The following is a 144,179-nucleotide window of genomic DNA, read 5'->3' as shown; positions in this document are numbered from 1 at the left end:
AGTTCCACGTATGACAAGACAGTGACAATGACATTTGTACATTAGACAATACCGTTACATACAAAAGTGCAGACAATACAGACCCAGCAAGCCCCCACCCCTCCCACCTTCCGACCACTCTAAGGCAGCCCGCCCCTACCCACCTTCCGGTTCTCGGTCCACCCCATGCCCCTTCCAGTTCTCGGTCCGCCCTGACACACCTTTCGACCACCTCTAGGACAGCCCGCCCCGGTACCCGCCCAGCGTGACAGCAGTCAGGACGGCCTACCCACCTTCCGGCTTCACTAACCACCCTCAGCACCTTTCGACCACCTCTGGGGCAGCCCGCCCCGGTACCTGCCCGGGGTGACAGCGCTGAGGATGGCTACCCGCCTTCTGGCTCTCGGTCTGCCCCTAAGTACCATTGGGCTCTCACCCACCCCGTTGCACCTCCGACCAGTGGGCTATCCTGGCACACCTTTCGGCCACCTCTAGGAAAGCCAGTCCCCTTCCCTGGGATGACAGCATGCATGGTAGCCCACAAGCCTTCCGGATCTCAGCCCACCCCTACGTGCCTTCTGGCTCTCGGCTGCTCTGACACCTTTCGACCACCTCTAGGACAGCCCGTCCCGATTACCCCTTATCGGGACGACAGTGCTCAGAACAGCCTACCCACCATCTAGCTCTCGGGGTGACTGGCATCAGGGTGGCCTACCCACTCTCTGGCTTTTAGGACAGCCTACCAACCTTCAGATTCACAGCATGGCCTACCCACCCTCCGGCTCTCGGGGTGACAGCTTTCAGGACAACCCATGAGCCTCCCAGCTCACAGCAGGCCTGCCAGACCCAGGGACACGCAAGACAGTGCGGGTGATAGACCCAGGAAACACCACAATACAGTTAGTTACCAAAAAAAAAACTCCCTTCTGGTACACAGTCCAAATTTATACAGTCTTCAAGATATGGAATCCATTTCCAGGAAGAGTCCACTCCAGTATACAATGTGCAATGTCAGAATTAGAGGCCGCTCCAAACTGCAGAATCCGTTGTTAAAAAACAGTCCGCAATCAAGGGCAGAGTCCACTCCTGGAGGCAGCAAATGCACACCCCACAGTTCAGTCTCAACGGAGTCCTGGTCCAGCCTTGGAGAGCCAGGCCGACTCACAAGAACACAGTACATAGTACAGGTGCAGTTAACTCACAGGGGTTTGGTCCGCTCCTGAAGGAAAGGTCTTCTCCCAAACTCGAGGATACAGCAACTGCTCACCTCCCAGCACGCATACAGGTGTTCAATCTTCAGAGGCCCAGTCCAGGGCTAGGCCTCCCCACAGGAACAGCTCCTCTGGTAAAATGCATGTCTTCCACAGGACTCAGTCCAAAACACCAATAAAAAGTGAAGACACATACAAAAAACAAAGAAAACTACAGTCCAAGGGCTAAGCCCTACCACAAAATTAACATTGTCCTTTTCTCGATAGGCTTAACACACAGGCTGTAACCAGCCAGTGAAACAACAATCCCCTAATGAGAACTGAGTTACACCTGAAACACATTGTGTGCATCAGGAGTTTAACAGTCAGTCCTCACTAAAAGGAATGCCAGTTAACAAACTGGCTAAATAATTCAGCCAGTTCAAGAATCAGGTTTCCCCCTCCAAAAAAGCCAAAACCAACAGTAACATACTGACTGTAACACCAGCCAGCACAGAGTCAGTCCACTAAAAAAAATATAAAGAGGAGAGAAACCGGAAGGAGGGTAGGGGCGGGCTGCCTTAGAGTGGTCGGAAGGTGGGAGGGGCGGGGGCTTGCATTGTCTGCACTTTTGTATGTAACGGTATTGTCTAATGTATAAATGTCATTGTCACTGTCTTGTCATATGTGGAACTGGGATTTGAGGTTTGTCCTCCTCTCCCTGTGAAATGGTTGAACAGTAGGGTTCGGGGCCTAGCTTTGCTGCTCCTCTCCCTTGTAAAATTGCTGTCTTTTGTGTACAGCTGTCAATGTTTTTTGTAAACTGGTTTGTAATTTGTTTAATAAAATAATATAAACAGGAAAAAAAAAAAAAAAAGGAATGCCAGTTAACAAACTGGCTAAATAATTCAGCCAGTTCAAGAATCAGGTTTCCCCCTCCAAAAAAGCCAAAACCAACAGTAACATACTGACTGTAACACCAGCCAGCACAGAGTCAGTCCACTAAAAAAAAAATATAAAGAGGAGAGAAACCGGAAGGAGGGTAGGGGCAGGCTGCCTTAGAGTGGTCGGAAGGTGGGAGGGGCGGGGGCTTGCTGGGTCTGTATTGTCTGCACTTTTGTATGTAATGGTATTGTCTAATGTACAAATGTCATTGTCACTGTCTTGTCATACGTGGAACTGGGATTTGAGGTTTGTCCTCATCTCCCTGTAAAATGGTTGAATGGTAGGGTTTGGGGCCTAGCTTTACTGCTCCTCTCCCTTGTAACATTGCTGTCTCTTATGTACAGCTGTAAGTGTTTTTTTGTAAACTGTTTGTTTGTAATTTGTTTAATAAAATATAAATAAATCAAAATAGAATTGGAGGGAGAAATGATGCACTCCACTCCCTGCGGCGCCCACCTCTCCCTGAACAACTCCAGGGTGTTGGTCGACACCACGTGCTCCTTCTCCAAGGACACCCGGGCTCTAACATAACCGCGGAAGAGGGGCAGGCAGTCGGCCCTAACGACCCCCTCCACGGCCTGCTGCCTGGACCTGTTAATGGCCAGTTTGGCCAGGCCCAGGAGCAGACCCACGAGGAGGCCTTCAGACCTGCCCTCCTTCCTCCGTACCGGGTGCCCAAAGATCAGGAGCGTGGGACTGAAGTGCAGCCAAAAACAGAGGAGAAGGTTTTTAAGAAAATCAAAAAGGGAGTGCAAACGCCCACACCCAATATACACGTGGTCCACGGACTCCACAGCACCGCAGAACAAGCAGTTGGGCTGGGAGTCTGTGAACTACCGCAATCTGCGGTTGCAGGGGACTGCTGCGTGCAACACCCTCCACCCCAGATCCCCGAGAGAAAGGGGGAGGACTCCCGCGTAGAGAGCCCTCCACTGGGGATCCCCACCGCCCGGTGGCAAATGGGCACGCCAAGGCGTGTCCGGACGGTGGATGAGGGAGAAGAGGTGGACGGAGTGCAGCAGCAGTCTATACAGGGCTCTTCTTTTTATTTCCTTAAACAAAACAAAATTAAAATTTCGGAGGCGGCTCAGGTTGTGGGGCACAGGCTCCCGCGGGAAGTACGGGACCTTGGGGCCAATGTGAAATTCCATCCGGGCTGGGGTGAGCGCGGACGGGATCCCACCGCACACCTGAGCGTCCTCCAACTGGTGCACTACGTCGGGTCTGAGCACTGCCGTTTTAAGGCGTCGGATGGCGGTGGCCACGTACCGGACGTCTACCGCTGCCCTGCCTGCTATGTCCTGCGGCAGCGTCCAGCCCAGGCCCCCGGCACCCAGCACGTCCCCGACCCTGGTCACCCTCGCCGCCGCAGCCCTCCCCTCCGACAGCCACTCGAACCCGCGAGTACGGAGGTGCGGATTCCTGAGCAACGGCTCCCTTACGATAGCCGCTACTCCAGCCGGAGGGTAGGCGTGACGCGATTCGACCATGTTCCAGACAGTGATCAGGTCCTGGTAAAAGACAGGCAGCGTCTTGAGGGCGACCTCCAAACCGTCACGGTCGACGAACAGGAGCTGCGTGTCGTAGTTGAGGTTACGCACCTGGCGGAAAAAATACGTCGCCAGGGCGCACCACCTAGGAGGAGGCTCGACATAAAGGTATCGCCGCAAGGTCTGAAGGCAGAACGTCGCGACCTGGGTGCGGACGCACACCAGCGACTGACCGCCCTCCTCAATAGGGAGACTCAACCTGCGCGGCGACCCAGTGCATCTTTTTGTCCCAGAAGAAATCGACCAACGTTCTCTGGATGTCAGCGACAAAGCCAGGAGGAGGGACCAAAGTGACCAGCCGGTACCACAGCATGGCGGCCACCAGCTGGTTTATGACCAGCACTTGACTCCTGTAAGATAGCACTCGGAGCGGTCCTATCCAGCGGCCTAGGCGAGCCGAGACTTGGGCCTCCAGCTCCTGCCAGTTGGCCGGCCAGGATTCCTCAGCCGGGCTGAGGTAGATCACCAGGTAGAGGAGATGGGTGGTACTCCAGCTGAACCCCCGTAACTCCTCCGGCAGAGAGTCCACCCGCCACGGGCCGACCGTAGTCCGGAACATTTGGCCCAGTTGATCCTGGCGGAAGACGCCGCCGAGTACACGGCCTGGCACTCGCGCATCCTCCCCAGGTCAGCCGGGTCGGTGAAAGTGAGGAGCACGTCGTCGGCGTAGGCCGAGAGGACCACCCCCGTGCCCGCGCCGCGCAAAACCAGCCCCGACAACCTCCTCCGCAAGAGGCGCAGGAAAGGCTCCATGCACAGGGAATACAGCTGGCCGGACAGGGGGCAGCCTTGACGCACACCTCTCCCGAAGCGAAGGGGCGCCGTCAGGGACCCGTTAACTTTAACCAGACACTCTGCGGCGGCGTACAAAAGTCGGATCCGGGCGACGAACTGCGTCCCGAACCCGAATGCCCGCAGAGTCCCGAGCAGGTACTCGTGATCGACCCTGTCGAACGCCTTCTCCTGGTCGAGAGACAGGAAGGCGCTCGGCAGACCAGCCCGTCGACAGAAATGGATCAGGTCCCGGACCAGGTGGACGTTATCGTGTATCCGCCGGCCCGGGACCGTGTAGGACTGGTCCGGGTGAATCATGTGGGCCAGCACGGAGGCCAGGCGAGAAGACAACACCCTGGCGAAGATTTTGTAATCCGTGCTGAGGAGGGAGACTGGACGCCAGTTCTTTAGCGAATGTAGGTCCCCCTTCTTTGGCAGCAGGACGATGACTGCCCTGCGCCAAGAAAGGGGCAGCTGTCCGGCATTTAGACACTCCCCCAGGACCTGTGCGTAGTCGCTCCCCAGGACGTCCCAGAACGCCCTGAAGAACTCCACAGTCAGCCCGTCCAGCCCCGGGGTTTTGCCCCCCGAGAGCCGGTCGAGGGCGCCAGTCAGCTCCTCTAAAGTGACGGGAGCGTCGAGCCTTCCGGCGTCCTCCGGGCTGAGCTGCGGCAGGTCCTCCCACAGAACTCTGCGAGCATCCTCGCTGGACGGATCCGGAGAGAACAGAGCCGTGTAATAGTTCTGGACGTGGACCCTGACGCCCTCCGGATCCGAGACGAGGGACCCGTTGTCGGCCAGCAGCACAAGGAGCTGCTGACGGGTGCCACGCCTTTTTTCCAGCGAGTAGAAGGGGGAGCCGCGGTCCAGGTCCTGGAGGAGCTGGATCCGCGACCTTACGTACGCGCCCCGAGCCCCGACGAGCTGCAGGTCCCGGAGCGCGGCATTCTTCTCTTCGTACGCCCCGCGCAGTGCCGGGTCCGCGTCGGGCTGACCGAGGCGTGACTCCAGGTCGAGCAACTCCCTCTCCAACTCCCCGATCCTGGATTTCCGCCTCTTCGTCGACCCCCTCGCGTACTCCTGACAGAAGACGCGGACGTGAGCCTTGACCACGTCCCACCATAGCCTCAGGGAGGGGAAGCTTCCCCCCTTCCTTCTCCAGCCGGCCCAGAAACGACGAAACGAGTCCCGGAACCGCTCGTCCTCCAGCAGCAGGTTGTTAAAGTGCCAGTACGCGGAGCCCAGCCTGACGCCGAACGGAAGGAGTTCCGCCCACACCAGGTGGTGGTCCGTGCACGACACCTGCCGCGTGGAGGCCTTCGGAAAACAGGAGGCGTACGCCCGCGAAACGTACAGGCGGTCGATTCTGGACGCTCCGACCCCAGGCCTCACGAAGGTGAAGGCGATGGAGTCGGGATGGAGATTCCGCCAGACGTCCACCAGGTCGAAGGACTTGACCAAGTCCCCCAACCTCTTCCCCGACGCGCAGCCAGTGCGGGCACCGCTGTGGTCCCTGCCCTCGAGGACGCAGTTAAAATCTCCCCCGAGGACGACGCACTGGTTCTCGTCGATGGAAGCGAGATGAGCGGACACTTCTTCGAAGAAGCTCGCTTGCCTCGGCCCGGCCAGGGGAGCGTAGACGTTCACCAAGTGAAGCACCGCGCCCCCCAGCCGAACCGTCAGGTGAAGCAAACGGCCTGGCACTGGCTCCCTGACCCCCAAGATCTCCGGCTGAAAATGCGGGGCCAACAGGATAGCCACCCCGCCAGATCTGCGGGTGAGGTGACTCATGTAGACCCCCCCTCGCCACTCCAGGAGCCAGGTGGCTTCGTCTCCCGGGGTAGTGTGGGTTTCTTGCAGGAAGCACACCGCATACCTCCCGTCCCGAAGGACCGAGGGGGTCTGGAATCTGCGCTGCGACTCCCTGCTGCCGTTGATGTTGAGGCTGGCTATAGTCGTCTCCATGTCGGAAGCTTTGTGCAACCACCACCGGTACAATTAACAAGCCCGTGTATATATTTACAGGGAGGACGAGGGAGGGGCACTGAAGTCCCTCGCCCTCACCAGGAGTGCCCCCAGGAAGTTCCTGACTCGCTTTCGCTCATTGACGTCGAGCCCAGGCGCCTGGCGGGCAGCATGGGCCGACCAGTAAACTTTCTCAAAAGAGCTCCAGTGATCGAGCGCCAGTTGGGCTCTATCCCGGCGACTCAGAGTTTCCTCGACAAATTCCCGGAGTTCCTCGAGGGGGATGAGGGGGAGATCGGTGGGGGGCACCTGGGACTCAAAAAAGTCGCTGCAGACGGAGTCCGCGTCGTCCCCGGTGTCTGCCACCGATCCCGAACCCTCCTCCGGGTGGTCGCCCTCGGTCACCGACCCCTCCCCCACCGAGAGGATGGGGGCTGGTCCGGCGCCGCCAACCGGCCTCAAACCCCCGGCGACCCCACCCCCAGGGTCACCTGCGGTACCTTCCTCGGCGCACCCCTTCCCGGAACACCCCGAGTTCGGGTCGTCGGGCGGCAGAGGCTCAGGGCCCCGCTCCTCTCCCGACACCGGGACGCCTGGCTCCTCAGGGAAAAGGTCATCCCCCAGGAAAAGGTCATCCCCCAGGGCCAAGGCCCCTGGAAAAACAGTCTGGGAGGGAGGAGCGAGGATAACACCCTCCTCCCCTCCACCGCTCGACGACCCAGCAGAGGGTCCTCCGTCGTCGCCCGCACCACGGCCCTCGTGGTTATGGAGGTCCTCCCCAGGGGCCGGAGGAGTCGAGGCAGCAGGAGGCCCTGCTGTAGCCCCTGGGGGTTTGGGCAAGTCGGGCCGCGGTGCGGGACAGTCAAGGGGCACCGTAGGTTCATCCCCCGGAGAGGGGCAGCACCGCCAGCGCGCTGCATGAGAGTCCCTCCCCTCCAAGGGCCAGTGCCTCTTCCCCAGAGAGAGCGGGGGGGATTTATTTTTTTTTTTTTTTTTTTTTTTTTTTTTTTTTTCAGACAGTCACTCACTCCCGCCGGCGCGCTGCAGGAGAGTCCCTCCCCTCCAAGGGCCGGTGCCTCGTCCCCAGAGAGACCGGGGAGGCTTTTTTTTTTTTTTTTTTTTTTTTTTTTTTTTTTTTTTTCCCCTTTAACCCCCACACTACCACCTAAGTGCGGTAGTGCTTATTTTTTCCCCAGCACCCATGGTGTGTGTGTGCAGGTGTGAGACACAGTGAAAGACACAAAGTGCACCAATCTTTATTCAATTTCCACCACCGGGAATATAGGAAAACACCCGGGTGGCCAGTGACAAACACTGCCCTTCACATCAAAGGGCAGTGCTGTGTGATCAAAACAGTGAAGGGGAGGGTAGGGACTAAATCAAAATAGAGTTGGAGGGAGAAATGATGCACTCCACTCCCTGCGGCGCCCACCTCTCCCTGAACAACTCCAGGGTGTTGGTGGACACCGCGTGCTCCTTCTCCAAGGACACCCGGGCTCTAACATAACCGCGGAAGAGGGGCAGGCAGTCGGCCCTAACGACCCCCTCCACGGCCCGCTGCCTGGACCTGTTGATGGCCAGCTTGGCCAGGCCCAGGAGCAGACCCACGAGGAGGTCTTCAGACCTGCCCTCCTTCCTCCGTACCGGGTGCCCAAAGATCAGGAGCGTGGGACTGAAGTGCAGCCAAAAACAGAGGAGAAGGTTTTTAAGGAAATCAAAAAGGGAGTGCAAACGCCCACACCCAATATATACATGGTCCACGGACTCCACAGCGCCACAGAACAAGCAGTTGGGCTGGGAGTCCGTGAACCACCGCAATCTGCGGTTGCAGGGGACTGCTGCGTGCAGCACCCTCCACCCCAGATCCCCGAGAGAAAGGGGGAGGACTCCCGCGTAGAGAGCCCTCCACTGGGGATCCCCACCGCCCGGTGGCAAATGGGCACGCCAAGGCGTGTCCGGACGGTGGATGAGGGAGAAGAGGTGGATGGTGTGCAGCAGCAGTCGGTACAGGGCTCTCCTTTTCACCTCCCGAAACAAAACAAAGTTAAAATTTCGGAGGCGGCTCAGGTTGTGGGGCACAGGCTCCCGCGGGAAGTACGGGACCTTGGGGCCAATGTGAAATTCCGTCCGGGCTGGGGTGAGCTCGGACGGGATCCCACCGCACACCTGAGCGTCCTCCAACTGGTGTACTACGTCGGGTCCGAGCACCGCCGTTTTGAGGCGTCGGATGGCGGTGGCCACGTACTGGACGTCTACCGCCGCCCTGCCTGCTATGTCCTGCGGCAGCGTCCAGCCCAGGCCCCCGGCACCCAGCACGTCCCCGACCCTGGTCACCCTCGCCGCCGCGGCCCTCTCCTCCGACAGCCACTCGAACCCGCGAGTACGGAGGTGCGGATTCCTGAGCAACGGCTCCCTGACGACAGCCGCTACTCCAGCCGGAGGGTAGGCGCGACGCGATTCGACCATGTTCCAGACAGTGATCAGGTCCTGGTAAAAGACAGGCAGCGTCTTGAGGGCGACCTGCAAACCGTCACGGTCGACGAACAGGAGCTGCGTGTCGTAGTTGAGGTTACGCACCTGGCGGAAAAAATACGTCGCCAGGGCGCACCATCTAGGAGGAGGCTCGACGTAAAGGTATCGCCGCAAGGTCTGAAGGCGGAACGTCGCGACCTGGGTGCGGGCGCACACCAGCGACTGACCGCCCTCCTCAATAGGGAGACTCAGAGCCTGCGCGGCGACCCAGTGCATCTTTTTGTCCCAGAAGAAATCGACCAACGTTCTCTGGATGCCAGCGACAAAGCCAAGAGGAGGGACCAAAGTGACCAGCCGGTACCACAGCATGGCGGCCACCAGCTGGTTTATGACCAGCACTCGACTCCTGTAAGATAGCACTCGGAGCAGTCCTGTCCAGCGGCCTAGGCGAGCCGAGACTTTGGCCTCCAGCTCCTGCCAGTTGGCCGGCCAGGATTCCTCAGCCGGGCTGAGGTAGACCCCCAGGTAGAGGAGATGGGTGGTACTCCAGCTGAACCCCCGTAACTCCTCCGGCAGAGAGTCCACCCGCCACGGGCCGACCAGTAGTCCGGAACATTTGGCCCAGTTGATCCTGGCGGAAGACGCCGCCGAGTACACGGCCTGGCACTCGCGCATCCTCCCCAGGTCAGCCGGGTCGGTGAAAGTGAGGAGCACGTCGTCGGCGTAGGCCGAGAGGACCACCCCCGTGCCCGCGCCGCGCAAAACCAGCCCCGACAACCTCCTCCGCAAGAGGCGCAGGAAAGGCTCCATGCACAGGGAATACAGCTGGCCGGACAGGGGGCAGCCTTGACGCACACCTCTCCCGAAGCGAAGGGGCGCCGTCAGGGACCCGTTAACTTTAACCAGACACTCTGCGGCGGCGTACAAAAGTCGGATCCGGGCGACGAACTGCGTCCCGAACCCGAATGCCCGCAGAGTCCCGAGCAGGTACTCGTGATCGACCCTGTCGAACGCCTTCTCCTGGTCGAGAGACAGGAAGGCGCTCGGCAGACCAGCCCGTCGACAGAAATGGATCAGGTCCCGGACCAGGTGGACGTTATCGTGTATCCGCCGGCCCGGGACCGTGTAGGACTGGTCCGGGTGAATCATGTGGGCCAGCACGGAGGCCAGGCGAGAAGACAACACCCTGGCGAAGATTTTGTAATCCGTGCTGAGGAGGGAGACTGGACGCCAGTTCTTTAGCGAATGTAGGTCCCCCTTCTTTGGCAGCAGGACGATGACTGCCCTGCGCCAAGAAAGGGGCAGCTGTCCGGCATTTAGACACTCCCCCAGGACCTGTGCGTAGTCGCTCCCCAGGACGTCCCAGAACGCCCTGAAGAACTCCACAGTCAGCCCGTCCAGCCCCGGGGTTTTGCCCCCCGAGAGCCGGTCGAGGGCGCCAGTCAGCTCCTCTAAAGTGACGGGAGCGTCGAGCCTTCCGGCGTCCTCCGGGCTGAGCTGCGGCAGGTCCTCCCACAGAACTCTGCGAGCATCCTCGCTGGACGGATCCGGAGAGAACAGAGCCGTGTAATAGTTCTGGACGTGGACCCTGACGCCCTCCGGATCCGAGACGAGGGACCCGTTGTCGGCCAGCAGCACAAGGAGCTGCTGACGGGTGCCACGCCTTTTTTCCAGCGAGTAGAAGGGGGAGCCGCGGTCCAGGTCCTGGAGGAGCTGGATCCGCGACCTTACGTACGCGCCCCGAGCCCCGACGAGCTGCAGGTCCCGGAGCGCGGCATTCTTCTCTTCGTACGCCCCGCGCAGTGCCGGGTCCGCGTCGGGCTGACCGAGGCGTGACTCCAGGTCGAGCAACTCCCTCTCCAACTCCCCGATCCTGGATTTCCGCCTCTTCGTCGACCCCCTCGCGTACTCCTGACAGAAGACGCGGACGTGAGCCTTGACCACGTCCCACCATAGCCTCAGGGAGGGGAAGCTTCCCCCCTTCCTTCTCCAGCCGGCCCAGAAACGACGAAACGAGTCCCGGAACCGCTCGTCCTCCAGCAGCAGGTTGTTAAAGTGCCAGTACGCGGAGCCCAGCCTGACGCCGAACGGAAGGAGTTCCGCCCACACCAGGTGGTGGTCCGTGCACGACACCTGCCGCGTGGAGGCCTTCGGAAAACAGGAGGCGTACGCCCGCGAAACGTACAGGCGGTCGATTCTGGACGCTCCGACCCCAGGCCTCACGAAGGTGAAGGCGATGGAGTCGGGATGGAGATTCCGCCAGACGTCCACCAGGTCGAAGGACTTGACCAAGTCCCCCAACCTCTTCCCCGACGCGCAGCCAGTGCGGGCACCGCTGTGGTCCCTGCCCTCGAGGACGCAGTTAAAATCTCCCCCGAGGACGACGCACTGGTTCTCGTCGATGGAAGCGAGATGAGCGGACACTTCTTCGAAGAAGCTCGCTTGCCTCGGCCCGGCCAGGGGAGCGTAGACGTTCACCAAGTGAAGCACCGCGCCCCCCAGCCGAACCGTCAGGTGAAGCAAACGGCCTGGCACTGGCTCCCTGACCCCCAAGATCTCCGGCTGAAAATGCGGGGCCAACAGGATAGCCACCCCGCCAGATCTGCGGGTGAGGTGACTCATGTAGACCCCCCCTCGCCACTCCAGGAGCCAGGTGGCTTCGTCTCCCGGGGTAGTGTGGGTTTCTTGCAGGAAGCACACCGCATACCTCCCGTCCCGAAGGACCGAGGGGGTCTGGAATCTGCGCTGCGACTCCCTGCTGCCGTTGATGTTGAGGCTGGCTATAGTCGTCTCCATGTCGGAAGCTTTGTGCAACCACCACCGGTACAATTAACAAGCCCGTGTATATATTTACAGGGAGGACGAGGGAGGGGCACTGAAGTCCCTCGCCCTCACCAGGAGTGCCCCCAGGAAGTTCCTGACTCGCTTTCGCTCATTGACGTCGAGCCCAGGCGCCTGGCGGGCAGCATGGGCCGACCAGTAAACTTTCTCAAAAGAGCTCCAGTGATCGAGCGCCAGTTGGGCTCTATCCCGGCGACTCAGAGTTTCCTCGACAAATTCCCGGAGTTCCTCGAGGGGGATGAGGGGGAGATCGGTGGGGGGCACCTGGGACTCAAAAAAGTCGCTGCAGACGGAGTCCGCGTCGTCCCCGGTGTCTGCCACCGATCCCGAACCCTCCTCCGGGTGGTCGCCCTCGGTCACCGACCCCTCCCCCACCGAGAGGATGGGGGCTGGTCCGGCGCCGCCAACCGGCCTCAAACCCCCGGCGACCCCACCCCCAGGGTCACCTGCGGTACCTTCCTCGGCGCACCCCTTCCCGGAACACCCCGAGTTCGGGTCGTCGGGCGGCAGAGGCTCAGGGCCCCGCTCCTCTCCCGACACCGGGACGCCTGGCTCCTCAGGGAAAAGGTCATCCCCCAGGAAAAGGTCATCCCCCAGGGCCAAGGCCCCTGGAAAAACAGTCTGGGAGGGAGGAGCGAGGATAACACCCTCCTCCCCTCCACCGCTCGACGACCCAGCAGAGGGTCCTCCGTCGTCGCCCGCACCACGGCCCTCGTGGTTATGGAGGTCCTCCCCAGGGGCCGGAGGAGTCGAGGCAGCAGGAGGCCCTGCTGTAGCCCCTGGGGGTTTGGGCAAGTCGGGCCGCGGTGCGGGACAGTCAAGGGGCACCGTAGGTTCATCCCCCGGAGAGGGGCAGCACCGCCAGCGCGCTGCATGAGAGTCCCTCCCCTCCAAGGGCCAGTGCCTCTTCCCCAGAGAGAGCGGGGGGGATTTATTTATTTATTTATTTTTTTTTTTTTCAGACAGTCACTCACTCCCGCCGGCGCGCTGCAGGAGAGTCCCTCCCCTCCAAGGGCCGGTGCCTCGTCCCCAGAGAGACCGGGGAGGCTTTATTTTTTTTTTTTTTTTTTTTTTTTCTTTTTTTTCTTTTATCCCCAGCACCCATGGTATGTGTGTGCAGGTGTAAGACACTGTGAAAGACACAAAGTGCACGAATCTTTATTCAGTTTCCACCACCAGGAAGACAGGAAAACACCCGGGTGGCCAGTGACAAACACTGCCCTTCACATCAAAGGACAGTGCTGTGTGATCAAAACAGTGAAGGGGAGGGTAGGGACTAAATCAAAATAGAATTGGAGGGAGAAATGATGCACTCCACTCCCTGCGGCGCCCACCTCTCCCTGAACAACTCCAGGGTGTTGGTCGACGCCGCGTGCTCCTTCTCCAAGGACACCCGGGCTCTAACGTAACCGCGGAAGAGGGGCAGGCAGTCGGCCCTAACGACCCCCTCCACGGCCCGCTGCCTGGACCTGTTGATGGCCAGTTTGGCCAGGCCCAGGAGCAGACCCACGAGGAGGTCTTCAGACCTGCCCTCCTTCCTCCGTACCGGGTGCCCAAAGATCAGGAGCGTGGGACTGAAGTGCAGCCAAAAACAGAGGAGAAGGTTTTTCAGAAAATCAAAAAGGGAGTGCAAACGCCCACACCCAATATACACGTGGTCCACGGACTCCACAGCGCCACAGAACAAGCAGTTGGGCTGGGAGTCCGTGAACCACCGCAATCTGCGGTTGCAGGGGACTGCTGCGTGCAGCACCCTCCACCCCAGATCCCCGAGAGAAAGGGGGAGGACTCCCGCGTAGAGAGCCCTCCACTGGGGATCCCCACCGCCCGGTGGCAAATGGGCACGCCAAGGCGTGTCCGGACGGTGGATGAGGGAGAAGAGGTGGACGGTGTGCAGCAGCAGTCTGTACAGGGCTCTCCTGTTCACCTCCCTAAACGAAACAAAGTTAAAATTTCGGAGGCGGCTCAGGTTGTGGGGCACAGGCTCCCGCGGGAAGTACGGGACCTTGGGGCCAATGTGAAATTCCGTCCGGGCTGGGGTGAGCTCGGACGGGATCCCACCGCACACCTGAGCGTCCTCCAACTGGTGTACTACGTCGGGTCCGAGCACCGCCGTTTTGAGGCGTCGGATGGCGGTGGCCACGTACTGGACGTCTACCGCCGCCCTGCCTGCTATGTCCTGCGGCAGCGTCCAGCCCAGGCCCCCGGCACCTAGCACGTCCCCGACCCTGGTCACCCTCGCCGCCGCGGCCCTCTCCTCCGACAGCCACTCGAACCCGCGAGTACGGAGGTGCGGATTCCTGAGCAACGGCTCCCTGACGACAGCCGCTACTCCAGCCGGAGGGTAGGCGCGACGCGATTCGACCATGTTCCAGACAGTGATCAGGTCCTGGTAAAAGACAGGCAGCGTCTTGAGGGCGACCTGCAAACCGTCACGGTCGACGAACAGGAGCTGCGTGTCGTAGTTGAGGTTACGCACCTGGCGGAAAAAATACGTCGCCAGGGCGCACCATCTAGGAGGAGGCTCGACGTAAAGGTATCGCCGCAAGGTCTGAAGGCGGAACGTCGCGACCTGGGTGCGGGCGCACACCAGCGACTGACCGCCCTCCTCAATAGGGAGACTCAGAGCCTGCGCGGCGACCCAGTGCATCTTTTTGTCCCAGAAGAAATCGACCAACGTTCTCTGGATGCCAGCGACAAAGCCAAGAGGAGGGACCAAAGTGACCAGCCGGTACCACAGCATGGCGGCCACCAGCTGGTTTATGACCAGCACTCGACTCCTGTAAGATAGCACTCGGAGCAGTCCTGTCCAGCGGCCTAGGCGAGCCGAGACTTTGGCCTCCAGCTCCTGCCAGTTGGCCGGCCAGGATTCCTCAGCCGGGCTGAGGTAGACCCCCAGGTAGAGGAGATGGGTGGTACTCCAGCTGAACCCCCGTAACTCCTCCGGCAGAGAGTCCACCCGCCACGGGCCGACCAGTAGTCCGGAACATTTGGCCCAGTTGATCCTGGCGGAAGACGCCGCCGAGTACACGGCCTGGCACTCGCGCATCCTCCCCAGGTCAGCCGGGTCGGTGAAAGTGAGGAGCACGTCGTCGGCGTAGGCCGAGAGGACCACCCCCGTGCCCGCGCCGCGCAGAACCAGCCCCGACAACCTCCTCCGCAAGAGGCGCAGGAAAGGCTCCACGCACAGGGAATACAGCTGGCCGGACAGGGGGCAGCCTTGACGCACTCCTCTCCCGAAGCGAAGGGGCGCCGTCAGGGACCCGTTAACTTTAACCAGACACTCTGCGGCGGCGTACAAAAGTCGGATCCGGGCGACGAACTGCGCCCCGAACCCGAATGCCCGCAGAGTCCCGAGCAGGTACTCGTGATCGACCCTGTCGAACGCCTTCTCCTGGTCGAGAGACAGGAAGGCGCTCGGCAGACCAGCCCGTCGACAGAAATGGATCAGGTCCCGGACCAGGTGGACGTTATCGTGTATCCTCCGGCCCGGGACCGTGTAGGACTGGTCCGGGTGGATCATGTGGGCCAGCACGGAGGCCAGGCGAGAAGACAACACCCTGGCGAAGATTTTGTAATCCGTGCCGAGGAGGGAGACCGGACGCCAGTTCTTTAAGGAACGAAGGTCCCCCTTCTTTGGCAGCAGGACGATGACCGCCCTGCGCCAAGAAAGGGGCAGCTGTCCGGCATTTAAACACTCCCCCAGGACCTGTGCGTAGTCGCTCCCCAGGACGTCCCAGAACGCCCTGAAGAACTCCACAGTCAGCCCGTCCAGCCCCGGGGTTTTGCCCCTCGAGAGCCGGTCGAGGGCGCCGGTCAGCTCCTCCAAAGTGACGGGAGCGTCGAGCCTTCCGGCGTCCTCCGGGCCGAGCTGCGGCAGGTCCTCCCACAGAACTCTGCGAGCATCCTCGCTGGACGGATCCGGAGAGAACAGGGCTGTGTAATAGTTTCGGACGTGGGCCCTGACGCCCTCCGGATCCGAGACGAGGGACCCGTCGTCGGCCAGCAGCACAAGGAGCTGCTGACGGGTGCCACGCCTTTTTTCCAGCGAGTAGAAGAAGGGGGAGCCGCGGTCCAGGTCCTGGAGGAGCTGGATCCGCGACCTCACGTACGCGCCCCGAGCCCCGACGAGCTGCAGGTCCCGGAGCGCGGCCTTCTTCTCTTCGTACACCCCGCGCAGGGCCGGGTCCGCGTCGGGCTGACCGAGGCGTGACTCCAGGTCGAGCAACTCCCTCTCCAACTCCCCGATCCTGGATTTCCGCCTCTTCGTCGACCCCCTCGCGTACTCCTGACAGAAGACGCGGACGTGAGCCTTGCCCACGTCCCACCATAGCCTCAGGGAGGGGAAGCTTCCCCGCTTCCTTCTCCAGCCGGCCCAGAAGCGACGAAACGAGTCCCGGAACCGCTCGTCCTCCAGCAGCAGGTTGTTAAAGTGCCAGTACGCGGAGCCGAGCCTGGCGCCGAACGGAAGGAGTTCCGCCCACACCAGGTGGTGGTCCGTGCACGACACCTGCCGCATGGAGGCCTTCGGGAAACAGGAGGCGTACGCCCGCGAAACGTACAGGCGGTCGATTCTGGACACTCCGACCCCAGGCCTCACGAAGGTGAAGGCGATGGAGTCGGGATGGAGATTCCGCCAGACGTCCACCAGGTCGAAGGACTTGACCAAGTCCCCCAACCTCTTCCCCGACGCGCAGCCAGTGCGGGCACCGCTGTGGTCCCTGCCCTCGAGGACGCAGTTAAAATCTCCCCCGAGGACGACGCACTGGTTCTCGTCGATGGAAGCGAGATGAGCGGACACTTCTTCGAAGAAGCTCGCTTGCCTCGGCCCGGCCAGGGGAGCGTAGACGTTCACCAAGTGAAGCACCGCGCCCCCCAGCCGAACCGTCAGGTGAAGCAAACGGCCTGGCACTGGCTCCCTGACCCCCAAGATCTCCGGCTGAAAATGCGGGGCCAACAGGATAGCCACCCCGCCAGATCTGCGGGTGAGGTGACTCATGTAGACCCCCCCTCGCCACTCCAGGAGCCAGGTGGCTTCGTCTCCCGGGGTAGTGTGGGTTTCTTGCAGGAAGCACACCGCATACCTCCCGTCCCGAAGGACCGAGGGGGTCTGGAATCTGCGCTGCGACTCCCTGCTGCCGTTGATGTTGAGGCTGGCTATAGTCGTCTCCATGTCGGAAGCTTTGTGCAACCACCACCGGTACAATTAACAAGCCCGTGTATATATTTACAGGGAGGACGAGGGAGGGGCACTGAAGTCCCTCGCCCTCACCAGGAGTGCCCCCAGGAAGTTCCTGACTCGCTTTCGCTCATTGACGTCGAGCCCAGGCGCCTGGCGGGCAGCATGGGCCGACCAGTAAACTTTCTCAAAAGAGCTCCAGTGATCGAGCGCCAGTTGGGCTCTATCCCGGCGACTCAGAGTTTCCTCAACAAATTCCCGGAGTTCCTCGAGGGGGATGAGGGGGAGATCGGTGGGGGGCACCTGGGACTCAAAAAAGTCGCTGCAGACGGAGTCCGCGTCGTCCCCGGTGTCTGCCACCGATCCCGAACCCTCCTCCGGGTGGTCGCCCTCGGTCACCGACCCCTCCCCCACCGAGAGGATGGGGGCTGGTCCGGCGCCGCCAACCGGCCTCAAACCCCCGGCGACCCCACCCCCAGGGTCACCTGCGGTACCTTCCTCGGCGCACCCCTTCCCGGAACACCCCGAGTTCGGGTCGTCGGGCGGCAGAGGCTCAGGGCCCCGCTCCTCTCCCGACACCGGGACGCCTGGCTCCTCAGGGAAAAGGTCATCCCCCAGGAAAAGGTCATCCCCCAGGGCCAAGGCCCCTGGAAAAACAGTCTGGGAGGGAGGAGCGAGGATAACACCCTCCTCCCCTCCACCGCTCGACGACCCAGCAGAGGGTCCTCCGTCGTCGCCCGCACCACGGCCCTCGTGGTTATGGAGGTCCTCCCCAGGGGCCGGAGGAGTCGAGGCAGCAGGAGGCCCTGCTGTAGCCCCTGGGGGTTTGGGCAAGTCGGGCCGCGGTGCGGGACAGTCAAGGGGCACCGTAGGTTCATCCCCCGGAGAGGGGCAGCACCGCCAGCGCGCTGCATGAGAGTCCCTCCCCTCCAAGGGCCAGTGCCTCTTCCCCAGAGAGAGCGGGGGGGATTTATTTTTTCTTTTTTTTTTTTTTTTTTTTTTTTCTTTTATTTTTTTTTTTCTTTCTTTTTCTTCTTTTTTACCACCTAACTGCGGTAGTGCTTATTTTATCCCCAGCACCCATGGTGTGTGTGTGCAGGTGTAAGACACTGTGAAAGACACAAAGTGCACGAATCTTTATTCAGTTTCCACCACCAGGAAGACAGGAAAACACCCGGGTGGCCGGTGACAAACACTGCCCTTCACATCAAAGGACAGTGCTGTGTGATCAAAACAGTGAAGGGGAGGGTAGGGACTAAATCAAAATAGAATTGGAGGGAGAAATGATGCACTCCACTCCCTGCGGCGCCCACCTCTCCCTGAACAACTCCAGGGTGTTGGTCGACGCCGCGTGCTCCTTCTCCAAGGACACCCGGGCTCTAACGTAACCGCGGAAGAGGGGCAGGCAGTCGGCCCTAACGACCCCCTCCACGGCCCGCTGCCTGGACCTGTTGATGGCCAGTTTGGCCAGGCCCAGGAGCAGACCCACGAGGAGGTCTTCAGACCTGCCCTCCTTCCTCCGTACCGGGTGCCCAAAGATCAGGAGCGTGGGACTGAAGTGCAGCCAAAAACAGAGGAGAAGGTTTTTCAGAAAATCAAAAAGGGAGTGCAAACGCCCACACCCAATATACACGTGGTCCACGGACTCCACAGCGCCACAGAACAAGCAGTTGGGCTGGGAGTCCGTGAACCACCGCAATCTGCGGTTGCAGGGGACTGCTGCGTGCAGCACCCTCCACCCCAGATCCCCGAGAGAGCGGGGGGGATTTATTTTTTTTTTTTTTTTTTTTTTTTTTCTTCCTTCCTTCGGCGATAGCGGAGGAGAGTCCCAGCACACAGACAGTTACTCACTCCCGCCGGCGCGCTGCAGGAGAGTCCCTCCCCTCCAAGGGCCAGTGCCTCTTCCCCAGAGAGACCGGGGAGGATTTATTTTTTTTTCTTTTTTCTTTTTTTTTTTTCTTTTTTTTCTTTTTTTTTTCCCCTTTAACCCCCACACTACCACCTAAGTGCGGTAGTGCTTATTTTTTCCCCAGCACCCATGGTGTGTGTGTGCAGGTGGGAGACACAGTGAAAGACACAAGGTGCACGAATCTTTATTCAATTTCCACCACCAGGAAGATAGGAAAACACCCGGGTGGCCAGTGACAAGCACTGCCCTTCTCATCAAAGGGCAGTGCTGTGTGATCAAAAACAGTGAAGGGGAGGGTAGGGACTAAATCAAAATAGAGTTGGAGGGAGAAATGATGCACTCCACTCCCTGCGGCGCCCACCTCTCCCTGAACAACTCCAGGGTGTTGGTCGACGCCGCGTGCTCCTTCTCCAAGGACACCCGGGCTCTAACGTAACCGCGGAAGAGGGGCAGGCAGTCGGCCCTAACGACCCCCTCCACGGCCCGCTGCCTGGACCTGTTGATGGCCAGTTTGGCCAGGCCCAGGAGCAGACCCACGAGGAGGTCTTCAGACCTGCCCTCCTTCCTCCGTACCGGGTGCCCAAAGATCAGGAGCGTGGGACTGAAGTGCAGCCAAAAACAGAGGAGAAGGTTTTTCAGAAAATCAAAAAGGGAGTGCAAACGCCCACACCCAATATACACGTGGTCCACGGACTCCACAGCGCCACAGAACAAGCAGTTGGGCTGGGAGTCCGTGAACCACCGCAATCTGCGGTTGCAGGGGACTGCTGCGTGCAGCACCCTCCACCCCAGATCCCCGAGAGAGCGGGGGGGATTTATTTTTTTTTTTTTTTTTTTTTTTTTCTTTTTTCTTTTTTTTCTTTTTTTTTTTTTTTGTTTGTTTTGTTTTTTATTTAACCCCCACACTACCACCTAAGTGCAGTAGTGCTTATTTTATCCCCAGCACCCATGGTGTGTGTGTGCAGGTGTAAGACACTGTGAAAGACACAAAGTGCACGAATCTTTATTCAGTTTCCACCACCAGGAAGACAGGAAAACACCCGGGTGGCCGGTGACAAACACTGCCCTTCACATCAAAGGACAGTGCTGTGTGATCAAAACAGTGAAGGGGAGGGTAGGGACTAAATCAAAATAGAATTGGAGGGAGAAATGATGCACTCCACTCCCTGCGGCGCCCACCTCTCCCTGAACAACTCCAGGGTGTTGGTCGACGCCGCGTGCTCCTTCTCCAAGGACACCCGGGCTCTAACGTAACCGCGGAAGAGGGGCAGGCAGTCGGCCCTAACGACCCCCTCCACGGCCCGCTGCCTGGACCTGTTGATGGCCAGTTTGGCCAGGCCCAGGAGCAGACCCACGAGGAGGTCTTCAGACCTGCCCTCCTTCCTCCGTACCGGGTGCCCAAAGATCAGGAGCGTGGGACTGAAGTGCAGCCAAAAACAGAGGAGAAGGTTTTTCAGAAAATCAAAAAGGGAGTGCAAACGCCCACACCCAATATACACGTGGTCCACGGACTCCACAGCGCCACAGAACAAGCAGTTGGGCTGGGAGTCCGTGAACCACCGCAATCTGCGGTTGCAGGGGACTGCTGCGTGCAGCACCCTCCACCCCAGATCCCCGAGAGAGCGGGGGGGATTTTTTTTTTTTTTTTTTTTTTTTTTCTTTTTTTGTTCGGGCCGCGGTGCGGGACAGTCGAGGGGCACAGTTGGCTCGTCCCCCGGAGAGGGGCAGCGCCGCCGGCGTGCTGCAGGAGAGTCCCTCCCCTCCGAGGGCCGGTGCCTCCTCCCCAGAGAGACCGGGGGGGATTTATTTTTTTTTTTTTTTTTTTCTTTTTTTTTTATTTTATTTTTTTCTTTACCCTACACTACCACCTAACTGCGGTAGTGCTTATTTTATCCCCAGCACCCATGGTGTGTGTGTGCAGGTGTAAGACACTGTGAAAGACACAAAGTGCACGAATCTTTATTCAGTTTCCACCACCAGGAAGACAGGAAAACACCCGGGTGGCCAGTGACAAACACTGCCCTTCACATCAAAGGACAGTGCTGTGTGATCAAAACAGTGAAGGGGAGGGTAGGGACTAAATCAAAATAGAATTGGAGGGAGAAATGATGCACTCCACTCCCTGCGGCGCCCACCTCTCCCTGAACAACTCCAGGGTGTTGGTCGACGCCGCGTGCTCCTTCTCCAAGGACACCCGGGCTCTAACGTAACCGCGGAAGAGGGGCAGGCAGTCGGCCCTAACGACCCCCTCCACGGCCCGCTGCCTGGACCTGTTGATGGCCAGTTTGGCCAGGCCCAGGAGCAGACCCACGAGGAGGTCTTCAGACCTGCCCTCCTTCCTCCGTACCGGGTGCCCAAAGATCAGGAGCGTGGGACTGAAGTGCAGCCAAAAACAGAGGAGAAGGTTTTTCAGAAAATCAAAAAGGGGGTGCAAACGCCCACACCCAATATACACGTGGTCCACGGACTCCACAGCGCCACAGAACAAGCAGTTGGGCTGGGAGTCCGTGAACCACCGCAATCTGCGGTTGCAGGGGACTGCTGCGTGCAGCACCCTCCACCCCAGATCCCCGAGAGAGCGGGGGGGATTTATGGGATTTATTTTTTTTTTTTTTTTTTTTTTCTTTTTTTTTTTTTTTCTTTTTTTTTTTTTTTTTTTTTTTTTTTCCTTTTTTTTTTTTTTCCTTTTTTTTTTTTCCCCTTTAACCCCCACACTACCACCTAAGTGCGGTAGTGCTTATTTTTTCCCCAGCACCCATGGTGTGTGTGTGCAGGTGTGAGACACAGTGAAAGACACAAAGTGCACCAATCTTTATTCAATTTCCACCACCAGGAATATAGGAAAACACCCGGGTGGCCAGTGACAAACACTGCCCTTCACATCAAAGGGCAGTGCTGTGTGATCAAAACAGTGAAGGGGAGGGTAGGGACTAAATCAAAATAGAATTGGAGGGAGAAATGATGCACTCCACTCCCTGCGGCGCCCACCTCTCCCTGAACAACTCCAGGGTGTTGGTGGACACCGCGTGCTCCTTCTCCAAGGACACCCGGGCTCTAACATAACCGCGGAAGAGGGGCAGGCAGTCGGCCCTAACGACCCCCTCCACGGCCCGCTGCCTGGACCTGTTGATGGCCAGTTTGGCCAGGCCCAGGAGCAGACCCACGAGGAGGTCTTCAGACCTGCCCTCCTTCCTCCGTACCGGGTGCCCAAAGATCAGGAGCGTGGGACTGAAGTGCAGCCAAAAACAGAGGAGAAGGTTTTTCAGAAAATCAAAAAGGGGGTGCAAACGCCCACACCCAATATACACGTGGTCCACGGACTCCACAGCGCCACAGAACAAGCAGTTGGGCTGGGAGTCCGTGAACCACCGCAATCTGCGGTTGCAGGGGACTGCTGCGTGCAGCACCCTCCACCCCAGATCCCCGAGAGAGCGGGGGGGATTTATGGGATTTATTTTTTTTTTTTTTTTTTTTTTTTTTTTTTTTTTAGAGACCGGGGGGGATTTATTTTTTTTTTTTTTTTTTTTTTCCCCAGAGAGACCGGGGGGGATTTTTTTTTTTCTTTTTTTTTTCACCCATGGTGTGTGTGTGTGCAGGTGTGAGACACAGTGAAAGACACAAAGTGCACCAATCTTTATTCAATTTCCACCACCAGGAAGATAGAAAAACACCCGGGTGGCCAGTGACAAACACTGCCCTTCGCATCAAAGGGCAGTGCTGTGTGATCAAAACAGTGAAGGGGAGGGTAGGGACTAAATCAAAATAGAATTGGAGGGAGAAATGATGCACTCCACTCCCTGCGGCGCCCACCTCTCCCTGAACAACTCCAGGGTGTTGGTCGACGCCGCGTGCTCCTTCTCCAAGGACACCCGGGCTCTAACGTAACCGCGGAAGAGGGGCAGGCAGTCGGCCCTAACGACCCCCTCCACGGCCCGCTGCCTGGACCTGTTGATGGCCAGTTTGGCCAGGCCCAGGAGCAGACCCACGAGGAGGTCTTCAGACCTGCCCTCCTTCCTCCGTACCGGGTGCCCAAAGATCAGGAGCGTGGGACTGAAGTGCAGCCAAAAACAGAGGAGAAGGTTTTTCAGAAAATCAAAAAGGGGGTGCAAACGCCCACACCCAATATACACGTGGTCCACGGACTCCACAGCGCCACAGAACAAGCAGTTGGGCTGGGAGTCCGTGAACCACCGCAATCTGCGGTTGCAGGGGACTGCTGCGTGCAGCACCCTCCACCCCAGATCCCCGAGAGAGCGGGGGGGATTTATGGGATTTATGGGCCTTCCCCTCCCCGCCCGCCTCGGTGGTCATGGGGTCCGGGGTCCCTCCCCCCAGCCTTTCCAGGAATACGAATGGCTGGGGGAAGACAGGGGGTGTGGCCAAGGTGGGGAGGGCCAGCCGTGTCACTTCCTGCCCCATCCCAGGTTTATCAGGGGAGGGGGGGAGGGCGGAGCAGGGGTCCGGTTCCCTCTCTGGGGCCTAGAGACACGGTCGCTGCAGGAGGTGGTTCCCCCCAGGTTAGTGCCAGGGCGTGGCTGGGTTGGGCAGGGCTTGGGGGCCCCCGGGCCAGGTGTTAAAGCCCGAGGGGTTTCTCCATCGGGGTGGGGAGTGGGTGTGGTGTCAGTGGGGTCAGGGTCAGGTACAGGTTTGAGGGTCAGGGTTCCCACACCGGGGCGACGCTGGCACGGCCGCAGGGGCATTGTCATGCCGGGGCGGGGTAGGTCGTGGGCTAGGTTCCGGGGAAGGGGATAGGGTGGTCTCCCCGTGGGCAGGCTTGACGCGCCGCGTCTTTTTCTGCGCCTTCTGGCCGGCCGGACGCTCACCCCCCTCCCTGCCAGAGGCTGGAGCATTGGAAGCCCCTGGCTTAGCCTCCGGTGCCGGGGCCTGTGGTGTTGACTTCAGGGGAGGGGGAGTGGGTGCGGCGGCACCACCGTCAGCCGTTGGTGTGGGCTGGGCGGCTTTCTTATGTGCCCCACCTCGTGGCACAGGTGGCACCGCACGCCGTCTGCCGTCCAGAAGGCGCGATAGGCCGCGCCCTCATGGAGGACAGTAAATGAGCCCTCGGTGACCTCCTCCCGGGCCAGGCAAATGAACACCTGGCGCCGGAAAGAGTATACGTGTCGGAGGGCAGGGTCCTTCAGACTGAACAGGAGCGACTGGACACCCGACCGGATTTCCCCCAGGGTGATGAGGTGGGGGAGAAGGAGCTCGCTGGCAATGAAGGGCGGGACGTTGGAGATCACGACCCTCTGGGCCATAACCTCCAGAGGGTCGACGGGCAGATGTGTCCCGCCCACAGTGAGCCCCCTCTCCACGGCCAGGTGGACCGCCTGCTCGGTCCTCAGGAAAAATACGGCCTTCCTGTACATGCGGGCCGCAGCGACGATGGCCAGTGGGCCGACCACACTAGCCATGGCCTTGCTGCAGGCCTCGATGGTCATGTTGGGGTGGGGATAGGCCTTGACCCCCAGGCGTTTGGTGAGGTGCCTGAAGGGGGTTGACGTCGCAGCCGGAGTTGGGACAGCCGAGCCCAAGGCAGCGGCTACCCCGGCGTAGGTGCGGCTGGGCCCCGCGACCTTCGGGCTCGCCATACTCTGCTGCCGAATGTTACGCCCCAGGCAGCAGCAACGACTGTGGAGACCGGCCTCGGACAACAGCAGCGGTGGAGGCAGGCCTCAGGCGAGTCTGCGGTCGGCCTTCGGTCGCAGTGTGGGGGCAGACCTGTTGGGGAGAGTCCCCAAGGCAAGTCCCAGGCAGCCCCAAAATTGAGTCCCAGGCAGTAGTGGTGGAGGAGCCCAAGGAGAGTCTCAGGCAGCAGCAGCAGTGGAGGCGAGCCTCAGGCAAGTCCCAGGTAGGCCCTTGGTCGCAGCAGTAGTGAGGCAGACCTGTTTGGGGAGGGTCCCCAAGGCAAGGCCCAGGCAGCCCCAAAATTGAGTCCCAGGCAGCAGCAGTGGAGGTCCTGGGGAGGGGTCCAAGGCGAGTCCCAGGCAGCGGTGGTGGAGGCGGGCCTCAGACAACAGCAGCAGTGGAGGCAGGCCTCTGGCAAGTCCTGGGCAGGCCCTTGGTCGCAGTGGTGGGTGCAGACCTGTTGGGGAGAGTCCCCGAGGCAAGTCCCAGGCAGCCCCAAAATTGAGTCCCAGGCAGCAGCAGTGGAGGTGGGCCTCTAGTAACAGCAGCAGTGTTGGAGGTCCTGGGAGGGCCCCAAGGCAAGTCCCAGGCAGCAGCAGTGAGGTAGGCCCCAAGCAGCAACAGCTGAGGCAAGTCTGGGCGGGGTCCCAGAGACCAGCAGTGGGAGTGCTGGTCTCTCCTTCTCCTTCTCCTTCCTCTCTCTGTAGGGCAGCTGGTCTAGGGATAGTCGCCTTCAAGGAGAGTCCTTGCACATACACTCACAATAGGCAAACACTCAAATGGCCAGTGACAAACACTGCCCTTCACATCAAACCGCTTCTCTTTTTTTCTTTTTTTTTCTCTTTAATTTCTTAGCCAGTTTGTTAACTGGCATTCCTTTTAGTGAGGACTGATTGATTGTTAAACTCCTGATACACATAATGTGTTTCAGGTGTAGCTCACTTCTCATTAGGGGATTGTTGTTTCACTGGCTGGTTATAGCCTGTGTGTTACTCTTCTCTTTTTTGAGAAAAGGATAATAATTTTGTGGTAGGGTTTAGCCTTTGGACTCTAGTTTCCTTTGTGTCTTCACTTTTTATTGGTGTTTGGACTGAGCCCTTGGTGGAAGACATACATTTTACCAGAGGAGCTGCTCCTATGGGGAGGCCTAGCCCTGGGATTCGGCCTCTAAAGATTGAACACCTATGTGTGTGTGTTGGAAGGAGAGCACTTGCTGTATCCTGGAGTTTGGGAGAACACCTTTCCTTTGGGAGTGGACCAAACCCCTGTGAGTTAAATGCACCTGTACAATGTACTGTTCCTGTGAGTGGGCCTGGTTATCCAAGGCTGGGCCAGGACTCCATGGAGACTGAATCTGTGCTATGCATTTGCTGCCTTCAGGAGTTGTCTCTGCCCTTGGTTGCGGGCTTTGTTTTTTAGCAACGGACTCTGCAGTTTGGAGTGGACTCTATTTCTAATGTTGCACATTATATACTGGAGTGGACTTTTCCTGGAAATGGATTCTATATTTTGAAGACTGTGTATAGATTTGGACTGTGTACCAGAAAGAACTTTTTTTAGTAATTAACTGTATTGTGGTGTTTCCTGGGTCTATCACCTGCACTGTCTTGCATGTATCTGGGTCCGGCAGGCCTTGCTGTGAGCTGGGAGGCTCCTGGGTTGTCCTGAAAGCTGTCAGCCTGAGAGCTGGAGGGTGGGTAGGCCATTTCGTGAACCTGAAGGTTGGTAGGCTGTCCCAAAAGCTGGAGGGTGGGTAGGCCACCCTGATGCCAGTCACCCTGTGAGCCAGATGGTTGGTAGGCTGTTCTGAGCACTGTCGTCCCGAGAAGGGGTAATCTGGACGGGCTGTCATAGAGGTGGTCGAAAGGTGGCTCAGAGCAGCCAAGAGCCAGAAGGCACGTAGTGGCGGGCTGAGTTCCGGAAGGCTTGCGGGCTACCCTGCACGTGTCGTCCCAGGGAAGGGGACAGGCTGTCCTAGAGGTAGCCAGAAGGTGTGCCAGGATAGCCCACTGGCCGGATCTGCATCGGGCTGGGTGAGACCAACGGTATATAGGGGCAGACCGAGAGCCAGAAGGTGGGTAGCCGTCCTCAGCGCTGTCACCCCGGGCAGGTACCGGGGCAGGCTGTCCCAGAGGTGGTCAAAAGGTGTGTCAGGGTGGGCCAAGAACTGGAAGGGGCATGGGTTGGATCGGGAGCTGGAAGGTGCGTCGGGGTGGGCTGCCTTAGAGTGGCTGGAAGGTGGGAGGGACAGGGGCTTGCTGGGTCTGTATTGTCTGCATTCTTTTTATGTAACTGGATTGTCTTGCGTATAAAGGTCATTTGTTGCAGTCTTTTTATATTTGAAACTGGGATTCGTGGTTTGTCCTCAATTCCCTGTAAACTGGTTGAAAGGTAGGGTTTGGGGCCTAGCTTTGCTGCTCCTCTCTCTTGTAAAACTGCTGTTGAATACAGCTGTAAATGTTAACTTTTTTTGTAAGTTGTTTTGTAATTTGTTTAATAAAATGTTATAAATAGGAAAAAAAAAACAGGAGATTCGGCGTCACCTCAGTTTAGGGGACTGACTCAGTGCTGCCTGGTCTTAGTCAGTATGTTACTGTTAGTTTCTGTTTCCCTTTCTTTTGGGAGGGGGAAACCTGATTCCTGAACTGGCTGAATTATTTAGCTGTTAACTGGCATTCCTTTTAGTGTGGACTGATTTTGTTAAACTCCTGATGCACATAATGTTTCAGGTGTAACTCAGTTCTCATTAGGGGGTTGTTGTTTCACTGGTTGGTTATAGCCTATGTGTTACTCTTTGTCTTTTTCTCATAGTGAAAAAATGTTAATTTTGTGGTAGGGCTTAGCCCTTGAACTCTAGTTTCCCTTTTTTTGTATGTGTTCTTATGTTTTTGGTGTTTGGACTGAGTCCTTGTGGAAGACTTACATTTTACCAGAGGAACTGTGTTCTTGTGGGGAGGCCTACCCCTGGGACTGGGCCTCTGAAGATTGAACACCAGTGTGTACTGGGAGGTGAGCACTTGCTGTATCCTGGAGTTTGGGTGAAGACCTTGCCTTCAGGAGTGGATCAAACCCCTGAGTTAACTGCACATGTACTATGTTCCTGTGAGTGGGCCTGGTTTTCCAAGGCTGGGTCAGGACTCCATGGAGACTGAACACCTGTGCTGTGGGGTGTGCATTTGCTGCCTTCAGGAGTGGACTCCATTTTGGATAATGCACCTTAAAAACTGGAGTGGACTCCATTCCTGGGAATGGATTCTATATTTTGAAGACTCTATTTGGACTATGTACCAGAAAGGACTTTTTGGTAATTAACTGTATTGTGTTGTTTGTTGGGTCTATCACCTGCACTGTCTTGTGTCCATGGGTCTTGCAGGTCTTACTGTGAGCTCAGAGGCTCATGGGTCATCCTGAAAGCTGTCACCCTGAGAGCCGAAGTGTGGGTAGGCCACCTTGATGCCAGTCACCCCAAGAGCCAGATGGTGGGTAGGCTGTTCTGAGCGCTGTCGTCCCGAGAAGGGGTGATCGGGATGGACTGTCCTAGAGGTGGTCGAAGGTGTCAGAGCAGCTGAGAGCCAGAAGGCGCGTAGGGGCAGGCTAAGATCTGGAAAGCTTGTGGGCTACCATGCATGCTGTCATCCCAGGGAAGGGGACAGGTGCTCCTAGACGTGGCTGGAAGGTGTCAGGTTAGCCCACTGGCTAGACGGCACATCGGGGTGGGTGAGAACCCAGAGGTACGTAGGAGCAGACTCTTCACCAGAATGCGGGCTGCCCCAGAGGTGGTCGAAGGTGCTGAGGGTGGTTAGTGAAGCCGGAAGGTGGGTAGGCCGTCCTGACTGCTGTCACCCCGGGCGGGTACTGGGGTGGGCTGTCGTAGAGGTGGTCGAAAGGTGTCAGGGCGGACCGAGAACTGGAAGGGGCATGGGGTAGACTGAGAGCCAGAAGGTATGTAGGGGCGGGCTGCCTTAGAGGTCGGAAGGTGGGAGGGACGTGGGCTTGCTGGGTCTGTATTGTATGCACTGTTTTATGTAACTGGATTGGCTTTATATGTACAAATGTCACTGTCACTGTCGCTGTCTTGTCATATGTGAAACTGGGATTTGAGGTTTGTCCTCATCTCCCTGTAAAATGGTTGAACAGTAGGATTTGGGGCCTAGCTTTGCTGTTTCTCTTCCTTGTAAAATTGCTGTTGTATACAGCTGTAAATGTTAACTGTTTTTCTGTAAACTCTTTTGTAATTGTTTAATAAAATAAAAATACAGGAGATTCCATGTCACCTCAGTTTAGGGGACTGACTGTGCTGGCTGGTGTTACAGTCAGTATGTTACTGTTTCTTTCTGCTTTTTTTTTGGAGGGGAAACCTGATTCCTGAACTGGCTGAATTATTTAGCCAGTTTGTTAACTGGTATTCCTTTTCGTGAGGGCTGATTTGCATCAGGAGTTGAACACATAATCTGTTTCAGGTGTAACTCAGTTCTCATTAGACAATTGTTTCACTGGCTAGTTACAGCCTGTTACTTTTTTCTCTCCTTTGTCCTTTTCTCAAAAGTAAAAATGTTAATTTTGTGTAAGGGCTTAGCCCTTGGACTCTAGTTTCCTTTTGTTTTTAATGTGTGTTCTCACTGTTTTTGGTGTTTGGGCTGAACCCTTGTGGAAGACATACATTTTACCAGAGGAGCTGTTCCTGTGGGAAGGCCTAGCCCTGGGACTAGGCCTCTGAAGATTGATCACCTGTGTGTGCGCTAGGAGGTGAGCACTTGCTGTGTTTTGGAGAAGATCTTGCCTTCAGGAGTGGACCAAAAACCCCTGTGAGTTAACTGCACCTTTTACAATGTACTGTGTTCTGGTGAGTGGCCCTGGTTTTCCAAGGCTGGGCCAAGACTCCATGGAAACTGAACACCTGCGGGGTGTGCATTTGCTGCCTTCAGGAGTGGACTCAGCCCTTGGTTGTGGACTCTGTTTTTAGCAACAGACTCTGCAATTTGGAGCGGTCTCTATTTCTAACAATGCACATTGTATACTGGAGTGGACTCCGTTCCTGGAAATGGACTCAGACATTTTTTTTCTTCAAAATGTAGTGCTAATGGAGTCTGGACTAGAAAGGACTGTTTGTTGGTAACTAACTGTCATATGGTTTGTTGGAGTTATCACCCGCACTGTCTTGCGTGTCCCTGGGTCTGGCAGGTCTTACTGTGAGCTGGGAGACTCATGGGTCATCCTGAAAACTGTCACCCCAAGAGCCAGAGGGTAGGTAGGCCAACCTGATGCCAGTCATCCAAAGAGCTAGATGGTGGGGGGTAGGCCATTGAGTGCTGTCGTCCTGAGAAGAGGTAATCAGGACATGCTGTCCTAGAGGTGGTTAGGTGTCAGAGCAGCCAAGAGCAAGAAGGCGCATAGGGGCAGGTTGAGATCCGGAAAGCTTGTGGGCTACCCTGCACAGTCATCCCAGGGAAGAGGACAGGCTGTCCTAGAAGTGGCTGGAAGGTATTCAGGATAGGCCACTGGCCGGACGGCGCATCTGGGTGGGTGAGAGCCCAATGGTATGTAGGGACTGATTCTTCACCAGAAGGCGGGTAGCCGTCCTCCGTGCTGTCACCTGGGCAGGTACTGGGGCAGGCTGTCCCAGAGGTGGTCGAAAGATGTCAGGGTGGACTGAACTGGAAGGGGCATGGAGTAACAGAGCCGGAAGGTACATAGGGGCGGGCTGCCTTGGAGTGGTCGAAAGGTGGGAGGGACGGGGGCTTGCTGGGTCGGTATTATCTGCACTTTCCTATGTAACAGGATTGTCTCATGTACAAATGTCATTGTTGATGTCTTTTCATATTTGAAACTGGGATTTGTGGTTTGTCCTCAATTCCCTGTAAACTGGTTGAACAGTAGGCGTTGGGGCTTGGCTTTGCTACTCCTCTCCCTTGTAAAATTGCTGTTGTATACAGCAGTAAATGCTCAAAGTTTGGGTTCGGAGTTTGGGAGAAGACTTGTAGCTCGGGTGCTCACCGAGCTGGGAATTTGTGTTGCAGACGTTTTGTCCCCTGTCTAGGTGACATCCTCAGTGTTTGGGAGCCTCCTGTGAAGCGCTTCTGTGATGTTTCCTCCAGCATTTAGTGATTTGTATTTGCTGCTTCCAGTTGTCAGTTCCAGCTGTCTGCTGCAGTGGCCGGTATATTGTCCAGGTTGGTTTTTTTTTGGCCTGGGCCAATGTTTGACATTCGACGTTTCGGGCACAGGCCCTTCTTCAGTCATTCCTGAAGAAGGGCCTGTGCCCGAAACGTCGAATCTCCTGTTCCCTGGATGCTGCCTGACCTGCTGTGCTGTTCCAGCAATAAAGTTTCAACTTTGATCTCCAGCATCTGCAGACCTCACTTTCTCCCCAATGTTTGACAAGCAATAGCCACAAGGTTGTAGGTGTCCAGTGCTATGGGAAGTTAATGTCTGGAGATGTCATGTGATATTGGGTCTCAGGATATGTTGAACCTAGTAGTGTAGGAGCTGGAAAGTCTGGTTTGGTTTCGAAGATGATATATGGAAGATAACCAAGCAGCTTCAAGGATGGGAACTTGGAAGTTTAGGAGTAGCATTAAGACCTGGGTGATTGAGGGCTCAGGAGAATGTTGAGAAATCAATGTGAACATGGATGGGATCAGCAAAAACCAGGGATAAGGGTTACAAGGTACTGAGGTAAAGAATGGGTGGAGCTTAATGAATGATATGGGGAGAGCTGAGCATGTGTTCTGATAATGAAAGTAAATTGCGCAATCTTGATATAGCAAGCAAAAATATCTTTCAATTTCAAAAGGTAACACCTAAAGCAAGAGGAGGAAATTGGAGTGGAGCAGAGTGATAGTTCAGACTTTTTCTGACTGTAGAGAAGGAGCCCCCAGTGGATAGAAAATTGTGCTAACTGAGTTCTATTTCCATATAGCTTCAAAACTTATGGTATCACAGTGGCAGCCCATGAAGTCTTCAGCCAAAATCCATCACTGCCATCTCATGATCTTTTTAAGGTATGGACACTGCCACAGAGGAAGGAGAATGAATCTAATATTGCATCTATCTGATCCGTGACCTATTGGTGCAAGGCAACTGTCTTAACTAGAAACTCCTTCTAGGTGGAGTGTGAGAAGGTGGGAGCTAGGATTCATTGGCAGATCTATCAAGGTTAGAACAATTTGACTTCCATGATTGTGTAGGTAAGGAGCTCTGATAGACTTAAGTGCCAGGTCAATCCACCTTAACATTTTGACACAAGGAGCTGCCCTCTAGCACGCACACAAGATGAAACTTTCCATGATGTGCAGGTTCCTGTGATGTCGAAGTCCCAGGCCCAATGTCTTTATTTTAACCTCATCAGACAAGATTAGTGTCTGAAACCACTTGCATGAACTTTTTTTTTGCAAAACCCAAGAGGTAGTTCTCTTTTACTGGATCACAACAATTTTAGGAACAGACATTGAGGCAATGAACAGTGTGCCAATGGAAGACCAGCATTGCCTTCTCTTGGGAGGAGATGCTCTAATCCTTTAACCTAGCAGTTTAATGAGACTACAGTTTAAAGAGAACTTCTCTTCAAGAGGAAGAAGGAACATTTCAAACCCAGGGCATCAATGTGGACTTCAACAGTTTCCTCATTTCTCCTTTGCCCACCTCACCCCAGTTCCAAACTTCCAGCTCAGCACTGTCCCCTTGACTTGTCCTACCTGCCTATCTTTTTCCACCTATCCACTCTACCCTCTTTCCCACCCACACCCTCCTATCACTTATCTCTCCACCCTTCAGGCTCTCTGCCTATATTCCTGATGAAGGGTTTTTGCCCGAAACAACTTCAATTTTATTGCTCCTCGGCTGCTGCCTGAACTGCTGTGCTCTCCCACTAATCCAGAATCTGATTTCCAGCATCTGCAGTCATTGTTTTTACCTAGTAGACTTTGACTCTGTGCTTACTCCAGATATTGGAGCCACAAAGGTCAATGGCCTTCTACTGGTAAAGCATGTACATGAACACCTTGCCAGTGCATCCTCTGAAATTTCTAAGATATAGATGGTGGTGGGAAGGTCTCTTTTTTTTCATCCTCTGCTGAAGGCCAATGGTGCCTGGAATGTACAAGAAAATGAATAAGAATAATTAGAATCAACCTCTAATATAACAAATGTCTTGCACTACACAGCTGAGAATAGCCCCCAGCAGTCAAATTCTTCATTGGCTTCCTATAACATTCTTTCCTTTTCCTTGATGCAGGCACTGCAATGGTCTCTCCACACCTGAGTGCCAGTTTACAATTAATTGATGGTGTCACTTATCCTGTGAAACACAGGAGATCATTTAACTGCTACAATAGTGATAGAATATGGACTATTTATTTTCAAATGCCATCATCATATTTTAATACTAGGACTTACAATTCCCACCTCAGGCAACTGTCTGTGTGGGGTTTGCACATTCTCCCCATGTCTGCGTGGGTTTACTCCAGGTCCTAAGATGTGCAGGTTAGGTGAATTGGCCATGCTAAATTGCCTGTAGTGTTAGGTGAAGGGGTAAAGGTAGAGGAATGGGTCTGGGTGGGTTGCTCTTTGGAAGGTCAGTGTAGACATGTTGGGTCGAAGGGCCTGTTTCCATACTGTAAGTAATTTAAATCTAAAATCATGAGAGTAATCTAAATCTTACATGAACTGAAATAGTTGCAGAAAAACACAGCAGCCAGAACAATCAGCTGACTACACAAGTTAACCAAGCTTCATGAAACAAATGAAGGGAAGTGAAGGGTATCAAGGGAAAGTGATGGTGTAGTGGTAATGTCATTGGACTAGCAATCCGCAAGCACAGGTCAACATTCTGGGGATGTATGTTTGAATCCTACAAAGGCAGATTACATCATTTGAAAACATATATAATAGCTGGCTGGCCTAACAGTGATCATAACCACTGTCAATTGTCATTAAAAATGCATCTGGTTCATTAATGCCCTGTAGAAAATAAAATCTGTCCCTGTCTAGTCGATATGGACTCCAAGCCCACAGCAATGTGATTGACTGTTTATGGCTCTCTGGGCAATTGGGGATGGATAATAAATGCAGGCCTAGCTAGCAATACCCACATTTGGTGAATGAAGAAGAAATAAAAATGTGGGATAGTAAACATCATTTGAACTGAAATTAACATGTTATCAGAAGGCATTGAGCCTAGCCCACACAAACAGTTCTGAACGCCTCATCTGCTATTCTGATTTACACCATATGATTAGTTTCTGATATTCGACATGAACGCCATCACCTGGATTATCAAGTTTGGAAACAAATTGAGAAAATAAACCAGATTTTACATCAGGGATTTGCTTTGTGCAGAGCAGAAAGATAGATTTTTGCCTGAAGCTGGATCAAGCTGGAGACAGGGCTTTCTCAGTCTCTTCAGAAGGAAAGGTGCCTGGTGACAGAACTGATTAAAAAGAAACATTAAAAACAATTAGAAACTCAAAGGTCAACTGAATATTTGTTACTGCTGAGGAAACACAATAAACAACTGTAGTGTCAGACTAAGATCTTAATTCTCAAGGACAACCTAAAGACTGTCATTGTTTATTCCTTTCATCTTTCTTCTGTACTGGGCACTATCCTTATTAATTTTGTGCAGATGGGAGTATGTATGCATGGTATTGTGCCTTGATTATTTTTGTCAGGGTTAACAGATAATATTTCTCTTGCTTTCACTCAAGAAAACTATGCAATTGGCTCTTTACTGATACAGTAGAGATTGAATAATTATGTTTTTATTAGTAAGAGGCATTGCCCTCAAGCTAAAAATGATAAACACTTATTGCAGGCAACTGAGGAGTTTGAAAAGAAGGGGAGTGAGATTCACCCCTTTCTCATCTGTTTATAGTGATCTTTTTCCTGCATTGGTGTCTGTTGTTTGGAGACACAGGTACTGAGCTGCACTGCTACCTTGATAAGGTCTGATGAGAAAACGTCCCACCACTGCCACTGGGGATGTACTCCTGTCTTTAAATATGGTCTAGACCCTGAATGCTAGAAGATTCAGGCAGATTAAAAACTTCATGTGTTCCTTAAGATTCACTGTTCAACTCATGAAACAACTTTTATACATAAATAACAAGCTGAAAATCATGTGATCATGCAAGAACATACATTCTGGCCTTAAGTGGAGGTGATGATCTCAAACAACCAGTGCTAAACATAAACTCCATTAAGGAAAATTCTACCGGATAAAAAGATATTTGAGTTGAAAAGCCTGCACATTAGAGAATAGGAGATGCTGGAGACCTTAAAAGGCATAATGATAGATAAAAGCCTAGGACCTGATCAGGTGTATCCCAGAACATTGTGGGAAGCTAGGGAAGAGATTACAGGGTTGCTAGCAAAGATATTTCTATCATCAACAGCCACAGGTGAAGTGTTGCTGAACAAAGGGACTTAAGGGTGCAGGTTGATAGTTCTTTGAAAGCGTTGTCACATGTAGATAGGGTGGTGAAGGCATTTAGCATGCTTGCCTTCATTGGTCAGAGCATTGAGTACAGGCGTTAAGATGACTAATTGCAGCTGTACAAGACATTGGTGAGGCTCTTTTTGGAATACTATGAACAATTCTAGTCACTCTGCTATCAGAAGGATGTTGTTAAACTGGAAAAGGTGCAGAAATAAATTACAATATATTGTCAAGACTGGACAGTGAGTCACAGGGAGAGGCTGGGACTTATTTCCCTGGTGTATCGGAAGCTCAGAGAGACCTTTTGGAGGCTTATAAAATCATGAGGAACATAGATAGGGTGACTAACCAAGGTCTTTTTCCAAGGGAAGGGGAGTCCAAAACTAGAAAGCATATGTTTAAGGTGAGAGGTGAAAGATTTAAAAGAGACCTGAGGGGCAACATTTTGACTCCGGTGGTGGTGCTTGTGTGAAATGAACTGCCAGAGGAAGTGGGAGGGGTGGGTACAATTACAACATTTAAAAGACATTAGGGCAGGTAAATAAGAAAGGTTTACAGTGATATGGATCAAATAGAGGCAAGTGTTAAGTTTGGCAAACCTGGTCAGTATGGTCAAGTTGGACTGAAGAGTCTGTTTCCATGCTGTTTGACTCTGAGGTAAAGGGCAGTCAAGAGGCCCTCACCCTCCTGGTTACATCTGTGCCCAGGTATCCTACACGTGAGGTCTTCTGCAGTTGTTGGGAACAGCAGGGTGCAGAGTGCATTATCACTCCCCATAATGGAATTTTAAATAAACTTCATTGGCACTCAAAAGTGTACAGAAACAGTTATTGACATTGTTGGTGTAGAGTTAGGAGCTATACATTTATACTTTGTGAATAAATTTAAACCTGCCAAAAGATTGGCTTCTGGTCTCTTGCTTCACTAAGTGGACATCAAAACGTTTAGCACTGCAACATCAAGGTTGAATTTTCATCCTTCTATTCAAATCCCTCCTTGTCTCCACATCTCCCTATTTCTCTAAACTCATACAGCCTTACAATCTTCCAAAAACTTGGCATCTTTTAAATTATAGTCTGGACATACCCTCTAAAGTTCGCAATTCTCAACCTCTCATTCCTCCTTTGCTATTTTTACTATTCAATAAACAATTGGACAACTGTCCTAACTTCTCCATTTAGGATTCAATAGCAAATTATGACCCAGAACTTGCTGGAGGAGGCAAATTCAATGCATGGAATCATAGAGTCACAGAGCTATACAATATGGAAACAGACCCTTCGTACCAGCTCATCTATGCTGACAAGATATCATAGATAAATCTATTCACATTTGCCAGCATTTGGCCCATATCCCTCTAAATCCTTCCTATTCATATACTCATCCAGATGCCATTTAAACATTGTAATTGTACCCACCTCCACTACTTCCTCTGGCAGTTCATTCCATATATGCACCTCCATCTATGTGAAAAAGTTTCCCCTTAGGTCGCTTTTAAATCTTTCCCCTCTCACCTTAAACCAGTGCCCTCTAGTTTTGGACTCCGCAACCTGGGGAAAAGACCTTGTCTATTTACCTTATCCATGCCCCTCATGATTTTATACATCTCTACAAAGTCACCCTTCAGCCTCCGATGCCCAAGCAAAATATCCCCAGTATATTCAGCCTCCCCCTATAGCTATAACCATCCAGACCTGGCAACATCCTTTCAAACTTTTTCTGAACCATTTCATGTTTTGCAACATCCATACTATAGCAGGGAGACCAGAACTGAACACAGTATTTCAAAAGTGGCCTAACCAGTTGTACAGCTGCAACATGACCTCCCAACCATTACAGATTACTACTGTTCGCCAATGTGCAAATTAGAACTCTGAGCCATAAACCTTGCAACACAAACCAATTTAAAGATTAAGATATAAACAAAGGAAGAACTGAGATGGAAGGACAATTACAGTGTGTGAATTCAATGTCACATCACATACAGAAAGAGAAATAAAATGATAAAAGAAAATTTTGACAATAGCAAGACTGAAAGGACAAATAAATAAATAGTTATAAATTTGACAATTATAAAATAATCCAAAATAAAGTCAAAATCTGTAAAAATGCAGCCTCACACTTACAATGGTAATCTTCAGTGCAAGAGAATTTAATTGACAATAATAAGCACTTAATATGTCGTTAAAAATATATTTACACTTCTAGTGACATAACTTAATTTTCTATTAAAAAAGCTAGCAACTTGATATGTGTTTCTATCTTTACAGGTGCTACCAGAGCTTCTGAGTGTTTTCAGAATTTTCTACATTTGTTATGGATAATTTAACTGATAATTAGTTGGCAAATACTAAATTTTTAAAGTGAAATGTAGACTAAGGTCAAGATTACATTTTTATAAAGTCGACTTTGTTACAACAGGAGCATTTAACTACATATTGCTATCACCTAAAATTACAGTACCACTTATTCATAAATAAAGATGAGGGCCATTAGCCTAATGGTTATTTTGCCAGCTTATTCTCATCCACATGTCACATTCCTGCAAAGCGTCTTGGAACATTTTGCTACATTAAATGTGCTTTAAGCTGTAAATGCAAGTTGATGTAATTTATCACACAGTCTGTATAGGTAATGTGCTCTTGCATTCACGCGTTTACGCGCTCAGCAGCATGCACAAATTCATAGCAAATAATCACACAATCTGTGGCCACAGGAGATACAACTAAGATTTTGTGCTAACAAATAAAAGGCCAAAACCTAGAAGATACTGCCTGCATGTCAGCCACATCCTTTACAGGAAGGAGATGTTATTCACCACTCTGTCTCCAACCCAAGTCCATCTCAGCTGAATACTATTGTCACAGCAGCAAGTGCTAAATTATAAGAAAAAGAACACAACTTGACAGTGGTGCCAAATGTATCTGTTACAACAGGGTGTGAATTAGCATTTAGAAAACAACCACTAAATACAAACACATAAATAACAGTCAATTTATTTGACAAAAAAACCAGTATTTTTCCTTTCTTTATATTGTTGACCTGTATATGGTCAGGTAATGTACTGATTTTCTCATATCTCATTCCAATTTCCTGCAGTTATCGAGAGGGCCACTCCGCAAGAAGCTGGTGGTGAGGCTACCTGTCATTTTTTGGTCTGAGGACAAAGCAGCAAACTAAAGAGATTCTCAAAGTTCAGCTCCTAGCAGATTTTAAGGACCTGGTGTCATATGGTTGATACTTTCCATTCTCTCCTAGTACTGCACTGAAACACCAGCCCAGATCATGCCACTCTTATCATGATGGGATTAGAACTTGTGGTTATCTAACTCAAATCAAAGGGAACTGCCATGTTGACACTAAAGCTTAAATTCAAGAAAAAGCCATAGTCATAAAGCACGGAAGCAGAGCCTTTGGCCCACCTCACCCATGCCGACCAGGATTCCTAAACTGGACTAGTCCTATTTGTTTGCATTTGGCAGATATCCCTCTAAACCCTTACTATCCATGTACTTGTCAAAATGTCTTTTAAATGTTGTAATTGCACTCACCACAATGCTTCCTCTGGCAGCTCATTTCATATACGCACCACCCTCTGTGTGAAAGATTTGCCCCTCCGGTCCCTTTTATATCTTTTTCCTTGCACCATAAACCTGTGCCCTCTAGTTTGGATTTCCCTGCCCGAGGGAAAAGAACTTGACTATTCATCTTATCTGTATTCCCCACCCTGTCCTCCCCTTGATTTCATACTATAAGGTCGCCTCTCATCCTTCTACTCTCCAGGGGAAAAACGTCCCAGCCTATCCATATAACTCAAATCCTCCAGCCTTTGTGACATCCTTGTAAATATTTTTTGGATCCTTTCCAGTTTAATAACATCTATCCATAGCAGGGCAACCAGAAATTTATGCAGTACTCCAAATGTGGCTTCACCAATGTCATGTACAGTCATAACATGACATCCCAACTCCAATACTCAATGCACTGACTGATGAAGAAGGCAAGTGTACCAAACACCACCTTCACCATCCTCTCTACATGTGACACCACTTTCAAGGAACTATGTATCTACACCCTTAGGTCTCTGCTCAACAACACTTCACAGGGCGCCACTATTAACTGTATAAGTCCTGCCCTGGTTTGGCTTACCAAAATGCATCACCTTTCATCTAAATTAAACTCTATCTGCCATCCCTCAGCTCACTGGTCGAGTTGATAAAAATGAAGGAAATCGGTAGTAATGTAAACAGTTGATGATAGGGCAGGGTAGGGGTGGCTTTTTGTAGAATTTTAACTTCAGGCTAAAGTGTAAAATTGGTGAAGTTATCTGTAACAGCTTCTTTTCCTTTCATTAAAGTCAATAGAAGGGAGAGCACACAATTGTAGGTCAATCTGACATCACTATTTTGTAATTCGTCATAACTTAAAATTATGAAATATCCCATGTATCTACGGTGGCACCTTTTATAATTTACATTAATAATTTGGTTTCAGAATGTTCATGAAAAGTGGTCAGCTTCACAACTGATACTAAATGCATTAGACTGATCTGGAAGAAGTAGCCTGGGACTTTTAAAGGTAACAAAATAAAATCTGTAAAACAACAGCAAATTAAATATAATGCAGTATAAAACGAAAGGTACTCCATATTAAAGTACTATTTGGCAGGCCTACACAATTGTGCAAACTTAGCCAAAGCACTCAGTGTTATTATGAGTGGCATTTAGCATGTTAAGTCACTTTTCAACTTTATTCAACTAAATGGTCAGAACACTGAATTATATTTTAAATTAACAGGGAATAAGTCAGAGGCCTTTCTTCTGAAAATGTATAGTACTGTGGTCCGCCTACACTTTATGCATTTTTACACTGTGTGGGAAGACATCTAAGTATAATCACCTGAATTGCCTCTGTCAATTACACTCCATATATGCAAAGAAATCCAGTTCGAGAAAGTGATGGTAATTCTGGATATAATTCTGTGTTCAGGATCAGGGAAGTTTTTTTTATGTAAGTACAAGGGAGGTTAACCTACACTTTTGACAGTATAAAGTTTAGAATTACTCAAGAACCAGTTGGATAATATGATAGGAAGACTAAACAGATAATTCCTTAATGTTTGTATGTATCTCATGATCTTGCGCAGTGTAATGAGTAACAATTATAAATCTACTGTTTTGCATCAATTTCATCCAATGCACTGCCTAAATAACATATCTTAATGGCTTTAGTGCACACATAAGGCCTGGTTTCCCAAATGCATTTTGAACATAGAGATTAGTAAAGAGGATTTATTATAATCACTATGTATTGAGAACTAAGGAGAAATTTGAGGGGGTGTAAACTTGTACTGATTATTAATGAGATATCAGGAAAAGGAAATCAGCCAACTCTGAGTGAACTGGATTCAGTATAAGAAATGGAAATCAATTAAAATGTTCCACGTGTAAAGTAAGGATGTAACAGCATGATTTACTTCAAAATCTGTCGAATTTTATATAATACCTTCTGTCAAGCTTGTAAACACAATGGTTCTTTTTACTGATGATACATGGCAAAGCTCCTCAAAGAAGTGTCTGTCACTACCATTTCCTCTGGGAGCTTATTCCATATATGCACCACCTTTCATGCAAAACAAGTTGCCTATTAGGTCCCTTTTAAATCTTTCCCTTCTCACCTTAATCCTATGCCCTCACATTTTGGACTCACCCACTCAGGGGTTAAGAGCTTATCTATTTACCCTAACCATGTACCCTCATGATTTATGAAACTTCTATAAAGTCACCCCTCAACCTCTGACACTCCAGGGAAAATAGCCTCTCCCTATAACTCAAACTCTCCAACTCTGGCACCATCCTTGTAAATTTTTCTGAACACTTTCAAGTTTCACAACATCCTTCCTACAGCAAGGAGACCAGAATCGCACTCAGTATTTCAAAAGTAGTCAAACTACTTGGGGCAGCATGGTGGCTCAGTGGTTAGCACTGCTGCCTCACAGCACCAGGGTCCCAGGTTCGATTCTAGCCTCGGGCAACTGTCTGTGTGGAGTTTGCACAATCTCCCTGTGTCTGCATGGGTTTCCTCCGGGTGCTCCGGTTTCCTCCCACAGTCCAAAGATGTGCAGGTCAGGTACATTGGCCATGCTAAATGGTTCACAGTGCTAGGTGCATTAGTCAGAGGGAAATGGGACTGGGTGGGTTACTCTTCGGAGGGCCGATGTGGACTGGTTGGGCGGAAGGGCCTGTTTTTGCACTGTAGGGAATCTAATCTAATGTCCTGTACATCCACAACATGACCACCCAACTCCCATAATCAATGATTGAGTATTTTGAATAAGTAACAAAGAGGATTGATGAGGGCAGAGCAGTGCACGTAATCTATATGGACTTCAGTAAGGTGATTCCTCATGGTAGACATGTTAGCAAGGTTGAATCACATGGAATACAGGGAGAACTAGCCATTTGGATACAGAACTGGTTCAAAGGTGGAAGACAGGGCTAATGGTGGAGGGTTGCTTTCCAGACTGGAGGCCTGTGACCAGTGGTGTGCCATAAGGATCAGTATTGGGTTCATTGCTTTTATATAAATGATTTGGATGTGAACATAGGAGATATGGTTAGCAAGTTTACAGACGATACCAAAATTGGAGCTATAGTGGACAGTGAAGAAAGTTACCTCAGAATACAACGGGATCTTGATCAGATGGGCCTATGAGCCAAGAAGTGGCAGATGGAATTTAATTTTGACAAAGGTGAGGTGTTGCATTCTGGAAAGGCAAATCAGGGCAGAACTTATACACTTAGCGGTAAGTTCCTGGGGAATGTTGTTGAACAAAGGGACCTTGGAGTGAAGGTTCATAGTTCCTTGAAAGTGGAGTTATAGATAGATAGGATAATGAAGGAGGCATTTGGTATGCTTACCTTTGTTGGTCAGTGTATTGAATATAGGAGTTGGGAGGTCAATCTATCAATTCAGACACAACCATCTAAAATCTGAATGCTTACGTAAAAGTTGTACAGCACTAAATGACTGAACGACATATCAAAACACAATGAGCATATAAATAAACAACTACACCTTCCTTTGCTGCTCTACCAAAACACAGACAACACATAGCTAAAAATCTAAATTAATGTAAAACTGGAATACGAAGCTTGGGAGAAAGTGGTTTCATGATTGTTGTTTGTTCTCAGGATTCAGCTAATGCAGCATGTTGCTTAAGTTTCAAGTTCGAGAGCTTAATTTCAAGTAAATGAGTTAATAGCTGAGCCAGGAGAACGTGCCAGAGGAAATTAAACTTTACTCAAACCTCTTGATTAGCTGACAGCCTTACAATTACACTGTAGTGAAATAATTCCACTGAGGCTGGTCACCAAGTCACCTTTATTTACATGTCAATAATACTTGACACTGGCCCAGCTTCATTACAGCTAGCTCTGAGTGTGCAGAATCTCTGACAGCCCTGTTTATTTTTTTTCAGGATGTCTGACACTTCTGTTTATTTTTTTCTCTCAAAGTGAGCAGGGTGTCTGACACTTCTGTTTTTTTTATTTTATTTTATTTTTTATTTTCCCCAGCACCCATGTTGTGTGTGTGCAGGTGTTAATCTGCTAAAGTAGTCACTTTCGTATTTCAATATGCTATTGAAGTGGGGTATAGAGCTTGCATCAAAAGGCGCAACACATTGAACCATGATTATACAAGACCAAAACAAATGGCGACTGAATAAGTCTATTCAATGTTTATGCATTCTTTACCAGCATGAAGGGTGACGAAACTTCCAAAGTCAGTAAAACACTGAACATTATTCAGCTGTCATTGGGGTATAGAGCAGAGTCATTTTGGACCCTTTTCTCATATAAAAATTGAGAAAACAAGGACAAATTTCTATCCCATATGTAGCCCCCCAAAAAATAATTTATTATTGATTAGTTAAAAAGCCTTAAAGAAAACAAAAGATGATATGTTGCTGAAGCAGAATACATCCCACCAATGGGGTAGCCAGCACATTTAGGTAGCTGGGAATCTGGACTTGCCTGCAATATTGCTGGGGAAGGTAGTAAAGAGCTGATAGGTTAGGGAGCACAGCTAAAACAGACTTTCCACACTAACAACAAAATCAATGGGCTAGCCATTGCAAAACATTGGCAGCACCATGAAGGCAACAAGGGAAACACAAGGCTGCCTCCAGTGTGCACAGCCCAGGCCATAACTAGAGCCAACCTTCCACCCATGGATTCCAGTTACACAGCTCACTGCCATGGAAAGGCTGCCAACAAAAGCCATTCACATCCTAGAAATGATCTCCTACAACCTCTTCTATCAGGCAGAAGATACAGAAGCCTGAATGCATGCACCAGTAGGTTCAGGGACAACTTCTTCCCAGCTGTTATTAGATTATTGAATGGACTCTCAAATAATGTTTGCTAATGTTTGATCGCTCTTGTATGCCCTGTGCAATGTTACCTGTATGCTTCTGTCTAAATCTTTTGTTCTGTATGCCCTTTGTACTGCTCGTAAACAAAACTTTTCACTGTACTTGACTACATGTGACAATAAATCAATCAATCAATCTAAAAGGCCAGCGGTCCGTACTTATTCTCAGTGTCATCTCAGGCAGAGTCAAGAGAATGCATGCAATTCCTCCATTCGCAATGGTGGGGCTGCATGGACATATAGTTTGCTGGGCAGCTTCTTTACTATGATATGAAGTCTCTTACTCTGATAGCTCCTCCCTAAGGAGGTTGCTTTCACCAAGGTGGTGTCTACTATTGTGGTAAAGGAATGAGTGAGCGTGCATTGTTAATGGAGAATAGGGAAACCATCCTTAATTTGCTCATAAACTTGACAATAGATTGTGCTGTTATGTTTGAGCATGGCTGCTACCATTGCCATTGTTAGGAAACTAATCTGGCAACAGGACTACATGAGAAACCACCCTCTCCCAGTTTCCAGTCATTTTACCACATCTCCACTCCTGTCATTCACGACCAGTAAAATAAGGAGTTGCAGTCTGCATTCCTCCCTCTATAGTTTTATCATGTTCACTGATCATTAGGTCAGTGCTCCATAGGCAACTGACAACAGAACTAAATATAGTTTAATATACAGACTGACAACGGAATTAAATATCAATCTGGGTTTAAATTGTATTGGAATGCAGTTGTTTCCACAAGTTTTATTTTCTCTCATTCCCACGTATTCCCATCACCATTATAGGTTATCACTCTCTAGTGGCTGGGAGCCCAGATTTCCCTCATAGATACAGCCATCCCGTCTCATTACTTTTACTGCTGTTCTGCTGGCTGTATTAAAGTTTGACTTTTTCACCTCAAAACTACTTGGGTGTCCGTTGTCTGTACCAGTCTGGGTGTAAACACAGCATACTGCAGTGTCAGAATGGCCTTTCTCCTCCTCCTAAAAATAAATTGGTGAGTTCATTTGTCACTTATGCTCGAATTTCAACCTCCAGTTAGTCCACAATATTGTTTTATCATAACATTGGAAACTATGGCAACCATGCATGGGCACCAAAATAATGGTGCTTAGGAATGATTGAAATGGTCAACTAATTTGAGAATTGGCATCAAAATCTAATTTATACTTTGATACTTGATCCCAATGTTTCCCCTTTCCTCTGATAGTTTCACATGGGATAAGAGAACCAAGGACCACACTTTATGTGGCTTCAGAGACCCAGGAGACATTGGAACATTTCCTAGGCTTACTGCATAAAAAATAGTAAACTTATTCAACCAGATCCAAGAGCTGAATTACTTTGTTATTTCACGCAACTCCATTGGCAAAACATCAGCATCACTAGGTTCAATCAGACCATCTGCCTACATTATGGCTTTTACAATGAGGTGCTCACATCATTTCAGGACTGGTTGATTTCACATTGCAGTCTGATGAGAGGGGTATAGTGCCTGTATCAATATTGAATGGATTTCTTTAAAGATAATCTCTTGCAAAAAGGTGGGCTCAATTATTATGGTCAACCACCGGACAAGGAGGAAGAGATGCAAACCTCACTCAAAAATATATTGGGTTCTACTTTGAATAAGTCTCAGTCACCCTACCTACCACTTCAATTGAAGCAGATGCATGGCACTGTGTTTAGGTCATGCACCCTGGCATCCATCAGGCCAGTAATCTACCAGCCTTGGACTTGACAGTAAGTAAAATTTGCAGAACTGTCAATGCCCTGAATCTCCATGCTGCTAATTCCTTCTTCTAGGAGCAGCAGACCATTTCACTTTGACGTAACAAGACCAGATTCCATAGTTCTGTTCCTTCATCACACAGCATGAAACACCAAAGACAGACTTTCCCATATTTGAAGATTTTGGATGAAAAGGAATAAATCAGACACATTATGTAAACAAACAGGTTAGGCAGATAAGCATTTCACAGTAAGTATAAATGCCTGGGAGACCATGACCACTAATACATGTCTACATCCTTTAAGAAAACTGCTATCTTGAATGGTGATAATAATGATAAGATCACAGCCACTCCTCTAAATGGATTGGTAACCTGCTGACATCTCATTAAAATCAGCTGCACTCTGGCTCAGTATTGATTGGTCACCTTACGTTGACACCATTCTTCAAGCATCAAGTTGCTTCGGGGACCAGTTGCTGCAGAGTCACTGACAATATGCTTCTAAACGTGTGAATCTTGGCATCCCAGTCAAGACTTCATTGCTATCTCCTCACCAGACTATTTGTTCATCATCATCTGGCATCTAGCCCATGCAGAGTGAGACAAGCCAATGTGGTTTGTGTTCTGTCAAAGTCAACAATCTAATCGAAGAATTTAGAGAGACAAACATCTTGTTCCTTTTCATCCAAAATCTTCAAGTAAGGGCAGGTCAGTCTTTAGTGTTTCATCTGATACTTCAATAGAGAAATTGAATTCAGAGTAATGAATGTATTGGATGATATTGTCAAAAGCTCATTATTCAGTCTTCCACTTGGTACTGAGGATTTCTCAGACAAGTGTATTTGAACAATTGCTTTGAACAGTACAAACTGTGCTTAAATGCTGAACATGTATGATCTAGCAAGCATTGTTTGATCCTGTATCTTGCACATTAATCTGTCATTTTCCAATAGGAACTGTACCATACACATTGTTCTAGCAAACAGCTTTTGTAGAACTGGATGTCAGCAGCATTTTGAGACAGTTGATAATCATACAGGCACCATGATGTTTTCAGTTGAACCACTGTCCTTCAGGATCAAAGGTACAGAGTTCACCCCCACACTTGGTTATATATTTTCATATAGTGTTGCTGACATTATTTGCATTACAAATCTATCCCTTGAACTGGAAGTCTTGCTTCACACTGAACATTTTGTTTATATATGCCTTTACTTCTCAACAAACAAGACTCTTGGTCTTCTCGATGTAACATAACATATTCACTTGCTACATAATCATCAAACTGTAAACCTCATCTGCTGTATTCAAAATCTGTTCTTTTTGGTCCAATCACACCTATCTCTGTACACAAATTCTTAGTTGTATACACACCTTCTGACAGCTGTGGCTCATTCATGATGTCTTCAATCTAACATTCCCAGTTAAAATGATCCTTACAAATACCACTGCAAACCTTCGTCTGACTCAAAAAATATCCATCGACCATCACTCAGCTTATATCCATACTTTTACTGACCCTTTCATCCCATAACTTATAACTTACCTCACAGGTCTGTTACATGGCACGGTATCAAACCTTTTCCAAAGTCTACATTCACCACATCAACAACATTACCATAATAAAGCCCCTCTGTTAACTCTTCAAAAATTCAAAAACATTTCCCCTTTAAAAATCCATAACAACCATTTCTAATCAACACATCTTTTTCCATGTGGCAATTAATTCTATCCCAAATAATGGTTTCCAGAAGCTTCTCCTCCACTGAAGTGGTTTCAATTCCTGGTTTGGAGAATCAGATCACCTTATCTTTGAGCCTTCATATAACTGAGCATGGACTTGTACAGCTTCAATAGCTCCTTCTGGTCTTTACGCAAATGCTTCATCTAGAACTGACCTCCTTACACTGTGGTAACCTATTTCTTTGCAGTTGTAAGCCATCTCTTTTCATTGAAGGGAACTGTTTCACACATCCAACTTCAGCCAAGGTTCTGTGAAACTGTGAAATCCAAAATGCTTTTTTCAAAGTTATGAATGTTTCCTGTAAACAAAAGAAAAAGAAACAGTCTCTCATTTTCCAAACTGAAAGTCTGATGCACAACTGTTTGCTTGTAGAAACTCTGCCAATGGAAACAAAATTCCAATGCACAGGAGGAACTCTCCCTCTCTTCGCTTTTTAAAAAGATATTACCATAGCAATAGAAATATGTACAAGTTAATCATTTAACCCTTTCAGACACATAGACCAAAGCCCACGTGCCACTAGCCCAAATCCAAATTGTAAAATATAAGATTTTAAAATATGTATAAATCATACACCTTTCATCACAGTATCATGACTCTATAAGCTTGATCAGATTATATACATTTGAAATATCAGTTCACATACTTTATTATGAATGATTTGGATAGCAAACCTTTTGTTCTGCCTTTTTTTCTGTTATCACCACTTATAGGCTTATTTGCTAAAGTACTCTTAAGTTGATACATTCTGTCTCTTCCATCACCTGTTTATCATTTCCGTTATTGCTATATTGCTCTCTTACCTTGTCTTCTTTATTTAATTTATTAGTTTCCTCATCTACACTATTAAATTCAAATATATCTTTGCTGACTTAATTATTTGGCTTACCAATATATTGGTCATACTGCAGCTCAAGTGAAGACTGAGCCAACATACAAGACCTTGATGGTCTTGCCTCTAAGCACTAACACTCTTGTTTGAATCAGCATGCATTGGAATGAGTATCCCACTTTAGATAGAACATGATGAAAGTTGACACTTCTACACTTTACCCAGAGAATGCTACACATCCAAATAAAAAGTTAAACAGAGCCATTGAGTGTAATAATTCCATTTTTTTAAAAATCCATTTTCTAATCAACCTGTTAGCAATGTTGTTACACATCACTGGAGTAGGTGGGACTTGAACCCTGGTCTCCCAGTTCAAAGGTACACTATTACTACACCACAAGAACTCTTTGATTCCATGTTAATATTCAATGACATGAAGAGTTTCATCTACCGCAATTGACATTTATCCTTCAGCCAATTAGATTGAAAACCGATTAACTTGTCATTGATCAATTTACTGTTTCTTGAACTTTGTACATAATTGACAGTGTTTAGACTAAAATAGCGATGAAACATCAAATAAACACTTGATTGGCAACAAATACAAACAGATGAATGAATTTGAATATCCACTTACCAGTTCCTTCCTTTATACTCACCTGTTCTGTGCATTTACTATAGCAGAGTTCAAAATCTCAGAATTGTTTTTTTGCAAATAATGTTACACTTGAAAGTAGAGTAGCCAGCAAAGATGACAATTTCAGAATGCAAACTAAAGAAAAAAGTCAGGATAAAATAAGGAACTGCAAATGTTTGAGATCTGGAAAAAAAGCAGAAATTGCTTGCAAAACTCAGCAGTACTGCTCAAATCTGTGAAGAGATAGCAAAATTAACATGGTGAGGCCGGTGACAGTCTTTCTGAAAAATATAAGGAAGTTGGACTGTTGGTAGCTAGATTGATTTATTAGACTTCAAGATGTAAATTAATACAGAAAATGTGTATACTGTGGTGAAGAGTTCAGAACAAGGTAATAAATTTTGATATAAGTAATACAGAGAGAAACAGAGCTAATGTTTAGAATACAATGATTCTTCAGACTCATAGTGTTAAATGCATTAGTCAGAGGGAAATGGGTCTGGGTGAGTTACTCTTCGGAGGGTCGGTGTGCACTTGTTGGGCCAAATGACCTGTTTCCACACTGTAGGGAATCTAATCATTCCCTATTTCTCTCTCCACAGAGTCTGTTAGGTCCATTGTGTTTCTTCAACACTTGCTGTTATTTCTGTTTCCAGCATCCATAGTTTGTCTTAACTTTTGGGAAGATTGAAGGTGCTCAGTGAAAAGGCAAACATTCTATATTATGAGGAAGTGAGTTATTCGCTGCTTAATATGTTTTATTCTGTTCTTAAAATGTTGATTGGTTTATTTGAAAACAGGATTCTAGATTAGATCAAAGGGAAAGACAGTCTTCCTGGCAGTGGCAGTTAGATCAGTTAAAAGTGAAGTGCTCTCCTATCAAAATCAACAACAATGAAGCGCATTGAAGCTCAGGGGCTAAATTCTTTCATGATGTGCAGTGGTACAAGAGTGGTGTGCAACACATGATGCTCAGAGACAGTGCTCAAACTGCACAATGCAGAACATAAGCACATTAATAAGGTGATAATGAGTGAGTACTAAACACAAATGATAGAGTAATTAGCAGTGAAATTGGCTGCAATTTCTTGGAATGGACATTTGGAATGTGCATCAGAGGAAATTTCCAAATCCATCAATGATTCTGAGTATTCAGCAAAGGATAAAGTTACTGATTCAGAACTCAAGTAAATGATTGTTAATAGTGACTGTTTAATTTGGCAAGAAATGAACGTCAGAGGGTCATTAGTGTTTGGAATTCTCTTTCCTAACAAACACTGGAGGCTGAGTCTTTGAATATTTTTAAGGATGAGTTAGAAATTTTTGAATAACAAGGGAATAAATGTTTATGGGGTCAGGCAGGAAAATGGAAATAAGACTGCGCTTATTTTTGTATATATATTCTTATTTATAGAACTGGGAACTAAAGTAATGTATGAGTGTTTCTAATTGAAATGCTTCAATTTTACATGATTTAGTTCCCACCTAACATGCAACTCATTTATCAGCTACGATTGGATCAGCTATGGTTAAATTGATAGGAGCAAATTACCACAGATGCTGGAATCTGTACTGAAAACAACAAATACTGGTGATTACAGCAGGTCACACAGCAACGATGGAGAGACAGCAAGCTAACATTCAGTGTCTAGATAACTCTTCATCGAGTTGCAAGTTTGTGGGTCGAATGGTCTACTCTGATTCTATTTCTTATATTCTTATAAAATAGACACAATGCTCAATGAAATAACTCCACAGAGACTGGCATACCTTCACCAAATCATCCATTATTTACATGTGGAAAGTGACACTGATCTGGCTCCCTCAGATTCAGCTGTCAGAATAAACAGAACATCTGACACTCAAGTTTATATCTGTCAGCCAGGGCTCCCTTATTGAACCAGATTAACAGCCCCAATCAGGGAACTCATATTCTACGAGGTCCAGCTGTCTGACCTCATTAAACTTGTTATACTCAAAACAGCAGAATGCAGAACCCACCTTGAATTAAATTGAGAATTTCAACATAAAAGTTAAAATGGTCTGAAGTTAAGCTGTTTCCCAATGCTACTAATTTAATTGAATTCCTAAAAAACAGCATCTATGATTGCTTGCTGTTTCATTTTTTGACTGAATCCATTTTCTGTATCCATTTGTACTGTGTAAGCCAACAATCTATGAAAATTAGAAATAACGGTACATCTTATTACAACGTTTTTCAACAGAAGTGCAGAAAAATGTTCCATGCAGGAAAGGTCTTAGCTGTGCTGTGAAGAGGGTAACTGACAGTCCACTGGTACTGTGTAGTTGGGAGTTCAGAAAGAAGTCCAATGAACCATTGATAGGTCCAAGCAGTTAGGGTCCAGAGGGGTCCTGATAGCCAGTAAATGCAGCATAGTGTTAGGGTTAGGTCTTTGAAAAGTGCTGTGAGCCTTGAGGCTTGTAAGAGGCCTGTGAGCCATTTAATAGTCAGTGTAGCTGATAGCTGAGGGTGAAGAGAGCCCACAAGCAATATTTGCTTGGTGCAGTTAAGTAACTTTGGAGCTTGGAGAAACCCAGCAGCAGAATCAACACAGTGAACATATTGCTGCAGGTAAACTGAAATTGTGCTCATAACCAGACATTGAATCCAGAATCCAAGGGAACACAGTTCCAGGAAGGGGGCATGAATTAGAAATATGTAAGCAGTCACTGAGTCAGTCTGTATGAAATAACATTTAGGGGGAGTACTATAGCTATGTCATCAAAAGTAAAGAATTGAAATTTCTTCTAACGTTTAATTGAGATTTATGACCCACAGTGTCACTAATGCATGGAGAGGAGGCAACAATGGGTTGTGGAACTGCTGAAAATCCATAGGGTCTGTCTTGACTGCTTTTGCAAATTGATATGATCTGCACTTTGTGCAGTGTTTAAGCGAAGTTTATCTGTTATCTATACTTACCTCATATTAATTCTGGATGTATACAAATATGTTCACATGTAATAGATTGTAATATTGCTGTAGCTTTGTACAGTAATGACTATTTTTCCTTGTTCAACATCATAAAATCTTGCATTTTTATTCCCTTGGTAAGTACTTGATCTGAAACTTAGCCTGCTTTAAAACAGTTACACTAGTTAATTTAGCTTTCTTAATCTGGCAGCTACTGAACAGTAGTCATGAAGGTTTCACAGCCATTGTATTTCAGCAATCTCCTTTGTCCATTTATCACTGTTAAAATACTCTTAAATGTTACCTGTCTTCAGTGGTACAAAGGACTGAGTTTTTAGGCCGGGATGAGGATGAACAATAAGACAAATCGTTGCCTTCTTCGCATCGGCTGCAGTTCTCCCAGTTTCCTGATACCATTCCACTTCATAGAGGTAAGATGGAAAGACGGTTCCATTTGTTCACAAGAGTCAGGCAGCCAATTCAAACTTTTGAAAAGCCTATTGCCAGAGGGCGACTAAAATTTTCCAAGGATTCGGTAGGGAAGGAGGTACAGTTCTCTAGATGCCTAGAAAGACAAGAGAACAGTGCAGCTGCCTGCATGTCTGCCTCCCAGAAGCAGATCATGAAGCCAGAGCTTTAAAAAGGCTTTGAGGCCCTTGGCTTCAGATTGTAGGATAGCACCACCAATGCTGCTGGTTCCATTTTATTTCTAGCTTTTAATAAATGTAGAAAGAGCAGTTTACTGTTTATTGCTGACTTGAAAAGGCAAATAATTGTTTTCTAAATACTGAGTGGCTAACATTGGTCCTCCAGTTTTGTTAGTTCATCAGTCATCATTGAAAAGTAGGTTCACTTTCTCGACAGTAATTTATCATTTTTGAAGAGAAAAATCACATCCTGACAATGATGTCCCACAGAGGCAAAGTTCTGACCCCCTTTTGACATTGAGGTACCGAAGAGTCCATGATCAGATGCACAGCTTTAAGTAAGTCATCAGAATTTTCTGAACTCTACAGTTGTTAATTTTGTTGGTTTTCATTTGAATGTATAAGCACAACTTTAACGCTCATAAAAAATTTGGAGCACTTGAACAACCTTTTAAAACCAATTCACCCAATAATTTGGGGATTCTAATGATACACTACTGTCATAAATAGGAACTAATTCAAAAATGTTTCAAATGAAGTTCTATTCATCATTTTACAAAGTCAGAGACAGAAGCGGCAATTTTATGAAACTATTTTCTCACAGCAGTAAACAATGCCAACATCAAAAAGTGAGTTTTGTAACAGATTCAAAACTGCATGTGCCCATCACCCACTATGATGCCTCCCAGGCATTCTAAATTGCCTATGCTTATGTGACCTGCGTGCATAGAACATTTTAAGCACTCTGTGGCAGAAAGCCGGTATGAAGTCAGTCAATTAGAAAGTACTTTTTAAAAGAACACAGTTGTCGAAAACTAGCTGTGCCAGCACACAACATGTTCAAAGTAATTGGTCGTGTGCAGATTTTAAAATACTCTCAGAAAATGTACTACTCTTTGTAATCAGCTGGTGTCTCCAACATGTGGACAAGCTTTGTTTCCTCAGTGGGGTATTTAAGCTCAGTCAGGTGCTAAATTGATTGACAGGTGGGTTAGATTCCCCTGTTAGAGCATGTTTTAATTAGCTGGTCTGATCCTTATGCTGTTCTGCTCTGCTGAAAATTGGCAAGCTGGCACCAAGGGGTTTTGAGAATAAAATGCACTGCAATTATTTTTTGTATGTATGAAAACATTACAAGATTTCAACTAAAATTCATCTCAGTTTCCAGCCTATGTGTTCAACAGTTAGGCACCATAATTAGACGAAAAAGCAATAAAGCATCTGTAGGAAAATTGAGGCAAAATGCTCAGCAGCTCTATTTTTGAATTGGTGGATATTCAGAAAACCTTGGCAACTCCCTGAATCATGTGGTGGGTCATCTGGTGTGCTTCTATTAAATTAGTCAGCATCTTTGGATTATAAAGCAGCCTAACCAGCAATTCTTGAAGAGCCAGAGATCACCTCCAATAAAACAAGCCATTCTTGATTAACCTATTTTTATGTGAAGCTAGAGGTCAAACATTGTTCCCTGCTCCACGGATTACTTAGGGCTCCTGCAAGTCCACTCCAGCCAATTTTCTACCCTTTTCTCTCCTCTTCCCAAACAACAATGCTCAATGGTTGTCAGCAGTTCACCACATTTATGAAGGTGAGGCCTGAAGATGGAGCTCCTTCGGCTGACCTCTTCAGGTCACATTGCAGCCAATCACTAACCAACCTGGCCCACTGCTCTCAGGAAGAGAATATAAAGTAAAGACTGAAACCAAAAATTTATGGTATCACATCACACTGTGTAATGTTAGTGGTGACACTTTAGTGATTGTCTGTGAAATTATGCGGTAGACTACTTTGACATAACTTTATTTGGCCAGATTTACTATCAGAATAATGCTAAAGTTCACCTTACAAATGCATAAAATGTATAGCAGTTTAATGGAAGGGGCACATATGAGATAACTACCGATGTCCAAGTTCCGATCCAAGTTGTACTGCTCCACATTTCCCATTGTGAAAATGACAATTTGTTGTCTTCCTCACTGTTGAATGTGCAGTGAATGTTGAGAAGGTTCTTTATTTGTGTTGTAGATATAAATGGTACTGACCAGCCAAAACTGGGGCTATTCTGAAGTGACACAAACACATTGGCTTGACACCATTTATGGATCCACAAATATTTAATTTGGACTGGTTCAGGCAAGAAACCTTTCAGCTCTACGACACTGAAGAACAATCCACACCTGGGATATCATATGATTTTTCACATGTATGTTATCAGTTTTGCAAATATTTAAACAAGCCTGTGAAACTACAGAGGGGAAGGTAAAAAAGCTGTGAGACATTTTGTGCAGCCATCTTTCTCTTGAGAATGAATATGAATTGTCAACAGCATTTTATTTAAAAAGAATTGTTCATTATACTGAAGTGGGCATCAACAATATGTTATAAAAAGTTTTTATTTTCCAAATAAAATAACAACTTATGGATAGCTTTAGGTCACTTCAAGACAATTTTCATTGTACACCTATCCCTAACAGAATTGATGGGAGTGTCTTTGGTACATTCAGTGTGCCTCATGGCCAGATTAATACAGAATTATCTTCAGACTTTCTTCTATGGATAGGATAAATAGACAAAGTTGTTTTCCCTGGGGTGGGGGAGTCCAGAACTAGAGGGCATAGGTTTAGGGTGAGAGGGGAAAGATATAAAGGAGACCTAAGGGGCAACTTTTTCACGCAGAGGGTGATACGTGTATGGAATGAGCTGCCAGAGGAAGTGGTGGAGGCTGGTACAATTGCAACATTAAAAAGGCATTTGGATGGGGCTATGAATAGAAAGGGTTTGGAGGGATATGGGCCGGATGCTGGTAGGTGGGACTAGATTAGATTGGGATATCTGGTCGGCATGGATGCGTTGAACCAAAGGGTCTGTTTCTGTGCTGTACTTCTCTATGACTCTATGATTCTAATGTCTTGTTGTCTATACCTTGCATATGGAAAGTTGTAATTAATCTTGCAAGGGCAAGTCTAACAGCATAAGCCACTAAATGTTTAGCTTGAAGAAAATTTGGCTCAAAATGTTGAAAATAATCATATAAAAGTCATGATTAAATAGCAGATAGGAAATGGATTTACACAATACAATATCAACCTTGATAGACTAAGTAAATGGACAAAAGAGTAACAGATGGAGTTCAATGTAAACAAGTGCAAGTTTGATGAGGGCAGAGCAGTAGATATGGTCTATATGGACTTCAGTAAAGCGTTTGACAAGGTTCCACATGGAAGACTGATTAGCAAGGTTAGAGGATCTCATGGAATACAGGGAGAACTAGCCATTTGGATACAGAACTGGCTCAAAGGTAGAAGACAGAGGGTGGTGGTGGAGGGTTGTTTTTCAGACTGGAGGCCTGTGACCAGTGGAGTGCCACAAGGATCGGTGCTGGGCCCTCTACTTTTTGTCATTTACATAAATGATTTGGATGCGAGCATAAGAGGTAGTTAGTAAGTTTGCAGATGACACCAAAATTGGAGGTGTAGTGGACAGCGAAGAGGGTTACTTCAGATTACAACAGGATCTGGACCAGATGGGCCAGTGGACTGAGAAATGGCAGATGGAGTTTAATTCAGAGAAATGCGAGGTGCTGCATTTTGGGAAAGCAAATCTTAGCAGGACTTATACACTTTATGGTAAGGTCCTAGGGAGTGTTGCTGAACAAAGAGACCTTGGAGTGCAGGTTCATAGCTCCTTGAAAGTGGAGTCACAGGTGGATAGGATAGTGAAGAAGGTGTTTGGTATGCTTTCCTTTATTGGTCAGAGTATTGAGTACAGGAGTTGAGAGGTCATGTTGCAGCTGTACAGGACATTGGTTAGGCCACTGTTGGAATATTGCATGCAATTCTGGTCTCCTTCCTATCGGAAAGATGTTGCGAAACTTCAAAGGGTTCAGTAAAGATTTACAAAGATGTTGCCAGGGTTGGAAGATTTGAGCCACAGGGAGTGGCTGAACAGGCTGGGGCTGTTTTCCCTGGAGCGTCGGAGGCTGAGGGGTGACCATATAGAGGTTTACAAAATTATGAGGGGCATGGATAGGGTAAATAGGCAAAGTCTTTTCCCTGGGGTCGGGAGTCCAGAACTAGAGAGCATAGGTTTAGGGTGAGGGGGAAAGATATAAAAAAGACCTAAGGGGCAACATTTTCACGCAGAGGGTGGTACGTGTATGGAATGAGCTGCCAGAGGATGTGGTGGAGGCTGGTACAATTGCAATATTTAAGAGGTATTTGGATGGGTATATGAATAGGAAGGGTTTGGAGGGATATGGGCCGGGTGCTAGCTGGTGGGACGAGATTGGGATGGGATATCTGGTCGGCATGGACGGGTTGGACCGAAGGGTCTATTTCCATGCTGTACATCTCTATGACTCTATGACATGTCACTAACCTCACATGTCATAATAAAATGCTATGTGATAAGCTTCAAATGGTTTAAATATAGGGATTGATCAAAGGACTTTGTTCTCAAAAATAAATAACCTTTAAAATGTCCAGAGTTTTGAAGGTGGAAGAGTTTTCAGATGCGTGAGACTACATTATCCAATGAATCAAGTGTAATTTTGCATTGAATATAACTGAAATTCATGTTAATCTCCTCCTTTGTTTGAATCTTTTAATTGAATTGCAACTCTGAAATCTGTTAGACTATTTCAAATCTTGACAGATAGTTGAGCTCTTTAAATGACTTCAGAGCTTATACTCGATGTCTTAGAATCTTATTATGAAGGCTTGGCTGAATTCCAAACCGATTAATAAATTTGGCTCAGTCCAGGTTTTTGATACAATAGTCAAGAGGACTGTGACTTTAGTTTTATTACTTTAATAATGCTATGATCTCTTAATAGAACTATCTCTTTGTCAAATAGTTTTTGCATGACTGTTTATTCCAAAGACATTATAATGTTGTTATAAGGTGTATGATTTCTGCACTTTGTAAATACGAGATGAGTGGGTATGGGAGAGTGAGGGTTGTGGATGCATGATTGGGTGATGATGGGGTTGGAAAGGTTCACGGGCTACCATTGATCACCAGAATTAATCAAGTTCTACAATTTACTAAGAAACTTGTCAATCAACTCTTAACGTGATTTGATTAGATTAGATTCCCTACAGTGTGGAAACAGGCCCTTCAGCCCAACTAGTCCACACGATCCTCTGAAGAGCAACCACCCAGAGCCATTTCCCTCTAACTAATGCACCTAACACTACAGGCAATTTACCATGAGCAATTCACCTGAGCTGCACATCTTTGGATTGTGGGAGGAAACCAGAGCACCCAGAGGAAACCCACGCAGACACAGGGAGAATATGCAAACTCCACACAGACAGTCGCCCAAAGCTGGAATCAAACCTGGGACCCTGGTGCTGTGAGGCAGCAGTGCTAACCACTGAGCCACCGTACCGATGCTGATTGGAACTCAAATTGGTAAGTTTTCTCAACAGTGGGGATGATGAGTTAGTCCCAACCCAGTGAAAAATGGAAAATTGAGGCCACTGCTTAAACATTAAAGATATGTTTAAGGTTATATTTAAATAAACAATTATACGGATTTAAATTGTGCGTTATATACACATTAGGAATGTATCAATGTCTTTATGATTTGACCAAGCTTGTTAGCTCTGAAATAAATGAAAAATTTAACATCAAACATATGCATAAATTTTAACCATTTTTCTTCATAATAAACATAAATGATGGTGTTGAGTCTACTGGTGTTTTGGCTAAGTGTAAGTCAAGTTGAGTTTGGTGGAGAGTCTCTTCATGAGGCTGAGTGAGTTTTCTCATCAAATCTTACCAATCTCGCCATACTATTTGCCATTCCAATCCCTATAGCAGGTATCACATCAGTGATCAGCACATCTTACCACATGCTGTTCTCAGAGGAACTCGCCATCAAGCGGGCATCCATCAATTCTCCACTCCATTAGGGCAAGTGCCATGCTCTGCTCCCAATTATCTCACACCCACTCCACTGTTGCCATTGCACCCACCTCTCAAGTCTGTTGCACATCTCACCATAGCCACATTGCTCAGACCCCTATAAGATTCCATCCCAATTTTTTTTTAGTTTAGTGAGAGAGAAGATCCGAATGCAATATGACCTCGGCTGATGTTAATACTCAACAAGTCAGATCCCAGAATGAAACCTACCTTGTTAGATCCTCACAGTACAGCAGGGAAAATTATTCATTTTCAGAATAAAATCATAAGATCTTTAATGTCCACCTAAGAGTTTTAAGTAGTGTCTGAATAGAGAGTGAAATAGTGAGGTGAAGAAATGCCAAAGCCAATAACCTGTGGGAGATTTTCAATAAGACAAAGAAAATCAACCCTCCTTATTAATTTCATAAATGTCTATGGGACGCAATGATAATTATTGACTATTTTATACCACTGGTTCACAAATGTGCATTCTATATGATTACGTATTTTGGGCATTATGCTCCTGAACAATGTTTTATCACTGCAACTGAGATTAGATTAGATTAGATTACTTACAGTGTGGAAACAGGCCCTTCGGCCCAACAAGTCCACACCGACCCGCCGAAGCGTAACCCACCCAGACCCATTCTCCTACATTTACCCCTTCACCTAACACTACGGGCAATTTAGCATGGCCAATTCACCTAACCCCTGCACATTTTTGGATTGTGGGAGGAAACCGGAGCACCCGGAGGAAACCCACGCAGACACAGGGAGAATGTGCAAACTCCACATAGAGAGTCGCCTGAGGCGGGAATTGAACCCGGGTCTCTGGCGCTGTGAAGCAGCAGTGCTAACCACTGTGCTACCGTGCTGCCCATTAGGTGAAACATTCTCCCACTATTGTTTCCAAGTGGTGACCCAGTCTTAATAATAGAGTTGACTAACTGAAATGCTGAGAAATGTGCAGGTTATGTGACTCCAGTCTGCAATGCCTCAAATCAACTCAGGTGAGATAAGGAGCAGTTGAAAGAGTCTGGATAGAAATTGTGAACGTGCAAAAGTAAATATCATATATACTCAAGTAATAATCAATTTCATGTAAAAGTCGACCCCCTATTTTTGGCCAAATCATTTGGAATTTTCCGTATACCTTGTATAAGAGTCAACCCTAGTTCTTCACAGATAACAGATCAACGTTTATGAGTCAGGTACCAGCCATCAACATCCCGCTCCAGTTTCCAGTCTGCCGGTTGTTCTGCTCTGCTCCCAGTCTTCTAATCCGCTAGCTGCTGAGTTCCAACTTGGGTTTTCAGAACTACCATAATTTGTTGTTTTTTTTTATTCATTTAGAGATCAATTGGGCTTCTGCTAATGACATGGTATGAATTTTGACAGGCATGAATTTCAGCCCCTCAAAAGCAGTAGCCATGTAATAGTCAACCCCATAAATTTAACCTTACAAATAGTCAAAAACATTTGATTATTATTCAAGTATACATGGTACCCATGGATGATATCAACAAAGGAGAAAAATATAATGGGATGGAGGAGCAGCTGTCTGCTTGATACTTCTGCTGCTGCATAAAAGGACTAACAATAGCTCTGGAAGAAGCTGGGCATGGAATGAGTACAGCGTTGCCAATGTCAAAGACTCTCTTAATTGCTCCAGTATCTTCCTGCATCCTCTGAATGCCAGGCACGATTGTATCAGGTAAATCTTCATTCTGAAGGAAAACGATATCTGATTAGCACAAAAGGCAGACAGAAGGATAAATGTGACTTTGAGAGAAGGCTGAGGGAGTAATCATTGGCTTGGGATCAAGATTGAAATTCTGATTGCGGCATGAATTTCAGAGAGACATGCTGAGCGAGCACAGGGGGAATACCACTATTCCTCCCAACTCACAGAACATTAAGACTTTAACTTAAAGCTTTAGCTGCTTTGAGTGGTATTGTGAAAACTATAGAATAGATTAAGTGAGGAGTAACTTTCATAACACATTATTGTGGGTTGGGTGGTGTAGTGGGTTTGAACACAAAACTTTCATTTCTGGGGTTTGCATTTAAATCCAAACTAGGTGAATAACCCTTTGTTGTGTTTCAATCATATAATATGAAATGACCTTCATGTTTTCCATCTAGTTCCAAATATAAATTGACTCATAAACTAAAAGTGCCAGGAAACAAACTTTTTTTCGAGAGTTAAATTCGAAGTCTAATGACTGATGGAACATTCCAAATCAAATAGAAAATTGGCAGATATGTAAAGATGATGTAGAGCTACATTTCTAACTGTCTATTAATCATACACGTCTTGTTATTCATCTGAGCTCTGAAGTTAGTCAGTTATGACACAGATTAGTTAAAAACCTAGTTTGAGTCATAATTTTATTGTTCAAATAAAAATCAAAACCACCAGACAATGATGAAGTGCAGAGAGCCACCAAAAATCAAGGTGATTTGCTGGTTTTACTGACATTGTGCTAAGCAAGGAATTGGTTTCTCAACAGCTTGCTCCATAGTTATAATGGACTGAGTTTGTGCCAGGTAGGAGGTGGCATAATAATGGTAACTTGCATTTATATAGCACTTTCTATGTAAAAAACAAATCCCAAGACATTTCTCAGAAGCACCTCAAAATGTAAATTGGCACAAAGCCATGCAAGATGATATTGTGGCAGGTGGCCAAAGTCATGGTCCACGAGCTGGAGTAACATAAAAGAGGAAAGAAACAAATATGAAAACGTTTAAGAAAAGAATTCCAAGAATTAGGGTACAGGCGGCTAAAAGCATGATGACCAGTCGTGTTGTAAGAAATCAGGAAATTCAAGAGGCCAGAATTGGAGGAAGAGTAATAGAGTCAGAGTCATACAGCTTGGAAATACATCCTTTGGTCCATGTTCCCAAACTAAAGTGGTCCTGCCTGCTTGCATTTGGCCCATATCCCTCCAAATCTGTCCTATTCATGAACTTATCCAAATGTCTTTTAAACATTGTAACCGTACCTGCACCCATTTTCTCTGGCAGTTCATTCCTCACAAGAGTTCATTCCTTACTTCTTCTGTGTAAAAAGAAGTTGCTCGTCATGTCCTTTTTAAATCTTTCTTCTCTCACCTTAGTTTTGAACTCCCCACCTTAGGGAAAAGACCTTCACTATTCACCTTATCTCTGCTTCTAGTGATTTTGAATAGAATAAAATAGTATTTATTTTCATGTGCACTCAAATACAGAAGCATGGGAGTACAGTGAAAAGTTTTACAATGTCGCCTGTTGTGATGCCATCTTAGGTAAAAGTACCTATGTACTAATCTTAGATACAAAATAAGACTATAAAGAAAAGCAGCTTCCAGTATTTAAACAATAAGTTAGACATAAGACATAGTCAAAGGATTGACATTACAGTCTGTTAAAAAGAAATTTCAAAGAGAACATTACATTGCAGCTACTTCCACACATGATCTATAAACCACTATAGTCATCCCTCAACCTCTGACATTCCAGTGAAAAAAGTCCCAGACTATCCAGCCTCTCTTTATAACTCAACCCTCCATTCCTGACAATATCCTGGTAAATCTTTTCTGAACCTTCTCCAGTTTAATAGCTTCTTTCCTACAACAGGGCGACTAACACTGCACACAGTACTCCAGAACAGGCCTCACCAATGTCCTGAATAACCTCAACATGACATCCCAAAGCCTATACTTAAAGGTCTGAACAATGAAAGAATGAAGGCAAATGTGTCAAACACCTTCTTAATCACCACATCCAACTGTGACGCAAATTTCAAAGAATTACATCAGAAATGGGAAGAAACAAAGCTTTGGAAAGATCTGAAAATCAGTATGAGGTTTTCAAAATTGAGGCATCAATTAGGCAGCAGTTAATATAATTCAGAAGCACAAGAGTAATGGGTGAAAAGGACTTAGGTCAAGTTTTGAATGACCTCCAGCCTATGGTGTTAGAATGCGAGAGGCCACCAGTGGGAGATAGCAATGCCATGGCTGAGGGTTTTAGGAGGAGAAGAATTGATGCAGAGATGGATCAGCTGGTGTAGGGATGAAAGTAAGTGGTCTTAGTGATGGCAGGGACCCTTCTATATGTCTGTCATTCTGGCTTCAATAGGATAAGACAAGACTATCCACATTAAATTGTTCAAATATGTTATTGGATAAAATGACACAAGAACAGCTTGTTCAAAAAATTATTTAATAGTGATAAAAATGAGTTTACATCCCCAAGCATGTTCCCTTGTTCATTAAGAATCTATTTATCTCAGCATTGAATATATTCAGTGACTTTACCTCCATTATTCCAAAGGGGAAGGGAGTTCCACAGACTCATGAGCATCTGAAAGAAACTGTTTCTCCTCAACCCCATTTTAAATGGAAGACCCTTGTTTAAAAGGTTTAGCCTTAGTTCTTGTCTCTCTCACAAGAGGAAATATAGGTAATGAATCTATATAATTCATTGCCACAGAAAGCTAAGGAAGCCATGTCATTGAGTGTATTCAAGATGGAGATTGATAGTTTGTTGATTATTAAGAGGATCAAGGGTTACAGGGAGAAGAATTGGGTTGCAAAGCAAATCAGCCATGATCAAATGCTAAAACTGACTCGATGGGCTAACCTACCTAATTCTGCCTCTTATATCTTATGGTCTTATGCTCTCTGGGCAGTAATCTGGTTAATTTTCCTCAGAATCATATATGTCTTTAATAAGATCACCTCTTATACTTCTAAACTCCAATGGATACAGATACAGTCTGTCCAACCTCTCCTTAAATGATAACCTCCTCAGGGCATGTGCTGGTCAAGTGAATCTTCACTGAACTGTATCTAATGCAATTATTTACTTTCTTAAATAAGGAGACCAAAAACGTACATTGTACTCTTGATGTGGTCTTCGCAATATCCTGTACAACTGTAACAAAGTATCTTGACTTTATATTCACTCTCTTTGAAATAAATAATAATTTACCATATCCCTTCCTAAATATTTGCTGTACTTACATGCTAACCTTTCATGATGGATGTACCAGGTCACCTAGATCCATCTGCACTTCCAGGTTCTGCAATCTCTCCCATTTAAGTAATATGCTGCTTTTCTATTCTTACTGCCAAAGTTGACAGGTTCACACTTTACCAAATTATACTCTACTTGCCAAAAATATACTCGTTCACTGAAACTATATCTATTTTCAAAATCCTTATGTTCCCTCACAATTTACTTCCTTGCCTAACTTTGAGTCATCAGCAAATTTGGCTCCTTTTATCCAAATAATTGAGACAGATTGTAGAAACTTGAGGTCCCAGCACTGATTCCTTTGGCACTCCACTTGTGAATGTCCTATCAATCCAAAACTGACCCATTTACGCTGACTCTGTTTGCAGTTAGAAATAGCCTTCATTTTCACCTGCGCTCAATGAGTGCTGTGAAAAATTTGTAATGTAGCCTCTTGGCATCATCTTAGGTACAGATACTTTAAGTATTGTTAGAGAGTAAAAAAGAAGGTAAGCATGGAAATAGAGTTTTAAAAATCTAGAATGATAAGAAGAAGTGAATATAAAGTACTGAAGTTCTCATCCTTTTCCAGCGTGAGTCCATGCTCGCTGGCTTCAGATCACGAGGTAACCCTACCTCCACATGCTGGCCTCTATCCAGGACTCACTGTGCTGCTGCTCCTGGACCTGGTCCATGCTCGTTCTGCCTCCACTTTGGGGCTTGGCCCACGTGTTCTGCTGACACTCTGCCTCCAGCCCATTGTTGCTCCACAGCCACTGAAAAATCCTCGATCCATGCTGAAATACTGACTAATATACCAAAATAAGAGCTTTTATTTTGTGTAGTGACTTTTGATGTTGCCCTTGCATTGTCAGTTTTTTAAAATACTTACTGATAGTATAAATGTAAGTATATCTATCAGTTCCCATTTATCTACAGTAAATTTAACTTTCTCAAAGAACTGTAGTGGGTGGTTAAACATTATTTCCCCTTTATAAAACCATGTTGATTATCTTGAATTTATTTAAGTGGCCTGGTATAACACTTTTCATAATAACTATTAATTTTTTCCGATGGCATAACTTAAGATAATCGGCTCAGTTTCCTTGTCAACCTTCTCAATCTGTCTGCTACCTCTGACAAGGTTGAGTACATGATCATACTCCATCCAGCAAGATGGGATGCAATCCCTATTTCTTCCTTTCTAACTAATCATAGCCAGTGCACCATTTGGAATGGAATCTCTCCCTGCTCCTGCATTGTTACCTCTGATGATCTCCAATGATCTATTCTTATCTCTGTTCTATTTCTCATTTAAATGCTGACCAACCATTGTGCAGTGTCCAAAGGAAAGCCCAAGAGTAGATAGTTAATGATTTTCCACTCTCTGGAAGGGTGTCATGATCTTGTCTACTACCTCAAATTCACTCTAGTTCTGCCACTCAATGAAATCATCTGAAACTTTAGAATTGATTTTCACAAGTACATTAATGACACCCAACTTTACTTCTTCTTCATCTCTCAGTCCCCCCATTGTTGCTGGATTGATAGACTGCTTATTTGTAACCCAGTGCTTGATTAGTACCACCATTTCTGGATTACCTTCCTGATACTTCATTGTTGCTACACCTCACTTTCCACAGTTAAGACCAGAAGACATAGGAGTGAAAGTAAGGCCATTCGGCCCATCAAGTCCACCCCTCATTCAATCATGGCTATCCCCATAGTCCTTAATTCCTTGTGAGATCAAGAATTTATCAATCTCTGCCTTGAAGACATTTAAGGTCCTGGTCTCAACTGCGTTCTGTGGCAATGAATTCCACAGGCCCACCACTCTCTGGCTGAAGAAATGTCTCATTTCCATTCTAAATTGACCTCCTCTAATTCTAAGGCTGTGCCCACAGGTCCTAGTATCCCCACCTAATGGAAACAAATTCTCAGTGTCCACCCTTTCTAGGCCATGCATTATCTTGTACATTTCTATTAAATCTCCCCTCAGTCTTCTAAACGCTAATGAATACAATCCAAGGATACTCAGTCGTTCATCATATGTTAGGCCTACCATTCCAGGGATCTTCCATGTGAATCTCTGCTGGACACGCTCCACGGTCAGTATGTCCTTCCTGAGGTGTGGGGGCCAAACTTGGACACAGTATTCTAAATGGAACCTAACTAGAGCTTTATAAAATCTCAATCGCTACATCGCTGCTTTTACATTCCAACCCTCTTGAGATAAATGACAACATTACAGAATCAACCTGCAAGTCAACCTTTAGAGAATCCAGGACTAGCACTCCCAGGTCCCTTTGTACTTCAGTTTTATGAATTTTCTCACCATTTAGAAAATAGTCCTTGCCTGTGTTCTTTTTTCCAAAGTGCAAGACCTCACATTTGCCCGAATTAAAGTTCATCAGCCATTTCTTGGACCATTCTCCTAAACTGTCTAAATCTTTCTGCAGCCTCCTCACCTCCTCAGAACTACCTGCCTGTCCACCTAACTTGATATTGTCACTGAACTTCACCAGAATGCCTCCAGTCTCTTCATCCAGATCATTAATATGTAAAGTCAACAGCTGCAGCTCCAACACTGAATCCTGCAGGACACCACTTGTCACCTGCTGCCATTCCAAAAAAGAACCTTTTATCCCAACTCTCTGCCTTCTGTCAGATAGCCAATCTTCAATCCATGCCAGTAGCTCACCTTGAACACCATGGGCCTTCATCTTACTCAGCAGCCTCCCATGAGACACCTTATCGAAGGCCTTTTGGAAGTCTAGGTAGATAACATTCACTGGGTTTCCCTGGTCTAACCTACTTGTTACCTCTTTAAAGAATTCTAACAGGTTTGTCAGGCACAACCTCCCCTTACTAAACCCATGCTGACTTGTTCTAATCACACCCTGCACTTCCAAGAATTTAGAAATCTCATCCTTAACAATAGATTCAAGAACTTTACCTACAACCGAGGTTAGGTTAATTGGCCCATAATTTTCCATCTTTTGTCTTGATCCTTTCCTGAACACGACGGTTACAACACCGATTTTCCAATCATCTGGGACTTTCCCTGACTCCAGTGATTTTTGAAAGATTGCAACCAATGCCTCAGCTATTTATTCAGTCACACCTCTCAAAACTCTAGGATGTAGCCCATCCAGGCACTTTCCCAACACTTTCTCTTTTGTAATGGCTACCATACTCAACTGTGCCCCTTGACTCTCCTTAATTTATGGGATATTACACATGTCTTCCACTGTGAAGACTGACACAAAGTATTTATTAAGTCCTTCAGCTATTTCCTTATCTCCCAGCAATAGCCTTCCTGTATCAATTTGGAGTAATCCAATTTCTACTTTTGCCTCTTGTTTGTTTCTTATGTATTGAAACAAACTTTTACTATCATTTCTAATATTACTGGCGAGCTTACCTTCATATTTGATCCTCTCCTTCCTTATTTCTCTCTTTGTTATCCTCTGTTTGTTTTTGTAGTCTTCCCAATCTTCTGATCTCCCAGTGCTCATGGCTACTTTATGGGCTCTCTCTTTTTCTATGATACAGTCAATTTTCATCAGGTCCTCTCTCATGCCCCTGTAATTTAACTGTAACACCAGTACATCCAATTTTGCCTTCTTTCAAACTGTAGACTGAACTCTACCATATTATGATCGCTGCCTCCTAAATGTTCCCTTACTTTAAGTTTAAACACTCCTTAAAACCTACTTCATTGACCATATTTTGGGTCATGTGACCTTATATCTTATTATAGTTCAGTGTTATAATTTGTTTCATGTTGCTGCCGTGAATTACCTTGGGATATTTTATGAAAGGTTGCATATGAATACATTGTTCTTCTGTCAAAGTTCAGCAATCTTTTATGATTTAGGTTTTATGCCCACATGAAGAGTTTGGGTTCAAGACAGACTCATCAAGAAGAACGCAACTTCATGAAGTATCTTCAGGCTCAGTCTTGTGTAGAATGTTATTTATTGCATCGCAACACTATGCATTTATATATAAAATTATGCATGGTAAATTGAAACGTACCAGACTATAATCTTATTGTTACATCACCATAAGTCTATTTCCTGAAATATATCGATCGTACGTTGTTGATCTAGCTAACTAACTCTATCAACATTGTGCCATTAATACCATGACATCATTAGAAGATTGCTCCAGGATCTAAAACACCTTTCACAATAAGAACAGATCTCCTATAAGAAAGGGAAAACTACAACTACATTGTTCATTGATTTGAACCATCTCACCAGTAAGCTCTTCATTCCATGATTCCATTAAGACACAACCAATTTTTAGTAAAATTCATCCTTAAGTTTAATTTCAGAGAGTTCATGAATCTTTTCTTTTCGTGATCTCCAGCAAATTGTCTCATATAATTCTCTACTACTCACCTCTTTCTGTATGTACCTCAACTCTATGGTGTCACACACAAACACATTACCATATCTCACCGGCAGTGGAAGTACTTGTCACTGCTGGGGTCTTCAGGGATTGGTGAAGCCAGCACCATATTTAAACTTCACCTCTGTACTAGCGCAAACACTGCACACTAGAAACAACTCTTCATAGTTGTAGTGTGAGAAGAATTGCCCCAGAAATGGCTAACAGAGATAAATTGACAGACTAGTTTTATGACTAAGACCTGTAAGTCCTGGTGGGTGGGCCAAGAAGAGGAGGACCATCCAATGGAAACGCTACACCATAAGGGGAAAACCAAAAGTTATGTGACTCTACAACAAAATGATATAAGCTCTGCAGTCCTGCCACATCCAGTTGTAATTAGTGGTGGGTAATTAAACAATTAACTGGAAGAGGCTGTGCCAAAAATATCCTCATCCTCAATGATGGAGGAGCCTATCATATCAATACAAAAGACAAAGCTGAAATATTTATAATCATTTTCAATAAGAGTCACCCAGTGGATGATTGATCTTGGCCTCCTCTTGAGATTCCCAGAATTACAAATGCCAGTCTACAGCTAACTTGGTTCATGGATTGAAAGGCCTGTCTACAGAAAGACCAGAGGTAGAATGATGCCATGAACTATAATGTGACATCAGTGTAGTAAAGCAACTAATATATGAGTAATATCGGTGGAGGAGTGATGGTGATAAGTTGGAGGGGAGGGTGGAGTGGACAGGTGGGGGAAAAAAAATGGACAGGTAGGTCAGTTCAAGAAAGCATAGAGTTGGGTTAAGGAAGCACATTCAGTGTGACAACCTGTAACTAGTAGAGTGTGACAAGGAACAGTAATGGGGCCAAAATTGTTTACAATATACATTTATAACTTAGATGAGGGAAGTGAATGTACTATAACTAGGTTTGCAGATGACATAAAAATAGGTGGGAAGGCAGTGGCAAGGAAGTTGCAAAGTGTCTACTGAGAGAAATGGACAGATTAAGGGAGTGGGCAAAAACCTGGCAGGTAAAATGAAAATGTGGTAAAATGAGGTTATGCAGTTTGGCAAGAAGAATAGAGAAGCTGAATATAACTTAAATGGAGAAAGGTTGCAGAAGGTCTGCATCTCAGGGATTTGTGGTTCTTGCACATAAATCACAAAAAAGCAACATACAAGTTCAGCAGTTAATAGGGAAGGCAAACAGAATGTTGCCCTTAATTGCAATAGGAAAGATATATTAAAATAGGAAAGTTTCGCTAATATTATGCAAGGCATTAGTTAGACAATACACTGACCACTATGAACAGTTTTTGTCCCGTTATCTAAGGAAAGGTATTTTGGCATCGGACCAATTCAGGGAGGGTTCACTATATTGATCACAGGCATGAAAGGATGTTCTTCTGAAGAGACTTATAATAAGTTGGGCCTGTACTGAACGGAATTCAGAAGAATGACAGACTACTTTCTGAAACATATAAGATTCAGAGGGGACTGGACAGGGTAAATACTGAGAGGTTGGTTCCCTCGTGAGATAGTCTAGTACCAGAGGGCATGAAAGATCGCCCAAATTAGACAGACATGAAGAGCAATTTCTTCTGTCAGAGGATAGAAAATCTGTGGAATGTTTTACCACAGGGGGCTATGGAGGTTAAGTCATTAAGCATATTCAAAGCTGAGATAGACAACTTTTGCTAAGGGAATCAACAGTTATGGCATTAAGTTGTGACGCGGAGTTGAGTACAATCAGATTAACATCTGCAGTCCTCACTTTCTACCACTATCAGATTAATCATGATTTCATTGAATAACAGAGCAGATTCAAGAAGCGAAATGGCCTAATTCTGCTCTTATATTTAATGGTATTTTGAATTTACAACTCTTTCATAATGATATCAAGAAATGACTTAATGCAGTGGAAACTGTAAAACCCATCAGACTTGACAACATTCCACCAATAATACAGAAAATTTGCTCTCCAGTTTAACTATGGACCTAAATATGCTGTTCTAGTATAAGTACAACACAGACACGTATTCACCAAAATGGAAAATTTTCCAGCTATGTAGACCAGAAAAGATAGGACAAATCCAATGTTGCCAATTAACACCTAATGAAGGGCTTTTGCCCGAAACGTCGATTTTGAAGCTCCTAGGATGCTGCCTGAACTTCTGTCCTCTTCCAACACCACAAATCCAGAATCTGGTTTCCAGCACCTGCAGTCATTGTTTTTAACACCTAATCAGCCTACTCGTAATCAATGGAATTTAAGAGTATTATAAACTAATGTTTATTTCGCAATCACCTGGTCACCATTGCTAACTTTGGGTTGGAAAGGCCATTCAGCTCTGTTCCAAGTTTGCCTTAGTACAAACATGATCAAAAGACTTGAATTCCAGAAAGAAGGAGCTGCATTTTATAATTATGACTGGTATTCGTTCTCCAAAACAAAAGTCGATGATTTTCCCAGTACCAATTAGCCAGGTCACCTAATGACTATTTAACAAATGTTGACCTTTAATTGACTCAGGTTGTTCTTACACCCGTATGAGAGTGAAGGACTCACCTATAAAAATTGCTAACCAGAGGGTCATGCACTTTCTTGTGCTAGCAGTGCCAATGCAAGCATGGCCACTGCAGTGAAGCCTGCACTGACCCTGTGAGGCTTCCAATGTGTATGGGATGTCTGTAAAGGAGATAACCCTCCCCCTAGCTTTGCCACAGGTTAACCAAAGCCTCCTTCACTGTTGATGAAACTGCAACAGGTCTAGTTGGTGGGAAACATGGAGCCATGACATTCAATATTTACACTCTTCCCCATCTCCTCACCCCCAAATGCCAATGGGGACATGTAACATTATGACAAAGTTGAGCATGACTGTGCTTGACCTCATTGCATCAGTGTAGCATCAAAGAGATTGCAAAATGGGAATCCAAGGGAAATCTCTTTCTTAGTGTTGTTCATTCCTAGCACAAAAGAAAATGGTTGTGGTGTTGCTCGCTAATCATCCTAGCTCCAAATATTGCTGCAGAATTCCCTCAAGGCAGTGTCTTACATTCAAACATTTACTGCTACTTTATCAATAACCTCTTTTCCAACATAAAATTTATTGCATCATGAGTTCCAAGATTTTGTCTCAGTGATAGTAATACAGTTCCAGGTCAGGCTGGCATATGGTTTGAAGGGGGAATTGCTAATGGTGGTGTTCCCATATTTCTTGTCCTTCTAAGTTTGGAGACATCCAGGGATTGGAAGGTACTGTTGAAGGATCCTTGGCAAGGTGCTGCTGTGCATCTTCTGGATGGTGCACACTGCTATCGTTGTGAGCTGACAGTGGAAGGGCTGAAGAATTAAGGTGGTGGAAAGTGTGCCAATCAAGCCTGCTGTTTTGTCCGAGATGTGCAAAGTGTCATGAATATTGTTGGAATTGTACCCATTCAAGAAAGTGGGGGTGTATTATTGGACTCTTGAATTGTGCCATGTTGATAGTGGATAGACTCTGGTGAGTCAGGAGGTGAGCTACTCACCACAAAATTCCAAGCCATGATATTCTATGGCTTCTCCTCGCCCCACAAGATTATTGACCACTGGGGATTTGAATTTGGTAAATGCTGTTGAATGTCTAATAGCAATGGCTAGATTCTCTGTTGAAGATGGCCATTTGCTAGCATTTTGGCAGCACACATTTTTCCTGTCACTTGTCAGCCCTGACATGAATACTATCTATAATTTGCTGCAATCAGTCATGCAATTTTTCAATATCTAAAGATTTGCAATTGACACGGAACTCTGAGCAATCTATGCACCATTGTGTCTATGCGTATGCTATAATTCCTGGTAACTCTCCTGCAAAATTGTAATGTGTAGGATTACACATGAAATATGGCCAGCGGGCTGAAATATTTCTGCCATCTGTAGAGTAATCAGATATCAGCAAAATATATAATAATGGTGATATATAATAATGTAATCAGTGTTACAAAATTATGTAGCGAGAACCGGAAAGGGCCAGAAGCTGTATTCAGGTTTTGAGTGAATGTATGTATCTACAATGCTGTAAATGATAGTTTCTGACAGAAAATGCCTTGAATTCAACTGAAGCAGTTCTTAATTACAAAGAGATCTTAATCAATTAGGTAAATGGGTTGAGGAGTGGCACATGGAGTTAAATTTGGATAAATGCGAGGTATTGCATTTTGGTAAAACAAACAAGGGCAGGATTTATACAGTTGGAAGTAAGGCTTTAGGTAGTGCTGTAGAACAGAGAGACCTAGGGGTTCAGAATCATAATTTTTCACAGATTGTGTCACATGTAAACAGGGTGGTTAGGAAGGCGTTTAGCATGCTTGTCCTCATTGCTCAGATGTTTTGAGTACAGGGGTTGGGATGTCACGTTGAGATTGTTTTTGACATTGATGAGGCCTCTTCTGGAGTATTGTGTCCAGTTATGTTTCCCTGTTATAGGAAGAATATTGTTAAGCTAGAGAGGGTTCACAGACAAACAAGGACACCACTTTGACTGGGACAACACACACATCCTAGAACAGGTGAAACAAAGACACACAAGAATTCTTAGAAGCGTGGCAATCTAACCAGAACTCCATCAATTAACACATTGATTTAGATCCTATCTACCCTCCCTTGAATAAAAACCCAGAAATGACATCACCCATCTTAAGAAACCAAGACCTATAAATAGAGAGGGGGGACATACCACCAGAGCTTCACCGGAGACTCTCACTGATGATGTTACTTATTATGGAGACGAAACATTTGAAAACAAACCTTGAAGCTCACTGAGTTTACTTACATACTTATCTTCAACCTGAGCTACAAATCTTCTCAAAAAAGGGTTCATAAAAAATTTGAAACTTTATTGCTGGAACAGCACAGCAGGTCAGGCAGCATCCAGGGAACAGGAGATTCGACGTTTCGGGCACAGGCCCTATTCCTGAAGAAGGGCCTGTGCCCGAAACGTCGAAGTCATTCCTGAAGAAGGGCCTGTGCCCGAAACGTCGAATCTCCTGTTCCCTGGATGCTGCCTGACCTGCTGTGCTGTTCCAGCAATAAAGTTTCAACTTTGATCTCCAGCATCTGCAGACCTCACTTTCCCTTCATAAAAAATTTACCAGGATATTGTTTGGAATGGACGGCTTGGATTATAAGGAGAGGCTGGATAGACATGGGACTTCTTTCACTGGAGCGTAGGAGGTTGAGGGGTGACCTTATAGAGATTTATAAAATCATGAGGACCACAGATAAGATAAATGGCAAGTCCCTTTGCATAGGGTGGGCAATTTCAAAACTAGAAGGTATATTTTTAAAGTGAGGGAAGACAGATTTAAGAAAGACATGGAGGCAACTTTTCTACAGAGAGTGGTTCATGTGTGGAATGAACTTCCAGAGGAAGTGATGAATGTGGGTACGGTTACAATGTTTAAAAGATATTTGAATAAGTACATGAATAAGAACTGCTTGGGAAGATATGGACTAAGCACAAACAGATGGGGTTAGTTTGGTCTGCATGGACTGGTTGGTCTGAAGGATCTGTTTCCATGCTATATGACTCCATGATTAGAGGTGAAACTTATGAAGAAACAGCATCCAAAGGGGATGGGGCAAAAGTGGATATACGGAGATAAGATACATAATCTTATAGAATTATGTACCTGGCTCAGAGAGTAAATCAACTGTTCCATGCCTATTATCCAATATTACAATGTTTCTTGGTACCAAAAGGTTGTTTCAGGGCAATGTCTGCTGCTTTGCAATAGAACCTGTGCACGTTTTTCCACTTAAAAACATGTATCTTGAAAATATCTTATCACAGATGGTTTGAAGATCATTTATGACTGGTAGATTTTACTATAAATAGAAATCAGCTCTAGCAAAAACATTCATTTCATGAAAGCATTATTTGAAAAGCTGAGGTGTGGGTCCTTTTCTGTTTATCTGATGGCCATGTTGGAAAACACATCTCATCAATATGTAAATTCCAGACCTAGTTTTGAAGATGGTTTAAAAAAAACATTTGACTAGCAAAGATTTAAGAAACCAGAAAGTTACTATCAATTCTGATCAATTTGAATCACATTGTTGCTGTTTATCAACCTATGCCGAGAGACGTCCAATTGCATTTTGACTCAGCTAAAAGTAGTCAATACATCAACTGTGCCTATGACTTGTTGATATTACTGAGTCATGATTTAAGTTTTTCATTGTGAGAGTGGCAGAACTCTCATTAAGCAACTGCAGTTAATGAATATTGGTAACTCCAAGAATTAGCTCATGCTTTTAGGCATTTACCTAAAAAGCCAACATCCGTGATTTGGACAGGCCCAGAACAACAGGTGTGCTATTAAAGAACTAGCTTCAGTAAGCTACACAAAGAGGTGGTGCAGCACAGATGGTGGTTAAAGTGAGACAGTTTTCAATATGCTTTATAACCAATCCTGATGCATGCTATTTTTGAGGTTGCATTATATCAGACAATGCAGTCATTGGACTTGGTCTGTCTTGACTTATTGGTATAATCTCTAGCAATTTTTGAGAATCTCTTTTTTGAAAGCTGGGGCAATAAGAAGGATGACTTTGAGAAGTGAAAGTCTGAAATATAATTTTGAAAATAACCATCATGAAATCACCAACATTTTTTTAAAAATTGACATCATTACTTTCAGAATTTCGTTTCCTGAAAATAGATTTCCTCGTGGGAAGATGTGCTGCCTCCAAAACTTTGGGTATTAAGATCAATCCTAAGCCCTTCAAATCTGCAAACTGCACAATACCAGATAATGCATTTACAACAATAATTTGTGTTGCCTTCATGTGTTTAATTTTCTTAGACACTTCCCAGAACCCGAATCCCATATAAATGGACACCAGAGACAAAGAAGGAAGTATTGTAAGTTTTAGGTGTGTGGGGTCATCCTAGAACAGAGGCAGGTGATGAGGCAAAAATATTTAAGCAAGGAATTCCAGAGACACCAAGCCAAAAGGTAGCCACCAATTATTGTACGTAATAATGGATGACACTCAAAGGAATGGAAAGTTTGGAACATTGTAGAGCTGGTCAAAATTTTAAAAAGGTTTAAAGGATTTAAATGTAAGGATAAGATTTATAGATTTGAAACTTAGTGCAAGGCCAGAGTGTACTTGGCTTTCCTTGATCATAAAGTCCTCTCTCCTATCTTACCCACCCCATAATTCAATAGCCACCTACAAACAGTCCCTCAGCTAGTCATTCTAATCATCTCAATTCCCAGACTCGAGCTGCCCACATTCTTGATGAAGACATGGACAAACCTTAGAAAACCCATCCCTGATTGGTGGCTTGCTTTCCACATAATCTTTACATAATATCACCATCTGACTGTCCATACTTGTGCTTGACTTCTAAGGCTGACCATGGCCCAAGGTTTAGACTGAAATGGTGCCAATCCCTGAAACTGAATTGAACAAAACACCTAATCGGCTGTGGAGAAGGTGAGGACTGCAGATGCTGGAGATCAGAGTCAAAAGTGGGGTGCTGAAATTCCTGATGAAGGGCTCTTGCCAGAAATGTTGATTCTCCTGCTCCTCGGATGCTGTCTGACTTGCTGTGCTTTTCCAGCACCACACTTTCAAACATAACTGACTGTGGCTAACCACCCCTTGTCTTGGACCAAAAATTGTTCAGACCTCAGGAATGACTGTGCCTGTATTTTCTGAATGACTGGAATCAGCCCTCGCCTCACTAAACATATCTTTAATTTCCCTTTTACACACCATCACGCCTTCAAGCACATGGAGTATATTTGCAATATAATCTGCACGCTAATACACCACCTCTTACAGCAAAGTGCCACCATGTCCTTTGTACCCTTCCTTTCCTGCTGACACTTCACCATGCCATTCAGAAGCTGCCCTGCCTTCTGCAGTAAGTAGCCACTCTGAGGCACTAGCTGCTTCCTTGCCTTCTGCAATTACCATCAGAAACAAAGGCTGGTGTATTGCTGTACTGCAGTTGGGTTCTGCGATGCTTCAGGGACACATTCTCCCTTGGTTCCCTCGTTTACACCTATGGCAGTTGTAGAGTTCACAGAGAAAGTGAAGAAAATAAACAATGACAGTGTTTCACTAGATACTACTGAAACAAAGAACTCACCTGTACTTGGGCCAAAGACCAAGTCAGCAGGTACACCCTTGGCTTTGAAGCATTGACCACCTCAGTTAGGAAACTGTGAACTGAGCTGTGTAATTAATGCATGCAGATAGACTTCTTGCCACTTAATGGAGAAAGTTAACTCATCTTCAGAGGAGTAAAGACTTAACTGCTAAAGTTTATGCTAACAGCAAGGATATGATTTTTGGACTCCTGCTCAAATAAGTGATTAAGTACTCATTTATTCACTATTATTTTCACCATCCTAGGGAGCAAAAAGTCTCTTGTTTATTAAATGTTTGGATGATTGAAACCTACCCAATTGACTTGCAGTATAAAACATCAATACTGCTATGAATTTGCCATTTGCAAGATTATCCAAGAACATAATCCCGGACTTTACTGTATTGGAAAATTCATCTTCTTTTATTTAATATACTCTGTTTACCATATTACTATGCAAGTGATCAGATGAAATGTTCTCTTTGTAGGTGTTTTCGTTTCAAGTGAGAAGATCACAGCTATAATGTATCAATGTGTCAAGTCAAATTTAATTGGAGGTCTACTCAGTTGCTGGACATTGCAACCAGCAGTGAAACATCATCAGCATTCACTGTGTATACAGCTGCCACAGAAGTTTTGCAGGATTTTAAGCAGCAATTCCTTGTTCCCACAGAACTTTTCAAATGGCTGCATCTAAAGCCAACTGTGGCAAATATAAATATCAAGCAAGTGTGGCTCATTTCAAGCAATCAAACTGAAAAACTGTCACTCAGGTGTCTATGTAAGCCAGAGGTATAACATTGATGATTTAATTTAATTGAAATCATATTCAGTATAGAAAATAAAGAGAGAAAGGAAGATGGGATTGAAAGAGATCAAAAAGGACAGAAAGAAGAAAAATTATATATTTTAAATCTTCAGTCACTTAATGACGGAATCAAGATCCAAACTCATTTAAATACATTTTCAAGGTCACAGAGTTTTGATAGTTAATCTAACTTAGCATACAGTTAGACATTTTCCTGAACCTGAATATATAGGCCTTTGATTCTGAGGCTCAGGTCTTGAATCTTAATAAAGGAAATTACAATGGTACACGGCACCAGTTGACTCTGATGGATTGGAAAATGTTGCTAAGAGGAATGACCGTGGATAGGCAATGGCAAACGTTCAAACAGCAAATAATAAACTACAAAAATTGCTTTTCCTGTTTGGTTCAAGAGTGCAAAGAGAACAGAGGCCAAACCATGGCTTACAAATCATAGAATCCCTACAGTGTGGAAACAGGCCATTTGGCCTAACAAGTCCCCACCAACCCTCTGAAGAGTATCCTACCCAGACCCATTCCCTGACCTTAGAATGCTACATTTTCCCTGACTAATGTGCACCTAACCTACACATTCATGAACACATGGCCAATTCACCTAACTTGCACATCTTTGGGCTATGGGAGGAAACTCATGCAGAATGTGCAAACTCCACACAGACAGGTATCTGAGGCTGGAATCGAACCCAGGTCCCTGGCACTGTGAGGCAGCAGGGCTAACCACTGAGCCACTGTGCCTCCCAAAGGAAGGCCTCTCAGTGATATGTGAGCCTGATCTCTTGGAGGCTTATGACGAGTCTCAGCTGGTCTCTCAACAGGCCTGGTCTGGACTCTTGATGGTATGTTGGCCCAATCTCTTAGCGGTTTGTGGCGGTGTCTTGGCTTGGCCTGCAATATGGATCCTGCCCATGTTCCCAAGACATAGGGAAAGATTGGAGAGATGGCGGCTTTCAGCAGCAGCAATGCTATCTGCAGCAATGGCATCAGGAAAGACAGCTGAGGTCTCCTAGAGAATTAGATAAAAGGAGGTCTCATCAAAGATTGTTAAACATTTAACTGATTCCTTTATTTTCCTTGTTTAAATTAAGAAAGACTTTAATGTTAACTTTTACCTTATTTCTTTATTTTTCTAATTTTTCTACAAAGTAATGCTTAACTTTTTAACTCTGTTTCTCTTCGTACTTTGTGCCAATGTTTTTTGTACCTCGATACCTTGGTATTAAGATGGTGCTTTGTGTGGCAACATTATACACTTTTCATTGTATTCCTGTACTTCTGTATTTCTGTACTTGAGATACACATGACAATAAAATCTAAGTCTAAAAGTTAGAGATAGTATTAAATGACAAAAAAGAGACATACAAATTGACAAGAAAAATGAAATAAACCTGAGCATCAGAAGCAGAGTCGAAATCAGTAAAGGGGGACAAAGAGATTGATTAAGAAGGGGAAAATGGAGAATGAAAATAAGCTAGTGGGGAACATAAAAATTGACTAGAAGTTTCTATTGGGATGTGAAGAGAAAAAGATTGATGAAAACTAGTGTAGGTTCTTTATAGTCAGAAATTAGGATATTTATAAGAAACACTTGAGAAACTACTTTATATTTAACTTCTGTCTTCACTAAGAAGAATATAAATAACAAACCAGAAATGATGACGAGCATGGGATTGAGTAAGAGGAAGGAACAAAAGCAAATCTGTATTAGCAAAGAAATGATGTTAGAGAAATTGATTGGATAGAAATCTACTAAATGACCAGGGCCTAATAAAACCCAAAGTACTTAAGGAAATGGTTCTCAAAATAGTGGATGCATTGACAGTCATCTTACAAGGCTCCTTAGACTCTGGAACACTCCCTACAGAATGAAGGGTAGCTAATATTACTCCGCTATTTAAAACAAAAGGAAGAAAGACAGAAAACAGAATTTTAGAGAAGTAAGTCTGACCTCAGTAGTAAGGATGATGCAAGAGTCTATTATTAAGGATTTTGAGCAAAGCACTTAAAAAGATTGGTTGAGTCAGACACAGTCAACATGGATTTACAAAGGGAAATCATGCTTTAACAAATCTAGTGGAATTGTTCAAGGATGTAACTAATAAAGTCAATCAAGGAGAGCCAGTGGTTGTGGTTTTGACAAAGTCCCACTTTTGTGATTAATGTATAAAATGAAAGTGCATGGGATTAAGGTTAGTGTTTTGAGATGGTTCAAAAGTTGATTAGCTGACAGGAAACAAGAGTAGACAAAAGGGGCTGGAAGAATACAGCAAGTCAGGCAGCATCAGGAAGTGGAGAAGTCAATGTTTTGGGTATAACCATTCTTCAGGATCAGATGTGGGGGTTGGGGGAACTACAGATAAAAGTGTGGGGGGTGTTGTTGGGGTGAGGAGAGTAGCAGAATGGCGAGGTAGTGAGAGGTGAACAGTAATGGGTACGACCTAGTTGGTCGATGGGAGGGATGAATCCGGTTGGTACCTGGAAGGAAGGGGTGCTTTGTAGAATGGAAGGGAGGCGATGCAGCTGGAAAGGGAGCTGGGGGTGGGTGGGAAGATTATTTGAAATTGAGAATGAGTTATACCCAAAACGTTGACTTCTCCACCCCCGATGCTGTCTGGCTTGCTGTGTTCTTCCAGCTTCCTGTTTGTCTACTTTTGATTCCAGCATCTGCAGATTTTTTTGTCCCTGTCAGGGAACAAGAGTAGGCATACATGGGTCCTTTTCTGAATGACAGGCAGTGGCAGATGGGGTATTGCAGGGATTGTTATGAGGACCCCAGCTATTCACAATGTCTGTTAAGAATTTAAATGAAGGAACTAAATGTAATATCGCAAAATTTCCAGATGACACAAACCGAGTGGAAGATTGAGGCAGAAGGAAGATGCAGAGATGTTGCAGAGTGATTTAGACAGGTTGAGTGAGTGGCAGATGCAGAATGATCTGAATAAGTATGGGGTTATCCACATTGATGGTAAAAATAGAAAGACAGATTATTATTTGCGCGGATGTAAATTGAGAAAAGAGAATGTTCAATGAGACTTGGTGTCCTAATGCACCAGTCACTGAAAGTAAACCCATTGGTGCAGCATGTGTGTTGACCTTCATACTGAGACAATTGATAAGGATGCATAACATATAACATTTTAACAGGACTAGACCTTAGATGCAAGACAGATATTCCTGATGGTGGTGGAGTCCAGATCCAGGGGTCATAGTTTAAGAATAATTGGTAAACCTTTTAGGACTGTGACAAGGAGAAATCTTTTCACCCAGAGAATGGTGGGCCTGTGGAATTCACCACCATAGAAAGTGATTGAGGCCAAAACATTGTGCTTTCAAGTAGAAAGTAAATATAATTCTGGTAGCTACAGGGATCAAAGGAGATGGGGGAGGGTGGGATTAGGATATTGAACTTGATGATCAGCCATGATCATAATGGATAGCAGAGCAGGCTCAGGGGGGTTGAATGGCCTACTCCTGCTCCTATCGTCTATGGTTCAATGTCTGTGGTTCTCACTTTTTCTCTTAATCAATAACTAGAGGGTACATACAGCAATTTGACAGCCCAGCATGTCAAATCTGCTGGTAAGATACTGACGCCGAGGTTTATGAAGGATTATGACAATTAGAACAGTAATTATTAATGATTCAATAGGCAATAACATGGAAGATATATTAGATATTAACTCCACAATCGTTATGCAAGCTGATCTCCTTACAATTATTTGTCAGAAAAAATGGACCATTCAATGTATTTACATACATAGTTTTCACCCCATATTGCCTTGTGACACATAAACTTCTCTTTGCTATTCAGATAAATAAACGACAAAGCCATGGAAGCTCACCAACTAGAATCTTTTTAAACATATCACAACTAAGCACACAGCACCGCAATTTATGATGATTCGCAGTATGTTTCAATCTTATGGTAAACAGTTAATCTTTTGAACTAGGAAGCGGATGCACTTTGCAGTCAGGTGCACATCTACAAATCATGAACTGTCAGCAAAATTGTGTGCTTGTGTATATAAAAAAAAAAGTAACTTACAAAGAACTAAAGGAATTCAAGATTTGCTAAATATATTGCAGACATGAAGTTAATTAGCAATGTAGGAATATTAGCTGTTGCTTCACTGTGCAAGAATGAGCAGGACAACACAATGACAGCAAATTCAGCAGCAGTGGTTACCACTTTTGTTAATCTATCATCAGGGTTTCAGATTCTGCTGAAATATGAGTTCTACCTTTATTATTATGGTAAATGGTTTAAGTATGTCAGCAGTTTTGGAGGTATCATCAATTTTGTATGCAATATGGAAAATACAAATACACATTTGGAAGATTTTACTTTTGTAAAAGACTTGTTTTTGCTCCTATAGCATGACCTGAAATGACAGTCTAACGTAAAACTCTGATGAAGTTTTAAACAAACGTTTTGCAGGTAATTAGGAAAAGGGTGTATGTGTCAAATGTATAATGCAATTGAGAATCAGATTCAATACAGAAGGTTCTTAAAGTTATAGGGTTAACAGAGCGAAAAGTTCAGTCAAGGATTAAAATAACAAATACGAGATGAAAAGAGAGAATAAGTAAAGAAACCAGCACCTAAAATAAAGGGGAAACCAAAAGTCTTCCACAGGTAACTAAGCAGTAAAATGCTGACAAAAAGAAGAATGTAGCTGAACAATGATCCAATAGGGGATATGAGCATGAAGGTGAGGGAGAATGGCTGAGGTACTAAATTATTGTTTTGAACCTTTTGTCCAGGGATCTATATCTTTCCAGTCTGGGGATTGGGTCACACTCATATTTCAAAAATTTGTTCACTGGATGATTGTGTCACTGGTTGGTCACTGGCTAGACCAACCATTATTGCCCATCCAGCAGTTAAGAGTTAATCACATTGATATAGGTCCAGAATCACACACAGGCCAGACCAGGAAAAGACAGCAGATTTCCTTCTCGAAATGATAATAATGAACCAGATAGATTTTCACAATAATCAGCAATTGTTACACTGTTGCTATTAGTAAAGTTTATTTTGTTCCATCAAGGTCTCCTCAGTCAATGTGTGGGAAGTGCAGAGAACAGGAAGAGTTAGTAGTTTGAGAGGGTGAAGTGGGTGAGAGGTTTAGCAGAACATGCAATAGTGAAAGTTGCATCCTCGGGTCTTGGTAAGATGTATGTCTAATGGCAGAATTAGAACGATATGTGACCCTGTAGCTGAAAGAAATGTGAGGTAGAAGAAAGAAATGGTGGCACTTACCATGTGAAATGCAAAAAGTCTTTGTCTGTGCTCCTGTGTTTTCTTTTTGACTAGTGATACAGCACTGACCTGGGCTAGACCTCTGTCCAGGCATGATGCGTATGGTGATCAACACTAGGATTAAGTATTGCGCTCCTCTCCACCAGCTTATCCAGTTATACCTCCAGGTTTCTGTCCACAAAGAAGGGAGGTAACTTGTTTCTTTGTTTGGGCCAATTTCTCAGTGATAATGAAGAAGCACCACAATGTTAAGTTTCTGGTTTGCATCATCTAAATTGATGGAAAGATTTTGGAAACAATAATTCAAGACAAAACAAAATCAGATTTATTACGACCAAATAAATCGATTTATGAAGAGCAAATCATGCTTAACTAAATTGAGCTTTTTGATGAGGTAACAGAGAAAGTATTTGATAAAGTGACACAACAACATACTTTTGGACAAAGAAGAATTGTTCCATAGAATAAAAGGCAAAGTTCATGGTGAAGCCATTATTTCCTTTAGTATAATGGGGTAAATGAGACATTTTAAAGTGACACAAAGAAAGAAGACTTTTGTGGTTACCCAGTGACAGAGTCCAAATATCAGGTGCAGATATCAATGCATCACAGGATTAAAGATTGATTGAATGATCATGAAACCACATGTAGTAAATTTGGTTACATCAGCTAAAGATGAAATAGGAGGAGGAATATTGGGACAGTGATCTCCAGAATGGCTAAGAAAAATATTACTCCAAAGTTTAATTACCTGGTAAATTTTCTAGATCAAAAAAACAACACAAGGTTTTTTAAAAAATACACGCTGAAAGGAATTTTGAGAAACAGAATGAGGAAAATAATGATGAAAATGTGCTACTCACTGTAATAAATAATAGCCTTGACATAGATACCTGTGACTGTAATGCAAGAATGGGTCAGGAGCTGTAATAAACATCTTTTGAATCTTTCAATCCCTCATTAATCACATCTACTTCATTTGACACAGGTGTTAACATAAGCATGATCACATCAGATACAAATATTCTGCAGAAATGCAAGTTGAACCATTATTTTAGATTACATTACAGTGTGGAAACAGCCCTTCGGCCCAACAAGTCCACACCGACCCGCCGAAGCGCAACCCATCCATACCCCTACATTTACCCCTTACCTAACACTATGGGCAATTTAGCATAGCCAATTCACCTGACCTGCACATCTTTGGATTGTGGGAGGAAACCGGAGCACCCGGAGGAAACCCACGCAGACACGGGGAGAACGTGCAAACTCCACACAGTCAGTCGCCTGAGGCGGGAAATGAACCCGGGTCTCAGGCGCTGTGAGGCAGCAGTGCTAACCACTGTGCTACCGTGCCGTTTACGATTAACAACAATGGCAATTTTAAAAAGGAGCCAAGATTTCAGTGGTAGATATTTGAAAACCACATTGAAGTTCAAGCGGGCAACAACCTCAAAAATATTTGGACAATTAACAGACCAATTTGAATGAATAGAGATCTTAAATTGAACAACCAAATAGCAGAACTACTTTCTTTCTAAGTACAATCTAAATTATTTCATGGTAGAAGACCTGTCTCTCTTTTAACACATACTTTTCAAATTCAAGTATTTCTAAAATGTCAAAGACCATTCACAACACAGAAACAAAGCTATTCTGAACAAAATACAACTTTTAAAACACTAAAAAGCAATTTTTACACTAACAAGGCTTACTTGCCTGCAGGGATCTCCTGATTCTGCCATTTTGTCTCTTTAATTCAGCACTAAAGCAGATAAAAGTCCTTGTGATGTTATCTTTCCTTATTTAGCACAAATATCATCTAGAGCCAGAAAACTGCTATTAAGAGTCTACATTTCTTAAAGGGACAGTTTCTAAAGTGATTAATGCCTGTTAAGAATCAGTAACAAAAAAAGAGAAACAGCAGCAGAAAGGTGCAGCTGAAAGGAAAGAACGGAAACCAGTAAAAGAAACAGATTAACATTGCATATTACTTTTGTCATTCAACAAAAAGGAAGGCAAACAATTAATTATGGATTGCACAGCTAATGATACATTTATTGAATTACATATATTCAAAGACTGTACATCATTTCATTTTCCAAATCAAGCAATATATGATCGTTATAAAAAAGAGTTCTGAATATTTTGCTTCCTGATTGATTGATTGAATATTTTCCTTCCTATCAGTTAGGATGCTAAATAGGAAGGCCTTTGTAGAATTAAAATATCTGGTGTTTCTGTGAATGATCAAAAGTTAATTTGAAGACCAGAATGAGGTAAGAATTAACTTTAGGATTAACAGGCTCCAATGTATGTCATACAGTCAGCAATCCCAGATGACTATTGGCATGTCTGTTGGAAGTTGAGAGAACAAAGGGTACATGTGACATTTCTAGAGGAGATCTCTCAGACAGGTCCATCAAATTAGTAACAATCTCTACATCAATTAAAGCCTCCAGGAAGGATCTGCTGGGCAAGTAATAGGGATGTACAGTTCAGACCTTTATGAAAGATGGACAAAAGCATGAAGACATAGTGAGAAGCCAACAGCAATTACATGTTTTACATGCAGCTAGTGCTAGTGCCAAACTGTACCAAACCACTAAGATTTGGGGCAGATGCAGTTTATGACACCTACATTGAAGTTGTTCAGCTTTTCTTCACATCGGCAAAACATGTGGCTCCAAAGGATATTGGGTTCACATGAGCAGAGAATCAGATTCCAAAGGCCAAGTATGAAAGCGTAGCTTTAAGAAATAAGCTCATGATATTGTCACTGTATTATGGGACCACTTGAAGCATGACAAGTCACCAATGTTTAACCAAATATTTACATTTGCCCAGAATCTAAAGTGCCTGCGACTGCAAATGAAGCCATAATAAATAAATCTTTCGATATCACATTATCCATATCTACTTCATATGTTATGGGAAACAACGTGAGCATTGCTGCATCATGTCCAAATACCTAGCTGAGGAGAAAGCTGATGTAGAGATTGTTAGTAATCTGACGGCAGTTCAAATCGATCATCTGTTCTTAAATTTTACAAATGACAAAAGGCAAGAATCAGCTTTCATACTGGAGCTCACTGCATGTTTCTGCATTCTATGGTTGAACTGAAATAAAGCAGTCCAGGAGTCACAAAACTGTTTACACCTTCCAAAGGTCAGGCAGTCTAAGTACGTGGATCAAGGAAAAGATGTGAAGAACAATGCAATCAGTTGCGTGCTTCCCCCAAGCTCCTGTTGGAGCAGATAATCAATTTCTTAAAGCTTGTACCAATCAGAGGACTAAAAGTAAAGTTGCCATCGTCTTACTAGATCATAGGGTGCTCTCCCACTGAGTGAGGCAACCGGAAGTTTAACCTGAGGGTCACTGTGCCTCAGGTACAGGGAAAGGTTGAGAAGGAGACATCTTCATGGTAAGCACATGTTAGCATCCACTTTGCATTGCAAACCAGCTGTCCAGCTAACTGAGCTAATGCAGCAATACTAACTGATCAAGTCATCCACAATACCTGTGATCTGTTTCACTTTACACATCTACAAATGAGGCTTCACTTGAAGGAGGACAGAAAGAAGCTGTCAGATCCAGAAGGTGAACCACAACAAGAAGCAGAATACTTGTCTGTACAAAGAGCCATACTGAAAGAATCATAAGGCAAAACAGGGAGATTTTCTCTTCCCTCACGAAGTAAATATGCAGTTAGTGAAATTGCTATACCACCCACTTGAAACCATGTCAGGAAGCCCAAACCATTATCTGGTGCAGGACTCGTTAGAATATTGTCAGCAAACTGCAGGCATCAATCAGGCACCTCACTGCAGCTTGCATTTGTGGGAGAGCCAGAAGGCAACAATTTATAAAGCTGAGCCAACTGGCAGACGAGCTGTGAGATGAAGGATCCAGTCCCTGAGAGCCCACACACACAAGAGGAGCAGGTTTCATTTTATGTTTCAGCTGGGAGGAATTTTCTTGCTGTTTATCTCTGTAACCACCTCTGGTTTTAGATCCTTCTGAGAACTCCATGTCCCTGCAACTTTGGCCTCTGAAGCATTGCCAATTTTAATTGCTTCAAAATTGACTCCTATGCCATCAATTGCTTAGGCTGTAGGCTCTGACCTTTCCTCCCTCAGCTTTTCTGCATCTCTCTTTCCTCTTTTATGATGCAGTTGTGATGCAACTAGAGAAGTCCACTACATTAAATGTGTCATATAAATGCAAATAGTTGGTGTGGTTGGAGAATTTTCCAAAAATAATCTGAATCATTTTTAGACTGGTCATCAGTGTTACATATGCTACCATCTCAATCTTTCAAATGTATGGGCTCTTAGAGTCTTTTATGGTTTGCTATGTGCTGGGTAACCACTTTCTGGTGTAATGAGTTGAGCCTTGAGGATTAGTAAACAAATGTGGATACACGTTTGGTGACTGTTTAAACGCACATTAAAAAGATGGCTGCCATAATCATTTGACTGAACTTAGCAGTAACCTTACAGAAGCTTCGAAGAAACCAAAATAAGCCAAAAGTTCAAGTGACATATATTATTCAGTTATTACCTCTTTGTTTACTCTTTCATCCTAAAATTTGTTCGTACTTGGAATCTGAATTCTCTTTAGTTTTGATAATAATGAAAAGAAATTACACCAAACTAGTACAATCTCAGATTTATGCCTCATTGATGGTATTAAACCAGTTTATTATTCCAATTCAATTAACCTCAGAGGATTATGCTATATTGTTTAATATTAAAGCAGAAGTTATATTTGAAAATAAATTCCTCAGAAGACCTTTAAAGAGAATTTTAAAGACAAGAAACTGCTTACAACTCCTTAACCCCTGGCTAGCCAACCAATCAGTTCCACAAGGGAATTCCAGTCTGCTAACTCCAGATGTGGGCTGTTAGACTCAATGGTGAGGGTTGTGGCTCCAGATCGTTCCGATCCATATACAAAATCTCCCTTCAAAGCTTCACTCTATCAATTATTATTGCTCTGAAGAAAGCTTATAACAGACTTGAAATATTAGCTCTGTTTCTCTGTCCTTAGATGATGCCAGACCCATTATGTTTCACCATTGTTCTGGTTTGTTTCAAATTTCTAGCATCTGCAGTATTTTGCTTTTACTGACATACCTTTGTTTAAGTGTTGCATTTAACGCTATCCTCTCTCCTTTCAAGACTTTGATTTTACAAATTTAGATGGTTTGAAAGTTTCACTTCTTCCTGGATGTTTTGTCTTCTGACTCAGCAGAATTGCAATTTGTTAGGTGGAGAATATTTGTCTTGTTCTACCTTCATGATGGTCTGAGTATCTCTTAAGAACTGGAGGACCTTTAATCTCTTGTATTTCTTTCTTGGACGACATTATCGCTGCTAGAACAAGTATTTTTATTTGCAGTTTCTTGAACCTTTAGACAAAGTTTCTTAGTGGTGTTTTCCCACTTTAATTTGTGTACCACATTTTCAATTTGTGTTAATGAATTTGTGTTCTCAAAATGCCTTAGATCTGTGCTCAAATAGGTAAAAACAAGGACTGCAGATGCTGGAAGCCAGAGTCTAGATTAGAGTGGTGCTGGAAAAGCACAGCAGGTCTCTGTGCTGAAATAGGTTGACCTTCCACTTCAACTTGTTACTTTGGACTTGCTCATTTGCCATAAGTGATTGAATTATTGGTGAAATAAACTTGCACATTTCCTTATTTCAGTTACTTCAAGATTCTTACGTTATGTGACATCCATTAAAGCTGTTGAGGAACAAAAAGAGAAATCGCAGGAGAAACTCAGCTGATCTGACAGCAGCATCTGTAGAAACAAAGATGTGTTACCATTTCGAATCCAATGACCCTTCTTCAGAATAGTTATTAAGACAAGTCACTGGACTGAAAACACTAACTCTGCTTTCACTCCACAGATGCCACCAGACCCTCCCTGCCTAGTTTTCCAATAATTTATCTTTTTGTTTCAGATTTCCTGCATCCACAGTTCTTTATTATAAGGCTGTTGAGGGTTCTTCTTTGGAAGATAGGTTGTCAAATTCTGTTATTGAATGTGAACCTTCCTAATCACTTCTGTTTATAATCAGCAAATTGAATCATCATAACTAATTCTTCACTGTTCTGTGCTGCAATCTGACTCAAAAAGGGTGCAGATGTTTCAATTGATTCAAGTGACATATATTGTTCAGTTGTTATCTCTGTGTTTGCCTTTCTTCCTGAAATTTGTGAGCATTTGGAATCTAAACTCTCTTCAGTTTTGATAATAATGAAAAGCAATTACACAAATCAGTACCATCTCAGATTTATACTTCATTGATGGTATGAAACCAGTTTATTGTTCCAACTTAATTAACCTCAGAGGATTATGCTATGTTGTTTAAATTTTCACCTAATACATATATTTATATATATTAGGTTGCACCATGAGCATGCACTATATTGTAAAATCATCTACTAAATATTCCTTTTATAGATGTAACAGAAGAATTCCCTAATAATTACATGTTAGACTATAATTGTCCACTTCTTTAAATTGCCTAAAGCTTATCTAGTTTCAATGACAGGATTTGTCACTTTCCCTGGTCTTTGTTCCAGGATAGTATGAGTATCATTAGTTCATTGCATTTCCTTGCCAAATTTTGTGGTATCCACAAGTTATGGCAATTGTGCTGGATCTGTGCTGTAATTTGAAAAATACTTGCCCTTAATTTGACAGGTGAGTGAATTACTAAAAATTTTTAGTTTTGGTTCAGCAGCTGAACTCAGACTAGGTACTGCTCCCATAGATCATCACTGTATGAGACATCCTGTAGCTTTACCCTGCTACTGCATGTTTCATCTGTAAAGCATGTCTCTTATTGGATTTGAAGTGTTTCAGTTATTCTTTGAAGCATTCTTCAAGGTTGAGTGTTGCCACAATTTTTTTCGGAGGAGGAGGTGTTTGGGGGAGTTCACTGTCCTGAGTAATCAGCAATATTTGTTTTCCTTAAGACCTTGTGAGTTGTGAGCACAGTTGTCTCTTTGGAGCCAGTACAGCAAAATCAAATCTTTCGATGCCACATTGTGTCATCACATTTTGTGATCTGCCACCTATCCCTTCTAAGTGCTTTGTTTCTTTTGGGGTCTCTATGATCATGTGTGTGCTGGAATAGACACCATCTGGTCAAACGAGATGCAGTTTATTATAACCTACATATAGTTGCAGAGATATAAGAATAGCTTCTATATTACTACAAGCACTTGGGAGGACTCTTACCTAACATCCTTCTTCCATGAGATCCTACTTTATTCCCATCAGCCCTTCATGTCTTTCAGATCCTTCTGTACCCATATACAACCACTGTTGTGCAGGTCAGGTGCCAATACAATCCAAGAAGGAACTTTTAATACAATAATAAAACAGCAAGCTTCGTTGTCATTCAATCTTCATCATTGACTCTGGTCAGCCATGTATCCAGCACTGTTTTCAAGGTGTGTACTAGTCAGATTCAGCAATGTGTTTTTATATTTATCTCTTGAATCCAGATCCCAATCCTGATGCCACATTCGCCAACATCTTTGTTTTCTTCACCCCCCCAAGCAATTCCCAGTCCTCCATTAGGCGTCTAAGCCCATCCTCCCAACTTTCAACTCCTACTCTTTATTACCCCAGTTCCTCCTCTCTCAGCCCTCAATCAAACCACTCCACCAGCCAATACAAAGTGTTTGATCCACCCCCACCGTCTTTGCCCAATAAGGTCCCTATATTTTCCCTTTTTTTTAGATTAGATTCCTTACAGTGTGAAAATAGGCCCTTCAGCTCGACCAGTCCACACCAACCCTCCGAAGAGTAATCCACCCAGACCCATTTTCCTCTGACTAATGCACCTATCACTATGGGCAATTTAGAATGGCCAATTCACCTGACCTGCACATCTTTGGACTGTGGGAGGAAACCTGAGCACTCGGACGAAACCCACGCAGACACGGAGAGAACGTGCAAACTCCCCACAGACAGTCGCCCAAGGCTGGAATTGAACCTGGGTCTCTAGCACTGTGAAGCAGCAGTACTAACCACTGAGCCACCATGCCACCCATCTCAAGTGACTTCCAAAATACTGCCATCCAAAATAAACAGAACAATCACATAGAATCAGCAGCCTATTCACATGCACAATTTTCTCTGTCCCAACTCTGTTGTACCCCTCATAGACCCCCACTCCTTTCCCCCACCCTCAAATGCGTCCCTTTCTCTTCTCTGTCCCCAATCCACACAGTACAAGCTTCTCTGATCCTGCAACATTGACCAGCCACTCTCCAGCTCAAGTGGAGAAACAGCTCTCACAGCAGAAAAGTTTCAGATAATTTCAGCTCTTGGGGCACCCAAGATGTTTTCTACCATTATCACAGGATGACTCAATCAATCGAGTGGAATCAGCTGATTAAAATTGTAATTCCCTTTAATAGATACTATCCAGATATTCATCATAGATAGTTGGAACTTAAAAGGAAATGTAGACCCAAACCTTTTGAATTTGCTATTGTCAAGAACAGCTCACTCCTTCTTTGATGCACATCATCTAATGCTTCTCGCATTGACTTACAAGGTCACTTTTTCCATCTTCCTCCTTGTTTCAGTTTTCCTCTATTACACCTGTGAAATGGATCAAAGTAAATGATTAACATGTATTTTCCCAATTTGCTGCACTTTATTTAATGCAAATAAATACTTTCCAACGTGATCTTATCTCAACCACAGATGTCAAGACAGTTTACCCAATAGCATAATGCTCAGATTTTCCCTTTGTTGATGTGTATCTGTGAGTTGAAAGGGGAAAAGGTGACACTAAAATATACCACAAAATACAGTTCTCCATCCAGTACTTCATTAAGCACAACACTCTGCACCCACACTAGACTCAGAGAATGCAGACCGACTTTTCATTTAAAAATAACAAGGGAAATGAGGTACTGAATTAGTTTATAGAAACATACTATAAACTGTTCAAAAATAAATAATACTCTGCATGAACATTTGATAGAACTGCAGATGCTGGAAAGCTGAACTGAAAACAGGAAGTGCTGGAAAATTTCAGTAGGTCTGGCAGTATCTGTGGAGAGAAATCAGAGTTAATATTACTGGTCCATTGATGGTAGCTAGGAAAAAGATGTTTTTTATACAGAACATGGGGTGGGTGGATGAGGTATAGTAAACAATAGGTGGAGATAGAATCCAGAAAGAGAGAGAAACAGTTGGACAGACAAAGGGTGGTTAAGTGTCAACCTAGGGGAATGAACAGCTGCTAATGGGGACTATTACCAACCCTTGGGTGCCTAACTGTTGTGGACTCTATCTCTGCCTATCAGCTCATTTCTTCCCACATCCACCAACCTACCCTAATCCCCCGTTCTCAGCATACATAACATCTTTTCCTAGCTAACATCTGTGTCTGCGTGGGTTTCCTCCGGGTGCTCCGGTTTCCTCCCAGAGTCACAAAGATGTGCAGGTCAGGTGAATTGGCCATGCTAAATTGTCCGTAGTGTTAGGTAAGGGGTAAATGTAGGGGTATGGGTGGTTTGCGCTTCGGCGGGTCGGTGTGGACTTGTTGGGCCGAAGGGCCTGTTTCCACACTGTAAAATAATCTAATCTAATCTAATCTAATCAGCTCAAAAGAAGGGTCACTAGACTTGACATGTTAACTTTGCTTTCTCTCCACAGATGATGTCAGACCCGCTGAGTTTCTCCAGGAACCTCTCTTTCCTTTTCAGATTTTCAGCATCCACAGTTCTTTGTTTTAATTTCTTAAGCTTGATTGATTCTACTGCCCTTGTGTAGATGTGATTGAAGTAGTTCCAAGCAGGTGATAATCATGACATTGAATGAAAATATTTTGGATGGGTATGAGTTCTTCATATTATTAGACAGACCCCTGTGTTGGAGCATTGGAGAGAATTAATGTCTGCCTACAAAGAACAAAATATCTTCCTTTTCAGATATGGGTAAATCTCTAAAGATTTAAAAGAACAGACCCTCAAAGGCTGAAAATTTGGAATTAAGAAATAATCATGGTGTGAGTATACAACATATCAGTCTCTAATTCAAAGAAGAATGTTTGAAGATTCCAATTGAATCTCTTCTGTAGAACCTCATCAAAATGTTGACCTATCTTTATTGTTCAGATGCTGCGTTGTGAATTCTCATTATTTTCTGTTTTCATTGCAATTAAGTTTGTGCTTGAACAATACCACACACTGAAAATGCAAATAGATTGAGAATATTATTTAAAGAATATTCTGTTGGCATCAAATAAGAATAGCAACAATGAAATAAGTTTCTATGGTGATTGAACCAGTGCTAAGAATAAAGGCATAGGCTGTGAGCCCAAGAACAGTCACTTAAATAGAAGCTTTCTTTACACAGACTAGAAATAGAACCTGAAATCTCCTATTGCTTCAACTTTATGCTCATCAGGTTGCTCTATTTCCTAATTGATGAGTAGGATGTTACTATTGGAGTGGGTTTTCCTCCAACAGGTTATTTGATCTGAAGAAACTCAGTGTGAATATCATGGTTTTGAAGAATTCAACAGACCATTATTACAGCTAATTATTAGATATAAATATTACAATCACAGGCACAAAACTGTCTGGGCTACTATTAGTTATAGAACAGAACAGTTTGTCATGTTTCAAAAGATCCACAGCAGATGAGACCTTCGCATACTCAGTCACAGTCACTGTATGATACAGTAATGGTATCTTAAACATATTTCTTAAAGGTAAGCTGATATTATGTTTGTGAGACATAACACAACAATAATGTGGAGAAATTAGGAATTTGAAAACATTAAATAAAAGGCATCACTGTCATGTCAAAATTGAGTAAATGATAAACAATTTTCACCTCAATCTAATTCTAGTACATTCTCAAGCTTATTAATGTGTTCAATCTGTACATTATAAACATTTCTGTATTGTTTTATTTATTAATCTTAATTTATACTCAATAAAAATTGGAAATCCTTTTAGATGTGCTCATAACAAGCTTTAGAGTTGAAGCGTGCATTCAGGACAGCATCTGGGTGGAAAGCTCTTAACCTATTTATACCAACCAAAACTTCAAACATCAAGAAAAGGACCATAGCTACACTTTAAAGTCACAATTGTTGCTTCCAAATAGTGTTATGATGAGAGCTGATGTTAATACTGAACAAGTCTGATTCCAGAGTGAAACCTGACATGATAGACCAGAAATTTTATTTTCTGATTTGGTTATTTTATTGGTCAAGTCACGAAAGCTACTCATGCAAAACTTTTACTGTATTTCATCAAAAGAACATGAATATAGTTTTTTACATAAAAAGAAAGAAAACCAAAGCTATATATGAAAATTTAGAGAGATTTTATCATAAACCATAAAAAGAGAGGTTCAATCCTATTTCCCAGCAATACTCTCAGCAGACACTTAATCCAAGTGAGCTATCGTCCTTGTCATCACTTTAAAATTTCTTACTCCAATTGATGAAGTCACAACCATTTTCAGGTAAGGTGGCAGTGGAATAGGGCTTCAGAGCCTAAAGCTCATCTGCTCTGTCCACTTTATTTCATTCCTTTTCTTTTTCTCTCTCTTCTGATTTTTTCCTTTATTCTCTTCTTTTTTACTTACGTCTTGTTGAAGAGCACGGTCACAATGATGGCATTGGTGGCAAGTGGGCCCATTGTCGACTCACGGCAGAGATAAGTTTGGGTTCCCAGCAATGTCTGCATCCAGCACAGCTTCATGGAAGCAGCAATGGAGGCAGGATTAGACCCAGTATGAGACTCAGCGGCATCGACAGCATCTGCATCGATGAGGTGGGCACAAAGCAGACTCATGTTGGAAATGGAGTTGAGTTTGGGTTGGTAGCGTACCCAGCAGCATGGGTGACAACTGCATTGGCAAGATCTAGCAAGGAGTCATACTGATGAGGATATTGGAGGAGGGGAGATGGCACCACAGAGTGGTGATTTTCATTCCAGTAGTGGCAATGGGGAAGGGGATTTGTGTCGGGCAACTCGGCCCATGGCTCATGGTGGAGCACTTATCAAGAAGGACTGTAAAGTTGAACACATTTTCTTTATTTCTTCATTTTTCTGCCTTTATATTCTCCATTTTGGTTTATTTTTCTGTTTTAAGGTGGTGCTGGCGAGTACAACACTTTTCACTATATTTTATAACAAAATACTCATAATAATAAAAAAAACAAATCAAATCATATCCTTTCAGCAATTTTCTGTACACTGAGCACATGCAACTCCCTCCATTACTGTCTTTCCTTGACACGTTCGGCTAAGCTAACCTGTCCTCACTGAACCCCAAGAAAGAAACATAGACAGTTTTCAGCACAGTCTAATTGAAGTTCCAACTTTCCAACTCTGTTAGCCTAAAGGCTTGCACAATTTAAAATCTGCCCTTCTCCTGGACTTTTTCTGAACTCAAACTGCCTGTAGCCCCTTGTAATCAGTCTTTTTAAGTTGTAAGAGTTGTGTATATTGAATATATAAGCAATTACCTTACCAATAGTTTCTCTAGTCATTTAGCTTAAGTCACATGATACCTTGGACATGCTGCCTTTAGATCACTGTTGCAAATGACGTACTAATCCTTTTTTATAAAAGCAGATCAGATTTTCACAACACTAACTACCTATGTCCCATTTACCTCTACTTTAGAATCCAAATTGCCAAAATAAAATAATAATATATTGAAAACCTTCATTGTGCTAATAATTGTTTTGGCTCTCAAAATACCCATAATTTGATCAAAACACCTAATTCTGATTTGTTAGTTGAATTTGCTTGAGCTGATTTTTGCTGCAGTATTTCCAGTTTAAAAAGGTAGACCAATGGAGAAGGGAAACAAATCGGACTCAAAACAGAAATTGCTGGAGAAACTCAACAGGTCTGGCAGCAACTGTAGAAAGAAAGCAAAGTTAACATTTCTGGTCCAGTGATGCTTCTTCAGAACAGTTTTCCATCAATTTCTGTTTTTGTTTCAGCATCCACAGTTCTTTGTTCTCTCTTAATTTACTGGGTTTCCAGTCTGATCAGTATCCTCTGACCTCTCTGTCAACATTCAGAGTGGGAACTTTAGGGAAAAAAGTAAATTAGATAAGGCCAGGTTCCACTATAGAGTTCCTACACAGTGAGCTGTCAGGCATGAAGACTAACTTCTGCAAGTGTGGAACTTTAATCCATAATAACTCAGCACCTTCACGATAGTGGAAACAGAAACATAGAATACAAAAGTTTTTGTAAGTTTAAAAGAAAACATTCAAGATTATCCTGCTTCCTCATTGTTGGAAGACAGTATAAATAAATTTGTGCAATGATAAGTGCACAATGTCCAACTATGGCATTTAGCAAGGCACATAAACTATAGAATTCTTGTTATTTATAGCATGTCATCGTAGTGTCAAATTGTGTACTTTGAACTTGTTCATAGATTATGCATTGTGATAGTAGAACAGTTTATTTGTTATTTAAATTTTTAAAAATTGTTTTGGTTAATCTATAACTGAGTTGTGTGGTATATTTTGAATGTTACATCTTCAAATCCAAAAAGATACATTTGAATTATTAGACATCTGTTTGAATTCATGTCCAAAGTTTCGGAGATAAACAAAAATTAAATACTAGGAATGTCAAATAAAACTAGAAACATCTGGAATTGCACAGTAGGTCTGCATTAGAAAGGTTGAATCAACATTTTAGATGGAAATACTTCATGATTTGTCCAGTATTTCCAACATTCCTTTTTAAACAAAGGCCTTGAAATTACACCCAGTGGTATTAGCATGCATTAACTTAATTCTTTTGATACATCCATGAATTTATTGGAGAATATCAGTCCAAAGGTTTTCATGCTTTTTCTGTTTATTTTTACTGAAAACAAGATGGTAGACACAGGAAGAGAAAAATAGTAATTGGAAAATGGATGTGCTGAAGGGCCGGATGTTGGTATGGCCTTCAATAGGCCAAAAATCTAATTTTGAGTAGACTGTAAAGGAGGGGAATGATCACATGCAAATCATATTAACCACACTCTTGGTGTTTAGTTAATAGTTGACATCAAAAAACCACATTCCCATGGTTTTGAATATACTTGTGAACAAAAACAGGTGTCAGTTTAACCTGGTAGAAATCTAGATAAGTACCATCACTAAAGTCTGCCTTGTCAGTTTCACACCCACAAGAGTTTATTTCACACGCACCACCTTGAGAATTACGTCTCATATACATTGCACAGGTAAAAAACAAAATAGCTCTTGTTAAAGGAGTGCAATGCGTTTTCTAATCCGACAAGTTAGATCACCTGCATGTAGGAAACAAAAACATATAGCTGCTGCAAAAATGATCTGAATTCAAAATATAGGAGGACACAATACAAAAACTGTCAGAAAACACAAAAAAACTCATCCAAGGAACAAAATGGAGGCTGAATTGACACTGAAGATGACAGCAAGTAGAAGGACTTGATAAGCAAGGTATATGGTATACTAAGTGTTATAAATTGAGACATGAAGTATAAATGCTAGAGACAATGATAAACCTAAACAAAATATTTGTTAGCTTACAGTTTGTGTTCAGTTTTTGTAGCCCTACAAAGAATGTTAGGTCACAAAGTGTCATAAAAAGAGATTAGATGAAATCAGATCAAAGATTTTAGTTGTGAGGAGTGATTAAAGAAAATGAGATTCCTTTACTAGAGTATAAAAGATTAAAATCATGAAGTGTTTCAATAAGGCAAAGAGGGAAAAGTTAACATTTCATTGGGTATTTCAATAACCAGAGCAGGATAGTTTTGTTGACCTGCAAAAGAATGAAAGGAGAGACTAGCCATTTCGCTTCTCATCAAGAGTCTAGGGTGTGGAGCACAACATAAGAAAGGAATATAGAAACAGAAGACTAAATAACTTATAATAGTGTTGAGTACAAGATTTGAAAAATAAAAATAAGTATGGAAAAAAGGGAAGTAGACTAAATCAAAAGCTCTTTCAAACAACTGCACAGCAAAATTCTAGGCTTTAAAAGTCAATAACCCATTATCACAATTGGTGTTGCTGGAGAGAAGCAGACATGGCTGGTGTTCTGCAGCTCCATCTGATGGAGGCAGTGTGACATCTGTCTATTCCATGTTCAAGAGGAAGGTGGCATTTTTATAAAAAATAATCTTTCCTGAGATGTGAGCATGGCTGTTTAGGCTAGCATTGATTGCTCATCCCTTGAGAAAATGGTGGTGAGCCGCCACCTTGGTTACATTCACAATGGTGTTAGGAAGGGAATTCTGGGATTTTAATCCAGAAACACTGAAGGAACACCAATACATTTCAAAGTAAGGATGGTACATGATATAGAGGGAAAATTGAAGTAATGCTTCCATTTTTCTGCTGCTCTTGTCCTTCTAGAGATTGTGGGCCTGGAAAGTGCTGTCAAAGAAACCATGATAAGTTGCTGCAGTGTATATTGTAAATGTATACTCTGTGTGTTGGCAGTAAAGGAAGTCAATGTTAAAGGCGGTGAGTAAGGTGCTATGGACTATACTTCTTTTGACTTGATGGTGTCAACTTCTTGAATGCTATTGGAGCTGCACTCATTCAGGAAAGCAGGGAATATTCCACCACACTACTGGCTTGAACCTTGTGGATGGTGGAGAAGCTTTGGGAAATCGAGAAGCAAGTTATTCACTGCAGAATTTCAACTTTTGACCTGCTCTTGGAGTCAGAGTTTAGTCAGAGTTTGGTCAATGGTAATCACCAAACAGGGCAAGAATTGAAGGTTCATCAGTGCCCAATAATTAGGGCACAGGTCTCTGGGGACTAACTGTGTCAGGCCAGAGGTGGGGCCATTGTATTTAGATCAGGATCTGTGCATCAGTGGTTGGGACTGGGGAGTGGGGCCACTATGTTCAGGTTATGAGGAGGCTGCTGTGCTTGGATTGGGAATGGGGCAACTGACTCAGGTTGGGAGCTCTGGGCCCAGACAAGAACCTGAACTGGAACTTGTGATGCTTGCCCCCACCCCCAAGATGATGGTAGAGGATAATGCAATAAGGTAAAAATGATGACTGCAGATGCTGGAAACCAGATTCTGGATTAGTGGTGCTGGAAGAGCACAGCAGTTCAGGCAGCATCCAAAGAGCTTCAAAATCGACATTTCGGGCAAAAGCCCTTCATCAGGAATAAAGGCAGTGAGCCTGAAGCGTGGAGAGATAAGCTAGAGGAGGGTGGGGGTGGGGAGAAAGTAGCATTGAGTACAATGGGTGAGTGGAGGAGGGGATGAAGGTGATAGGTCAGGGAGGAGAGGGTGGAATGGATAGGTGGAAAAGGAGATAGGCAGGTCGGACAAGTCCGGACAAGTCATGGGGACAGTGCTGAGCTGGAAGTTTGGAATTAGGGTGAGGTGGGGGAAGGGGAAATGAGGAAACTGTTGAAGTCCACATTGATGCCCTGGGGTTGAAGTGTTCCGAGGCGGAAGATGAGGCGTTCTTCCTCCAGGCGTCTGGTGGTGAGGGAGCGGTGGTGAAGGAGGCCCAGGTCCTCCATGTCCTCAGCAGAGTGGGAGGGGGAGTTGAAATGTTGGGCCACGGGGTGGTGTGGTTGATTGGTGCGGGTGTCACAGAGATGTTCCCTAAAGCGCTCTGCTAGGAGGTGCCCAGTCTCCCCAATGTAGAGGAGACCTCATCGGGAACAACGGATACAATAAATGATATTAGTGGATGTGCAAGTAAAACTTTGATGGATGTGGAAGGCTCCTTTAGGGCCTTGGATAGAGGTGAGGGAGGAGTTGTGGGCGCATGTTTTACAGTTCCTGCGGTAGCAGGGGAAAGTGCCAGGATGGGAGGGTGGGTTGTAGGGGGGCGTGGACCTGGCCACGTAGTCACGGAGGGAACGGTCTGCCATCCCATATTCCCAATTCCTCCGCCTCCGCCGTATCTGCTCCCAGGAGGACCAGTTCCACCATAGAACACACCAGATGGCCTCCTCCTTTAGAGATCGCAATTTCCCTCCCCACGTGGTTAAAGATGCCCTCTAACACATCTCATCCACATCCCGCACCTCCGCCCTCAGACACCACCCCTCCAACCGTAATAAGGACAGAACACCCCGGTGCTCACCTTCCACCCTACCAATATTCGCATAAACCAAATCATCCGCCGACATTTCCACCACCTCCAAACAGACCCCACCACCAGGGATATATTTCCCTCCCCACTCCTTTCCGCCTTCCGCAAAGACCGTTCCCTCCGTGACTACCTGGTCAGGTCCACACCCCCCTACAACCCACCCTCCCATCCTGGCACTTTCCCCTGCCACCGCAGGAACTGTAAAACCTGTGCCCACACCTCCTCTCTCACCTCTATCCAAGGCCCTAAAGGAGCCTTCCACATCCATCAAAGTTTTACTTGCACATCCACAAATATCATTTATTGTATCCGTTGCTCCCGATGCGGTCTCCTCTACATTGGGGAGACTGGGCACCTCCTAGCAGAGCGCTTTAGGGAACATCTCCGGGACACCCGCACCAATCAACCACACCACCCCGTGGCCCAACATTTCAACTCCCCCTCCCACTCTGCCGAGGACATGGAGGTCCTGGGCCTCCTTCACCGCCGCTCCCTCACCACCAGACGCCTGGAGGAAGAACGCCTCATCTTCCGCCTTGGAACACTTCAACCCCAGGGCATCAATGTGGACTTCAACAGTTTCCTCATTTCCCCTTCCCCCACCTCACCCTAGTTCCAAACTTCCAGCTCAGCACTGTCCCCATGACTTGTCCGGACTTGTCTGACCTGCCTATCTCCTTTTCCACCTATCCACTCCACCCTCTCCTCCCTGACCTATCACCTTCATCCCCTCCCCCACTCACCCATTGTACTCTATGCTACTTTCTCCCCACCCCCACCCTCCTCTAGCTTATCTCTCCAAGCTTCAGGCTCACTGTCTTTAATCCTGTTGAAGGGCTTTTGCCCGAAACGTCGATTTTGAGGCTCCTTGGATGCTGCCTGAACTGCTGTGCTCTTCCAGCACCACTAATCCAGATAATGCAATAACAGTAGACCCAATCAATACTTGAAGAGACAGATGAATTTTCACTTGGTTGAGAAACTCTTTGCCTGGTGCAGTTATCACTTTCAACTAAACTTGATCATAAACTGCTTCTGGATTAGAAGTGCTGCAAATGATACTAAACTTCATACTAATATCAGAGATGATTTGGACATCCAGCCTTAGGATGGAGAGACAGTTTTGTGAAGAGTAGATCATGCCTCACAGACCTTATTGAGTTTTTTGAGAAGGTGACCAAACAGGTGGATGGGGGCAAAGCGGTTGATGTGGTCTATTTGGATTTGAGTAAGGCATTTGATAAGATTCCCCATGGTAGGTTATTGCACAAAATACGGAGGCATGGGATTGAGGGTGATTTAGTGGTTTGAATCAGAAATTGGCTAACTGAAAGAAGACAGAGAGTGATGGTAAATGGGAAATATTCATCCTGGAGTTCAGTTACTAGTGGTGTACCACAAGGATCTGTTTTGAGTTGACTGCTGTTTGTCATTTTTACAAAATTACCTGGATGAGGACATAGAAGGATGGGTTAGTAAATTTACGGATGACACTAAGGTCAGTAGAGTTATGGATAGTGATGAAGGATGTTGTAGGTCACAGAGGGACATAGATAAGCTACAGAGTTGGGCTGAGAGGTGGAAAATGGAGTTTCATGTGGAAATGTGTGAGGTAATTCACTTTGGAAGAAGTAACAGGAATGCAGAGTACTGATCTAATGGTAAGATTCTTAGTAGTGTAGAAGATGGGCAGAGAGATCTCGGTGTCCAGGTACATAGATCCTTGAAAGTTGCTATTCAGGTTGATAGGGTTGTTAAGAAGGCAAACAGTGTGTTAGCTTTTATTGGTAGAGGGATTGAATTTCAAAACCATAAAGTCATGCTGCAGCTGTACAAAATTCTGGTGAGACTGCACTTGGAGTATTGCACACATTGCTGGTCATCACATTATAGGAAAGATGTGGAAGCTTCCAATAAGGTTAAGAGGAGATTTACTAGGATGTGGCCTAGTATGAAGGGAAGGTTTTATGAGGAAAGGCTGAGGGACTTGAGGATGTTTTTGGAGAGAAGAAGGTTGAGATGTGGCTTAATTGAGACATATAAGATAATCAGAGGGTTAGACAGGTTGGACAGCGAGAGCCTTTTTTCCTCGGATGGTCATGGCTAGCACAAGGGGTCATAGCTTTAAATTGAGGGGTGATAGATATAGGACAGATGTCAGAGATAGTTCCTTTACTCAGAGAGTAGTAGACTCGCCAACATCAAGGGCATTTAAATAGTAGTTGGATAGGCATATAGACAAGAATGGAATAGTGAAGGTTTGATGGGCTTCAGATTGGTTCCACAGGTTGGTGCAATATCGTACTGCACTGTAATGTCCTATGTTCTAAGATCATTGATGAAGCAGCTGAAGATCATTGGGCCCATGACAGTTCTCTGAGGAATTCCTGCAGTGATGATCCAGGATCTAAGTAATAGATGTCCAAACACCACAATCATCTTCCTTTCTGCAATGAATGACCGATGTAAAGAACTCCCTCCATCAGTCTGATCCCCTTTGACTCCAGTTTTGCTAGAGCTCCTAGTTGCCATACCTGGTCAAATGTTACCTTAAGAACAAAGGCATTTTCTCCATTCTCTACTCTTCACCACTATTGGACCAAGTTTGTAATGAGACCTGGAGTTGATTGGCCCTAATAAAATCTAAATTCAGGATTAGTAAGCTTCTTACTGCTGAGTAAATATCATTTGATAGTACTGTTGACAATTCCTTCCATCACTTTGTAATGTTCAAGTTTAAACTAATGTGGTGATAATTGGTTGGGTTAAATTTGCCCTGTCTTTTGTGGACAGGATATAAATGAGCAATGTCCCACATTGCTAAACTGATTCCACGGTAGTAACTGTGCTTGAGCAGTTTGGCTGGAGGCATGCTACTTCAGGAGAACAAGTCTTCTGTATTATTGCAGGAATATATAGGTAATATTGTTGTAGTGTATCAAGACCCCCAGCCTGAAGAATGTGTAATGCCATCAGCTATTAATATTTTGATATCATGTGCAATGAATTGAGTTGTCTGAAGACCATATATGATATTGAGATCATCAGGTCAAAAACATTGCTTGAGTTCCAGAAGTTACCAGGTCACCCATGAGAAGTTTCTGGTACTTGCTGCTCACTTTAGAATGGGGCAAACCTACACTTTTGTCTTCCTACTTACTGTTATAATGTTTGAGATTGCCATATCAGCAATCTGGGTGTTTGATGATTCTTGATAACAAGTACATCATAATCCAAGGATGTAGCAATAGAAGCCATTGTGATGTGAACTGAATATACTACCTTTTACTCATGCGACCTTCTCCAACCTTCCAGTTCTCAAATTGGGAAAAAAAATTATTTGCATTACGTCAGATTGTTAAGCTATCTATCTTTACTAACTGCTTGTGCAAAATGGCGGTCATATTCAAAACAGCTTTCAATACCATACTCAAAAATTAAGAAAAATTATAATTCAACCACATAAATGAGTTAATTTAGGTTTTTTTTCCTGTTTAATTTTCTGATTCTGATTGATAGTGGGGCAGGGAGGAGGGGAGAAAGATTCCCACATTAAGCTGAGCTTTCTTTGAAAAGACAATGATTACCAATATTCCAAAAGTTAACACATTTGCAAAGTATTTCATTGGTTGTAAGGCACGTTGAGCTTTCATGAAGTTGTGAATGATACCGCATAAGTACAAATTACTTTTGTCTCACTGGAGAATCTTCAAAATAACCTGTATTTCTTAAATTTTAGTTTCAACTACACAGCAGAATAACTTAATTTAATTCAGGAATTCCTGCAGGCAAAATAAACTAGAGTATAAATCATAACACAAACTAAAGCCTCTCCTCATTAAATGCAAAAGGAAAAGAAATCTCTTTGGGATTGAGCTGATCCAAGAACAAAAAGCAATGCAATAGAAATTTGCAGCAGAGATGTGATTTTATTTCAAACTCTACAATTGAGATTGACTAACTGGCATGACTCTAATGGAGTCAGAGGGCCATTTGGATCTGGAAAACCAATATTCTATTAAGTACTGGCTAGACAAGTATTAGGAATTATATCAGTGCTCTGTGCAGATAGGCCCTGTCCAATAGGTAGAAGCCACTCTTGCCAACATACAATTAAGCTGTCTGCCCTTATGAAAGTGACACCTGTCGTATTAAGCTAACATAATTTTCTCCTTAGTGAGTGTTTCGGTAACTGGTTTGCAAGTGTTAATAACATTGGTCTTTCTGCATGTGCCTGAGAGTTGGCAGATCAATGAAAACATAACTGATAATAACACTGCAGAAATGTGTAGCATTAGCTTATTCACCTGCAGACATTCTCAATACATTAACAACAACATATAGCAACTATGCATGACTGAAAGGTCATATAGTATTAATATAATTTTCTGAACTCTACATTGACCTGAAGAAAGCCAGTCAATAAGAACAGCCATCAATTCAGAGTTCTGGAGGAGTGCAAATTGAGAATGCTTTTACTGTTAAGTGCTTTAATCAACATTGTTGACATGAGATGTGCAGGTCATCTTCCTTTGCCTGCATTCTATTACAGAAATTATCTAGACTTGGTTAACAGTTGCCATTTCTCACCCACAAAAAAATATAGCTCATACCAATTTTTTTTCTAATTGAGTCCCATGGAAACAAGCCTGAAAGTGACAGGGCTGGGGGAATAAACATGAAGGACAGCTCCCAGTGTATTTCTATCCAGGGGCACTTTTCCAGTGCAGAATGGAAACCAAGCTGTCTGCCCAAACCAGGGAGGTAAGAAGTACAACGGTAATATTGTCATTGGATTAGGAATCTAGAGGCCAGGCAAAATCTGGGGGCATGAGTTTAAAAAGCTGCTGGTGAGTTTATGTGTAATTAATAAATCCAAAGACGCTAGGGATTACATCCACTACTATTATAATCTACCGTTGCGAATCCTATCTGGTTCACTAATGTGCTTTAGAGAAGGAAACCTGCCATCCTTACCTGGTCTGGCTTACATGCATCTTACATCCAGATCCACCACCATGTGATTGCCATTAACTGTCTTTGAGTGGCCTAGACAGCCAAGTAAATGTTTGAGAGCAAGTAGGGATATTCAACAAATGCTGGTCTTGCCAGCGACTGCCACATCCCATAAGAGAATAAAGAAAAATCAATCAATTAGTGCAATTAAAACCCCACTTGGGTGTCATTTTGCTCCAGCTTCAGTATTTTGTTAACATTGAAATGCCCCACTGTTATGATTTGGTGGCCACCTATACAACTGAAGAACCTCCCAATCAGAGCCAGAGGATTGATGCCCCAGCGATGTGACGATATGGATGAAAATTTGCAGCTGTTTGATAAATTGGAGGCATTTTCTCCAATCTATTACCCCTACAGCTTACAGCTTCCATATTCAAGTGGGCTTCTGATTAAGCCTGCAGCATTAGAGGCCCACTCTACAGCAAAGCAGACTCTTGCCAATTATCGAAGTCATCTTGCAGAAGGTTGCACTGCAGATATATTGATGACTTGAGCAGGCTTGAAATCCTCATTATGGGCCTAATGTCTGAATCCTGATGCCTGTCAGAAATTTCAGATGTAAATCTTCCATTGCTCATGACATTAAGGAATATTTATGTTTTCCTATGCAGAATCTAGATACCACTCCCAAGCCAGTACTGAAAGAAGAACAGCACCAGCCAGCAAGCTCAGCTCTACCAGCACTCACAGTACACCTCTAATGAGAAGCTGTCACAAGCCTCAGAAGTAGTATAATCAAGGCCTTCCTCCCTACCTTCCATGAGTACAGAAACATTCACCTCAGTGGATTATCTATCTAGCATATGTTGTGGAGGAACCGGTGTTGAACTGAGGTGGACAAAGTTAAAAATCACACAACACCAACAGGTTATAGTCCAACAGGTTTATTTGGAAGCACTATCTTTTGGTGTACTGTTTGACACTGTAATGTTTTGCTATAAATTCTGTGTCTTACGATCTTATACACCACAACCACCTGATGAAGGAGCAGTGCTCCAAAAGCCAGAACTTCCAAATAAACCTGTTGGACTATAACCTGGTGTTGTGTGATTTTTAATTCTATCTAGCATAGTCTCAGGTCAAATTTCCATTAGTACAGCACTAGCACAGACCTGTAGCAAGAGGAGGAAGAAATGGTCAAATTTTCTGACACTGAGGCACATGGAGAACAGGCTATTGATGGCATCATCTCAGATGATGAATATCTACATTACTGTGTTGATGAACATATACAATCATGGGAACATCTGGCAGATGTGCCAAAGATCATACACAGACCAAAGTGAAGGGTAGAGAAAACTGTTCAAGATCTGCTTGATGTCATGGCTCTGGCATGTGAGCACAAGGCTACCTCCATTTAACAGATGACAGCCATGAGGATCCAGGTCCTGAAGAAAAATCCATAACTACCATATATACAATGGGAACCTTCACTCATTGCTCAACTCATTAATGCAATCATTGACCACACAAGAGAGGACTGACTGATCTTAACCAGCCTCCAGGTTAAGATGGTTTATTCAGTATTACCATCAGCTGGGTTAATTATCTATTTGACATAAATGCAGTTGTTTACACAACAGTCTGTGGTCTTAATGACCCAAAGGGCAAGGGAGGTGCCATTGCACCCTCCAGGGAGGGGAGCAACAATAGCCGGACAGCCAGGGATTATCATCTTAGTCTACTGCCGACGTACCTGCCTCAACAGCTCCTCTCTGCCAGAGGCCTAAGTGCCTGCTTCAGGTCAAATAGAGGAGGTTGCACCCATGCAGGTGACACTCAGCAGCTAAGAGCACTTTAGTCTCCAGACCACCTGACAATGCCAAGTCAGCTGAGGCAATTCAAACTTCCTCAAGTTCAGTTGTAGATGCTGAGATGGCACCAAGGTACTATGGTAGGAAAAGTTAAATTTAAGAACACCAAACATTCAAGAACACATGGGTGTCAATCCTCTGCACAACGTTACTCTTGTGATGAAAGTTTAATATTATTTAGGAACTAAAGTAAGGGTAAATGAGGCTTTGGTTTTCAGTGTTATTTCAAAGTCTGATCGGTTTACTTTAACATAGGCTAAAAAAATCAAGTGAACAGTAAACTAAAGAGAGTTATTCCAAGAAATCGTTTAAGTTAAGCTAAATGACTCAACATGCTACCTGGTTAGAAAATTGCTGCTTATTATTGACTTTCATTTTAAGAACTAGTGGAGGGGAGGGAGGGGTCACAAGCAGGTTGAATTGAAATGAAAATACCCTTAAAAAGAGGATAGTTAGTTTTTTTCATAGACTTAATACCCACAGGACTAGAAAGAAGTCTTAAGCTATTTTGGCCATCCAAACCGACAGGTTTGTAAAAAGCCCTTAGCTTTTCTTACTGTTCAGTGGGGAAAGGTCAGTGAGATCACTTGGTTGTATGTCAGAAGATGAGACTGAGAGAATCTCATCCGAAGGATGTATAGAAAATCACCAACACGAAACTCTTGTGACCTCATCAGGGTGTGTAAGAATTTTTAAAGTGAAGATAGGAGAGATAATTCAGAAAAAGTGTTGAATCTTTCTTTTTGCTATTTGTGACAAGATCTTTCAAAACTGTCCATATATGCAATATATCACTTTGGCTTTCCTCATTTGTGTAATAAGTTCAGCTCAGGTCTGTTTGATTAAAAAAAAAGTATGAGCAGCCCAATGGGAAATGTCATTGACTGACCAACATGGTAACCAAACTGGAAAAGTAAATCTTATGATCTGTCAAGTTTTACTTGGGATTCTGGTTTATTCAGTATTACCATCAGCTGGGTTAATTATCCATTTGACATAAATGCAGTTGTTTACACAACAGTCTGTGGTCTCTTTCAATCTGTTAAAGCCTCTGTCTGTTTATACTTTGCTTGTAGACTACCTTAAATGCTGATGATCATTCTGAACGCTGAGACATGCACTATGTGCAGTAGCACAAAGAAAGGAACATACCCTCTGGAAAACGGAAACTTAATTTAGATAATTGGCTTTCAGGAGTCAGAGTCAATCAGCATTCTGTAGCAACTCTCTTTCTCAGTGATGGATGAATTTCTCTCGCCAATGTACATTTGAGTCATACAAACGCAGCCAGCATGTAACCTTGCTCTGGCCAAAAAAAAATAAGAGGTGCTGGGTGCCAAAAAAAATGAGTTTATAACTTATGCCAAATGAAGAAGCTTAATGTTTAAAACTTAAAGAACAAGCATTTCTTTGATGACAGGAAAACCTTTACATCAGCACTGGTTGATAATTCTGAGTGCTAAAAATATATTAATGCAAAGTCATTCACTCTAAAATCTAATGGCTATCACGTTCCTGTGAGCCTGTCTGCCCTATCCCACTACTGCCCTGGCTTCCTCAGCATTGTTAACATCAGCATTTGATTCCTCAACATCTGTCTCAAGAGTTCCCTTCTTCCTCATCTGAAGATACAAGTGGCTGGCCCAATTCCCCTTCTCACCACATTGCTGAGTTGGGATATGCAGGGCACAGGAAGTAATTACTAATCTGAAGACCCTCTCCAGCTAATACTGCAGTATTCCTCCTGAGTGATGTTGGGAGTGGAACTGCATCTTCAATAAGACCAATTGCCCATTCAGTGATGGTCTTTGTGGATAGATGGGCAACATTCTGGTACCGCTTGGCATCAATCTAATGGTATTGTGCTTGAATCCTTAGCCATGCCCTCCTAGTCACTCATGAGAAGTCCTGGAGATGAGGCAAACTTTTTCAGAACCTGAGAGAGTGCTGAATGTAATCCTTGTGATAGCTCCCCAATGGCAGTGCACATCTGCAGGAGATGTTGCCTGTTGTTTTTGGATGTTGAGGGAGGGAAATCCCTTCCTGCTCAGGAATCTGACAGGATGATGCTCTGGAGCTCCGAACATCAGGTGTGCAATGGTCCCTTGCACCTGAGAGGCCCCAGAAATAGTTGCAAATCCAGCTGCTTGGCCATTTGTGCTTTAAGGGCTCATGGGGAACAAGAAAAAGTAAATTACACTCCTCTATAGGGCAATGGCGAACTCATGAATGCACTCATGAGCTCCTGATTGAGAAATGATGCACATTTTCTTTGGTTGAGGTTTGAAAGGTGCCAATGGCTAGGAAATTCAATATTGCTATGATTTTCAGTTCCAGGCACAGTTCTTCAACTTCTTCAGCAAACCACTGCTGACCTTTTGGATGAAAGGAGCAAGATCATCCCTCAACATTTAAAATTGTCACCAAGCAGAATGCAAAACGATCACCAAATCCAACCAAAAACCATCCAAACCATCAAACTACAGGATCCAAATATGATTGACTTTAATTTGGGATTTTTGAAAAAGTTAACCTCCCCTCATTCTTTGTAACTTAATTCTGTACATTTGTGTGAGTAAATCTTTTGAATGTATGTGTGAGTTGGAATTTTAAAAATTATTTTGCAGGTATAATAAATGCAATTTCCTCTTCTTTTAAAACTTACAAGAAAACCTGCCACCACATGTCCTTTGCAGTCACAGCACTTAAATAGTTGAACAGTCACTGAATTAGAAAGCAAATTCTTCTAAAAACACTAGTTGCAGTCAACTGAGTGCTATACAGAGGGCAGCCATTCTAGTATATTTCATCTAACTGTAACACTTAATAGCACAGGAAGAATGACTTACATATAGAGGTTGTAACTATGTTAAAAAAAATCTCTCAGAGAATTATCTATAGTTCATCTTTATTTCTTTACTAATGAGTTAATATCTGTAAAGCTTTACTTTTCATCTCAACATCATTGGAAAACACTGAATCTCACTGGTTTTTAGTATAACAATACAATCTACTGTATAACAACATAATCAAGACTGCTCGAAAACATTTGTACACATCCTTACATATAACGTTCTTTCAATAAGTGAACAGAACTCCATTCCCTTCTCCAGCAACCACTGAGGTTCGAAAGGGAGGAGGAGTACATGGCATATCTGAGAAATATGCTTCTCAGGATATTAAAGACAGATAGCAGTAAGGAACCAGAGCTTCATTTAGTTTAGATTTACCTGTATAACATTGCTTATGGGGATTTACAGGAACTCGCAGCCATAACATGAGTAGAATTACGCCCTTGCACAATCATCGTGATTTACCCTGCCCCTGCAGGTGTATATAAGAAAGGATTCATTCAGCAACCTAAAGAATGGTGGTTTCACTTTTTGACCAATGTTTTAACTTTTTATTTGCCACTTGGGAACTTGTGTTCCATTATTTCAGAGACAGCTGTAGGATGGAGTTTTATTTCTCACTCAAATTCTATGCTTTATGCAGCGAATTGTGACCTCAGTCCAAGGATGTGCAGGTTAGATGGATTGGCCATGGTACATATGGGTTTATGAGGATAGGATGAAGGATTTGGTCTGGGTGGGATGCTCTTTGTAAGGTCAGTGAAGTCATTGGGAAGATTGGCCTCTTTCACATTGTAGATATTCTATGATTCTCAATCACAGCTAGTTCAGGATCAAGTAAAAAGTTTAAAAATCTCAAACCAACCCAATCCTCCTCCAATCCCTTCATTTCCATGTTTACCGGCAACCAAACATTTCCCTTGACTGAATTGGTCATTTTATAAAAAGGTTGGGAGTCTCCTGTTAAATTGCCTTCCAGGTCCAATCTTGGCTGCTCTGAGTTCCCAGGCCTCAGAAACTTGGCAATTCAAAGAAGGCAATGAATTTGGGAAAAGTAGGTGCCATTACAGCATGGCTTGTGGTCCGTGGCTTGTGTGCTTTCTGTGGAGCTTCAGGATTAAAGACTTCTCTCCCTGGCCCACCACCCAAATGGGTATTTGAATCCTCATCCAGGGTCAGAGAATGTAACCTCTCCCAGGTTTGAGCACTCGTCCTCCAAGTCAGCGATTGGAGCCTCACCCGGGATCTCACTGGGACCCCCAACCACCAGCAGTAGCTGCAGTCTCTTTCTGAAGCCTCTGCAGCTTCAGAACACTCCCCCACCTAACTGGGAGCCAAGCTGCCAATCAGTCTGCTTTGAAATGGTGATCATGTAAAAAAAAATACACAGTACAAAAATATACCCACTCAAAAACCTAATTCTTTCAATCTCACAGTTCCATCTACTCCATCAAGTAGATGTGAAAGATCACATGGTTTTTTTTTGAAGAATAGAAAGAGGAATATTTCTTCATGTGCTTTTCAAATCTATCCCTCAACCAACATAAGAAAAACAGATCATCTCATTATTGTCACAATTGTTTTGTCGCATCTTGTGATGCAGAAATTGTCTGCTCTAATTATTGTACTACAGTGACAACACTTCAAATTATTTCATTGGCAATAAAGCATTTTGGAATTTTCTGTGGCAGCAAAAGGCAGTGTGTGTGTGCAAGGTTTTGATTGCGATTTTCCAGGCTATAAACAGCAGGATTGGATGTGAGAGGGAAAAATAAAGGGTGTTGTGCCCATCACAATGGCACTTTACTGAAGATAGTGGGTATCCCATACATCCAACAGCTAACTGAGCCCTTTAAGTGAATAGTTTAGGAATACTCCCTGAACATTCACTCAGTATTTTACAATGGTAGTTATGGGATGATGGTGTTGCTGCTAGGGCAACATTTATTGCCCATCTCTATTTAAGAGTCAACCACATTGTTGTGAGTCTGGAGTCACATATAGGCCAGACCAGTTTAAGGATTGTCAGTTTCCTCCTCTAAAGGATATTAATGAGCCAGGCAGGTTTTCCTGACAATCAACAGTGGAATCGTGGTCATCATTAGACTTTTAATTCCAGTTTTTATTTTCCTTACTGAATTCAAATTCTACCATCTGCTATGGCAGGACTGGAACCTAGATTCCCAGAATATTATTGGGGTCTCTGGATTCACAGTCCAGTGATAATACTACTAGGCCATCACCTCCCTTCTCTCCAGGGTTGACTCTCTGCCATGTCAGCAAACCATCTGTTAAATCCTGGTAGAGTCCCCACTGACTTTGAGGTATGTAGGGAAGCGGTGTTGGAAATTCTGAAAAGGGTGAATAGATAAGTCCCCTAAGCCTGATGGCATTTATCCTAGGATTCTCTGGGAAGCAAGGGAGGAGATTGCAGAGCCATTGGCCTTGATTTTTATGTCCTCGTTGTCTACAGGAGTAGTGCCAGAAGACTGGAGGCTAGCAAATGTGGTTCCCTTGTTCAAGAAGGGGAGTAGGGATAACCCTAGTAACTATAGGCCGGTGAGTATCACTTCTGTTGTGGGCAAAGTCTTAGAGAGAATTGTAAGGGATACGATTTATGAACATCTGGATAGGAATAATGTGATCAAGGATAGTCAGCATGGTTTTGTGAAGGGCCGGTCATGCTTCACAAACCTTATTGAATTCTTTGAGAAGGTGACTAAGGCGGTGGACGAGGGGAAAGCGGTAGATGTGGTGTATATGGATTTTATTAAGGCGTTTGATAAGGTTCCCCATGGTAGGCTACTTCAGAAAATACGGAGGTATGGCATTGAGGGTGAGTTGGAGGTTTGGATTAGGAATTGGCTGGCTGGAAGAAGACAGAGGGTAGTAGTTGATGGTAGAGGTTCATCTTGGAGTGCCGTTACTAGCGGTGTTTTGGGACCATTGCTGTTTGTCATTTTTATAAATGACCTGGAGGAGGGGCTAGAAGGTTGGGTGAGCAAGTTTGCGGATGATACGAAAGTCGGAGGAGTTGTTGACAGTGAGGAAGGATGTGGCAGGTTACAGCGGGATATAGATAAGCTGCAGAGCTGGGCAGAAAGGTGGCAAATGGAGTTCAATGTAGCTAAGTGTGAGGTGATTCACTTTGGTAAGAGTAACAAAAAGATGGGGTTCTGGGTTAATGGTCGGATACTTGGTAGTGTGGATGAGCAGAGGGATCTTGGTGTCCATGTACACAGATCTTTGAAAGTTGCCACCCAGGTAAATAGTGCGGTGAAGAAGGCATATGGCGTACTGGCTTTTATTGGTAGAGGAATTGAGTTCCGGAGTCCTGAGATCATGTTGCAGTTGTATAAGATTCTGGTGCGGCCGCACCTGCAGTATTGTGTGCAGTTTTGGTCGCCATACTATAGGAAGGATGTGGAGGCACTGGAACGGGTGCAGAGGAGGTTTACCAGGATGTTGCCTGGTATGGTAGGAAGATCATATGAGGAAAGGCTGAGGCACCTGGGGTTGTTTTCATTGGAGAAAAGAAGGTTTAGGGGTGACTTGATAGAGGTGTACAAGATGATTAGGGGTTTAGATAGGGTTGACCGTGAGAACCTTTTTGCACGTATGGAGTCAGCTATTACGAGGGGGCATAGCTTTAAATTAAGGGGTGGTAGGTATAGGACAGATGTTCGGGGTAGGTTCTTTACTCAGCGAGTCGTGAGTTCATGGAATGCCCTGCCAGTAGCAGTGGTGGACTCTCCCTCTTTATGGGCATTTAAGCGGGCATTGGATAGGCATATGGAGGATAGTGGGCTAGTGTAGGTTAGGTGGGCTTGGATCGGTGCAACATCAAGGGCCAAAGGGCCTGTACTACGCTGTATTCTTCTATGTTCTATGTTCTATGACTCACGAGAAGGGCCCTCCTGATGTTGCACCCTAAGGCCCACAGACATCATGGAGCTATGCCTTTAAAGATAATGGGCTTTTGTCTCACCAACAACTCCCACTACACCCTCCGCGTCCATCTCACTGGGGCCTGTCTGACATTTTATGATATATTTTATAGAGCTATTGTACAAATCAGCCATTCTAGAACTGACCCTTGGGGAACACTGTCATGTACTATCTCCAACAGTTACCATGGCTTAAAACTGAAAAAAAAAATGAGAATGCTGTAAATCAGAAACAAAAACAGAAATTGCTGGAAAAGCTCAGCATGTCTGGCAGCATCTGTGTAGAGAAATCAGAGTTAAAGTTTCAGGTCAAGTGGTCCTCCCTCAAAACCATTTACCATGACTTGTTGTTTTCTGTTATTAAACCAGTTTTCACTAAAGCTGACACTCTACTATTTCATGAGCCACAACCCGTAAGCTAATCCTTTGTGTGTCATTTGTCAAACCCATTTCTTAAAATTGATATAGACAATGTCGATCACTTTCCCTACATCAACCATCTCTGTTGCTTCAAAAAATTCAATTATCTTAGTCAAGCCTTTTACAGATCCGTGTTGAGTTTTCTTAATGAACTCATCACTCTGACACTAGGAATCAGCCTTGGGAATCTCCTTTGAACAGCCTCCAGTGCCAGAAAATCCATTCCTTTTTAGACAGTGTACATTGCAACACTGACTACAATTGTAACAAGGCTACCCTGTTTTTAAACTCTTAGCAATAAAGTTCAAAATTCCATTTGTCTTCTTAATTACTTAAGGCACCTGCACACTAACTTTTTGTGTTTCATGCATAAGAGCACAGAAATCTCTATGTTGGACTTTTGTTGCAGTCTCTCTTCATTTAAATCATAGTCTGCCTTTTGATTCTTCGGACAAAAGTGCACACCTCACACCTACATTGAATTCCACCAAGTTTTTGCCCACTCATTCAAACTATTTATATCCCTTTCCAGATCCTTTATGTCCTCATCACAATATGCCATATCACTACTATTATATCACTAGCAAATTTGGATAAATTAAACCCTGTTCCCTCCTCCAAGTCATTAATATAGACAGTAAATCATTGAGGCTTGAACTCTGACCCTAGTGCCTGTCCATTATTTATGCCTTTTCAAACTGAAGAAGACCCAATAATCCTAACTCTCTGATTTCTGTTTGTTAACCAATTCTCAATCCATGTCAATCCATGGTTAGCACTGCTGCCTCACAGCGCCAGAGACTTGGGTTCAATTCCCGCCTCAGGCGACTGACTGTGTGGAGTTTGCACGTTCTCCCTGTGTCTGCGTGGGTTTCCTCTGGGTGCTCCGGTTTCCTCCCACAGTCTAAAGATGTGCAGGTCAGGTGAATTGGCCATGCTAAATTGCCCGTAGTGTTAGGTAAGGGGTAAATGTAGGGGTATGGGTGGGTTGCGCTTCGGCGGGGCGGTGTGGACTTGATGGGTCAAAGGGCCTGTTTCCACACTGTAAGTAATCTAATCTAATCTAATCTAAAAAAAATTACCCCCAAATCTGTGAGCTCCTATCCCGTATAATAATCTTATATGTGGCACCTTGTTGAATGCCTTCTGAAAATCTAAATACACTACATCTAGCAGTTTCCTTTATCAACTATGTTATAATCTCAAACCACGATAAAAAGCAGAATTCAATTGATGCCACAGGGGTTATTTATGCATGGTCATGAAACTATATATGTGCAATTGACTATAGGCTGCATCTTGAGTGGAGAACAAATACTCCATTGAAGAAATTCTTCAGTACTTACTCTTCATTGCAGCAACCTAGTTATAAATATCTCTGTCCAACAAAGGAGAGAGAGTGTAGTGTACTAGTAATGTTAATGCAATCTAGTAGCAAAAGGTCCAAGCTATTCTGGACACAGGTTCAAGTTACATTGCAGCAGTTGGTAACTGTAATTGAAATCTGGTCTCAGTAATTGTGACCATGAAACTGTCATTATTATAAAAAGGCTTCTGTTTCACTATTGCTCTTTAGCTGACAAACTCTGCTATCCTTACCTCATCAGTCCTATGTATCACTCCAGATGCATGATAATTTGATTGACTCTTGATGGCCCACTGAAATGATCCACCAAGTCACTTGATTCAAGGACAATTAGGGTTGGGCAACAAATGCTGGCTTTACAGCAGTGTCTACATCCCATGAAAGAATGATAAAAACATCTGTAGGTGCAACTTACAAATTGTGGGTAGCACAGTGGTTAGCACTGCTGCCTCACAGCGCCAGAGACCTGGGTTCAATTCCCGCCTCAGACAACTGTCTGTGTGGAGTTTGCACATTCTCCCCGTGTCTGCGTGGATTTCCTCCAGGTGCTCTGGTTTCCTCCCACAATCCAAAAATGTGCGGGTTAGGTGAATTGGCCATGCTTAATTGTCCGTAGTGTTAGGTGTAGGAGAACGGGTCTGGGTGGGTTGCTCTTCAGAGGGTTGGTGTGGACTTGTTGGGCCGAAGGGCCTGTTTCCACACTGTAAGTAATCCAATCTATTTCCAATATGCTGTTGTCATGCATTAACAGATCCAAGAAAAAATAGGGCAAATGATATTAAAACAATGTTGTGGAGGCTGTTTTTATTATGCTATTTTGATCTGAGATTGTTACAAATTTGAGAGACTCCAGTTTTCAGTTATGCTTCCAATTATTTCACTTCACTGAAAAAAATGTGGCAACTTGTTCAGTGCATTTTTAAAAAACACTTTCAGAATACCTCTACAGCTACATTTGCAAGCAACCCAAAAGATTTGATAATACTCTCTATGTATACATTCATGTCACACGAGTTGGGAAACCATATATTGCAGTCAACAATCCAACTGCACCAGAAATGCATTTGCAACATTGAGTGCTTTGCACAATAGCAAGGAGGATGTACTCCATTTAGCCACTTAAATTTTCATATTAATACATTGTCATTGGCTATAAAGTACCATGAACAATTTAAATGTATAGTTTACTAACTTTGACCTGAAAAATCATTTCTACGAGATATCGATTAGTGTGTTTGGGGAGAGCTAATTCTTATTTTTTAGATTTTTTTAGATTACTTACAGTGTGGAAACAGGCCCTTCGGCCCAACAAGTCCACACTGACCTGCCGAAGCGCACCCACCCAGACCCATTTCCCTACATTTGCTCCTGCACCTAACACTACGGGCAATTTAGCAAGGCCAATTCACCTGACCTGCACATCTTTGGACTGTGGGAGGAAACCGGAGCACCCGGAGGAAACCCACGCAGACACGGGGAGAATGTGCAAACTCCACACAGTCAGTCGCCTGAGGCGGGAATTCTTGTTTGAATTACAAATCAAATACTTTCCTATTAGATATTTAAAATTCAGTGTTGCAAGGATAACATCAGCAGAGCAGCATCTGCCTATGACACAACCACATCTACATTGACATCAGATGAGTGCAGATAGGTGAATAGATTAATATTACAAAATGTTGCAACTCTAACCATAAAAGTTGCTTCCTTAATATGTGTGTTTCTAGTGCTGCTGATGCTATCACAAATCTGAATGGCATTCGAACCATTTGTTCAAGCTGTGGTGTGGATTGCAGCTGATGCCATTTTGGGAAGGGTGTTAGTGTGATTGCAGGAAATATGCCGTGAAAGAATTCAGTGGAGACAGACTGTGATATCAGTCAACGTGTAACATTGCTTTAGCCATGCTATATATTACTTCAATGCTTCAGCAAATGTCCTGTCTCAACATTCACATGCATTTAAAAGACAATGATCCAAGCCCTGTGATATTTACAGGGATCATCAATAGTGATCCATTTGCGAATTAATTTCTCCTAGTTACTCCCGAGTTAGTGGAAGTGCTGGTGGTTTGTGGTGCTGATTACTGTTCTTGCAGTCTAAAGGGAGAGTTGCAGCAAATGATGAAGGCCCTAGTTCTCAAAACAAAGTCCTGCTCAAGTCATATGTGCCCAATCATGGCTATTGTAGTTTCTATCCTCCTTGGCTTGAAGCATAACTGGAAAAGTAAACAGAAACAACCCAAAGAATGTCAAGCTTCTTGATGAAGGAGGAGGAGAAACGAAAGAAGGGCTACAGCTGGAGACCATAGCCACGCAGCGTCTTCAAAGGAAATTCTCCCTAAGAAGGGAGCAGTCTTAATTTATCCAGACCCACTGAAATCTGCTAGCTGTTGCAGGTAGACACAAAGATTAAGAGCAGAGTGAATGACTATGGGAATGAACTTCGCTCTGCGGACTGTCTCCAGGTTAGAGCAGGCAACATAGAGTCATAGAGATACACAGCACAGAAACAGATCCTTCGATCCAACTTGTCCACGCTGACCAGATATCCTATATAAATATAGCTCGATTCGCCAGCATTTGGCCCATTTCCCTCAAAACCCTGCCTATCGAGATGCCTTTTTAATGTTGAAATCGTACCAGCCTCTGCCACTTCCTTTGACAGCTCATTCCATCCACGCAACACCCTCTGTGTAAAGAGGTTGCCCTATAGGTCCCTTTTGTATCTTGCACCTCTCACCTTAAACCTAAGCCCTGTAGTTTTGGACTCACCTATTATGGGGAAAAGACCTTGCTTATTTACTCTATCCATGCCCCTCATGATTTTATAAATGTCTGTAAAGCCACTGCTCAGCCTCTGACACTTGAAGGGAAATAGCCCCAGCCTATTCAGTCTCTCCCTATAGCTCAAATCCTCCAATCCTGGCAACATGCTCGTAAATCTTTTCTGAACCCTTTCAAGTTTCACAACATCCTTCCTACAGCAAGGAGAACAGAACTGCACACAATGCTCCAAAAGTAGTCCAGCCAATGTCCTGTACAGCTGCAACATTACCTCCCAACTCCTATACTCAGTGCACTTACCAATAAAGGAAAGCATACTAAACACCTTCGCTATCCTATCTACCTGCGACTCCACTTTCAAGGAGCTATGAATCTGCACTCCAAGATCTCTTTGTTCAGCAATATTCCTCAGGACTTTACCATTAAGCGTGCAAGTCCTGATTTGTCTTTCCAAAATGCAGCACCTCACACTTATCTAAATTAAACTCCATCTGCCACTCTTCAGCCCATTGGCCCATCCGATCAAGATCCTGTTGTACTCTGAGGTAATCTTCTTCGCTGTCCACAACACTTCTAATTTTAGTATCATTTGCAAACTTACTAACCCTACCTCCTATGTTCACATCCAAATCATTGATATAAATGACAAAAAGCAGTGGACCCATCATCGATCCCTGTGGCACACAGCTGGTCACAGGCCTCCCATCTGAAAAGCAACCCTCCACCACCAGCCTCTGTCTCCTAACCTGGAGCCAGTCCTGAATCTGAATAGTTAATTCTCTTTGTATTCCATGTGATTGAACTTTGCTAACCAGTCTATCATGAGGAACCTTATGCCTTACTGAAGTCCATACAGATCACATCCACCACTCTGCCTCATCAGTCCAACATATAGCAGTTGGCCACTCATTGCTGTTTATCAGAGGTTAATGATGATCCATATGTAAAGGAAACCTCAAGAGTGAGCATGCAGCTTCAGTAGAATAGTAGCTTCCCCATGGTGCAGACGATATTGACTGCAGGCACCGTACTTTTTAGGTGCTTCCTGATAGTTCAGAGATATACAGCAATGGCAAAGGTTTTCAATCCCTCTCTGTCTAACTTGAGTGGGATGTTCAACCAATCACGCAGAACAATGTACCCTGGCAGCAATCCTGATGCCTTTATTCTGTACCAGTCTGCTGTAACATCAGCTTTTCACAGCATCACAGAATTGTTATAGTGCAAAAGAAGGCCATTTAGCTGATGGCATTTGTATCATTCCTCCAAATGGGCAACATGACCAACTCACCCTTTTTCATAACCTTGCACACTATTTCTATTTAAATAATCATTTAATGTGCTCTTGAATACCCTAATTAAACCTATCCCACTACATTTACAGGCAGTGCATTCCAGACACAAACCACCTGTTGTGTAAAAACGCATTTTCTTACATTGCATTTACTTACTTTGCGAATCACTTTAAATCTGTGCCCTCTTTTCTTTTTATGAATGGGAACATTCTCCCTATCCACTCTGTCCAAACCTCTCTTGATTTATAAATTCAAACAGTTCTCCTCTAAGGCTTCCTTCTCAAATCTATCTTCATAAGTGAAGTTCCTCGTTCCCAGAACCATTGTTGTAAATCTATTCTGAACACGCTCCATCTGTTACCACTCAGCTCCATCACCCTTGCTAAACAGTGGTCCAAGAACTGTACACAATACTCTAGCTGAGGTCTGATTAGTCTCTTATGCAACCTCCTTGCTTTTGAACCCTAAGTCACTATTAATAAAGCCCAGAATATTATGTGTTTTATTTACTGCTCTCTCCATCCGTCATGCAGTTCTGAAGATGGGTCACTGGATCTGAAACATTAACTCTGATTTCTCTCCACAGGAAAAACTCAGCAGATCTGGAAGCATCTACATAGAACATAACAACGCAGTACAGACACTACAAATGTTCTATATTCTACTTAGATGTTTCCAGACCTGCTGCGTTTTTCCAGCAATTTCTATTTTTGTTTCTGATTTTCAGCATTCGCAGTTCTTTTGCATTTTTTTTAAGTCCAGCTGTAAAAGTGTCTCCTTTCGTATTGAATGAGACATACAGTGATATGGAAAATTCTAGTGCACACACTTGAAGAACACTTACTTCTCTTTTCCCTTAATACTACCAGTATCTATCTCCAAGGTAATTAAAGTCCACCATTATAACTATTCCATAACAATGGCATGTTTTTGTAACTTCCTCACAGATTTGTTACTCTACATCTTTCTCACTAACTGGTGATCTGTAGACTACGTTGAGCAATGTAATTGTAGTACTATTTATTCTTTAGCTCTGGCCAAATTGATTGTGTCCTTGAACCTTCTGAGTTATCTTCTTTCTCTTGTACTGCAATGTTCTCCCAGTATCCTTTCTTTTTTGTGAACATCCTACATCTATGAATAAAGCCCAGTTCTGCCCTTCCTTCAGTCAGGTCTCTAATTGCCACATTGTCATAATTTTACATGATAATCTGTGCCCACAATTTTATTTCCTCTATAAAAGTAAATTACTGCAGATGCTGGAATCTGAAACCAAAAGAGAAAATGCTGGAAAATCTCAGCAGGTCTGGCAGCATCTGTAAGAAGAGAAAAGAGCTGACATTTCGAGTCTAACTGACCCTTTGTCAAAGGCTTTGACAAAGGGTCAGTTAGACTCAAAACCTCAGCTCTTTTCTCTCCTTACAGATGCTGCCAGACCTGCTGAGATTTTCCAGCATTTTCTCTTTTGGTATCTTATTTCCTCTACTCTCTGCATTCACATTCATGCAATGTAACCATAACTTAAACTATTTCAATTACCCTCTTACGTCAACTCTGCTTATTAGATTAGTTTTTTTCTCTATCCTAGTGCTATCTTTCTCCCTCACTACGTCATACTGTCTGGTATTACTTTCAAATATTCTCTCCTGGGTTCCACATCCTTGCCAAATTAGTTTAAGTTCTATTCAACTGCACCAGTGAGGAATTCAGTCCCAGCTCTGTTCAGGTTTGGCACATTTGGCTTATACAGATGGCACCTCCACGGAGCTCATCCCAATGTCCCAAAAATTTCTCTTGCACATCTTTCCAGCCATACATCCATCTGTCTTGTCCTCCTCTTTCTGCACTCACTTAATGTCATGTACATGTTGTTAATAACTAGTATTTCAGGAGACCTTGGAATCTGGTATAAGTTTATATTAAGAATGGAAGAACTCGTTCTAAAACAGGAAGTTTGAGTGTTACCTCCGTCTCAAAGATCACATTGCACATCAAAATCCCAGTGCCTATTTTTGGATCTTGTCCAATTTTGAGGCCCTAATCTCTTATCCTAATTTTGGTGCCAACATTAAAACAGGCACAGGAAGGCTGGCCACTGGTGTAATTGAAAGGGACTGCAAAGTCCAACTACTGGTAGCAGCTTTCAGAAGGCTACTTTAAAGGATATTTTAGCTCTATTTATATGACAGCAGGAAAGGCCTTCAGTGAATAGGTTATTTTATTTCAGTCAAAACGTGAGCAATGAGATAAACAAGAAAAACAGGCTCATTTTTAAAGGACTCATTGGGAATCCAGCAGTCTGAGCCTGAGTAAAAACGGCTGATGCTCATATGGAATAAACATAATGTAAAGATCCCAAACTGCTTGGATCAGAGTTAATTCAGCCAAGAGTAATTGCAAACATATTTCACTAATTTTGCAGAAGCAGTAAAGATAATATTTCCACCTTTGTGTACACGATCATCACTAGAAAATCAAAAGTATTGCACATTTAGTGCACCTTTCAGTCAACAGCATTCAAATAATCTTGTTGCCATTTCAGCACACTTTAGCAGTCAATATCTTGTTTCAGTTATAATAATTAGAAGTTGTGTTGTCAACTACCACATCAAGCAGACATGCTGCTTTTGTAACGTTCCACACAGGAAAAAAGTTTACCATGCACGTGGAAGAGCTTTGGGCTTGTTGCACAGTTTCTGGCATCTACATAAATTACACATTTTTCAGGCCTCTGTACCTGTGGCTTTTACCTTGGTTTTCATGCATCTGTCCTGATTGGTGCAAGAAGGAAAGCATGCGTTTTCTTTCAGTAAAAATTTCTAAAAAGTGCTGAGAGACAAAAACTATAAGAATTTCACCACTTTGATTCAATCCAATTGGGATACAGGATATGAATAATTTAAGATATGACATACGGCAAGCAGAGCAGGTTAGTGAGGAAGACCACCCCTTAGCAGAATTTCTACATTAAAAACAATCAATGAGAATTCAAATTACTCATCCAACCCAAATTCCCCTGCTAATCCCATAAAATTTAATCCAATTAAGTAGTCTATTGAGTAGCTCTTGATCAAAGCTTTTTCGACAAGCCTGGTGTACAAAGAGCTTCTGTTATCACACCAGCTGAGCAACATTCTTTAAAAACTGGCAAAGGCACACAAACGTATTTTCTCAAACCCATGTTAAGTCTCTCTTATGTCACCATCTCAAACAAGTTGTCGTAAGGTGAGTCTTGCACTGCTTTCCTAATGATCCCCTTCAGCAATTTATCTACATCTCAAATTAAGCCTGTATTTTCCAAGCTTTTCACCTTTTTTTCTGTGCTGAGCACTGAAACTCAATTAAGCATTTGTTCAAGAGAAAGGGGTGAATAACATTTCAAGCTGTGGATTACATGTTTTAAGATTTTACAGAAAAGTGAAAGCCATTTTCAGTAACTGTCATGATCTTTAACATTTAGAACCAGACATCAAAATTTAATGAAGGAACACATCAATACAACAGTTTTTCATACCTTACATCCTGTGATGAAATCTGTGACATTGAATCTGTGGTTTGAAACTGAAATTCATACAAAAATATGTTCAAAAGCTAAAGGTGTCTGGGCATATACTCTCCTTTTTTAAAATGGTGCTTTATCTAATGACATGTTGTACAGGTATCTGTTGCATCTTATTCGTTTTAAACCTGTACCTTCTTGATTTGTACAGAGTTTTTCAAACAATAGGAATCTGCTATTTCACACATCCTGGGAGAACATTTGTGGCAGGTCCATGTTTATCCACAAAACATCCATTTCTAATGTACAAGTAAGGCTGTGAAGAAAATTCTGTACTAGAAGCATGAATCTGTTCTCTTTTCAAATCCCAATAGATATTTCTAGCATTTTCTGATTTTGTTTCACATTTCTAGCAGTGCAGTTTTTTAAAAATTTTAATCTAAACTAACATACATTAACAGTTCTTCACTTTGAAAATTAGCTTGCAAGATGTGACATGTTCAGTAAGAAAGGTGTTAAACTAAAGAGCGTAATGGTAAAAATGCAAGAAGAAAATGACTAACAGTTATATGCGAGATAGAACATCTACCGGTACAAAAGATCACACATACATCCAGGGCTCATTGAGTGTGTGAAACCAGATGGGGCTGTATGTTTCGTAACAAACATCACGTGTTTTACACTTCTTACGTGGGCTTCAAAATGCTTCATTTTATTTTCACAGTTAGATTGAAAGGATTATAAAAGTAATCTCAACAGAAAGACAATAAGATCTCAACAGAGTGAATTAGCCACCAATAGATTTACTGTTACCCCTTTTATTGTTTTACGATTCTTATGCTTAGAGTTACATATTATTTCTTCCCATTATCTCCTTGCACCTTGAAAATTTATGGATTTGTGCTGCTGTATAACTTCATGGGTACTTGGTTACAAATCTGGTGTTCTCCAAACACTATTAATATATGATGTCAAACAATGAGTATTACATGCAACTCCAAGAGGCAACTACGCTGACATCTGTTGTATGTTTTGCAATGTCAACCATTACGAGCTTGTGGCTGGGGAGGTTTGCTACACTCAAGTAAATATTAATAATAAGAGGCTTTTGTATTAAACAAGATGGAGTTGATTGCATGATAGCAATCAGGTATAACAAAATAGGCAAAGAACCAAAGAACTGTGGATGCTGGAAATCAGAAACAAAAACAGAAAATGCTTGAAAAGCTCAGCAAATCTGGCAGCATCTGTGGAGAGAAAGCAGAGTTAGCATTTGGATCCAGTGACCTTTCTTTTAAAACTGAATGCTTTGTAGAAGGGTCATTAGATCTGAAGTGATGTTTTCTCTCCACAGATGCTGCCAGACCTGTTGAGTTTTTCCAGAAATTCTGATTTTGTTTACAATAAAATATTGTTGCTAAGACTATGAAGAGATCTAGGATATACAAAATCCTAAGCTACTCTGCATTTTTCTCACCCAAGTCAATTTAATATCATCAGGGTGAGAGCAGTTGAAAGAAGTCTCCAAATTTACCCTCTAAGAAACACTACTCTTTGTAACAAGATCAGTTCTGTTCAGACCATATGTTCATGCATACACACTTTCTAGAAAGTGTCACTTGATCTCAGCTCAATTTTGCTGATGCATGGGATTAATTCTTCCTCATATCGGCACTTAGGATGTGGGTCAATGAGACTTGGGCTTATTTCTAAGGACTGATTGTTTAATGCTGTCGTTGAAGTTTGCTGGTGCATAGCCCACAGTTGCCTTACGTGACACAGACCTCAGTAATTGTACATTACAAATGCCTGAACAACATTAAGGCAGTTAGGATAAATTGACTTACAGCCAGTTAGGAAATAACACACAATTTAAGCATGCAGGTACGATTATTAAAGGCTGGAAGTGCTTAAACAGATTATTTAATTCTGCCTAAGCATAAGTTCAGATATAATGATTCAGGTACCTTCTTTTTTTTTATTTATTAATTCATTCATGGGATATAAATGTCAGAGTTACAAGTAAGGTTACAAGTTATAGCCCATTTCTACTTCCCCTTCACCTTTATGAACCACTGCAGTCTATGTGATGGAGGTATTTGCACAGTGCTTGGGGAATGAGTTCCAGGATTTTGGATCAGAAATAGTAAAAGCATAGAAATCTCTTTTATTCTTACACAATATGTGGGCACCACTGGCTGAGCCAACATTCATTGTCCATTCCTAATTGCCCTTAGCAGGAGTTGTGGGTTAACTTCTTGAACTGCTGCAGTCCATGAGGGGTAGTTACATGCACAGATTCTGAGTTAGAATAGTGAGTGTCTTGGAGAACAACTTGCTGGAAGTGGTCTTCCTGTGTACCTGTTTTCCTGTGACACAGTTCATGGGTATGGAAGTGCTCTTAAGGAAGGTTTGATAAGTTGCTATGCTGCATCTTGCAGATGTTACATATTGTTGCCTCGATACTGACCTCCTGAAGTGATGTTTGGGGATGAAGATAATTGTCCTCCAACAACCATTATGTATCAATCTGGTGATTGAGAATTTACCCCTTTATTGGTTCTTTCACTACCTACCTCAGGCTAAGTTCTGGCAGATGTGTCCTATAGGACTCAGCCAATTCTATGAGTAGTGGTGCTACCAAGCCACTCTTCATGATGGGCATCAACTCCCCTACTCAGAGTACATTCTGTGCCCTTTTTACATTCAGTGCTTCTTCCAAGTTGATCTGATTTGATTTATTACCGCCCTATGTATTGAAGTACAATGAAAGGTATTGTCTTATGTGCTTTACAGGCAGCTCATACTATAAAAGTACATCAGGGTAACAAACCAGAGTCCAGGATATAGTGTTACAGCTGTCAAGAAGGTGCAGAGGGAGAGAAATCAATATTAACATTAAAGATGGAGTAACAGCAGGGAAGAAGTTGTGTTCAATGTGAAAGAATTCTGATTTATCAGCTGAGCGATTGTGTTAGGTAATAATTATTTGAAGGTTTCCTTGCCCATGTTTTACCTATTAGCCATGAGACATTATGGCATCAATTCAACATTTAGAACTCTCAAGGTCATTCCCTCTTAACTATATGCCACTAACTTTCTACCTATTGTGGTTCTGTTTTGTTGTCATTTAAAGGAGATTGTGATAGAGATGTCTGGACCACGGTTAAATAGAATGATTCTTTAAGCATGATTATGGTAGTTTATAGTTGCCTAATCTGTGGCAAAGCTCTCCCAATTTTGGTAGAAGTAACCAGATGTTAGTAAGGAAAACTCTGCAGGTTTGATTGGGCTGAGTATGTAGTTGGTGTGCCTGATGGCTATGTCAATGCCAGTGGTCCATTCTATTTTAGATCTATTGTGTGCAATAGCATTTTGATAACAGTTGAGTGGATATATAGACCATATTATCAAGTACAAGAGAGTTAACTGCATTGTTGTGTGTTGGGTATCACATACAGGCCAGATTGGGTAAGGCTGGAGTATATCCTTCTCTCAAAGACCTCAGTAATCCTAGTGTGTTTATGCTAATATGGTAGTTTTATGGTCACTGTTATTAATAGCATCTTTTTATTCTGCATTTTGATTTAAATAGCTGACTTACAATTCCACAGGTGCTGTGGTGAGATCTGAACTCATGTGACTGCAATGCATCCAGTTTTGCTTTGGAGACGATTCTATGAGGAATGCAACATAACAGCATTATTTTTGTGGATAGGTTACCGCTACAAGCAATTTCAATCTCCTTGGCATCTAACAGCTAAAGGAAGTGGCAACAGGCGAGGAAGAAGTTTTAACAGCTTAAACAAGTGTACCAAAGTAACGCTAACCACCGTACAGATTGATTTCAAGTTATGCATGTCACAATGAGTTTCCCCTCAAACTCTTAAACCACAATGCATGCTAAGCTGTCAGAAAACAGCTCTTTTTAAATTTCACCTACATGCCCATATTGCAGCAGGGCATACTTGTTACTGCCAATTCTAACTGCTATTGCTTTGCCATTTGGAAAGATGAACCTTTGGAGCAGCCACCCAGTACTACCTGTTTGCTTGAAATATTTATTCACACACCAGTTTTCAACATGGACACTTGCTGTACCATCAAAATTCCCAAAATCTCGAGATAATTTCCTTGCTTAAAGGACAAGGTACCCATCAAACAGGTGTGGAACATTTGAGGATAGTCTCTCAAATCTAGACAGATGATTTGCAGTGGATAAATATAATGCTGTTAATTATGTCACATTCTGATGGATGATTACACTGAATAAGGAAGGATGATATGTTACTGTCAAAATCACGAGGATGCCATTTGTACTGGTAACTTTAATCAAATTCTCAATGCTTTAAACAAGGCAGAAGCCAAACAAAAGTGAATCAAACACAATTATGCAACAGATGGACATTAGATGGCAGTGAGGGGCATATAATTACATGATCTGGCCTTGAAAAAGATTAAAGATGGGGCAGGAACTGAAAAAAACATACAGGATAGCTTAGGCTCATCAAAGTGAGGCAGGAGGGTTCTTATATCGATAAAATAGAGTCTTCAAGAAGATATGATTGAGATTTTTAGAATAATAAAAGCATTTGATACTCTCCATGTTGATAGGGTGTTTAAACTAGGACAGTTAGAGTCAATCATAGAATTATAAAGTACAGAAGAAGCCCTTGGGCCCATCAAGTCTATACTGCCAAAGCTATGCTAAATCTACAGTAGATCCATAGCTTTGAATGTTATGACATTTCAAGTGCTCATCCAAGTGCTTTTTAAAGGTTTTGCAGTTACTTGCCTGAAGCACAATCCCAAGCAGTACCTTCCAGACCCTCACTACCTTCTGAGTGAAATCATTTTCCTCAAATCCCCACTTTCGCTTTGAAATGATGCCACCTTGTTATTGACTAAGGGCAACAGCTACTTTCTATTCACCCTGTCCATGTCCCTCATAATCCTACACATATCTATCAGGCCCCGCTCTCGGATGGCTTGAGCATTGAATACTATATGGTACTTAAATAAGAACCTAAAAACAAACTGGGTATTATACAAAAGGTTCAGATAACATACTTGAGAGTAGTTAGAAACAGCTTTCGTTAAATCATTGTTAGTCTTTGTTAAATAGTTAAATTTGAAGTTTAAATGTGTTCTTTCTGTCTGACATTGGCAGTGAGAGGAATAAATACAAAAGAAAAACACAGAGGTAAATACAGAAATATATAAGATTGTGCCATGATGTGTCTGCAATCCAGGTAATTTTGCCATTTGATTCAATGCGTAATATTATTACAATGAGGGAGTGGAATCTGTCGCTGGAGGACTTTGATGTGTATGCTGACCACCATGGTTTGTTTCTGGATGAGAGGAAATGGTGTTACAGAAAGCACAGTGATGGGCCTTACTGCTGTTCAATGTGGGTTCTTAAGGAGTTGCATAAGATGTTACCTTGATATGGGAGTCAAGGCAATTATGAATATGCAATTAAAGCTTCAAAAGACATCTATGTGGTGACATCAAATGCTGTGTTCCAAAGGCATAACTTCTGTCAGATGAGGCAGAAGGGGAAAGCAGTTACTCAGTTTATGACATTAGGAGGCATAAGCTGCTGTGAAGAAGTTGTGGCTTAACATTAAATGAGAGTTTGAAAGAAACAGCTGCATTTGAAGCAATGGATGGCTAACTTCACTGCATGAAACAGTCACAGATTTTATGAGTTAAGTCTCACTACATTCACCATAGTGTAAGATTTGACACAGTTGCTTCCATCATCCACTTTTCTGGAAGGGATTTATAGGATCTAAAGTCACAAAATTGTGACAACAGTTTCACAAATTAGTCAAGAAATAGTCATCTAAGAAATAGGTGGCATGGTGGCACAGTGGTTAGCACTGCTGCCTCACAGCGCCAGAGACCTGGGTTCAATTCCCACCTCAGGTGACTGACTGTGTGGAGTTTGCATATTCTCCCTGTGTCTGCGTGGGTTTCCTCCGGGTGCTCCGGTTTCCTCCCACAGTCCAAAACTGTGCAGGTTTTAGGTAAATTGCCTGTAGTATTAGGGGCAGGGGTAAATGTAGGTGAATGGATCTGGGTGGGTTGTGCTTCAGCGGGTCAGTGTGGACTTGTTGGGCCGAAGGGCCTGTTTCCACACTGTAAGTAATCTAAAGTGTTAATGGGAGTGACGACCTCATGGTTCTTGTGGAGATTATGGCACCTCATTGGGGTATCCTGTAGAAATCAAGCCCCACTAATTTCCACAGACATCACAAAGGTTAAAGGTTTTATAGAAGTACATAAAGTGCCCCAATTTTCCTGTCTGGTTGACCCAGGTTGGCAGAAAGCATGGACCAGGTTTTTGTAATGAACACAAATGACTAACTATTACAACTAGATAGACTCTAGCTACAGATAAACAACTATGAACCATCAGCATATAATTCTAATCCTTTTTTAAACTCCCCCTTACGCACTTATCTAGACAGACACAGACATGAAAACAAAATGGGTGTTATGGATGGTGATAAAACTGGGGAAAGCAGGTTTCTGTTCACAGGCCATGTGAACAGGTCCTTGTGCGAATAAAAATGCCGCTTCTTGGATTTCCATTTCAAGATGCTTCCTGGTTAGATTAGATTCACCACATGGCCACCGTGCCATGCCGCTTTCATTGGCTTACAGGAGGTACAGAGTGTCTGGTTCACTTTTTTAAAAGGTTGCTGATTTATTAGTCACAGGTTACAGTAATACAGCAATGGGTACAGCCTGACAACATTCCAGCAATAGTTTTGAAGACTTCTGTTGAAGAACTTGCTTTACCCCTGGCCATGCCACTCCAGTATAGTAACAACACTGGCATCTACCCAGCAATGTGGAAAATTACTCAAGTATGTCATGTACACAAAAAGCAGAACACATTCAATTATCACCTCATCAGCCTACTCTCAATTATAAGGAAAATGATGGGAGGAGTCATTGACAATGCTACCAACAGCATTTGCTCAACAATAAACTGCTCACTGACACCCAGTTTGGGTCCGTGAGGGCTTCCTAGCTCCTGATCTCATTACATCTTTATTTCAACATGGACAAAAGAACTGAGTAACATAATACAGGTTCATAGCTCCTTGAAAGTGGAGTCGCAGGTAGATAGGATAGTGAAGAAGGCATTTGGTATGCTTTCCTTTATTGGTCAGAGTATTGAGTACAGGAGTTGGGAGGTCATGTTGCAGCTGTACAGGACATTGTTAGGCCACTGTTGAAATATTGTGTGCAATTCTGGTCTCCTTCCTATCAGAAAGATGTTGCGAAACTTCAAAGGGTTCAGAAAAGATTTACAAAGATGTTGCCAGGGCTGGAGGATTTGAGCTATAGGGAGAGGCTGAACAGCTGGGCTGTTTTCCCTGGAGCATTGAGGCTGAGGGGTGACCTTATAGAGGTTTACAAAATCATGAGGGGCATGGATAGGATAAATAGGCAAAGTCTTTTCACAGGGGTGGAGGAGTCCAGAAGTAGAGGACATAGGTTTAGGGTAAGAGGGGAAAGATATAAAAGAGACCTAAGGGGCAACTTTTTCATTCAGAGGGTGGTACGTGTGTGGAATGAGCTGCCAGAGGAAGTGGTGGAGGCTAGTACAATTGCAACATTTAAAAGGCATTTGGATGGGTATATGATTAGGAAGGGTTTGGAGGGATATGGGCCAGGTGCTGGCAGGTGGGACTAGATTGGGTTGGAATACTTGGTCGGCATGGACAGTTTGGACTGAAGGGTCTGGTTCCGTGCTGTACATCTCTATGACTCTATTACTGTATGGGTGGAGTCACAGCTAGCTCACACAAATATGGTTGTGTTTGCTGAAGGTCAGTTATCTTAGCTCCAGGACATCCCTGCAGATGCTTCTCAAGTAGTGTCCTAGACTCAACCATCTTCATGTGTTTACCTTCCCTTCATCGTAAGGTCAGAAGAGTGTTCACATCACACAAGTTCCAAGCAACATCTCTCCAATAAAAACAAATCTAATTATCACCCATTTACATTCAATGGCATTATCATCACTGAATCCCACACTATCAACTTCCTGGGGGTTACCATTGACCAGCAATTGAAAAGAGTCTGATGGAGTACTCCCCAGTTGACTGAAAAAGTACACTTCCAACAACAGTCATGAGGTTTGAACCATCCAGGACAAAGCAAACCGCTTGATTTGTACCAACCCAAAACATTGACTTGCTCCACCATCAACATTTAGTAGCAACACTGTGTACCATGGACAAGATGCACTGTAGAAATTCACTAAGGCTTCTTTGACAGCACCTTCCAAACCTATGATACATACCATTTAGAAGAATAAGAGCAGCAGACACATGGGAACACTTCTACCTGTAATTTCCCTACAAGCCACTCACCATCTTGACTTGGAAATACATCACCATTCCTTCATTGTTGCGAGTCAAAGTCCTGGAATTCCCTTCTTAGTGGCATTGTGTGAGTACCTGCACCAAATAGACTAGACTAAATTTTGGGTTCAAGAAGACAGTTCACCAGCACATTCACAAAGGCAATTAGAGATGGGCAATAAATGCTGGTCTAACCAACAATATTCACATCCTGTGAACAAAGAAATTACATGTGCTAGCATCTTATACCTAAAGTAAACAACAGTCTGGGAAACAAAGTACCTATTAAAATGAATTTTAGGGGGATCCAAGATGGTGGCGACCCAGCAAGTCTGAGTCTACAGTGCTCCTCCCAAGACTTGGGCAAAGTGGATCACCCACCCCACCACACTCACCAAATCATTTAAAATAGCTTTTACTTAATGTAATTAGTTGTTTAGTATTGAATTTAAACAATTTAATCTCCAGTAAAAACGACTAAAGGGAAGGGAGCCCTCAGCTCTCAGCAAGCAGGAACCCCTCTCCACCCTCTCCAGCTGCAGCACAGGCGCCCGCAGCAGCCCCAGGGGACTTATCTACGGTGGCAAACCTCGTGGAAATCTTCTCCAAACTGGATGTGAAGATCGACGCTTTTATTGAAGAATCCCGAAGCTGATGGGACTCTCTCTCGGCCGCGCTGCGAAACCACGACCGAGACATTAAAGAAATCGAGCACCGAGTCAGAGGGGCGGAGCTAAAGGCCGCGACCTCCGAAACTACAGCACAGTCGGCTATGGATCGGGTCCGGACTCTCGAACAGCGAGTCCGGACCTTAGAGAACCACATTGACGACCTTGAGAATCGAGGTCGTCGAAAAAATATTCGTTTGCTGGGCCTTCCCGAACGAGAAAAGGAAGGCCAGCTTATAACGTTCCTTGAACAGTGGCTTCCACGGCTTTTAAATCTGGAGGCTGGATCAGGCCAGGTAAAGGTAGAATGGGCCTACCGGTTCGCAATACGCGAGCCCGACTCGAATCAGCGCCCCCGCCCGGGCGTGTTTCGGCTGCAGAGCTATAAGGAGAGGCAGATACTCTTAGAAGCCTCCAGAAATCTTGTAAAAGATCCCCAAGCCATGATCTATAGGACTTTTCCCCAGCTCTGGTCCAAAAGAGGAAGGCGTTTGATGAGGTGAAGAAGTGTTTAAGGGGCTTAAATATTCAGTACTCCTTGCGCTACCCAGCGACGCTACGCTTTAACCATGAAGGATCCGTGTATAACTTCGCATTGCCGGAAAAGGCCAAGGAATCTTTGGACACTCTTATATAAATTGTAAGAGATAATTGATGTTGGTTTGCTTTCCCCCCACTCGGGTTTACATTCCCCCTCCCTTTTTTTTATATATTCATCCCTTTTTTTTACCTTACTGTTTAATATTATCTTGGGGGGTGGGGAGAGGGATTTATTTATTTGTTCTCTACTTAACGATTTTCTCCCCCCCTTGTTTTTTTTTATTATTCTATGGACACTCTGGCAGTAGGCAACATATTTCCACTGATGGGTGAGTGCCGAACCAGAGGACACAGCTTAAAAATACGGGGTAGACCATTTAGGACAGAGCTCAGAAGAAACTTCTTCACCCAGAGAGTGGTGGCTGTGTGGAATGCTCTGCCACAGGGGGCAGTGGAGGCCCACTCTCTGGATTCATTTAAGAAGGAGTTGGATAGAGCTCTCAAAGATAGTGGAATCAAGGGTTATGGAGATAAGGCAGGAACAGGATACTGATTAGGAATGATCAGCCATGATTATATTGAATGGCGGTGCAGGCTCGAAGGGCTGAATGGCCTACTCCTGCACCTATTGTCTATTGTCTATATATAGGCTGGGGGGGGTCTAGTTAATGTTGGTGGGGGGAGGTGGTTGCCTTATTCTATTTTACTTCTGTCTCTAGGAGCGGGGTTGTTTTCCCTTGTTATTTTGTATTATTATATTTAATTATTACTTGTTGAGGTTGTAATTTTATAGTTATATATGTTTATACATGGTATTAACATTACCAAATTTATCCAGGTGTTGGTGTGGGTGGGGGGGTGGGGGTAGGGTGCTCACTGTTAACTCTAGCTCTGTAGTATATTTGAATTTTCCTCATCCTATTGAGGAGCACCTGGGTCAAGGGTGGGGCACTGGTTGGGAGAGGATACAATAGACTTTTGGAAAGGAAATGATACCCCTTGGGAACAAGGGGAAAATCTCCATTTAAATACGTTTTATATTTTTTTTATTTAGAAGTAGTTTTTAATTATACTGTTGTGAGTGTATTAGAGAGCCTTTGTTTTTGTGAATTTTATATGCTCTATGCTCGGGATGTTCTGGATAGGGTTTCCCCTCCCGAGGGGTCTCGGACTTGCCCGGACGATTATGGTTGATCAGTCGGTTAAGTGGTGCACCTGGAATGTCAAGGGGAGTAATTCACCAGTCAAAAGGAAGAAAATATTATCAAACCTCAAGAAAGAAAGGGTTGACATCGCTCTCCTACAGGGGACACACTTATTGGATAAAGAACACTTGAAATTACGACAGGGTGGATTTGATCAGGCCTTTTTTTCTTCTTTTAACTCAAAAAGCAGGGGAGTTATTATTCTTATTCGGAAGAATTTCCCTTTCAAAATCCTAAATCAGATAAAAGACGAATCTGGACAATATATTCTGATTAAAGCCCTTATAAATGGAGAGGAATATGGGATTGTAAATTCGTATTGCCCCCCCCCCCCCCCCCCCGGCACATCCTTTTAAATTTATAACGGAAGCCTTCTCAAAATTGATGGGTCTCGGTGCTTATTATACAATTATAGGGGGAGACTTTAATTGTATTATGGATCCGGAAATAGATAGGATTCCCAAGAGTACTGCAGGAGTATCTCCCAGATCGAGACAATTGGTGGATTTGAACAAAGAATTAGGATGAGTAGATGTATGGAGATGTCTTCATCCACAGGGCAGAGATTTTTCTTTTTACTCCAATCCATATAAATGCCATACCAGAATCGATATGATTTTTGCCCCGATTTTTTAAAATTCCATATCATCCTGTAAAATAGGCAGTAAAGCAATTTCCGATCACGCTGCTGTATATATGAAAATCAAGGTGCGGAACAATGAGACATCCCCCTGGCATTGGCGTATGGACCCCTTCCTGATGAAAGAGAGTAAATTTGTAAGGTACTTCTCTCAAGAATTTAAAACATTTTTAGAAATTAATTTAGGTACGGCTAGCAACCCATCAATGAGGTGGGAGACCATCAAAGCTTACACGTGAGGTTTGATCATCTCATACTCAGCAACCCAGAAAAAAAACTAAAGAGAGAACAACAGCATCTGCTTGAAGCTCGCTTAAAAGCGGCTGAAACAGCATACGCTGACAGACCTTCTATTATCAAATTGCAAAGGATTACGGCCCTTAGGACAGCTCTAAACACCATGCTTACCCACATGGCTAAGAGGGAAATATTATTTGCAAAACAAAGGTTATATGAATTTGGCGATAAACCGGGTAGATACTTAGCATTTCTTGCAAAGAAAAAGAAGGCCCCTCAAACTATCACTTCTATCAAGGAAAGTATGGGTATTTTGACTCATGATCATAAAAGGATTAACGCAATCTTTAGAAAATTTTATTCTGATTTATATAAATCGCAGGATTGTGAAGACAGGACTAGGAGGATGCAATCATTTTTTAAAAATTTGACCTTTCCGGACCTAACACCGGAACAGGTATCGGTCTTGAATGTTCCCCAAACAATCCAAGAAATACCTGACACAATCAGGCAACTTCAGAGCGGTAAGGCACCTGGCCCAGATGGTTTTCAAGCTGAATTCTAGAAAGAATTTACAGGAATATTGGCTGGTCCACTAATGGACATGTATAACAACTCATACAGTCAGGGCTGTCTCCCGTCTTCGCTGAAAGAGGCAAATATCTCTCTTATCCTTAAAAAAGGAAAGGATCCAGAAGATTGCGTGCCATACAGACCAATATCCTTGCTAATGTAGATTTTAAAATCCTCTCTAAAATGTTAGCATTGAGGCTAGAAAGGGTATTGCCACATATCATAAAGGAGGTTCAGACGGGGTTTATTAAAGGCCGTAGATTATCCAATAATGTTAGAAGGGTTTTGAACATGATTCAGGCCTGCCATCAGGGAAAGATACCAGGAGTAGTAGTCTCATTAGACACAGAAAAGGCATTCGATAGGGTTGAATGGTTATATTTGTTTTACACATTGGAAAGGTTTGGCGTTCGAAAGATGTTTACCAAATGGGTCTCAACGCTGTATAGTGATCCCAAAGCAGTTGTGATTACCAATGGATTAGGCTCGGATAGCTTCAGTGTGGATAGGGGCTGCCGTCAGAGATGTCCTCTCTCGCCATTGCTATTTACGCTAATAATTGAGCCATTAGCAGAAGCTATATGGGCTGACCCTAATATAATGGCCCCGAGGATTGGTACAGGTAAACATAAAATTACCCTTTATGCAGATGATGTTCTCCTATTCTTCAGTAATCCTCTGATGTCCATGCCTCGCTTAATCCAAGTTATTAATACATTTAGTGCATTCTCAGGCTATAAAATTAATTTCTCAAAATCGGAGGCTATGCCAATGGATGGCTTTGCTATGATACCCCACTTTGTGGACAGATCCCACTTTCCCTTTCGGTGGTCCCTGGAGGGTTTCTTATATTTAGGCATTTTTATTACCCCAGTATTTGGTCAGTTATACAAGGCTAACTTTGTGCATTTACTGGAAAGGATAAGGCAGGACCTCCAGCAATGAGGAGACCTTCCAATTTCATGGCTAGGTAGAATAGCACTAATTAAAATGAATGTCCTTTCCCGTCTCCTATACCCTATGAGAATGCTTCCAGTGATGCTGCCAAGGCTGGCACTACGTAAATTATATGGCTGGTTGGGTTCCTTTATCTGGAATCATAGATGGTCCCTTATTAAGCTGAAGAAGCTACAGCTTCCACAGGCAAGGGGAGGATTGGATTTCCCAGATTTCAGGAAATATCGGTTAAGTTCCCTATTAAGTTACATAACTGATTGGGTCTTGTCTGACCCGCAATCAATCTGGCTGGACATCGAGGCTTCTCAAGTAAAATGCCCACTTATTAACCTTTTATTTTCAGACAAGAGGAAAATCTTCACGGATCACTTTAAAAACCCTATAATACTAAACACAATTAAAGCTTGGAATATAATGCGGCAAAATGAGGGCAACTCACATAAAACATCCCCCTATACTTCGATAGTGGGAGCATGGGAATTTCAACCGGGGTTTACAGATGCCACTTTCAAACTCTGGAGATCCAGGGGTATCTCTTGTTTAGGGGATCTATTTAAAGAAGGGGTCCTGATGTCTTTTGAACAGCTGCATCAGAAATTCGGATTACCTAATGGAGACCTCTTTCAATACTTCCAAATTCGAGATTACATACAGAAGAAGACTACGTTACTAGATAGTCTTTATAAATCAGATAAAGAATGTAGAGTGCTACGGCCAATGGGGGTATTTTCAGTTAGTACTATTTATCATTTACTACATGATGAAGTATCGGGAGATATGGACAATCTACTTAAAACATGGGATCAGGATTTGGGACTAGAAATCTCTATAGAAATGTGGAATGACATTTGGGAAAACGCCAGAAGAATCACCATCTGCAACAGAACCCAGGCTATTCAGCTGAAGATACTTCATAGGGCCCATATAGCACCGGATCGATTGGGAAAATTTAAGGCAGGAGCATCTCCAATGTGTCCCAAATGTAAAATAGAGATGGGCACTCTTGTACATTGCCTATGGACCTGTCATAAGATCTGTAGATATTGGACTAAAGTAGCAAGTGCTCTGACAGAAATCTTAGGAACGGAAATTAGAGTGGACCCTGTATCTCTCCTTTTGGGCTTTTCGAACTTACCCTCCCTGGATATGCACGGGAAGAGATCATTTTCTATTCTCTCGTTCTGTGCAAGGAAAAATATTTTGGTAAGCTGGGTGGCTTCGGGCCCCCCTGGACTTTCAAATTGGCACAGATTAATTATGGAATGTATTCCCCTTGACTTCCTTACAAATATGGTGCACTGAAAGACCGAATTATTCCATAAAATATGGCAGCCCTTCTTGAATTATATAAATACAGGTATTTCGGCCATCCTAACAAGGGCTTTTATTTAATTGAGATGGCGAACTTGGATGGTCTGGGGCTCCTTAAGAGAGGAATCCCACACGAATACGGGTTTTGTTACATTTGATGTTAATACATTCCGAGCATGTATCTCACTACCCAATTTCTGGGTTATCCGTTGGTTTTTTTTTCTTTCTCTTATTTGATAATGTAAGAGACTTAATTATACACTCTGGTTAGTTGTAGGTTAGATTAGTAGTTAGTTGAGTTTTGATTTTTTTTCTCTCAGTATTTTTCTTTTATTAAATTTTGATTATTATTTATTTAAGATTTAATTGTATATCAATGTTTATACTTGGGATTTTTTTTATTTTTTGTAAACTTGTAAAAATGTTAAGTTTTCAATAAAAATATCTATTAAAAAATGAATTTTAGCTCAATGCTTTTGTAATTTATGTTGATGTTCCTTTGTTCTCTTTCACCTACTTAGCTCAATGTCCAATTCACATGAATAGAGTCTGTTCCTTTTTTTGTGTATACCTCAATCACATCTCCTTGAAATTCTACTTCTCTCAGCTTGTCCTGAAAACTAAAAGTCATTAATCTCATGGCCCTCTTCTTCCCAGACCATAAAAAAAAGGTGAAGGAGAGATTGACACTTTGATAAATTGCAGTCTTTTTCATTTGAGAGGTAGGCAGATGGAAAACACCGAAGTACTCAAAGGTACCACTGGAGATGGTAATAACACCTAAAGTAAGACTTGATGACAAGAGAAATGAAACCATTAAACAGTTTATATAGTGCAAGTGTTAAAAATAGTAGCCAGGAAGGTATTATTTGCTGAAATGGAAAGAATTCAAATCCACTCTTATTTACAGATTAAGCTTTAATTATTTCATATAGTACCTTCTTCAGCCAGAACATTGCATTTTCCTGATTACCCAAATAAGGAAACAAACAATGCTAATTCAAATATTATTAATATTGACTTTCCTCCAATTTGTAAACAAGCCTTTAAAAAGGCCAGAAACGTAGCTACACCAATGGTACAGTATTACAATAGTTTATACCTTTACATGCTTAGTTATCAGATAACCCTAAAACATAAACATTCTGCAACGCTCAGATCTAAATTGTATATGTACGACAATATGACAAACCCAGGTGAATAAAACACAATCTCTAAATAGTGCAAATTTGTCAGATGTGCTGGTTAAAATTTAAAAAAAACTATGACTGTGTTACTTTGGAAAAAAACTTACCAACTTCAGAGTTTCTAACACCTTTCGTAAGATCTTCTGGCAACTGTTTTCTTCTGAAAGCTTATGTCAGTTTGATACTGATTTATCTGTGTGTCAAGGACAAAAAGGAGACTGAGTACAGCTCATCTGTCACTTGCTGTCAAGAGAAAGCAGTCACTCCACTGAAACCATTTTCTATCTAAAGAAGACTAGTGGATGAAATATTTTTGAGCACTTTCAATTTCAGTTCAAGTAAGCTTGGGCCCACAGCACGAGAGTAAGCCTATAATTAGGAAGCAATTAAGAATCATCAGGCAAGTCATACAGCAGCTCGGGGACTAAGGTTGGCCAAGGAACACCCATCATTAAGGCAATAGGAAGTGACTTTATGCTCAAAATGCCCTTACTTCAGTCAGCAAGTCCAATACATCAGAGGCTTTCACCACGAAAAATGCCTTTGTTGTAACCTACCAATCTCTGCATTCTGAACTGTAAGCTCACAACAGGGAAGGGACCACATTGCCTCTGTTGTCAATGTGGCCATACTTCTTTCAATATAGATGCATCCCAATAATTTCTAATGACTTTAATTAGGAACAGCATCTCTAGTAACCCCTCTTTATCTATTTTAGCCTATCCAGTCAAACACTTGCTGTTTCACTATGATTTTGGTGGCATCTCCTTCATTGGTTCCTACCGATGATAAGTACTCATTTTGTATGAGTATGCCTTCTTCCATTCACGTGTTGCTCATTTTTAATGTTGAATTGACTCTCTCTCTCTCTTTGTATTTTGCTCTTTTATTATTTATATGTCTACAGAACTTTAGATACCCTTTTATATTAGCTGCCAGTCTCTTTTCATACTCTCTCTTTATCTCTTTTATTCCCTTTTTGCTTCCACTCTGAACTTCCTATCTTCAGCTTGCTTTGTACTTCTGTTATTACCCTGGCATCTATCACGTGTATCTTTTCTCCACTGTTTCTTACTAGCTACCTATTTAGTTATCTAGGAAGTTCAGACTTTGCTTGCCCTAATTTGCCACGTGGTGAGAATGTGCCCTAACTATATCTGCACCTCTTCTATAGAGACTGACTTTTGTTTCATTATGGATTCACCTGCTGATCTTTAATTCCAATTTACCTGGGCCACATCTGTTTCCAGTCTGCTGAAATTAGCACTTCTCAAGTTAATCACTTCTGATTGCTCTCTGCCTGAGATTATTCACAGCTAATGTAAATTCTATAACATCTAAATGATGTTATGATCACTATTCCTTAAATGTTCCTCTACTGACACTAGATCCATTTTATCCAGCTCATAACTAGAAACAGATGCTACAATGCCTCTTTCCTCATTGGGACAGAAAAATATTGACCTCGAAAATTTTCCTAAACATATTTCAAAATTTATTCCTCCTTCCTGTTGCAATAAGTTTATATTACAATATCCTCATTAACACGACTACTTATCTTTGGCACACTTCTGTAACTTCCCTGCAAATTAACTTGTGATTTTCCTTCCCATTAGTTGGCTTCCTATAGAATACATAGCATATAATTCTCTAGTTTCTTAACTCTTTCCAAATAGATTCCCTGACATCCTTCGTCTCAGCACTATAATATTCTCTAATATTAAAAAAACAAAAGAACTGCAGATGTTGTAAATACGAAACAGAAACAGAAATTGCTGGAAAAGCTCAGCAAGTCTGGCAGCATCTGTGGACAGAAATCAGACTTACCGTTTCAGATTGCAGGATTCTTTCCTCTGCACTCTTTCTTTGTCCAGCTCGACTGGCATCTAGAGTATCAGGTATCCTGGTTAAATTCCACATCCCGATCCCACACAACATGTACCAGACATTTTAAAGAGTTGTGCCAGTTAATGGAAGGGAGCCAGCTCATTGTTCATTTTGGAGCAAGATCTTGAAGCTGAATGCCATCCATCCATCGCTGACAGGCAGCAGACCTATTGACCAGTATTGAAGCTGCAGGTTTGTGATGGAGGAAGAACAAGTACTTAAAACATGGTAACATCCAATGAAGAAGACATCAGTTTATTATTAATTCAAAGTGGTCATGGTGCAAATCAAGCAGGTGGCTTTGTCCCGGATAGTGTCAAGCTTTCAAGTGTTGTTCAAGCTGCAGTTATCCAGGCTACTGGGGAGTATTCAATCACACTCCTGACTTGTGCCTTATAGGTGATGGACAAGCTTTGGAGAGGTCCCACTGCAACTCCCAGGTCATTTCCTCTGCCCGCAAGCTTTGGAGAGTCAGGAGTTGAGTTACTCTCTTCAGGATTCCTAGACCAAACCTGCTCTTGCAGCCACAGCATTAATATGATTAGTCCAACTTGGTTTCTGAACATAAACTGTCTGTATTTCCAACTGAAAATTCTTATCAGTCCAGGAACAGATTTTTAATTGTAAATATCAAAAATTAGCCTCAATTAACCATCTGTCAGAGAGTTTTGGGTTGTTGATCCAAAGTAGAATCACTTCATATAAACTAATTCGGACTGAAATAACAGCAATGGACTGACATGGAGGTCCATGCACAAAATTGCATGCCTGCTCATTCTGATAGCAAAACAAAATGAATGCTTCCTCAAGTCCCTTTTCTATTTTCAGTAACAATCACTATTTTTAATGAAGGTTTACGAACTTCATATAGTTAGAGAAGAAAAACATTTCAGGTGAAGCAACAACATATAGAAAAGTAAACGTGCAGAAAGAATAGGAATATCATTTGAAGTCATGGGGTGAACACATGTGAAATGTAACTCAACCATTAGGGGTGAGAGGCTACAGTTACCTTATTGATACCATGCTGAGTTTCCAACTACATATCTTTGCAGAGCTCATTTACTTCCAGTAAAGCAGCAATACGTCTATCCCTCTGCTAAAACACTGAGCTATGCCTTTATCACCCATAGATTTCATTATTCCAATGCTGCATGTGGCCTCTCATATTCCACATTCTGTAAACTTCGCCTTTTTTATTTTTCGTTCTCATAATCTAACCTTCACCAGATTTCAGACACATATCACCCCCAATTTATGATGACCTGTATTTGCTACTGGTCTCCCAATAACTCCAATTTAAAATTCTCATCCTTGTGCTTTTGTCACCTAATGCTATTGTCCCTCTTCACATCTGTAACTTCCTCCAGACCTTCAGAGCTCTTTGACATTAGTTCCTCTGTCTCTGGCATCTTGTGCATTCCTCCTGTCTGGATTCTCCCATTGGCAGGTCCCCAGGCCACATTCTTTGGAATTCCTTTAGAAAACTCTGCCTATTTGTATTTTTGACCATTTTTTAAACACCTACCTTAAAAAAAATCTGTGACCAATCTTTGTCACTCACCCCAAATATTTGTCTTTTGGTTCAGAAGCAATGTTTCTGGGACATTTTTCTATGCTGAAGCCACCATGTATCTACACGTTTTTACTGTTTTCTACTTTTGCTCCTCAAAATTACAAGAGCAGTCAAAAGTGTCTCCCTCAGCAAAACCATTTTGCAATTAGGAATTTAAACAGTTAGAATGTCACTTCATAATTTCAATGTAGTATCATAGTAATGTATTATTGTTTTGAAAGAAATAAACTATAACTTCAAAAATTATTAGATCAATAAGATAATTTAAAATAAGTTGATTATTTGACTAGGTATCTGATTGAAAGTTATGTTTCTAAGTTTAGATATTAATAATTCAATTGTTGAGAGACCATAAAGAAATGTTATTTAGACATGGCAATATTTTCCAGAGTTAGTTTAAAGACATCAGAGACTTCATACCAAAGTTTAATGACTTTCTCAGGTGATTTTCTTTATGAGCTAAGAATTCAGGAGACAGACTGTACATTGTTCATTGCAAGTAATGAACTTGATCGGCTGGAATGTTTTTTTCCTATTCACATTATATTAAAATCTCAGCCAGAGTAACAGCTGTGTCATGATAATTAGGCAGTGCTTTAGTCTGAAAGTGTGCTGGGAGAGAAAGTATAATTAATATCAGCTAGGGTTCCTGATTCTGATTGTTATTCAATGATGCCTGTTCTAAACGCAGGTCAGCAGCTAACAAGTGAGGACAAGATCCAGCTGCATCATGATGTCCAACAAAACCTACATGGATTATAACCACAAAAGGACTAATGTTTACCATGGTATCCCACTCAGTATCTTCAGGAGATAGAGGAAGAGCAGCAAGATAAATACAGAAGAGGTCAAAAGAGAATGAATATCAATTTTTCTGTGAATTAGTCAACTCTTCAACAACCTTGAAGTAATAATATTGACAGGAAGCAAAATAGATATTAATAAACAATTTTTCAATGCATTGTAGCATTTTTAACATCTGCTTGATCATGATGTTCAATTTTTGTTTTGAAGAATGACGAAAATAAAGGATATTGTGTCAATTAATATTGATAACTTCTCCTCTAATTTAGGTACTGGAGTTAATTGGGAATATAGCATTTGACACTCTTGGGATAGTTTAATAGCAAATGAAACAGAAGCAGGAATGGTTGTATAGCCATTACAGACTCCTCACCATTCATTATATTCATGGATGAAATTCATATTTATCTGATCATAATATCCTTTAATTCCTTTATTGCCCCAAAATGTAGTCTTGAGTATACTCATTGACTAAGCCCTCTCAGATAGAGAACAGCAAAGAATTAGAGGGATAGATAAAGATTTCCTCATCTCCATCGGAATGGGAGCTCAAAATGGAACTATGACTTTAGTTCTAGATTCTCCAGCCAGGGGCAAGAACCCTCTCAGCATCCATCATGTCAGGCTCTTGAAGAATTTTATGCATGTCAATGAGATCATCTCCAAATCATCTCCAGAAAGGCTCAATCTATTCAAACTCTACTTATTGTGGGCGGCACAGCAGTGGTTAGTATTGCTGCCTCACAGCGCCAGGGACCCGGGTTCGATTCCAGCCTCGGGTGACTGGCTGTGTGGAGCTTGCACATTCTCTCCATGTTTGCATGGGTTTCCTCCAGGTGCTCTGGCTTCCTCCCACAGTCCAAAGATGTGCAGGTCAGGTGAATTGGCCATGCTAAATTGCCCATAGTGATAGGTGCATTAGTAAGGAGTAGGGGAATGGGTCTGGGTGGGTTACTCTTTGGAATGTCAGTGTGGACTTGTTGGGCCGAAGGGCCTGTTTCCGCACTGTAGGGAATCTAATCTAATCTAAACTCTCTCATACAAATTGTCAGTATGGTGAACCCTTGTTGCCCCCACTCTAAGACAAATATATCCTTTCTTAGATAAGGAAAGAATATTGTACTCAGGCATGATCTCAACAAAATCCTATCCAATTGCAGCAAGACTTCCTTACTTATATATAATCAATCCCTTTAATATAAAGGACGCTTTTATTTTCTAACTGTTTCATAGGCCTGCATGCTAACTTTCTGGGAGTCACAGACAAGAATATCCATTCCTATTAATAATGACATTCACTAGCCCCTTACCTTTTAAATTAAATTTTGCTTTTCAAGAGCAAGGTCCTTTCTTTAATTCCCATCTGAGTTAACTGAGTTAATCTTGGCCAGGAAAGCAATCGTATCATGGATTGAAATGTTGTGACATCGAGAGTTGCATGTTGGAAACAGCCTGTTTGGACAATGGGCACACTGGAACACATTATCCTGTTAATCCACAACATCGCTGACAATAAAGTAATCTGCTGACACACAATTCTCTCCACATATGCAGAAAAGAATAGTTATGTGAGCAAGGCACTGAGTGTCACCTGTAATTGTAGAATCATTCGACAGAAGTCACAGCTTACAGGAGAAAAGCATTAAAGAAAAAAAGCTGGAGAAATGAATTGCAATATGCTGTAAATTTATAAATGTTCTGTTCATATTGTCAAATGCAGTATCAGTTTTGCAATTAATCTTTTTAAAATCCAGACTGAAATATGTCAACATGAAAGATACAATTTACAAACCGTCTATGTTAAATTGTTTTTTAGTCATAATGAACCTATATTCATGGTTACTTTTAATTGCAGGGAATTTTTTGGACAATGTAACAGCACATAAGTAGTGTTTTGCAAATTTTATCACCTTTTATGTAAAGGTGGACACAGTAATCAATTTATCATGTCACCACATTATCTTATACTGTACTTTATATAGAGGAATAGAATTACAAGAAAAAGCTGAATCTCACATTAGAGAAATTTGTTGTCCAGCAATTGCAGGATCAGTCATGAAAGAAATTGTTCCAGTAGTCAGTGAGGCTGGCAGCATGTCAAAGAGGGAAATTGCAGAGAAGAAAATAATTGATGCTTAATATGTGGACTTATACTGCCACCTTATGAACAGAGACACACACTTCAAAATAGATTTTCAGAAAAATGTAATGTACAAGCTTATCCATTTTTACATTCAGCACACTGACAATTGAATTTTTGCTTATACACATTGACAACTTCAGAAAATTGGAGACATGGTAAATCAAAATAATTTAAATTAAAAATTTCCTTTCCAAAGTTATGGTGTTAATTATATTTGATATCCAATTTTAGAGGATTGAATGAATTAAAGTAATATTGAGATGTACTTAGATGACATAAATATTCATCAGCACTGTGACAAGAAAATCTACTTGCGGGTAGAAGGTAGAACCAGAAATATAGGTATTTATTTTAATTAAAAATAAACAAGCATAATGGCTTTAGTCTTTCAAAATATTTCTGAGAAGAGATGCCATGGGTGTTCCCTCTACTATTTTACATCCCACTACAGAATACATTTTGCACCAATATCAAGGTGAACTGTGAAAATGCACCACCAAAAGAAGCCAAAATCTGTAT

At 43.5% G+C, this 144,179-nt stretch overlaps 2 long non-coding RNA genes across 4 annotated transcripts; one reads left to right on the top strand and one right to left on the bottom strand.

The window, feature by feature from the left end:
• Positions 1-28,907: 28,907 nt before the first annotated feature.
• LOC122557509 (uncharacterized) lies at positions 28,908-109,810 on the top strand. Of its 3 annotated transcripts, none has more exons than XR_015758638.1 (4): positions 28,908-29,178; positions 31,352-31,433; positions 91,374-91,450; positions 107,709-109,810. It is a non-coding gene; the product is annotated as an uncharacterized LOC122557509 (long non-coding RNA). The 3 variants fall into 3 exon arrangements; XR_015758639.1 differs by having other exon boundaries at positions 29,119-29,237; XR_015758640.1 differs by lacking the exons at positions 28,908-29,178; positions 31,352-31,433 and adding an exon at positions 45,261-45,742.
• LOC122557316 (uncharacterized) lies at positions 75,803-143,009 on the bottom strand. The gene is made up of 7 exons (XR_015758637.1): positions 142,828-143,009; positions 139,078-139,323; positions 137,358-137,443; positions 129,942-130,028; positions 89,906-90,033; positions 81,470-81,670; positions 75,803-77,140 (listed from the first exon to the last, which is right to left on the bottom strand). It is a non-coding gene; the product is annotated as an uncharacterized LOC122557316 (long non-coding RNA).
• Between the last annotated feature and the right edge of the window lie 1,170 nt (positions 143,010-144,179).

The sequence above is a fragment of the Chiloscyllium plagiosum genome, unplaced genomic scaffold, assembly GCF_037043375.1.
Source record: "Chiloscyllium plagiosum isolate Xiang-an unplaced genomic scaffold, Cpla_swu_hap1 HiC_scaffold_11, whole genome shotgun sequence".
NCBI classification, from domain to species: domain Eukaryota; kingdom Metazoa; phylum Chordata; class Chondrichthyes; order Orectolobiformes; family Hemiscylliidae; genus Chiloscyllium; species Chiloscyllium plagiosum.
Note: the sequence above shows the minus strand (reverse complement) of the source record. Positions and strands in the feature narration are given on the sequence as shown.